Source organism: Panthera pardus, unplaced genomic scaffold (genome assembly GCF_024362965.1).
Source record: "Panthera pardus isolate Hobbes unplaced genomic scaffold, ASM2436296v1 HiC_scaffold_11, whole genome shotgun sequence".
NCBI lineage: Eukaryota > Metazoa > Chordata > Mammalia > Carnivora > Felidae > Panthera > Panthera pardus.
The window spans coordinates 29,606,460-29,750,638 of record NW_026526666.1 but is presented as its reverse complement, the minus strand read 5'-3'; the positions used below and the strand labels follow the sequence as shown (position 1 = coordinate 29,750,638).

The following is a 144,179-nucleotide window of genomic DNA, read 5'->3' as shown; positions in this document are numbered from 1 at the left end:
ATATACTTTTTTAAGAGAGGGAGAGAGAGAGAGAGAGAGAAGGAGAGAAAGAGAGAGAGAGAGAAAATGCACACACGCACACACACATACACACACACGTGAGTGGAGGAGGGGCAGAGGGAGAGAGAATCTTAAGGAGGCTCCATGCTTGTGGAGCCTGATGCAGGGCTCCATTTCACAACTGTGAGATCAAGACGTGAGCTGAAATCAGAAGTTGGACACTCAACTGACTGAGCCACTCAGGGGCCCCACATGACAAAATACTTTAAACAACAAAAGGATAGGGATCCCCCCCCCCCGGGAGAACACACATACATATGTACACAGAGCACACATACACATACACACATACACAGACATAGACAGCACATGCACACACAAAAGCAGAGGCAGATAGATGACTTTCTAAAGTACCTCAAGCTTTGAGTTGTCATCATCATTAAGAAGGAAACATGTCCAGTGTGAGAAAACACACTCAAGCAGTTAATGCACAATGCATAATAGGAGATGTCTTCTTCCCTGACCTTTAAAAAATATGTTCTAAAGAGCCCAGCAGAAGCAGGGTGGGCTGCCTGCTGGTCAGGATGACCAAATTCTGTGCACCTGTGTTGGAAGAAAATGTAAAAACCAAAACTCAGCAATCACTTGCTCTGATCCAAATATGTGGTAGCTGGTAATGAACATATAATGGTGATTAGTTTCATTCTGCCCTGGAATATCTCACAGGAGTACTATTGGCAGAGCTACAAACAGTAACTAAAAAAAACCACATCTTTAAAAAGAATACTTGGCCACAGAAAGGTTTTTTTCCCCTCTCCAAGCTACAGCAACCAGAGAAGAAAAAGAAATAAATGCCATTTAAATTGGTTAGGAACAAGTAAAACAGTCACTCTTTGCAGATGACATGATACAATATAGAGAAAACCCTAAAGATGCCACCAAAAAATTATTAGAATAAGTTAATTCTGAAAAGTTGTAGGACACAAAATGAATATACGGAAATTGGTTGTGCTTTTATACACTAATAACAAACTAGGAGAAAGAGAAATTAAGAAAACAATTCCATTACATGCAATCAATTTGCATTCAACAAAAAGATTTCTAGGAGTAAATTTTTAAAAATATCTTTTATTTTAGAGAGTGAGCGAGCATGTGCAAGTGGGGGAGAGGGGCAGAGAGAGGGAGAGAGAGGTACAGAGAGAGAGGGAAAGGGAGAGAATCTTAAGTCAGCTCCACACTCAGCACAGAGCCCGATGCGGGGCTTGATCCCACGACCCTGGAATCATGACCTGAGCCGAAATCAAGAATTGGACACTCAACTGACTAAGCCACCCAGGTGCCCCTCTAGGAATAAATTTAACCAAGGAAGTTAAATCTTGTACTCTGAAAATTCTGAGACTGATGAAAGAAACTGAAGATGACACAAATAAATGCAAAGATATATTATGCTCATTAACCAGAAGAGTTAATATTGTTAAAATGTTCATATCATCCAAAGCAATCTACAGACTCAATGCAGTCCCTATCAAAATACCAATAGCATCTTCACAGAATTAGGATAAATAATCCTAAAGTTTGTATGGGACCACAAAAGACCCTCAAAAGCCAAAGAAATCTTGAAAAAGAACAAAGTTGGAGGCATCACACTCCCTGATTTCAAGTTATATTACAAAGCTGTAGTAATCAAAATAGTATGGTACTGGCACAAAAATAGACACTAACATCAATAGAATGGAATAGAGAGCCCAGAAATAAACCCATATTTATATGGTCAATTAATCTACAACAAAGGAGGCAAGAATATACAATAGGGAAAAGACAGTTTCTTCAATAAATGGTACTGGGAAAACTGGACAACTACATGTAAAAGGTTTAAACTAGACCCAGTTTCTTGCACCATACACAAAAGTAAACTCAAAATGGATCAAATATTAGATATTTGATATTCAGATATTAGACCTGAAACCATAAAACCCCTTAAAAAACACAAATAAACAAAAAAAATGTAGTCTCTTTGATGTCAGTCTCAGCAATGTTTTTTTTGATCTGTGTCCTCAGGCAAATGCAACAAAAGCAAAAATAAACTATTGGGATTGTTTCAAACTACAAAGCTTTTGCACAGTGAAGGAAATCATCAGCAGACAAAAACACAACTTACTTAATGGAGGAAGATGTTTGCAAATAATATATCCAATAATGGGTTAATATGTATACATATGTGTGTGTGTGTGTGTGTGTGTGTGTATATCATACAGCTCAACACCAAAAAAAAAAAAAACCCAAAGAATGTGATTTTAAAATGGGCAGAGGACCTGAATAAGACATTTTTTCCAAAGAAGCATTCAGATGGCCCACAGACATGTGCAAAGATGCTCAACATCATTAACCATCAGGGAAATGCAAATCAAAACCACAGTGTCACCTCACACCTGTCAGAATGGCTAGAATAAAAAAGATAAGAAGTAACAAATGTTGGTGAGAATGTGGAGAAAAAGAAACCCTCATGCACTGTAGGTAGGAATGTAAATTGGTGCAGTCACTTTGGAAAACAGTATGGAGTTTCCTCAAAAAATTAAAAATACAAATACCATATGATCTAGTAATTCTACTACTAGGTATATTTACTCAAAGGAAAAAGTGTGAATCTGAAAAGATATCTGCACCCCTATGCCAACTGTGGTATCATTTACAATAACCAAGATACAGAAGTAGCCCAAGTGTCCATTGATAGAGAAATGGATAAAGAAGATATGGTACACACACACACACACACACACGAATACTACTCAGCCATAAAACAGAATGAAATCTTGCCATCTGCAACAATATGGATGGACCTAGAGGGTATTACGCTACATGAAAGAAGTCAGACTCAGACAGACAAATGCCATATGATTTCACTAATATGTGGAATCTAAAAAAAAAAAATGAAAAAACAAAACAGAAACAGACTCATAAACACAGAGAATAAACTAGTGGTTGCCAGAGGGCAGGTGGGTAAGGGGATGAAGAAGTACAAATATCCAGTTATAAGACAAATAAGTCATGGGGATGAAAAGCACAGCATAGAGAATACAGTCAGTAATATTTTCACAATGTGTTTGGTGACAGCAGTCACCACTACACTTACCACGGCCAGCATTTCCTAATGTATATAAATGTTGAATCACTGTGTTGTACACCTAGAACTAATATAATATTGCATATCAACCACACTCCAATTAAAAATTCATACATTCATACAGAAGTTTCTTCTCTGTGTCCTAATTGCTCTTGTATTTTTGATCTGACAGTGCCCCGTGTAATGAGCCTTTTCCGTTTGTGCTCGTTCTTGTGTATGTAGTAAATCGAATGTTATCTTCCTGTTCCTCTCTTCTGCCTGGTGACTTCTCTGCATTGATATTGCTCAGTGATGGAGGGGGTCCTGCAGAGCCAGTGCTGAGTCAGCTCAAGAAGAGGAGCCCAGATAGTGTGGACAAGTGGGTAGAAACCCTGGCCTGGAGACTGGCTGTGAGCAGACCACCGTCCCCAGAGAGGAGAGAGTCCCCAGAAAAATTCTGTTAGAAAATAAATGCTTCCCAGGGCTGTAAGAGGACAAGGGAATCCTTTTATCACAGAAGGCCACCCATCTTAATAGATGAAAAAGGAATTTTTCTTAAAAAGCCCCAACGCAGGACAGAGGCCTGGGAAGACCACAGTCAACTGGCCCACCAGACCTTTGGAAAGAGGTGTATCAGGTTCTTCAGGCCCTCTCTTTTTCTCATATCTCATAATCAGTAAATAAACTCTGTTGCCTTAACCTTAAAATGTATCCTGGATTTGACCACTTCCCACCATCGCCACCATCACATGCTGGTCCAGGCCCTCACTGTGTCTCACCTGGATTCTGCAATAGCCACCTACTTCTCCCTTGCTCTCCTATTAGGCCATTCCCCACACAGCTGCCAGGGTGACCTTGCTAAAACTACAACCTGCCACGTCACCCCTCGCCTCAGAACCCTCCAGTGACTTCCTCTGCATGCAGAACAAAACCAAGTCTTTACAAAAGCCCACCAGACCTGCCTGATCTGCTTTCCAGCCTGCCCCACTAGACCTCTTCTCCTGCTTCCTGTCCAGAGCTCCCCCCAGCCCCGCCAGGATCTTCCTCTGGGTGCCTGGGGTGGTGAGCTGCTACCTCCCGTTTGTACTTTGCCTTTCCTTCCTGTGTTCAGATCTTGTCAAAGGGGCCGCCCTGGCTGGCCCATCTCAGCCCCATGCCAGACTCCTACTCTTCTTCCCTGTGTTATCTTTTTCTCTCACTGCCTAACATACCGATCTTTTATATATTGCATCTCTGTTTTATTTTATCCTGTTTATTGTCTGTCTCCTCCTACTTCTATTCACTCCTGAGTCACCATTGCCCCAAAACTGTGCCTGGTGCATAGGTGTTTCATAAGTAAGTGAATACCACAGGCTCTGCGGGTGGCTCCTTGGGGGAGCACAGAAGGGCAAGGTGGAAGTGGCATGCAGATGTCATGGAACCTGGCTTTGGAGGAAGACGTGGGAGAATAGCCGGTAAAACAAGCTGTTTGAAGCCGGCGTGATGGCCTCAGCATCTGGCACGCAGCCAGGCCCCCTGCAGCCACTTGGAAATATTACTGAACTAATAATGGACACCTTTTCTTCAGACTGGAGAAATCTGAAAAAGGATCGAGCCAAAACCAATCAGAGTTGTTGATTTCAGAATCCTATGATGCCAGGTTACCCAGAGCCTTTCACCTGGATGTCCTCTTGCTAGGGCACCTTTCCTTTACTAATTAAATGCAAACACCTCAAGTTTTATGGGCCAAATGCTATGGGAAGCCTAGTAACTTCCCCAAGGGTCACAGTAAATCCCTGTGGCCCACATACTCTGAGTCACCTCTCTCACAGACCTCCTGGGCCTGCCAACCTGTGTCTGACATGTGTCAGGATCCGACTTGGGCTGTACTCCTCCCTCATCCTGTGGAGTCCACAACCCTATAAACCCCGATAATACAGAGTAGTGTATACAGCAGGCTCATCCTCAGATTAGGCATCAATATAACACATCAAACAATTAATTTGAAAATTAGTTATCCTTCTTCCTAAAACCTAAAAGTTCTTCGGCTCCCTCCATCCCACGATTTCTCACTGCCCCGCTTTTCTCCTCAGGCCACACAGACGCAGGCGGGGTGAACCTGGCCCATAGCTATACCTTTCCTCATTGGGTCTGGCACAGAGTTCCCTGGAACACCTATCATCTGCAATGTCAGGGACATTGAGACTAGGTCTTAGGAAGCCGTTTTCCATTTCAGTTAAGTACGTGTGATTTGAATTTTAGGAACATGGTTTGGAGTTATCTCAATTAAATGTTTTATGAACACGATTTCCAGCTTGCAAGTAGTTAGAAAACTGCTTCTTTCTCACCCCTGTGTGTGGTGGGAAATTAAGAACAATTTAAACAGGTCCCACCTTCCCCAAGAACTAATAATTCAGACCACAAGCCCCACTCACACCCCTTGTCAATCAGCCACTGTGGATTTAGGGGAGGAAATAAGAGAAAGACAGGCACCACAGGAGGTGCTCTGGCTCTGTGCATTTTGTAGGTAATGGGGTGTGGGAAGGAATTAAGGCTACAAGAAAATCTGCCTTACACCTCACTTCCATCATACTCTTTAGGAATCAAGTTGCAAATCACCACTTACCCCTGAGAGCAGGCTTTATTTCAGCAGAATGCGAGCCCTCAGCCGGCCTCTGGAGGATCATGAGCACAGGAGTGCCGAGTGCTCCTGGCTGATTGCAAATCAACAACACCTATTTTACCTTGGATTCTCAGAGTGTGGTCCCCAGACAAGCAACATCAGCATCAGCTTTTCCTGGGAACCCATCAGATGTAAATTCTCTAGTCCCACCCCAGACCCACTGAATCAGAAACTCTGGTGTGGGGCTCAGGAATGTGTTTTAACAGGACCTTCATGCGGTACTGATAGACGCTCAAGTCTGAGAACCTCTGACCTGAGGACCCCTGCCCCCAGGTCTTCTTGAAGTTAATGTTGGGCATTCTGTGTAGCTTATATGCAAAGTCAGGCCTCCAAATCTGGTGAGATCTGCTCAAGCATTTCCATGTAATGGGAAAACAGTAAAAAGCAACTTAATTTTATTTATACAGATAGATGAACAAAAAAGGCCCAGAGAGGAGGCTGGATGGTGCCACTTAAAATTTTTTTAAATGTTTTATTTATTTTTGAGAGAGAGAGAGAGACAGAGCATGAGTGGGGGAGGGGCAGAGAGAGGGGGAGACAGAATTTGAAGCAGGCTCTAGGCTCTGCACTGTCAGCACAGAGCCTGATGTTGGGCTTGAACCCATGAACCATGAGATCATGATCTGAGCTGAAGTCAGACGCTTAACCTACTGAGCCTGGATGGTGCCACTTTAAGTCACGAGGCACAACAATGGTGTGGCTATCCATGTCTTCAGGGGTGAGATGCTGGCAAGATCAGCCCTCCAGTAGCCAGGAGCCGACATACAAGGGAGAAAAGAAGGCCCCTGAAGTCCACTGAGCTGTTGCAAAGCCCTCAGGTCCTCTTGGTACTGACTTACTTTCCCATGTACCCGATGGAAGCCTGACAACTGTGCCTCAGCTCCCAGAAGTCTGTGCTGGATTCTGTACTAAGCGCCCTTCATGTTACAACAACCCTACAGTGGGTATTTCTTTTCCATTTTATAAACAAGGAAACAGAGGAAATTAATTGTTCAAGTTCACACAGGTAGTAAGTAGTGAAGCTGGAATTTACTCCAGAATGTTGGACTCTAAAACACCTGGCTTCACCTGCAAAACTCTGCCTTCTCTACTCAGAAGTGATGAATGGGATTTATAGGTAAGCTTATGGGAGAAGGAAATGCTAAGGCCAGGGAGAAGCCTGAAAGCCACAGCCGAACAGCCATGTGCAGCTCAGCAGCCCAGGCAGCCACTGGGAGGTACCTAGTGGCAAGAATTCGTTTACACAAAGAAAAGGTTGGTATATATGCTAACCCAAATCCAAAAGCTAGGGAGGCAAACAGTTACATTAGACAGTTTGAAATGCAGGGCACCTGGGTGGCTCAGTGGGTTAAACGTCCGATTTTGGCTCGGGTCATGATCTCACAGTGTGTGAATTCGAGCACCATGTTGGACTCTGTGCTGACAGCTCAGAGCCTGGAACCTGCTTCGGATTCTGTGTCTCCCTCTGTCTCTGCCCCTCCCCCACTCACGTTCTGTCTCTCTCTCTCTCTCTCTCTCTCTCTCTCTCAAAAATAAATAAGCTTAAAAAAAATAAAATTTGAAATGCAATGTGGTTACACTGAGTGGATTACAATAAAAATATCATTTAGTTATTTTGGAAGATTTTTACCCTCCCAGAAAACAACCCATTTTACTGATGGTTCCAGCTAGATAAATGATTACTGCAATATACTTTTGTTCAAATGCATGATGGGTTTTTTGAAGGATGGATTTAGTTCTGAATTCTAGACAGGTGAAGAGCGTAGCCATTCCTGGTGTCTCAACTGATGAGCCCCAGCAACAATGCAGGCAGCCAAAGCACTTCTCCTGTGGTTTGGGTAGGCAGCAACCTCCTGGGAATGCACCTGAACCTTGAAAGTGTAACCATAGCCAAGCAGGTGTAAGCACTTTGTTATTACCATGATTGTTTTAATAAGCATCTTCGGCAAACTTACCAATCTTCTTGAAAAAAAGAATGTAATTCTTTTTCCCTGGTAACAGGGGAATAACTTATGAAAATAATGCCTTACCATACATAGACAACACTCAAACAGGCGATTAATTAGTACTTGGGCCTCCTGCCTGTTCCTCACATGCATACGGGCTCTGCCCTTGCAAGAAGGGGTAGAGGTATTCATGTGAAACACTAGAGAAGCTAAAGCATTCCTATTCTGAGGATGGAAGAAAGATTAATTATTCCTTTGAATCCTATTGGGTGAAGTGGGTTTTTTTCCTTTCCTTCCCATAACACAACAGGAGAATTATTTCCTAATAAAACTTCCACTAGGCCAGACAGTGTTGATGGAACATAATTTTTAATATGCAGTGGCCTGGAATCTGACAGATATTGGCAGAGTGGGTGCCCCTGTTTTAAAAAGCTGAATGTGGCTGACAGTAATATCACTGCTTCCTTATGTCTATTATAGTCAGTGCAAGGTTAGACAAATACATTCCCACCAGCACAAAATAGCAACCTTCCAAAATGTATGTCAGTGGTGTATTTACAGCCAAATCCAGAAGGAGCTTGTACTTCTTATGCTGTTCCCATTAATGAGACAAATGTCAGCATCCATAAGCTATTTTTTTGTTCCTGCTTATCAAATCTTTCAAAAAATTGATAACTAGTCTTTATAGATTGTGAAAGTCAGATATAACTCTGAATGTATTACTTTACTGGACCCCTTGGGGTAAACTTATCACCTGGAAACCATTTTACATGGACGATTTGACTTTCATGTGGCGTGTCATAATGCACCCTAGATGGAAATCTAAAATAAAATATCTGGACTACAACCTTCCTCTTGGTGGAATTTATGATTCCCTCAGTACAATAATTTTGAAAATTGTATCCCTTAAGCTACAAGACTTGATATATTATTAACTGCTTGAATTGAAGAAGCTTTCCAATAGGCTTACATGCTATCTAGAGGCATGGATTAATTTCTATGGAACCACAAGCTTATCTCAAACTGTTTTTCAGCAATCTAAACTGCCAGCTTCATCTTCTTCCTAGGATGGAACAGAGTGTCCATTTCATCCAGGATGCGCTGCTTTTAGCAAAGCTCTTCCAGAAGATGCGGACCATGGATCCACTAGAGAATTGGTTGTGTTCAGTCAATCACACCCCAGGGAGACTGACGTCCACTTGGGGCTCTTATCTTTCTATTTCTTGTGACATTTCTTGTGGTTTTAAGTCTAGTCTGGCCAAACTGAACTGGTGAACAAAGAATGTTGATAGGAGGGAGTTTGGAGGGCAGTGTTTTCATGAATTTGGAAAACAACTTTTTTCTTTCCCTCGAAGGGGCTTGTACTGCTGAGAGAAACTGTTCAACTGTCTTCTGCTTGCTTTCTCTGTTCCTCCTCTCTCACCACAGACTCTGGGCAATGAAAATCAGCAATGACCAGGTACATAGGAATCATGAGACTCTCCAAGGGCAGAGGGGGCCAGGAATCTTTCAGCAGGGCTCATTCTAATAAGATTCGTTTTCCGTGCCAAAGTTGAGTTGGGAATTCATTTAATTATATATGTTACAGTCAATTCCATATATTGTAAAGATATTACCAATTGTCCTGATATAAGGACAGCTTCCATAAATACTATTTCTAGGGACACCAAAGGGCTTGAGAGCACATCACCATGGAAACCAGTGTGGCCTATGGCTGTAGGTACTCTGAAAACATGGAAGTGTTTAGGATCAGTCATTCCACAAGGAGACTTGAAATTCCCTGGAATTTTACAGCTCATGTGTGAAAGAAATAGAAGTTTTCCCCAATTTGACAACAATCCTAAAACCTTACAAGACATTTCCTGTAGCAAGTTGCAGAAATGATATAAACTTTAAAAAACTAGCATTAATAAAAAACCCTTTTTTAATCAGTCATATTAGAGGTAGTCAATTGTAGGGAAAAGTGTTGAGGTGTGTAGCCAGCTAATCGATCACGGCAGGTTAGTTTTGTGGCTTTTGTGAGGTTTGTAAATTGTTGTGATTTTAGTTTGTAGTTTTGTTGTGATTTTTTTTCTCAACCTAATTAATATTCATATTTACCCAATTTTGTATCAGTAATTTTGTATTCTTTTAAAGAGAGCCCTCCAAATTGTATAAGCTTCAGGCCCCACAATTACTGGCTCCACCCCTGGGTGGTTTAATCACCCTTCTCTGTTAATCAGATGCCTAACTTTAGATAATATAATCACCTTCTATGTGTGTAATTTGATCAATGACCAGAACTAAACTTTTAAAAATTTTGAGTTTTAAAATCTTCCTTAAAGCTAAAGCATCATATGTATCTCCACAAATTATTTTAAGAGAACATATTGAATACATCAGCAAATTGACATTGGGATTGTTTTTCAAGTTAGCATAATCGAGTTCTATAAAGTCTCTAAGGTTCTCTATGAAAAACATGCATTTATGGTGAGTTTCTAAATTTCCCTTGTTCCTTGATAGCTATTTCATTATTTATTAGTCATCTTTAATCATCTCTTTTAGAAAGTGTGTATAGACCAAGGACTTTATTCATCTAGTAAATGTTCACATGTAGGGCTTAAAAATATGTTGAGAATTAGCTACCTGATTTATTTAATAAGTAATTCAGTGATCAAATACTGAGTCAATAGGAATCAAGTCTGTTACTTAAAGTTACTATTTTTTATGAGCAAATCTAAAGTTAACACTTAAGTGATCATCATTTAGAGGAAAATGTTCTCCCTGAGGGAGCCGTGGGCTGGATTACAAGGTGAAGGTAGTATTGTGTATTCCTATGGCCTTCTCAGCAGCCAAGGTACCACAAGCAGTTTCTAAACAAATTTGTTTTGCAGATGGGAAAGGAGTCAACAAGCAGTCTGACTGGTGCAGTGCCAAAATTTGGGGCATATTTGAGAGAAACCCATCTACTTCCTCCAGGCAGCCTGGAGGATGCTTGCCTGGGAGCAGTGCGGATGATTCCAGGATGTGTCTCTTGCTAGCTGTGAACTCCAAGCCACAGGTCATGGGGCAACGAAACAACAGTGGGCACTTGGCAAATTTGTGGTCATTTCTGGGCTACAGTAATTTCCCCACTCATCTTATAGTCAGGCTGTTCGAAAACTTCTTAGAATATAAAAACTGGAGCCTCCTTTAGCCCTTCAAAAAACAGGCTGTCCCTGCAGCGCACAGACTAAAATTAGAGAAAGCACCACACAGTCTCTTCCATGGGAGACTCCTGGGTACACATGCTTCTTTGTTAGCTGTACAGAAAACCCAAGTTTGCAGTTGGTAACTTTGGCTGTCACGGAGTCTTTGCATTTGTAGAGCATTTAGCTTATTGACCTAAATGTTCTCATGTTTAGGAAAAAAAAAAGTAGTTTAATTAATTCACAATAAAAATCCTCCATTTCATAGAAGATAAAACTCATATAACCCAAACAGAATTGAATGTGTTATATGATGCAGTCACCAGCATGCAGCAGCCTTAAAAATTACAATATCTGACCTTAATATGTGTGAATCTATCAGGATTCCATTGTCGACATGTATATTTTTCAATATTCTTCTCTGAGCTGAAATCATGTCATTTATATGCAAATGACCACATCTTCAGCAGCTGCTGCTTCTCCGTTGAAGCCGAGGGACTTATTTGCACTTAATAAAGCCTCATAAATAGGTTTTGCCTCTAAAAGGGTGGGGGAGCAGGAAACCCATCGTAGCCTTTTACAGTTACCAGCTTCTTTTTGTTTTGAAAGCTAGCGGCCACCCCTAAAAAGGATGGTTCTCAGTTGCCAAAGAAACACGATCTTCACCCAGCCAGTTCTCCTCCTTCCCTCAGAATACAAATCTCTTGTCCTTCCTGGGGCCTTCTGCCATTGAAGCTGTAGACAACGTCCAATCTCCAGCAGGGACTGTGATTTAATCCAGACTTCAGTGCAAGAAGGGTGGCCCTGTCAGCAGAGCCTCTTGCCAGGCGGTCAGAGCAGGTGTCCAGCTGGGGAAGACCCTCTCAGGCTCCCTCGGGCTGTCCTGTCTGAGGGGAGGTGGTGGTGGAGAACTTCCGGGCCAGCAGAGAGGAATTTTTCCTTTTTGGAGTTATGAGTTTCCCTTTGAAAACACTCTACATAGAGAAGGGGCAACATTTGGGGACTGTGTGTACACTCTGCTGGCCCAAACAGTGTTAAGACCACATTAAAAATGCCTTCATTCATGTGATAAGCACACAGTAGCTCTCTTTTCTCCTCTCACTACCATCTTCCTAGCTGGCCATTCTTGTTCAACAGAACTGGATGAAAAAGGAGGATTGTATGCATTTGGAATGAATTCCACCCATTTTTTTATTAATGCTCCTATAAAACCATGCAGGTTTCTACTTTAGGGTCAACAGAAACATTTAATTTACCACTTAAAACCATTTAAGACAGGCTGAAGACGAAGACGAAGATGAAGAAGAAGAAGAAGAAGACGACGACGACGACGAAGACGACGATGAAGAAGAAGAAGAAGAAGAAGAAGAAGAAGAAGAAGAAGAAGAAGAAGAAGAAGATGATGATTATGGGATAATTGTCTCCTGCTGTTAGATGCTAAGACAAATCTGAGGCACTTATGAAAAATAAATAATGATGGGAAGCAGGGTCATTTATTTTAAAGCACTGTATTGCTGATTTGGTAATAATGACCTATTATCCTTGTCAGAGTAATAGACTGTTACTGGAGCTTCATTTCTGGTGTGTGAGCAACTGGTGTAGTAGAGATGATTATACGGTCTGATAAATGTGTATAACCATCAAAGACACTGGTTGACAATACTATCATTAAATTGTCACCAGCTTGGCAAAGAGACAAACATCGCTACCACATCGGCCTAGCAGAGAGGTTTATAACTGCAACAACATCCTAGCATGATATTAATGCAGATAACTGAAATCATATACACACCCTCAAAATCCTGCCAATAGGAGCGACATGTAGCAGGGGAGGAGTCAGAAGGGGGAGATAGCTTGCTCTTGATACATTTAAGATTTTACGTTGGTATACTTTTGAAAAATGTGATAAAATACATTTAACATAAAACTTACCATCTTAACCATTTTTAAGAGCACTCTTCATTGTTAGGTATATTTATATTGCTGTGCAACTATCACAACATCCATTTCCAGAACTCTTAATCTTGCAAGTCTGAAACTTTGCACTGATTAGATAATAACTGCTCATTCCCCTCTACCCCTCCAGACTCTGGAAATAATCATCCTACTTTTTGTATCTATGAATTTGACTACTCTAGATGCCTCAGGTGAGGAGTCACACAAGTGCTTGTCCTTTTGTGACTGATGTAATGTCCTCAAGGTTCATCCTTGTTGTAACATGTGTCAGAATTTCCTTCCTTTTTCAGGCTGAATAATATTCCATTGTATGTATATATCACACTTTTAATCCATCCATCCAGTGATAGATACCTGGGTTGCTTTTATTTCTTGGCTATTGTGAGTAATACTGCTGTGACATGAAAAAACAAATAGCTCTTTGAAATTCTGCTTTAAATTCTTTTGATTGTATACCAAGAAGTAGAATTGCTGGATCATATGGTAATTTTATTTATTTTTTGAGGTATCTTCATACTGTTTTCCATAGTAGCTACACCATTTAACATTCCTACCAACAGTATGAAGGATTCTAATTTCTCCACATTCTCATCACCACTTATTTTGTTTTTTTTTTCTATAGTAATCATCCTCATAGGGGTAGGGTGGCACACATTGATTTACTTTTTAATACAATGATGTACAAGAATAATTGTTTATGACATCATCATGAAATTTTTCACATTTTGAATGACTTATTTAACGAGAGATTAAATACTAATTTGCCAAGTATATTTACAACTACAATAGAGAGTGATTTAGGAGCTTCTCTGACACCTGTATTATGTATTTTTAATAGAAATTTGTCCCCTCCCAAATTATTTGTATGCTTAATTACATAACTCATACACATATAGTGATACCTAAGAAGCTATATATATATATATATATATATATATATATATATATATATATATATATCTATATATCGCATCCAAACCTATCCCATCAAATTTAGTGGAATCCCTTCAATAAAGTTCTGTCAAGTAGTTGTCTTCTCTGTGTTTCAACATTACCAGGGATGGAAACAAAACATTATGGTTGTCTTATACTCAGCTTGTTTTTGAATAAAAGCTTCATTTCTTTAAAGATTTTATTTTTAATTAATCTCTACACCAAATGCAGGGTTTGAACACACAACCCCAAAATCAAAACACACTCTACCAACTGAGCCAGCCAAGTTCCCCTCAAATAAAACTTTGGAAAAAATAATACAAGTTGCTTAGACATGTACCCCATACTCTACTTATAGGGTTTGGTGTTACACTAAAGTCAAAGACTAGAATTTCGTGGGCAAATTCCATGTTGTTATATTTAGTCTGTTGTTTTGGCCATATGAGAATCTTTTGAATCCTAATTTTACAATTTAGCATTCTTTCACTAATCAGCAAGCTGTAAATGCTAACATAAAAGTCATTAGTGAAAACGTCAAACAATTTAGGACTGAGGGGCCAATCTCTAAGTTATTCCTCCCAGAAATCTTCCAGTGGAGTTATATTTCTTAAGTAGCAATGTTAGGATTATTCAACAAGTTAAACGTTTTCCTACCTGTAACAACCAGTGCAGTTCTTTCATAAGGGTATCACAAGATTCTTGGTCAGGCTGTAATACCAATAATCTTGGTCTATAAAAATTCCTCTGGTTTCCAGTATATATCCCTTTAGAGAAAGGAAAATGCATTTAGGTTGGCATGACCTTACTGAACCTACACTATTCCTGGAGATCACTGTTTACCTTGGAAACAGGTGAAACTATCTTTAATATAATTAGTTCTAGGTTTATTAACTATTCATTCACAATATTTATTCTTCACAATTAAAGATTTCTGATGTCATGTAAACTATTTAGTCTATAAAAATAATAATGATACAATGAGTAGCCACTGTGCATCAAGTATTTATTATGTGACAGGTGCTGGCTAAAGTGCTCTATGCTGCATTGTTTCCCTCCCCTATGAGGCAACCTATTATCCCAATTTTACAGGGGAAAAAACTGAAATTTGGAACTGCTGAGTAACTTGCCAGGAGAATAAAGTAGATGCTAGGTGTATCAGACCCCAAAGCCTATTTTCCCAATCTATTATATTACCTTCCCTTGGGATGCAATGGTTCAGATGTGGATTCTTGGACAAGTTGGGGTGCCACTTCCTTTTGCTAACACTTGTCCACACTTTCCAGTCAATCTTCCAATCTTCTTATCAAGAAAAAAAAAAAAGATGGTAAAATAGGAGTGGAGAAGTTCTTTTCCTCATTGTTATTATATACTAACTTAGTGTCATTATTTTGAAGCTGGGGCTTTTCCCTTCCCAGAATTCCTCCTGCTCTAAATTTTTTATTTTCTTTAGCATTTTTACCTGTTTCTGACCATTAACCTTCTTCTAAGACTTGAGTTATTCCAGGACCTTGGGTATGTGTCATCCTGTTCACTTTCACCCATGTTCATCAGAAAGCTTGCTATCCAACCTAAATGGTCTCACTGGATTCCTCCAGCTTTTCTTCCTCATTGGATCCATTGCAATGGTCAGAATCAAACTGTGCACTTATTCATTTTCATTGTTTGTCTTTCTTCTAATGGAGTCATGATCATGCCATCAGTTAACAGGCCTTTCCATCAGGCCCATAAGAACTAGTGTGCCTCAGAGAAAGCCAAGCTTGCACTGCACAACCTACCCATTCTTTGACTGCATTTGACAAGAGGACTTTGCTTGGTGTTGTAGTGATATATACATTTCCTCTTGCAAACTCTGCCTGCGTTCTCAAGAATTTGCTGGGGTGGCACACTCAGAACATCAAGAAAACAACAAATCTGCCATGATTCTGTCTATAGAACACTTTCCAAGAGTTCCAAGAATTTTCCAGGGAAGTTCTGATGTGGAGAGGGGACATGGAGTAGTGGTTAACAGCCCAGCCCTGGAGTAAGCCTGCTATAGGTGACAGTGGGCACGGTGCCATTTCTTCAGCTTTACTTTCCTCAGTTGAAAGTAGGGATAATAAGCATGGGATAATAGGATAGTGCACATGTTACTTAATGGATGTAAGTGCTCCTTAGCACAGTGGCTGTATATATTATCATTTTTTAAAAGTAGGCTCCACACCCAGAGTGGAGCCCAACATGGGGCTTGAACCTCACAACCCTGAGATCAAGACCTGAGCTAATTCGAGATGGACATTTAACCGACTGAGCCACCCATGTGCCCCATTTATCTTTTAAAACTCCTTGACCCCATGTAAGATTTTGATCAGCTGCCCAAAACTCCTACCCTTTCTACCTTATTAGCTCAAGGCCATGTCCAGGGCCAGTGACTCCCAGGGAAGATGCTTAACCACTTTCTAAAGGTTTTGGCCAGGGCAGAGGCCAGGTTGATTACAAGACATTGTTTATAGTTGAAAATCATTTTAGAAAATGTCTTTGGAGTTTAAAACCTGAGGAAAGGGGAATTAACTCATAAGAGGACTGATTTCTTCCCACACTTAGGAACCTTCACTAATACTCCATTTCTCTAAAAGGCCTCAGAATAAATGGGAACAAAGTGAGCTTGTGATGAATAAAAGGCCAAGCAAGAGCTTCTGCTGTGTGCTTCCCTGGTTTGCCCTAGCTTTGTCTTGGATTATAGGTCCAGTTTGGGAAAGTCATTTCAATCCAACTAAAATGACACTAGTGTAGCTCTATGCCATGAGCCCCAAAAGTGGCACATAGTTTCTCTTGCTGCTATAACAAATTACCACCAACTCTGTGGCTTAAAACAATACAAATTTATTACTCACAATTCTAGAGGTCAGAAGTCCAAAAATTAATGTCACTGGGCTAAAATCAAGGTTGCTTGATTTTAAAGTCCAGGGCTTCATTTCTTCTGGAGGCTCTAGGGGAGAATCCATTCCCTTGACTTTTCCAGAAGCTGCCTGCCTTCCCTGACTTACAGCCTTTTTCTCCATCACCAAAGCTAGAGGCACAGCATCTTCAAACCTATCTCCCTTTCTCCTTCTCTCTCTCTTTCTCTCTGGCCTTTGCTTCCATCCTTATATCTCTTTCTCTGACTCTCCAGCTTCCTTCTTTCCATTATAGGAACTCTTGTGAGTACATTGGACCCACCTGGATGATTCAGGATATTCTCTCCATCTCAAGATCCCTAACTTCACATGTGCAAAGTCCCTTTTGCCATGTAATGTGACATAGTTACAAATTTGGGGGATTAAAACGTGAACATGTTGGGAGGCTTTATTTTGCCTACCACAGGCGTGTGTTACACATGCTTTCCTCAATCATAGGGCTCAGATATTATCAGTCCCAGTTTATATTTGGCAGCCAGTACTTCAAATGGAACAAGCTGACATTCAAAGGAGCTGTAAGTTAATCAAATAAAAAGCAGGTATCAGCATGCACTTTATCACATCACCAAGAGAATCAAAACAGTATGATAGTAAATTTGACTTCTTGTCATGTTGAATTCTTCTTTCAGTGCTACCTTATCAGAAAGAGGCAGTATTGGTATAATGTAATTTATATAGTGCCTTCCCCTGAGTGACAAACAGAATATTCCTCAGGATCCTCAGAGAATTAGTCATCTCTTTTTATCCCAGCTCAGCCACTCCAGCAATATAATATGTAGCAATATAATATCTGTGTGCAAGGAATAAATCAGGCTCACTAAATTTAAGGATGTTCACTTAAAGAAATCCCTTTTGGAGTTGCTTTTTTCCCCCTTTTCATTTGAAAATGTTCTTTGGGTAGTATAGAGCCATTGACCCACATTAGATTAATTAGGTCAATTAGCCTTTATATAGTAATTGCACTCAGATGGCTTTGAATGATTCCCCGTTAATAAAGATGTGCCTTGAAAAGAGATTATAACTTTAAATTCCTGCCACATAGCGGCATTAAGAAAACATGCATTTAGCAGTTCTTCCTGCAATATGGCTTTAGGTATAGCAATGATACCGGGTAGAAAAAGCTTAAAGACTTTACCTTGATGAGTTGATTATTCACATTCACACCTGGTTAAAAGCCACGTAGATATTTTCCATTTTGACGGGCTGTTGGTAACCCTGAATGCTGAGCCTAATTCAGAGCAACTCCTTTTCTTCTTCCAAGCTGTCAATATTAATTTCCACATTTCCAAACTCACAGTGGTCCTAGAACCTGATCTTGGGTTCTCACCAGCAATCCAGACTATCTGAAATTCTTTGCTTTCAGCTTCTCTCCTTCAACAATATCCCTTTACTTTATCTTAATATGACAATAGCTACCACTTAGTATTTTCTAGATTCCAGACGTTTCACATTCATTATTGCTAATTGTTACCTTGAATGAACGAACAAATATTTGTTGATATATTTGTTCTAGATACTGGAGATACAACCCAATGGAGGTTCTTACCTCTGTGTAATACCATGAGGAAATAGACAAGTTTAGTAACTAGCCTAAGGTCCTGCGGCCACATGACTTTGCACACAGCCCAGGGTCAGCCTAGCTCTACAGCCCAGCTCTGTCCACCCCACCAGGCTGGAATTGTTGTCTGATTGGGAGGCTATGTTTGAAAATGAATTTGACTGTTGCCAATGAGGTCAGAACCTTCAAAACAAAATAAAAGCCACTTTAGGAATGAAGTTGAAAAACAGACAACTCACAACTACTTAGAATATAGATCCCACTATTAGTAATTAAAGACTTTAATTTTTTTGACATTCAAGATTCCGATGCATGTACAAGTGCAAAAAAGTTGATGTGCTACTTAAGTGAATCTGCATCCTTTCTGCTTTTCTCTGGTAGTTCACTCAGTCCCTGATGTATAGGTCAGACCAAGGCAGTGCTAAATAGTCAGCTGTGTAATGACATTAACATGGTTTGTAGTCTTTGACCTCCCACTGAACAGAAGGTACTAAGTGAGCAAATTAAGTCTATTGAGGAGATCTGGACATTTGGATGGCCTGGAATATGGAGATAATTTTGTTGCTGTTTGTTTTACAAGTGTTTTAAGCTTTAACACCTTGTGAGAATCAGAAAGTTTCATATTATGAATGTGAAAATGGTATTTCTGGAAGGCAGTTTGACAACTTGTTTCAATAATTAAAATTTTTCTTAATGTTTATTTTTGAAAGAGAGACAGAGGATGAGAGGGAGAGGAACAGAGAGAGAGGGAGACGCAGAATCTGAAGCAGGTTCCAGGTTTCGAGCCGTCAGCACAGAGCCCGATGTGGGGCTTGAACTCATGAACTGCAAGATCATGACCTGAGCTAAGTCGGACGACTAGCCGACTGAGCCACTCAGGTGCCCCTGTTTCAATAATTTAAACGGGCATTTCTAGTGAAAGGCAAGTAGATAAAGATATATGTATAAGAATGTTAATTGTAACATTAGTCATTAAAAAGAACTGGAAAAAACCTAAATATACATCCATGGGGTAGTCATTGAATAGGTTATACAGATCCATGCACGTACTACATTAAAAATGATTTATAACAACAGATTTATATTATACTGTTTAATGAAAATAAGATTAAAAACAGATTATAATCCCACTTTAAAATGTGTGTGTGCATGCATGTGTATGTGTATGCATGTGTATGTGTGTGTTATCTGGATGGCTATATTCCAAACTATGTGCTGTGATATTATCAAGGAGTGGAATTAAGGGTGATTTTAAATTCCTCGTACTTTTAAATTATCTGAAATTTCTTCTTTTACTATCTTTGAACCCCATTTCCTACTTAGATCACCCAAACCACCCCCACTAACAACTATCCTAATGCATTTAATATAAATCTTTTATTTTGTTTGTATAGTCCTAAAAAATTTTTTTTTGTACAGATATTTTAAATTTACTTAGATGGTTTCTCATCCTGTTTCTTACATTTTCCACCTAGTACTATGTGTTTCAGATCTATGTTGCTAGGTGTACAAGTCTACTGCATGTAACTGCTGAATTATTTTTATAGTATAGTTATTGTAAATAAGCATGTGCTTTCATAATCAGAAAAAATCTAATAAAGCTCTTTTTATTGTGAAGAAAGAAAACAATCTTTCTTATAAGAGCATGAAGCTATAAATTGCTTTACATAATTCTGCCAATAGAAATATCCCAATGGAGAAATATTTATTACACTGGAGATTCTATGTTACTAAACACCTCTACTTTATAAAAGTGCTTAGACACATGGAATTCTTTTAAAGAGAAAAGAGAATGTTTCTTTCTATGAAGTCTCTGAAATGCTTGACTTAATTTAGGAGGCAGAAATTTCAAAAGACAAAGTTATTTTGAAACTGAAAAGTAGTGAAATGAACTTATTACAGTGTGTTCTCACTATATATTAAAAATGAAATTAAAGTCATTTAAAATAAAAGAAATACGACATTGTAATGCAAACAGAAATTGAGGAAAATCCCAAAAGGATAGGAAACAGTTGGTTGATGGACAGCACATGAAAATGAAAAGACAATCAGAAGAAGTAATAAAGCCTATTGGGAAAAACCTGAAATTTATATATTGAAAGTTCATAATTTTTAACATAAAAATCTAATAATAACTGCTAATCCCTTTCCTTTCTTTAAACTTTAATTTAAGGATAAAAATAGAACTTCAGGTGTAACTTTATTCAGTCATATTTTTATAAGATAGATAATCAAATACTCTCAGTAAAGGTTTGTGTTTAACTTTCAAACTTTTCTTCAAAACAATATATTCCTAAATGAGAGGTGTGAAAAAAATCACATGTAACTATATATTATGGAGAAAAATAACCAGATGGCAATTATATTCCAAGCAGATATGACTGAAGTACTATAATCCCAGAAGAGGTCACAAAAAGCTGTGTCTCCTCTCTTATTTAGGCTAGTTTTCATGGATTAGCAGCAGGGAAGCTTTATAACACAGCACTGGCAAAACAAAACAAAACAAAACAAAACACCACACACAAAAACACACACAAAAAACCCAAGTTTCCCTTTTTAAGAGTGTTTTGTTAAAAACAGGGCCTCCTTTTTTCCCCTCTCTTTTCAAAATACTGGGTTTCGGAATGAAGTCATCGATCTAGGGAAGATAAATAGCCTTGGGAGAGGCAGGTCAGAGAAACAAACTAAAATACAGTAGCTTAAGTGTAAAAACTAAAAATCAAAATAGAGACCTGAAGTTTCAGAGCCAAATGGGAAGAAAAGATGTCTACTCGTGTCGATAGGTGACGTGTAAAGGGGAAGGCTTGGTTCAACGATCGGTACATCTATGGAGAAGGTCATGGTCATCTTGCTTCTCTGGAAACCAGAGACAGAGACTGTAGAATGTGTCTTGACTAAGAGTCTCCTTGAATTTGCCTTAAATTCTCCAACAGGAAAACTCTGAAGATTAGAAAAACATGGATTTTGATGATTGGATGTAACTTTAAAGATGTAGTATTTCAGTACTTCATTCTAGACAGAACAGCAAAATGATTATGCAAAGGGTTCTCAAATCACATAAAGTTCAAGATTTGCAACATTTGGCAATACATTTAGCTTTTGCATGCATAAAATACATGCATAATGGGTGTATTTACCTCATAGGACTATTGAAAGGATTAAATATGCCATCCATAGGGCTTAGGACAAAGTACAGGACATATACTTAGTAATGTTAGCTAGTACTGTTTTGTTCTATTTTGCTTTTTTTAAAAAGAGAAGATATGTTTAGCACCTGAGCAAAATCTCTACCTGATGACTGAGATTCAGATCTGAGTTTCTACACCAGTTGACATTAGTATGTCATAATGCTTTTGGTAGATCATATTGAATCTGAAGATGTTACTTGTTACTAATGATATTACAAAATGAGACTTCTTTCACAAACCTATCACTGTTAATAATATAGTGGGTCCAAGTTTAAGATCATAAACTCAAGTATGCAAGAAATGCCAACTTTTAGTCTCTGTTGCAAACCCCCATTCCACTAGATGTTGGAAATCAATCTCCATCAATGCGGTCTCCCCTCACCTTATGCTGGGATTGTGTTTATGATCCAGGGGACCATCTCCTGTTGTTAGTTGTCATCCTCTCTGTGCTACTATCTGATGAGGCACACATCCTGGTCCTGATTGGCAGTCCACAAAGTTTACAGCTGTGTACTCCTTGTGTTGGACACTAGTTTCTGTGACTTCTGGGAGAGTGAGAAAAGGAATGTGGCACCAACAGGCCCTATCTCATCCCTATAGTAGCCTTTGGCTCATGGGAAATGCTTCTGCTGCTCTACATGCCCACAGGGACTCTACAAGGCTACCTCAGTCTCCCCTTTAACATTAACCTACCACACCACCATCTCTACCCTATTGCTCTGTGCCATCGGCATGCGGGAGTGAGGGAGAACTCTGGGGTCTTGCCACCTTCTCAAAGTACACAGGAATAGTGACATTCCTTCTGCTCTTAAATTTCTAAAATTGAGCAGAGAGGAGTATTCTATTTTTCCCCCAATCTTACCACACGTGACTTTAGAATAAATCCAAGAGAAAGCTGAGCCCGGGTCTTCTTTCAGGTACCCAGCATCTGAGCTCTTTTCTTTTCCACTGACTTCTCTCCTTTTCTCCAAGTCTAGAGAATCTTCAGTCTTGGGGGGCAGGAAAAATAGGTTTTGGCCCATCAGGTATTTTTCAAATTATTTTATCTCAAGTCTGGATCTTAGATTTGAAATTTTAAAATTCAAGGATTTGATAACCCTTCCTTGAGGAACATCTAGTTTATAGTTTAGCTGCCTCAATGAAGGAGACAACAGGAAAAAAAAAAAAAACAAAATAACAACAACGTTGGTTAATATCTCAAAAATACATTAAAGTAGGGAAGGATATATGTTTTATCATTCCCATCTAAAACTATTTTAAATTTTAAATACTTTAACTTCCCATAATGAATAAGTCTTCCAACTAAAATATTTTTCTTTCATTAGAAACATGGGTTACTTTATACACTGATAAGTTCTCGACTGTAATTTCCTTTCACCCAAATTGTACATTTTAATTACATACCATATATGCATGTAAATGATCCTGACTCCAACCTGTCAGATGCCCATGACTCATTTCTTCAATCCCTTTATTCCCTTCTCCTTCCAGAATCTGTCAATCTGTACTGTGATCTCTTGCTCCTTTCCAAAGTCACTCCATTCTCTAACTTTTTATAATCCACTATCTAAAAGAATGTGTAGCCTTCCTTTTCAAAGATTTGACTATGTCTGCATGTTACCTCCATAAGAAGTCCAGACACTATAAATCTTTTGTAGAGTCTAGAAAAAAACATGTTGGTAATGTAATTTGATGGTGATGATATTAATTTTTTAAAAACATTGATAACTTTAGCAGTACCTGGGTGGCTCACTTGGTTAAACGTCTGACTTTTGATCTTAAGTCATGATCTCGCAGTTCATAGGATCGAGCCCCGTGTCGGGCGTCTGCAGTGACAGTGTGGAGCCTGCTTGGGATTCTCCCTCTCTCTCTATCACTGCTCCTCCCCTGCTCTTTTTCAAAATAAACAAACATTAAAAAAAAAAAAACACCTTGATAACTTTAAAAGGCCTATGTTTTTGTTGCATTTTGATCATTGTTACCTGGATCATCTATGGGTCCCTTGAAACATGACCTGCTCATATTAATCTTTCTAATATAGGTAGTATAAAGCAGCTCTTCAATCACTATGTTCAATGAAAGAACCATAAGATATTTGGTCATTTTCAAACAGTGATGCATAGCAAGACCATTCTAATCTACAATACATATACTAAAATTTATACGTGTGCAATATTTCAAAACTATAAGTATAGCAATAACTGTACTTCTATCTAAATTGTATTTAGAATTTAACTATTTTGCCTCATAGCTAGAAAAGAATTCCTTAATACATTTAAGGAAGAATAGAGTGAAGTACATTTTACATTTATGATAAAAGATAAAAAGTTTACAAAAGTAAGTATGAGGTATAACCTCATTGCTTAAGAATAGGAATTAAAGTAGGAAAAGTATAATACCAACCTGGGTTCAATTCTGGTTCTGCCAAGGGCAAGTAATTCTACTATGGGTAAGTAATTTAGTATTTTAGTGGGCTGTTTTCTAGTGCTATAAGTTGAAATTCTGAATTAGAATCTAAGGTTTGTTTTATTGTACCATTCAATTATTTCCCTATTTAAAAATGTATCAGATAACAACGGAAAGAAAAAATTAAAGTAATTTTAAAAGTAAAATAAAACTTTTGTAGTGAATTAATCAGTAAAGGTGATTGTAGTAGTGGACTTTAGTGCCTTTTCTGGGCAGTGTAGTTCTGAAGTACATCAGTGCAGTTCTGAAGGACAGGATCCCAGGGAGAGGAGAGTGTTACCAGTACAGGAGCAAAAGGATTGGATCAGTTGTCCTTGATTGAATCAGTCTGTTCCTGATTTTTCTCTATTTAAAGATTTAAGTATTGGAGCCATTGGAACAATGATTCAGCATCCTCAATGTTTTACGAGTTTTTTTTTTTTTTTTTTTTTGACATTGCCATTAATAATCAACCTGCTGGAAGAGTTGTCTTTGAATTTTTTTCTGATGTGTTCCCCCAAACATGGGATGAATTTCATTGTTTTTTTACAAGTGAAAAGGGGTCAGGGATATTCACTCAGGGGCCATTATAAGAGTTTTCTTTTTCACAGCATTGTCAAAGATATTATGGTTGTGACTTCATAGGTGAAGTCAGGTGGTGACTTCAGTGAAGAAAATGGAGGATATTTTGAAGACGAGAATTTCATTGTTAAACACAAGAGAGAATCTCTCTTATCAGTGAAAGAAGGAAGGATACAAACGGTTCACAGTTCTTCCTAACAAAAACAGCTCCTCATTTAGATGGGTATCATGTTGTTTTGGGGGCAAATGACTTCTCTGCAAGAAGTCGTGCAAGAGAGAAAACCAGAAAACAGATGCAGTGAGCAAACCATTTGCTGAGGTAGACACTCAGTTGTGGAGGGCTAATTCCCAAACTAAAGAAAGAAAAAAATGCATAAATCCTCCTCCTCCTCCCTCCCCATCCAGTGACTCATATAGCTCAAGAGATTCTCAGTCCTATTCTCACTCTAAAAGTGCTTCTGAAAAGAAATTTTAAAATTTCTCTTAAATTTTCTTTAAAAAAAAAAAGAAAAGAAACGTAGGAAAAAAGGGATACAGGAGTACTGATGCATAGGGGCACCTGTACCCCAATGTTTATAGCGGCACTCTCAACAATAGCCAAATTATGGAAAGAGCCTAAATGTCCATCAACTGATGAATGGATAAAGAAATTGTGGTTTATATACACAATGGAATACTACGTGGCAATGAGAAAAAATGAAATATGGCCTTTTGTAGCAACATGGATGGAACTGGAGAGTGTGATGCTAAGTGAAATAAGCCATACAGAGAAAGACAGATACCATATGGTTTCACTCTTATGTGGATCCTGAGAAACATAACAGAAACCCATGGGGGAGGGGAAGGAAAAAAAAAAAAAAAGAGGTTAGAGTGGGAGAGAGCCAAAGCATTAGAGACTGTTAAAAACTGAGAACAAACTGAGGGTTGATGGGGGGTGGGAGGGAGGGCAGGGTGGGAGGGAGGGTAGGGTGGGTGATGGGTATTGAGGAGGGCACCTTTTGGGATGAGCACTGGGTGTTGTATGGAAACCAATTTGACAGTAAATTTCATATATTAAAAAATAAAAAAAATAAATAAATAAATAAAAAGAAAAAAAGTAAACAGAAAAAAAAAAAAAAAAGAAACGTAGGAAAAATGCCCCCCCCACACACAATAGAAAGAAAAGAAAATCACATCTAGTGAAAGTGAGGCTGAAAATCTTAAAGCATAACACAAGTGTATTGTTTATCCAGAAGAGTTCCCTCCTATGCCTGAAAATTGATTCTTAATTAGAAAAAGTGCTCCCAGAGCTGATGGCAAAGAAAGCAGAGAGGGGAGAGAGAGAGAGAGAGAGAGAGAGAGAGAGAGAGAGAGAGATTGATCTACCTAACTTCCAGCCTACTTCACAGCAGAGGAGACTTTCAGTTACTAGGTCTGGCAATAAAATTAAAGAAATAGAACAACAACATTATCAAACTCCTTCCAGATCCAGTTCAAGGGATCGTTTCAGATGTAGTGAGACTACTTCACAGTGGAGGCACGAGATTCAGAAAGCTCAAAGAATGAGGGTATCCAATGGTGAAAGATCAATCAAAGGAGCTTAAGAATGAGTTAGCTAAAACTGAAACAAAAGAAAATCAAAGAAGCCCAGTTGGAGTAAAAGAGAAAAATATAACTGACCATAGGCATGCCAAGAGTCCAAACAAAAAGTAAAGAGGAAAAGAAAGTTTAAGACCATAAATCTAACAGCAACGAGAGAGACATCAGAAGACATTCAGAAAAAAAGATAATATAATAAAAACAAGGTGAAAAAGGGGCCAAATCTAAAAGAGGCAATAAGAGCAAACAGAAATCAGAGTTAAGAAAAGCATAATACAAAAAAAGAAAAAAAACGATAATACAAAGTATAATGGACATGAAGAAAAGAATATGGGGTCAAGGAGTAAAGGAAGGGATCATGAGACTGTTAAAGAAAAGTCAAAGTCTAAAGGAAAAGATCAGGAAAGGGGTAAAATTAAAGAGAAGTTTAAATAGAAATCAAAGAGCAAGTGAGCATGATCATAATAAAAGTGAGACAAATAACAGATGCACATAGTCTAGAAGGGAACGTGATACAACCAAAGGCAAACAGTTACATGGTCATCACTCATCAACAGTTACTCCTCTGTCCTCACTCCTCCTGGGGCCTCAGCCCTCCTCCTAGTACCTCACTCTCATCAGGAAGGAATTGGGCTCCAACAAACACATAGGAGACAGGGTGCGAGCAGGATTCTAAAAAAGAAAAGAAAGAGCTTTTCTTCTTTTTCCATAGTTGAGGTGAGGCTGAAATACAATAAAATGGTCCCATTTTTTCAACAAAAATTAATTCTACCAGCTACAAGAAGACTGTAAACCAGATGCCACTTCTTAATAGTTTAAGAAACATGTGACCTGGAGAATCAACTCAATTTTGTCACCCACAAGGTGAGGTTCTTTTATCTGACCCCAGTATCAAAGGGATATTATGAGAAACATTTATATGGTATCTTTAAAGTGCTTGTGGTTGTCAGAGAAGAAAGTGGTGTACAGGGTAAAACTACAAAATAAAGCATCCCCAAAGGAAAACCAGTTACAATGGTAGAATGAGAGAAAGAAGCAGTAGGGCTGGAGTGGAAGGGTGCAATCTAGAAGCCCTGATAGAACTAGCAGCAGAAGCAAGGAGTCCCACAGATACAGAGAACAGGGTACAAGAGGGGAAGGTCATAAAGCAGAGAAAAGTAACATCAAGAAAAAAAGAAGGAGGAGAGATTTATGGAGCTCAGAGAGAGAAGAAAATCAAAGCAGAAACAACAAAAAATACAGAAACCAAGAAAGTTCACACTGGAAAGAAAATGCTGAAGGTCAGAAAAGAATGTATCTTTTTTTTTTTTTAATATTTATTTATTTTTGAGAGAGAGGGAAAGTGAGAGAGCGAGAATCCAAAGCAAGCTTCAGGCTCCTAGCTGTCAGCACAGAGCCCAACACAGGGCTCAGACCCACAAACAGAGCCATGAGATCATGGCCTGAGCCGAAGTCTCACTCTCAACCTACTGAGCCACCCAGGTGCCCTGAAAAGAATCTACTCTTAAAAACATCCTAACAGCCCAAATAATAACAGGGGGGAAAGGCTGATAGAGATCAAAGTCATTCTTAAAATGAGAACAAAGTAGGACAAAGAATTAAAGTTCTTCACATTGAAAAATAAGGAGCATGCAAAGTCCATATCCTCAGTGGAAAAGGAAAACCAAAAATCAAAGGGTTAACAAAATGACCACATACATGATAAAAATTAAAACTTTGACCATAAAAAAGTTGACTATGAGTCCAGCTCTAGAACACTTGAAGACAATAGTGGATGAGTGAGTTGTGGAAAGTTCGTTTCCATTTTGTCTCAAATTTTAAGTTGTAGAGTCTTGCTGATAAATCTTTTTGTTGTCTTCCTCTTTTCATTGTTTTTGGTTTATGTTTGTCCTTTTTTTTTTTTTAATGTGGACTTCATCTGAGTTGATCTTTTGATAAACTGCAACCTGAATAATTTGTACTGCTAATATTTTAATAAACTTGAAATGAGAAAAAATATTGTAGTAAAATTCATTTAAATTTCAAATTTTTTAAAAATTTCTAAATGGTAAAAGGTTTACATTTCCAAACTGATCAATACAGAAACAAACCCCAGAATAATGACTTTATTGTGTGTGTACTTTCTAAAGGATTGAAGCCACCTACTGTCATAAGGATGTGCTTCAATGGGCAAAATGCTAATATCAGCTGAATTTTCATTCCTTTTTTGATAAAAAAAAATTATAGTTACAACATATATGAGTGCAGGTTTATGCACATTTTTCTAAATCTTTCAGAATAGTATGGGGTTTGGGTTTTTTTTGTTTGTTTGTTTCATTCTGTTTTGCTAAAATATGTAAGAAGTTTTAAGGCATATGTTAGTTTAGGGAAAGGTTTCTGAACTGAAATGTGAAAATAAGCAAGACAAAGATTGCTCTTTTGAATTATCGGCTTTTATTATGTTAATTAAAACAAAACTCTATAGAGCATCTAAGTGCCTCTCAAGCTACATAAAAAAAAAAATACCCAGTTGATGCATGGGAATTATAAAGATAATTTACACAGTTGGTGAAGAAAACAACCTATACTGAAAGGCAATTAAACAAGAGTGATATCACCATATTACATTTAAAATAGGAAATATATGTGCAGAAAACCAACTAATCATCATTACTCTTCTAGTTGTCTTCTGGAATGGATTCTCTTAAAATTCTGATATTGCCTCCTTTCCTTTCCTTTCCACCTTAAATAAGTGCTTCTCACAATGCAACGTGCATGTAACCAACCCAGGATCTTGTTAAAATGCAGATTCTGGTTCAGTAGTTCTGGAGTGAGGCCTGAGAACTTCTAACTCCAGCTCCAAGGAGTTTCTCCTATTACTGGTCTTTGGATCAGACATCGAGTGGCAAGGCCTTTAACTACTGGCAGCCAGGAAGTGACAAGCTAAAGGATAAGAAGTGCCAGCATTTTCCGTTCTTTTTGTTTTGTTTGTTCCACTAACCAAAACCCACGTTGAAATTCTTAGACTATTTACATAATAAACTTAGTAAACTTAGTTTAGTTTACTTCTCTTTGCCCTAACTTTCTCCTCACTGGTATCTTCTCTAGTCCCACAAAAGTAGAAGTTCTTAAATTAAAAAAAATTTTTTTTAATGTTTATTTTTCAGAGAGAGAGAGAGAGAGAGAGGCAGAGTGTGAGCAGGGGAGATACAGACAGAGACAGAGACACAGCATCTGAAGCAGGCTCCGGGCTCTGAGCCGTTAGCACAGAGCCCCACGCGGGGCTCGAACTCACATTGAGCCAAAGTCAGACACTCAACCGACTGAGCCACCCAGGCACCCCAAGAGGTTCTTTATATCGACACCTGTTCTGATGTAAGATGCCACAGGTGTTATCCATATAACCCCTAGGCTACAGGTCCTCAAGGAGTAGCTCCCTAACTATCCTTGATGAGGGTGTTTTCTAGAAATGGGGTCAAAGTAAAGAGACACTTTGTGTGACCCTACTAAGGAGTAAACTGTGAATAATTTAGCAATCATTTCTATCTGGTTTTGGAATGCATTATAATAGAATTTGAAGATTTATTTTTTAATGTGTATTTATTTAGAGAGAATTGCACGTGTGCACATGATCTGGGGGGACCAGAGAGAGAGGAGAGCAAGAATTCCAAGCAGGTTCCATGCTGTCAGTATGGAACATGATGTGGGACTCGATCTCACAAATCATGAGATCATGACCTGAACCGAAATCAGACGCTTGACCAACTGAGTCACCCAGGTGCCCCAGAAGATTTATTTTCTAATTACATTTTACTTAAGGTAATACTAAAATAGATATATATGCTCTGACCATAAAACTAAGAATGCTGGTGAGGAGGGGACAGAGATAGAGCAATCTACCTGAAAGCATGAGGAAGTGTACATAGGAGGGAGGTCCAAGAGAAAATTTCTATGGATGATTCATCTATGGAAAGTCAAAGAGTTCATTTGTCAAGTCCTATGCAACTTACTGCAATTCAAATATGACAAATGAATGCAGATTTTCCTTGACTTACACTTACGATAAGGTTATATCCTGATGAACCCATTATAAGTAGAAAACACCATTAAGTCAAAAATGCATTTGGGGTGCCTGGGTGGCTCAGTCAGTTAAGTGTTGACTCTGATTTTGGCTCAGGTCATGATCTCACGGTTCATGGGTTCGAGCCCTGCACTGGAGCTCCACTGATAGTGTGGAGCCTGCTTGCGATTCTGTCTCTCCCTCTCTCTCTGTCCCTCCCCCGCTCATGCTCTGTCTCTCTCTTTCTCTATCTCTCAAAAAAATAAATGAAACATTTTTATTTTATTTTTTTTTGAGAGAGAGCGCGCGCGCGCGCAGCGCGCGCGCGCATGAGTGGGGGAGGGGCAAAAAGAGAGGGAGACACAGAATCTGAAGCAGGCTCCAGGCTCTGAGCTGTCAGTACAGCTGTCAGTGGGGCTCGAACTCATGAACCATGAAATCCTGACCTGAGCTGAAGTTGGATGCTTAACTGACCGAGGCACCCAGGCGCCCCAATAAAACATCTTTTAAAAAACATTTAATACACCAAACATACTGAGCATCATTGCTTAGCCTAGCCTGTCTTAAACATGCTCAGAACAATTATATTAGCCTACAGTTGCACAAAATCATCTCACACAAAGCCTATCTCATAACAGAGTGTTGAATATTTCACGTACTTTATTGAATACTGTACTGAAAGTAAAACAGTTTGGTTGCATGGGTACAAAATGGTTTGTCAGTGTATGGTTGTCTATCCTCATGGTCCTGTGGCTGACTGGGAGCTGCGGCTCCTTGCTCCTGCCCAACCTTGCCACAGAGTATCCTATGCATATCACCAGCCTGGGAAAAGATCAAAATTCACAGACCAAGTATGGTTTCTATTGAATGCATATCATTTTCACACCATCATAAAGTTAAAAAACTATGAGTCCAGACAGAAGTTGGGGACAGTCTGTTTGTATTATTTCACCCCTTCCCCATGGGCTATTTAAAGTACTGCTCAGTAGGGGCGCCTGGGTGGCTCAGTCAGTTAAGTGTCCGACTTTGGCTCAGGTCATGGTCTCACGGCTTGTGGGCTGCTTCAGGCTCTGTGCTGACAGCTCAGAGCCTGGAGCCTGCTTTGGATTCTGTGTCTCCCTCTCTTTCTGCCCTTGGCCCACTTGCACTCTTTCTCCTTCAAAAATAAATAAACTTTGAAAAATAATAATAATAAAATAAAGTACTGCTAAGGATATTTTTTAAGTATGAACAACTACCACTTACTAAGAACATATTATGCATCAGTCCCTAAACTAAGAGCGTCCTACGCAGTGGCTTATTAAATTCTTGTTTCATACCTATGAGGTAGGAGCCATTATGCCAACACTGTGAGAAAAATACAGCCTGTTAAGGACTTTTTTAACTGAAAAAAAAAAGATGAAAAAATTGAATCCAACAAAGATTTTTGTGTAAAGCTCTGTTGTGTGGTTCATCGAAATATATTTAAACCTTATGCTACAAAATGGAAACCGTAGGGTTATTCACTCATGGAAAGAATACCCAGTGACTAGACTCTTTTAAGAGATCAGTCTACTTCTTAAGAACTACTACATTTAACTTTCCAGGTAAACACTTGAACAAAATAAGGCATGTCTATGATAAAGCTGTTAATTTGCTATTTGTTTTACTTATGAAGTGAACCTACCCATGTGTTTCCAAAATTGGCTTGATAATAAAGAACAACCTGAAGTCTTGTTAAAACTATAGAATTCCCAGTCCCTTTCACCTGGCGATTCTGAAACAGGTAAGGTCTAGGAATTTTTATATTTAATATATTATCCATATGTTTCTTATGATCAGGCAAGTTTGGGAAACATTTGTCTGCTGAATAAAGCTCAGGTTTCTTAGCATTTAAAGTCTTCCACAGTCTGGCCTTAAGATACATTTCAAACACCTCCTACAACACTAACCTATGTTTAATATTATCTATTCATTATTCCCCAAATAGATATTTTCCTCCCTAGGAGCTTTGCTCAAGCTGTTTCCTCTGCCAGAATGTTCTTCTCTCATGTGTTTGTTCATCAAGATCATTTTCATCTTTTAAAGCTCAGCTCAAATTTTAACTCCTGTATAGGGGCGCCTGAGTGGCTCAGTTGGTTGAGCTTCCGACTTCGGCTCAGGTTATGATCTCACGGTCTGTGAGTTCGAGCCCCGTGTCAGGCTCTGTGCTGACAGCTCAGAGCCTGGAGCCTGCTTCGGATTCTGTGTCTCCCTCTCTCTCTGCCCCTCCCCCGCTCATGCTCTGTCTCTCTCTCTGTCAAAAATAAAAAAACATTAAAAAAAATTAAAAAAAAATTTAACTCCTGTATAAAGGCTTCCCCGACTCTATGGTCAGGATTATGTTCTCTCTCCTATGAACTCCCAGAGCTCTTTAAACCTCTATTGCAGTGTTTCTCAAGGTGCAATCCTTGGACCAGCAACATCAGCATTTATTTGGGCATTTGTTAGAAATGCACATTCTCAGGTCCCAGCCCAGACTTACTGAGTCAGAAACTCTGCGTATGGTTCCCTGCATTCTGTTTCCAAACAAGCCCTCTAGATGACTGCAATGTACCCTGAAGCTTGAGAACCACTGCTCTAATGTATTCTGTATTTTATTATTGCATTACTATATGTCTTAGTTTCTCTCCCAGAATGTAAAGTAGGCTCCACGAGAGCAAAAACAGTATTTTCATCATTTGCTTCCTTTGCAGTATCAAGCAGAGTGCTTTTGCTTAGCAGATCATAATAAGTCTCGAATTAAATTGCTATTTCTTTAGTGTCATAGTCTATGTATGCAAGATGAGCAGATTGCAGTGCACCAATTTTTCATTTTAATGGTGTTTAATAACCTTTAAAGGTTGTAGCATGATTGATTCAGATGCAGAAACATGCCAATTGTAAAGATGACTAAAATAAAGGAACTGGTTGCTCTTATTTTTCAACATGGTAATAAAGCTTCTTAGTTTTGTTTTAAGCTTTTTCTCTATGCTTAATATATGATGCTTCATAAATGTTTACCAATGATAATAACAACAATCTCATCTGGAAGTTTCTCTTCTCTACTTTTCTCATCTCTAAGGCTTTTATGCTTAAAGAAAAATTCCTAAAATTTCTTTTATTTATTTATTTATTTATTTATTTATCTATTTATTTATTTATTTATTTATTTTGAGAGAGAGTGAGAGTGAGCGAGCTTGAGAGGGGGAGGGGCAGAGAGAGAGAGAGAGAGAGAGAGAGAGAGAGGGAAACCTAAGCAGGTTCTGTGCTGTCAGTGCAGAGCACAATGTAGAGCTTGAACTCATTAACTGTGAGGTCATGATTTGAGCTGAAATCAAGAGTCAGACACTTAACCAACTAAACCACTCAGATGCCCCTAAATTCCTAAAATTTCTTAAGTGGACTTCAACTTCACCTGTATCTATAAATAAATAGAATAAAAAACACTTCTTAGACTGCCTATACACTACTTATCAATAAATATCAATAAATTTGAGAGAAAATTCATGGGAAAATAACATGAAATAGAGTTTGCTAAAGGTCAACGTAACAAAGTTTTAGGATTCACCATACTGGAAAACAAGCTAAAGGAAAACAATCTATGTTGATTAATGTTTCATTTATTATTATTTGAAATTATATAACAACAGGTTCAGACAGCCACAGATTCTTAAAAATATTTAGTAAAACAAAACAGTATTGGTGAATAACCCATACAATAAACAGATTCAGTAACCTAGCATCATTTCTTTTCATAGACTACCTTTCTTCTTGTTGAGAAAATTAAGAATAATTTTTTTTTGTTTTTTGTTTTTGAAGAACAATTTTTTAATTAGTTCCTGTCAAAATCCAGTCAAGATGTATTTAATAACCAAATAATTGCTAAGAGCAACTTAATTTTCAGCTTACTGAAACAAACCCACTGTGAGAGTGCTTTTCATGAAGTTACAATAGGAAAATGAATCTGTCCAAATATTTTGTTGCAAATCAGTCAACAGAACTGATCAAATCCAAGAGAAAAAAAAAATTGAACAATTATGAACTACCTTTAAAAAATAAAATGCTTGCTTTATAACTGGATGTCTTTATACTTTGTCTTATTAATATAAGATAAAATTTTTTGGTTTGTTTTAGAAAATACCATCAAATATTCCCAGAAAAGACTTTATTTCCTCAGCTTCATCATCAGGATGATACCTACTGGGGGGAAAAGCAAATATAGAAATATATATAGATCGCTGAGAGGTAATATATCAAATGAACTTCAATATGCATAACCTTAAGAAGTCTGTTGGGGGGAAATCAGATTTCATAAACTGTGAGAAGTAGGGATCAAACATCTTAGGTATTTCTTTAAGCATTTAAAAAAGTAATATTTAATCAATATGTGAACAAGTCTGTAAACCTTGACTATTAAAGAGAGATAGAGAAATTGCTATAGTTAGCCATAGAAGTGACCAGTCATGGGGGCACTAATTTGACTTAATATGACTTTTCATCGAACCTGTACAATTGTGAAAAAGCTCCATGGCTAAAATACAACTTGAACTTTTGAAAAACTAGCAAATCTCATTTGGATTTTAGTAATTTTACACTTTACATTATCAACATGTTGTGTTCAAATCCTTAAAAAAAAGTTTAGCAACAAAATATATTTTAATTAATAAAGTATCAAACATATATTCTCAAAAACTGACATACTTAAAATTATTAATTGTCTTAAGGGTTTAGGTCACCAGGGGTATAACTTTTCAATGTCTTTAAGTAAATAAAATGTTTAGGTTATCTTTAAAATAAATCAAGGAAAAAGGAATGCTGAATTTCTTCACAGAAAGTTTTTATTGGTATAGTCTTGAAAGACTTTAAAGAATTCTTACCTGAAATCAATTTCCTTTTTACATTCATTGTTGCTAATAAAGAAATCCACTTTCTCAATAAAATGTGAAGAATTTGGTATTTTTTTAGAGTGAGTAAAGCACAGCTTTTCAATCTCTGGTGACAGACTCTGCTGTTTTCTTTCTTGTAAACAGACCTATATTTTGAGGAAAACAGAAAAAAAGGCAATCACTGAAAGTTTAACTCTTCAGGCAGAATTTAAAAGAAAAACAATGAAGTGCTTCTTACAATATCTGCATTTCCAGCTTGTGGAGGCAATTTTGTCATGGAGGATGCATCAAACTTGAACACAGGAGAATCTGATAAATAAATATCTGGCTTCTCATGTGATGAAACAACACTAAAAATCAAAATTAATTATTTGTAAAATATGGGAATAAGAGAAACAAACCATCTTAATTAGATCAATAGTGATTCTTTGGGGAAGATGATTATAGTCTTTCATATTTATTACAAAAAAAAAAGATGCTGTTTCTTAGACTCATGGAAAATCTGGTGTTATCTCCTTTCCTTTAGACAAAATAACACTTTATACATATTTTTTTAATTTTTTTTTTGTTTTTTTTTTTTTTTGAGAAAGAGGAAGAGTGTGAGCACAAGCAGGGGAGGGGCAGAGGGAGAGGGAGAGAGAGAATCTTAGGCAGGTTCCATGCTCAGGGCAGGGCTGGACAGAAGGCTTGATCTCACGACTATGAAATCATGACCTGAGCAGAAATCAAGAGTTGGACGCTTAACTGACTGAGCCATCTAGGTGTCCCCCAATCTATATATATTTCAAATTAGATAAAAATACTATTTTTAAAAGGCTACAGAAGTAATCATTCAGTAATTTTCCTTAAAATTGGGTCTCATGCTTAATTTTCTATTACCTAGCAGTCTGTAAATCTTTTCTAAATCTCACCTGGCTCAACTTTTAATCTCCTTTCCCTGCTCTGGTCTCACTGTAGATAGACACCTTTATTTATCTTCCAATCTAAAACTACACTAGGATTCACGTTCAATCTTCTGTATTAAATTTATTCATTAAAAAACATTTATTATTCACTACCATATGCTAGATATTGTACTAGGAGCTAGGTATGAAGAGGTAAACAAATCCTGAGGGAGTTATCATCTAGTAGAGGAGCAGACAATGAGTAAACAATAAATACACATAATTATGGATCCTGAAGTTATATGAAGGAAATTAACTGAGTAATATTACAAGAAAAAGTGTGAAGACATAAACCCACTTTAAAAAGGTAGTCATGAATGCATGTCTGAGGAGGTGACAATTTAAGATGACACTCAAAGGCTAAAATATGATAGTCATGTAAAGAGTAATAAAGACCAATTTGCATTCCCACCAAAAAAAAAAAAAAAAAAAAAAAAAAAAGAGAGAGAGAGGGAGGGAGCCAAAACATAAGAGACTCTTAAAAACTGAGAACAAACTGAGGGTTGATGGGGGATGGGAGGGAGGGGAGGGTGGGGGAGGGGTACTGAGGAGGGCACCTGTTGGGATGAGCACCAGGTGTTGTATGGAAACCAATTTGACAATAAATTTCATATAAAGAAAAAAAAAGAGTAATAAGCAGTGGATACAGGTAGTAGAGAAGTACATGTATTGATAGGATTGAATCTTTTTGTTTTTGATCAAAAGCAAGGAATTAAAATAGTCAAAAAGGGTACAAAAGGAAAAGCATGATTCCTTCCCACCCCAAATCCTCAGGTCCCACAGGCCTTCTTTCTAGTTCCAGCTTATGGCACAATTTTTTCTTTAGAGGCTACTTGATAAGGATTCCCTTTTAAATCCACTTATTTTCTGTTCATCACTTTTAAACTCTCCCCAAATTATTTATAGCTTCTAAAAGTATGGCTCACTAAACTGTCTACGTGCTTTGTTATCTTCCTACTTTCTACCTATTTTTTCTTCTCTACACCCACAGCTTTGTTCTACTTTGATGCTTCTAATCCATTTATTTTGTATGACTCAGAGTTAGAACCAATGAATGGAAATAGTAAGAAGACAAATTTTAGACAAATATTCTTAAAAGCTATTGAATGGTCTGAGAGATCCAAACACGGATCAGGCATGTTGAAGTGAATGAGCTCCTGGTCACTAGAGCTGTTTTAGTAGAGATGTCATGAATACCTATGGCAATGGCGTTGGATGGTGATTCAAGTATCTTGCAGTGGAGAAACTAAATGATGCTTAAATTAAGCACACTTCAGCTCTGGAATTCTCTGAAATCTATGATTCTATGATGTTGATAAGTAAAATGACTAAATAAGAGAAAAATACCAAGAGACACCACAAATTTCGTATTTTTTTAAACTAGGAGAAATAAATAATCCTTAAGTAAATTAGACCCTGAATAAAAAGTTGTCAGTATTTCTTTTGGGGAAAGTTTTGGTTGTGGCTATAATTACTCTCCATGACTTCTCGCCAAGTCCACTATCCAGATGCACTTCGCATTTCTGCAAAAATACTTCAAGTTGTTTTAAAGTAGGCTCCACACCCAATGTGGGACTTGAACTCACAACTCTAAGATCACAAGTCTCATGCTCTACTGACTGACTGAGTCAGTCAGGTTCCCCAAAATTGAACATTTTTAAAATTACTATTTACTTTTACAAATGTCTGTGTGCCTTATATTCTCAGATTAACATCTTTGTGTACTCACTTGCCATGTATTTTTTCCCTCTTCCTCAACTACTGTAGTATGTGCTATCTATGAAATGTTTCAAAAATCTAACTACCTCTCAGTTCCCATCACCTCTGCTCTAGTTTAGGCCTTACCATAACCTGTCTTTTGTGCTGGCCACCATGCTTCTCATGGTCCCACCTTCTACAATTCAATCTATCTATCTATCTATCTATCTATCTATCTATCTATCTATCTATATTATATCATATACCTATATCTCATCTACAAATAATTTTGTCTCATCAAATTGTTTATCCTGTGCGTAAGTATCTTGGAAGGCTTCCTACTGCTTACTATGGAGACTAAAAACTAGACTATACCTGGAGTGGGGGTTGCTATAGATTATATCACATTTTTAAAAATTAGTTTTCAAAATTTAAGTCAGGAGATGTCACACCGAATTTTAGACACCTAGCTTTTTTTGAAAATCAGAATATTTGACAACACTAGATACTTACTTCTTGCACAGCAACAACTGGCTGGACCTGAGTAGTGGTTGCTCCTTTTATTTATTTTACTTTTTATTATTGAAATATAATTGACATATAATGTTATATTAAATTCAGGCATATAACTTACTGATTCATCAATTTTATACATTACTCAGTGCTCGCCACAGTAAGTGTATTACCATCTGTCACCATACAATGTCATTAGAATATTATTGACTATATTCCCCGTGCTGTACTTTTCATCTCTGTGACTTATTTATTTTACCAGTGGAAATCTTGTACATCTTAATCCCCTTTATCTATTTTGTCATTCACCGCCACACAACCATCAGTTTGTTCTCTGTATTTAAGAGTCTTGTTTTTGTGTTTGTTTGTTCATTTGCTTTGTTTTTGTAGATTTCACATCTAAGTGAAATCACATGATCTGACTTATTTCATTTAGCATAACACCCTCTCGGTCCATCTATGTTGTTGTAAATGGAAAGATCTCATTCTTCTTTATGGACGAGTAATATTATATAGATACAAATATATAAATATCTCATATCTTCTTTAGCCATTCATCGATACCCACAACTTGGGCTGCTTCCATATGTTGGCTATTGTAAATGCTGCTGCAATAAACACAGGGGTGCATTTTCTTTTTGAATTAGTGTTTTTTTTCTCTGGGTAAATACCCAGCAGTGGTATTACCATAGTTGTATTTCTAATTTTTGAGGAACCTCCATACTGTTTTCCACAGTAGTTGCACCAATTTATATTCCCACCAACAGTGCACAAGTGTTCCCTTTTCTCTACCTCCTCACTTATTATTTCTTGTCTTTTTGATATCACCCATTCTAACTGGTGTGAAGTAATATCACATGGTTTTGATTTGCATTTTCCTGATAATTAGTGATGTTGAGCATCTTTCCATGCGTCTGTCAGCCATCTGTACGTCTTCTTTGGAAAAATGTCTATTCAGGCCCTCTGCCCGTTTTTTAAATCAAATTGGTTTTTTGGTGTGAGTTGTAAAAGTGTTTATATATTTTGGATATTAGCCCCTTATTGGATATATTATTTGCAAATATCTTCTCCCATTTAGTAGGCTGCCTTTTTGTTTTGCTCATGGTTTCCTTTGCTGTGCAAAAGCTTTTTATTTTGGCCTAGTCCCAATAGTTTATTTTTGTTTTTGTTTCCCTTGCCTGAGGAAATATACCCATAAATATATTGCTAAAATTGATGTCAAAGAGATTATTGCCTGTGTATTTTTTTAGGAGTTTATGGTTTCAAGTCTTATACTTAGGGCTTTAATCCATTTTGAGTTTATTTTGTATATGGTATAAAAAAGTGGTTGTGTCTATTTTTTTGCCAGTACCATACCATTTTGATTAATATTTTTTGTAGTGTATCTTTTTTTAAGATTTTATTATTAAAAAAATTTTTTTAATGTTTATTTATTTTTGAGAGACAGAGAGAGAGAGAGAGAGAGAGGGAGAGAGAAACACAGAACATGAAGCAGGCTCCAGGCTCTGAGCTGTCAGCACAGAGCCCAACGCAGGGCTCGAACTCACAGAGTGTGAGATCATGACCCAAGCCAAATTCGGGCGCTTAACCAACTGAGCCACCCAGGTGCCTCATTTAAGATTTTAGTTTTAAGTAATCTCTACACCCAATGTGGGGCTCAAACTTATAAACCCAAGATCAAGAGTTGTATGCTCTACAGACTGAGCCAGCCAGGTGCCCCAGCTTTGTAGTATACCTTGAAATCTGTAATTGTGATATCTCTACAGTTGTGCCTTTTAGATGGGACACTCTGTGGTTGGCCTTGGCCCACTACATCTTGAAGGTGGTTTCAGTTTGTGAGCCCTGACCTACTGGATATGGTAAAGTTATATAAATATGGCATTTGAGGCTCTTTACAATCAGACCTCAGCACTCTCAGCCTCAATGCTGTGACCATACAGACAACACTTTATTGACCCTTGAGCATGAGATGCCTTTTCAAGCCGTATCCCTTCACACATGCTTCTTCTATCTGGAATGCCTTATCTTCCTCTTTTCTACCTGTCAAATTCCTACTATTTACTTTTCAAGTCTTTTGAGAAGTGAAAATTCCTGTGCACCAGCCCTAGAGATCATGATATAGTAAGTCTAGTGTGGGACCCAGGAATGTGTTTTGTTTTTTTTTGTTTTGTTTTGTTTTTTTTAGGAATGTGCACTTTTAATATATTTCAATACTTTTGAAGTAGTTGGTCTGTCAATAGATCTTTGAGAAACACAGCTCTAAGAGTAAGAAGGTTCAGGTTAGCTAATACCTTATAGCTTCTCTGACATCTAATGATTTGATCCCCATTCTCCAATTATATGTCAGGAGGATATACACTTGTAAAGTATTTCAAACCAAAATTCCAAAACTTGCCTTTTTGACATTTCTCCTTGGAATTTGCTCTTTGACTCTTGAAGGGATAGCTTACTTCCCTGGATACTTGAACTCAAAGTGTTTCTAAATCCTATGTAAAGAGATAACATTTTGAAGTAAACTGTCAGGAAACAGAAGAATGGATCTTTTCAGAAGTTCTACAAGGGCTGTCTCCAACAGATATGATCTGATTAAAGAAGGAATGAATACTTCTCACTAATCACATTTAATTTGCATAGAGAAATAAGGGAGCAAAGCTAAGTGAGTAAAACTATAAACACACGGGTTAGCTTATTAGTCACTATACTAAAAGGTCCCAAACCACTTTTACTTACTTACTTAACTCATGTAAATGATCAGTTTGAATTTCATTCAATATTTTCAATGGTCTGCATGTAGCTAAGTTCATTTAAAGTGCTATATACATGACATTTATTGAGACTGATTTTTCCAGTGTCAAAGCTATGCCCTCACAGGATTAAGCTACCTCAAAGAATCAGTACAAATTGCCTCTTAAATTGCAATACACATGACTATTAATTTTGAGGTAGGGACTAGTAGTTGTACAGCGATACAGGAAATTGTGCCTACTAACTCCACATCATATATTCTCCGGACCTATTTTGTGAACGTGGTCAAATCCTATTCCTTCTGGAAGGAATAATAGCTCTTTAGGCAATTCTTAGAGCCCTAAAACAATAATATTTTGATTTCTAATTGCTTCCCTTAAGAAGATTTTTTTTTTTAAAGAGCACTGGGGTGGGATACATTAAGAGGCAACTATAGTTCTGAAGGACTGATTTCCTTCTGTCATCCATCAGTATCTCCATTTTGCTGTCTTCTCATATACTTACCAAGATTTTCATTTTCTGTTTTAGTGAGATAGAGTGAATCTGCCAGTAATTTAGAAAATTCAGTACCATTATTTTGGGGTTGTATACGATTTAAATACAATATCCAATACAGAAGAAATTAATTTTTTCCTAATTTTGTTTACTTATACCTGAAAAAAAATCAGTTATGTCTGCTAGAAATAAAAGGTGTCTTTCATTTTCCTGGCTAACAGATGAATACTTTTAAAAATGGAGTATTTTTTGTCCTTCACAAACATTAGCAGATTATGTGTGATCACAGAATTGAGAGCTGGATAGTGTGTTTTATAAGGGAAAATTCAATAAATAATCTGAATTTGAATAGCGTTTTTAACAATATAGGGGAGCAATAGAATAGAAAAAGCTCATGTGCTGCACCATTATCATGGAAAACCTTGACCTCTGTCCTTAGAGGAGGAAATGCAATTTATGGAAGGGTTACTTTTTCAGTTTCGCTAAAAATCATAATCTTAACAAACCAAAGCTAGTTAAGCAAGCGCATAAACAAGACAAAGAAAATGAGTCCCAGAAACTGAACTGAAAAATACTCAAAGAATTTCTCATGAAATTATTTCATGCTAAGATACAATTTTACCTGATGTATTTGTCTTCTCAGTACCGGCTGAAAAATCAGTAACTTCTATTAAGTTCTCATCATCAAAATCATCCCAAACTTCATCTCCCAATTCAAAGTTCACATTCGGAACTTCTGAGAATGGAGAATTACTTTTATCCGCATCTGTCAAATTCTGGTTTCCAGATGCATTAAGATGTCTGTTGAACAGTACTGTTTGAGGGGCTTTCTCATTTGAAGTTGTAGAAGAGTTCCATCTAGAAAAATCTGTCATGTGCATGTATAAAAGAGTATAGGTACTTTTTAAACCATTAACATCGTTTTCTATTGATATATCAAACACATCTTTCAACTACTAAACTGAGGTTTGAACAGTAGTTTTCAAAAGTATTGGGTCAAGCATTATTGTTGAATATTGTTTTCAACCAATTCTATTTACTGTAGTACATATATTGATAGTTGCACTAAATTGAATTTTCAATAGATTCTTTCAGACAGAATTAATTTTCCCTATTAATTTCTAGATGAGAATACCCATACTCTAAAAATGAATAATTTCTAAAATGGTATTCCTCCCCCCAGCTCTTTTCCCTACAGGTGAATTTTGAATATTGTTATGAAATATATTTATCCAAAATAGATCTTAATTTTCTCCTGCTAAAAAATCCTCAGTGTTATCTATTATTTATAGCCTGGGCTTAGAACCAGACTACCTGGGTGAAAAATTCCACTTCTCTCATTGTATAATCTTAAACAACTAATTTAAAGTCTCTGAGCTTCATTTCTCCTCTGCAAAATGGGAATTATAAAAGTACCTTTTTCATAAGATTGTTGTAGGGAATAAATGCCTTTAACTCTTGCAGTTTTCCAAAGTAATTGTGCTAATAAATGTTTAATAAATTGCTTCTCAAAACATGTATGCATTTATATACATACATGTGTTTATTATATGTATTTATTATAGGTAAAAGATATGTAGCACATGATTTACAAATAATAATAAAATATATAACATGCATAATTATAAATTCCATATATCTGATTTTCACTGAATGTTTTCATTGAGTTTTGCCAAACTCTTACATCTATAGCCAACCTATCATTACAATTAACAAATGAATACAGTTCTCACATAAATGCTATTTAACATTCTTGTTGACTTTAGCAACTAAGATGAAAGTAAAATAACAAAGACAGAGGTTGGGACTTTACTCATTCATTCACTGACTTAGGCAACTTCTTCGCTAAATTAGACAATGGTTTTCAAATACTACAATATTCCTTCAATTTTTCATGGTATTCTCAATGTAATAGCTATGTACACAACATACTATTAAATTTAATCTGCATAATTTTTTTTAATGTTTATTTATTTTTGAGAGAACATGAGTGGAAAAGGGGTGGGGGAGGGGGGCGGGGGACAGAGGATCCAAAGCGGGCTCTGCGCTGACAGCAATGAGCCCAATGTGGAGCTCACACTCACGTACCATGAGATCAGGAGCTGAGCCAAAGGTGGACACTCAACCAACTGAGCCACCTAGGTGCCTCTAATCTGCACTATTAACATTTTATCCATCACTCATAAATCTAAACAAAACAATAAATCAAGTCCTAATTTGTAGTGTTTGCTGATTTCTATGGTATAAATACTCCCATTATGATTAATTTCAAGTGTCCAATGTAATATCTCTAAAAGTAAAGTTGAAAAGAAATGCATAGTAGCACCCCATAATATAGTATTTCCACCATACAGATACAAATATAGAGGTAAATAATCTCAAGAACACAGAAAACAGTAATATATGGTAGAATATTAGTTCTGAATACAGTCTTTGTTTTTAGTATAACTTATTTAATTGAAATTTTATATAATTAAACTTTTAATAATGGCTGAACGGTTCCCAAGAATAATCATCTCTCACAAGCCAGCACAAGTTTGCTCCAGCGCACTGAGTTTCCTTCACTTTTAAATATCCTCTACACTTTTCTTCACCTAGCCAAATCTTACATTATCTCTCAACTGTTCTACAACTCCAGTTCACATTTTTCTACTTCTGTTCATTGATATACATACACAATATAATACATACTAAAAACAGAAGTAGGCACAAAGTGCAATGAGAATGCAAAGGAAACAGGACTTAAACCTATAACGAAGTCAGAGGGGACACCGCTAAGAGGGTAAAATGCTTAGAAGTTAATGTTGGAATTTGAGCTTGATAGAGTGGTGCCTGGAAAAATGGGCAAGAGGGGAAGGCAAGATACTCTGTGAGGGGAGAGCAACATGTGAAAGACACAGCAGTATGGGAGACCAGAGAATGTTTGGTAAACTACGTTTTCAGGATTTCTAGAGCACAAAGTAGAAGAAAAGGGCTCATTGAGACCGCACAAGCATTTAAGTGCCAAATTATGTTGATGCTTAACTTCAATGTTAAGGAATTCATTTTTTTTTTCCATATAGGCAATGGATAACTACTGAAGATATTTTAGCAAGAGGTTTACGTGATGGGAGATGCCTGTTAGATCATTCGGAATAGGTACAGATGGAATGATAATGAGACTGAAAGCAAAGAGAAAAGTAAGACATATTATAATGGATAAGACATTGAATGTCTAAGCTAGAGTATCAGCAGAAGGGAGAGAGAAGAAGAACAGATATGAGAGATGTTTAGGAGACAAAATAAATAGGACATGGCGATTACTTGCATGTAAGGTAAGATACTTAGGATAACTCTTTTTCTGCCTTTAGCAGCTTAGAAAAGAAGAGAATTCATTCACCAACCTAAGGAGAAAAGAAAAGGAGCAGTGTGAGGTACAGAGAAGACAGAAAGAGTTCAGAGGCTGATATGTTAACTTTTAGGTGGATATGTCCAGGAAGGTGATTGTATAGATGGGTCAGGGGCTAGACAGAAAGATACAGATGCAGATGTAGAAATCATCTAAATATAGTTAGTAATTGTAGACATGGACTTGAATGGCAGTGAATAAGAAAAGTTTACAAAGCAAGAAGAATAAAGAAGCAAGAAAGAATCTTTTCTAATATCAAAAGGAAGAAAAGCCCAAGCAATTCAAGAAGTAGTAGGAAAAGCAGAATGGCTTAATTAAAACCAAAGAAGAGATTTCCAAAAGGAAGGAAAGACCAAATGTGTCAAATACAAAGGTCAAAGAAAATAAAAATTGAAAAGAGTTCACTGAATTCAGAACTTAGAAGATCACTAAATGGTCTAAATGAAACCAGTTTCAAAGGAGTGATGGAGGATCCAAATTTTGGTGAATGAAAAGTGACTAGGAGGTAAGGAAATGAGCACAGTGAGTATAAATTGCCTTTTGAAGAATTTTTGTTTTGATGTGGAAAGCAAGACATTAAAGTATATAAAGACTCTGGTGATTCTGTTTTTTTGTCTGCCTGACATGCTTTCCCTTAAAAAAAATTTTTTTTAAGTTTATTTATTTTGAGAGAGATGCAAGAAGGGGCAGAGAGAGAGAGGGAAAGAGAGAATCCCAAGCAGGCTCCGTGTAGGCTGTAAGCATAGAGCCTGACATGGGGCTCAAACTCACAAGCTGTGAGATCATGACCTGAGCCAAAGTCAAGAGTTGGATGCTTAACCAACTGAGCCATCCACATGCCCCTTTTCACTTCTTTTAATAGGAGTATCTTTTTCATCCTTTGGGGAAACTGCCTCCACCCATTCCATGTGATCCTGGTGAGGATGTCTTTCACGGTACCCTGGTCCCTAGGGCTACAGCGGGGGAACATATGACCCAATCCCCAGGCTGTAGGAATTGATCAAGAGAGAAATACAAGACTCAGCTGAGGCCAGTTAGAATGAACTCTGGTTTACCAAAGCTAAAAGAGGAAGACTGTTTTTCTACCAAGTCTGTTAAACTGGGAAGATGTGAGTTAGGGGTGACCTGTCATGTGAGAAAGACTATTGAAAAAAATAAAGCCAAGTAGTAACAGGCATATCTAAAAGATTGAGAGAAAACTAGAAGCATGACTAAAATCATAGTGCCTGGATCTAGCAAGATTAAAGCCAGATGCATGTCTGGATTTACAAGTTTACATGAGTGGTCTTCTTTTTTTGTGATTAAGTCACTTTGAGTAGCATTTCCGCCACTTACCACCAAAACGGTCAGGAGTAGCTAGATGAGAACAGGGAGCTGAAGAAGGAAGAGACATGAGCATATTTATATGTTGAAGAGAAAGAAATAAGGAAGAGAGATGGACAATATGGGAAAGAGGAAATGGATACTGGTCTCCTAAGGCCCTCCCTAAGGGGAGGCAGGATTGGAAAGATTAAAACTACAGCTGGAGAGATAAGCCTTGAATAGAATAAAAGATAATTCTTCTTTTAAGACAGAGTTAAGGGTGGATGCAGAAATAGAGAATATATAGTTGTACAGTGGAAAGTTGAAAGAGTTCATATAGATTCAATTTTCAATTCTCCACTGACAACTAAAAGTCAATTTCATTTTATAGAAATGGCATTGGACTGGGAATCAAGAGATATAGAATCTATTTCTGGTCCTGCCATTAATTAGATATGTGATTTTAGGCAAGTAATTTAATCTCTCAGAGTCTTGGTTTCTTTCACTATAAAATGAAAAATTACACAAAGGTCCCTTACAATTTAAATTTTATGATTCAACATGCTTTCTCATATAGTTTCTGACATTTTTCTTTTTCCTTTCTTGAAAATGGAATTAGGATGACAAAAATTGGCATGTTTTTCTTAAAACATTCTCAAGAGCAATATTTGAATACATATGAAGTATGTTTTGCCATGCAAAACTAATATGTGAAAGGAATAATGAATATACTCAATTGCTATTAATAACAGTACCAGATACTATGCTAAGAGCTTTGTGTACATTATCTCATTTAATTGTAAAATCCCTAAAACATAAGCAGATGAGGGAATTGAGATAAAGTGGTTAGATTTATTATGAAATGTGACACAACTAATAAATGGCAGACCTAGAATTTGAACCTAGACAGATTATTCTAAGCATTTATTTTTTAGTAATTTCTAAGCCCAATGTGGGTCTCGAACTCAAAACCCTGAGATCAAGACTCGCATACTCTACCAACTGATTCAGTTAGGCACCACTAGACAGATTATTATAGATCCTGTGAATTTAAGTACTATACTACACAGCTTCTTCTATTAAAAAAAAAAAAAGTGGCCCATTCAGTAAAACAGGGATACAATTATCAATGATATCTAATGAGACTTTAATATCATAATATAAACTGGATTTGGAATGGGGGTGGGAAAGAAATCAAAGTAGGGAAACTATGTAAAGACAGCATGAAAGTAAACAGAGGGATATGTAAGTAAAGAGGGATAATTAAAGTAAGCAGAAGTGCAGGGAACAGAGCAGCAGAACAAGGAGTAAGTTAGAGGGCTATAGGTTGAAGGGACATAAAAATAAGAGTTGACAATCTCATACCTTCTCTCCCTGTTGTAATGATATTCAGGCTTTGAGGAAGTTGGATAAATGCTCTGATACTCTAAGTGAGATTAGGGGACTTTTCTTGTTCTTATTTGGGCCTAATGACTGCCATGTCATAAGAGGTGATTGGTATGCCAGCCCTTGCCTACTTAAGATCTTAAATTATGGCCAGAGGAAGCATTAAGTGACAGCATGAAAGAAAGAGTGTCAACAGATGCTAAGGTCACACACATGAAATTATTTGTGGGAAACCCCAAGTTTACCATTTCTATATACAGCAACTCAAACAAACAACTCTATAGCCAGGATTATTTCTCACACATTCTAACAGACTGGCTATTAGTGGCATGACCCAGACAAAGGATGCTATTAATATCAGGATCCAGAGTATTGATAAACCAATCTCAATGTTGAAAAAGAATTTAATGACTGACACAGATGAAAAGCAAATCTAGACTACATACAAGCTATATTCCACAAACTAGGTTATATTCTCTTATTATCATGGAAGTTGTAAGAATCATAGGTTTAGAAACTGGAGAGATATTAAAGGACACCTAATTTAATCCCCTAATTTAAAAGATAAGACTAAGACCTAAAGGGGTTAAATAATTTTCCTAAGGTCACACAGATATTTTGTAAAACTGGACTAATTTTATAAACATAAAATTATTTTAAATAATTCTAAAGACATATAAAAGTAATAGTTCAGCATTTTAACACTTTGTGTATCTTGAGATCCCTTATTTTCTCAGCTTTTCCTCATATTATCTTTAAATAAAAATAGTCAATGCTATGTAGGGCAGAGATTTTTTAAGAATCTGTGACAAATATAGCAAGACCATCTGAAATAACAGACCTAAGAATTTGAAACTGGTTCAATAACCCAAGAGAAAAATGTTGCCAAGTTAATCATAGTAATTTCAGATGCTGGTTTTTCAATAACATTGTCATTCTGAAGTAATAATAAATAATTTTCTCTTTCAAGGTAGTATCAATGGTAATTTACCTTTGTCTTGATATTCAGATGGTTCTTGTTGAACTTTGGCACAGATTTCATGCTGATCCCTCTGCTCCATTATAGACAATTCAGGTGTATTTAAACACTCTGACCTTTATAAAGATAAAGCCATAAAAATATTAAATATTAAAATTAAATCAACACTTAAATCAAAATTAGATCAACAATTAAAATTAAAATCAACACTTTTATGATAGACTGCATTAGCCTGAGTAGTAAAGGGTAAAAAAATAGGTGTTTAATGGAAGCAAGACACTTAGTCATCTTTACATGTCCCAAATATGTAGATATCTGCTATCTGTGTATAGCCTTAAAAATCTATTGCTAATGCTACTTTCAATTAGATAACAAAAGCTAGGATATCTTGAAGTAGTGTTGGCATCTGTTCTGATTGGTCAGTGGCTGTTCTGTACTGTTTGTTAAGTATATTAAATGTCATCCCTGAATATAGAATACACTTATCTGGAAGGGAAATGACATATATGATTGCCTTCTAGGCATCATGATATAGGAAAAGAATGCTGAGTTATCATCTAGGGTCTTCTTAAAACCAGGAATATGAGTTTCGATTATTTTATCTATGAGATGGGATAGAAATACCTCATTTTATGAGCTAGGTTGTTGTTAAGGTCAAAAGAGATAATGCACAATGTGCAATTTTTAAATTGTAAATTATTTTATAAATCTGAAGTGTTATTAATATAGAGTGGGCCCCTAAATGGAAAAGATTAGACTTTGTACAGCAACCTGATTTCTCTAAAATATACTTTTGTCTCCTGTTTAGAAGGCAGAAAAAGCCTGAGGGCATGACATATAGGATGGGTAGTTTCCTGCGAAAGAGATGATTCAATGAATGTTAAAATATTCTATAACTACAGAGTTCTAAATAAATTTAGATAACCAAACTCTTATGATGCCATTACTTCATTACGGAACTACATGATCACTGTGATTTGAATGTAGCCAGTGTTCACCTTTCTCTGAACACATGATTATTTGGAGAAGCAAAGAATTTATAAGGACTATTCTACCTTGGATATTAACATTATATTTATACCTTGATATGCTGGAAAGAGAAGGTTTTGGAGTAAAACCAAATTCTTTAAGATCCACACTTTGAGATTTATTCATTTGCATCTATTAATGAAAAAAAAATCAACTATCAATTTCATAGCAACACTTTTTAACAAGCCAAACAGCAAAATTCCTGCCAGTACATAAAGTCCCAAAATCAATGAATTATAAGAAATTCAGGCTAGTTTTCAAATCAAATCTCCTTCTCAGGCACTTCTTAAACGTAGGTATTTCTTCATGGTTCTTTACTAGGCCTTCTCTTCTCCCTCTACACATTTTCAAACACCTCACTTACTTCCCTGGCTTCAATTATCATCTACATGTGAATGACTTTCAAATATGTATTTCTACTCAGCTCCTTCTCCTGGTTTTCTGTTATATTCAACTGTCTGTGGAACATCTTTACCTAGACATCTTGCAGGTTTCTAAATTCAGTATTTACCAGATTGAAATTAATGTATATCTACTTCTCTAAACTTGTTTTTCCTTTGGAATTCCTACCCTAATGAAGCCTCACTTTGTTCCTAGCTGCTCAACCCAGAAAGCTGGTCATCATCTTGATCCTTCTACGTCACCCCTCATAAGCAATTAAGTACCAGGGTAGTTGATTCTATCTCTGAGAAATATTTTAAACCTAGCCACTACTCTCCACTGCTACTGCCATTACATTAGAGTAGGCCAATCTTGCCTAGATTACTGCAAAACCTATCTAATGAGTCTTTATGTTCCTTTTCTATCATCCTCTAATCCATTCTCTACATTGCATCCGGAGTGAATTTATAAAACGCAATTCTGGTAATGTCACTGCTTTAAGCCCTTTAGTGGTTTCCCAATACTTTCAGGATAAAGTCCAAATCCTTAAAATAGCAAAAAGGCCTTCATTATCCAGCTCTTACTTACCTCTTCAGCCTTTTCACCCTCATCTCTCCACTCCCCAACGTGTAACTGAACTCCAGACGTACTGTATAACTTCAGTGTTTTAAAAGATCTCCTCTGGCTCTTTCTTAGCTCTGGACCACTGCACATTTTCCGTCTGGAATACTTTTTTATCCCTCTCCACCACCACTATAGTGCCTCCCTCTCCATACTTGGCTTCAAGTCTCAGTCATGTTTGTTTGGAATACTTTCCTGGCCTATCAAATGTGGAATGAGTACACTTTCTATCCAAATTCAAGTTATCTTAAATTTCTATCATAGAATCATCCATCACACTACATTGAAAAAGCCTATTTAGCTATCTATATCCTTTACTCAGCTATAAGCTCTATGAGGATTGGGACTAAAGCTGTCTTTTTCACAGCAGTATGTTAGCATCTATAACAGTCCTTGGCATATTCTTGGTGCTCAATGAATATGGAAGGGGGGCACTTGGCTGGCTTAGTTGGAAGAGTGTGAGACCCTTGATCTCAGGGTTGTGAGTTTGAGCCCCATGCTAGATGTACATATTACTAAAAACAATAAATCAACTTAAAAAAATGAATATGGAAAGAAAGAAGGAATAATATGGAATGGAGAAGGAAAGAGGAAGGAAAGATGGAAGAAAGGGAGGGAGGAAGGGAGGGAGGAAAAGCTTGGGCTACTAAAAAATTATAATCTCAGAGAAGGTGGTAGCTGTTTCAAACTGCATGTCACTCCCTGTTTCCCAGTATTCCCCTTGTTTAAGCCTCATGACTTAAAATCTTCATTCTTGTTAAAGAGAAGAGAAACAGAAGAAACAGACATTCTGCTATTTTCTTGCCTCTCTTCTGGGGCTGATCAATTATTTTGCCCTGGATATGATGATGCAGGCTTAGAATAAGTCTGCTACTGACTAGCCTATCAATTGTATAAGCTACCATTCTTTCATGACTTGGAAAGCAGGCTCTTGCTCAGTACTCATCCAAGTACATGAATCAAAATCAACTTCAGACTTTCCACACCAGTTTCAACACAAAGAGAACACAGGAAAGGGTAAGTGTCTCTAGTTTCAATTGCTGGTTAACAACAACAAAAACACTAATAAGGGACTATGTAGAACTGTGTTCCAAAAGTAGATTTACAGATTAATTATTAAGAACTATATTTTCCTTCAGAAGAAGTATTTTGAAAATACAGCCCCGAAGTAACTAAAGTACACTGCTGATACCTACCTAATTGATATACAGAATATAAAGGAATATTCATATGTATTAAATTACAGAGCAAGGGATAAATGTTATTAAAACTAACCTTGAGACGTTTAACTGGAGGAAGTGATGAAACAGCATTCCTGTTTCTTAAATCAGATAAATATGAAGAGATTGTTGACTCTTTCATTACTGACTTTTGTGCAACTCCAGTTTTACCTATGAGAAGAAATTCTAGATCCTTTAGGTTAAACTTTAGGTAGTGTTCATGTAAAGCCAAATTTCTTTATAATTTCTAATCTAATTTTTTTCATGAAAGAAAATCATTTGAATTATAAACTGCATAATATAAATATCATACATAGATAATTAGGCTGTTATTACTATTCAAAGACCTTTCAATTTTTAAAACCTGAAATAAACATCTTTTATGGAACTCACAGCAGTCATGTCCACATGTATGTTTATTTTTACAGTGATGATTACATTCTCGGTTCCCAGGTTTTTTGCAAGCAGTCATTCCTAAATTTATATAAGAAAAAAACCTGTTTTTTACTAGAATTTATTTCCTTTCAGACAGTACAAAAAGATTATGATTTTACACTTCCTCAAGTGTTAACCCATTTAATATTTTAAAATGGTATTTCTGATAACACCTAGTCCCTGTTGGGCTATTTGCCCAATCCCAGCTTTTTGCAAGGAGCATCGACCCACCTATAAGCTTCTCTTAACCTCCCTGACATAAATAGAGCCAAATACCACAGAATATCAGTAACTCTTATCTTGAATGAGGTAAGAATGAGGGTGGAGTTTTTAAACTTCTCTGCTGCTTTATACTTACACTTAAGAAGAACCTGGAAAGAAGCAAACGTCGTTTCATTTTAATGGCATCAGTGATAGTTTCTAGTAGGGAGGACACCATACGTATTTAATAAACATTGAAATAAGTGTTTTAGGGGTATAAGAAATTTGCTATATGAATTCATAAAGAAAAGAGATTGCTGCCTGCTTGACCCACTGAGCTAGTATATCCAAATACATAATTTATTCTTCATAATATTTTAAGTAGGTTTTTTCTTGATCTTAGTAACATGGGGGAAGGGACAGACATCTGAATTGATAGACAGGATCTGGACATGAGAAGGGGACCAGGGGAACATGTTCACATAGAGGGCATAATACCCAAAGAGGGCAAACCACATACTGTAGAAATAGAAATAAGTTTATTTTTGCTGGAGCACAGATTTTAACTAGAAATGTTGAAGATAGTGAAGAATTTTGAAAACCTTTACAATCATTTTTTGGTCCTTTACTCTTAATTTTCAACGCTGTTGCTCATTTTCAAGACATGGCATATCTGGATAACGATAACATCTGTATAGCATTCTGGACTACATGGATAAGTCTACTCACCACAAGAGGGAACTGGTTAGATGCCTTAAGGGCCAGCAGATCAATGTATTGGGTAGTGATAAAGTAATGAAACTGCAAGCTGACAGCTGGGCCATAGTGCTCCCAACTGAATACAATCAACTTTGGCAGAATATAAACAATACTCAGATAAGACCATTCTGTGACTGTGGTAAAGACAGAGATAAAAACTACTGTGTAATTATTTCTGAAACTAGAGGCAAGGACACTCACGAACCACAAAAATAACTAAACATCCCCCTCTTCTGGCTAACACAAATGACTACTATTTCCTTAATCCTCCCATCTCTAAGATAAGATACCAAAATATCCAACTCCACTTTTTGAAAATATCCAATGTACAATTGACCTCTGCTCTCCCTAAACTCTCCCAAGAATCACCAGCACAAGCTGAAATCCTATAAATAAGCTCCTCTCAACTCCCTGAGATAACCCACAGCTCTGCCACAGCTGTGCTCTTTTGCTATAGCAAGTTTAAAAATACTTAATCAACTTTCCTCAAATATACGTGTATTCCCAGTGGTCTTTGGTTGGAGGTTTCAATATTATATTCTGCAAGATATGCCATGGCTTACTGGTTAGAAGTTTTGCCCCCCCTCCCCCCTTCATAATTTCATCTCTCAGTCACCTGGTCTCCTTGTCTAGTCCTACCAAGCTACAATTTATTCTCCACGCTGTTGTTTAATTAGTCCTCCTAAAGTTCAACTCTGATCAGATCATTTGCCCACTTAGAAATGTTAGTTACTTCCTGCTGCCAACAAAATTAATTCCATATTTAAAGTCTTCCACAATGTAATTCTAGCCTCCCTTTCTGGCACCCATATTAACCCTAATTCATCAGAACACATTCACTTGCCATTATTCAAACAGTCTCAAGACTTTCTATGATTGTACCTTTGATATTACCTCGTCTTAGAAGCCCCTCACTTCTTCATCCATCAGAGGTTTATCAACTTTCAAGGCCAACTTAAATGGCACTTTTATCATGATCTATCCTTATCACTCCATCTGAAGTGATTTCTCCCTCCTTTTGAGCCCCTCCAGCATTTTCTTTGTCCCTCTGGCTCACAGCATGCTGCCTTACATGAAATGTATTTACACAAAAAACACAGTGGTGAAGTACAGGGTACCCTAAACTAAAGTAAGAAAACATGAGTTTGGGGGGTGTGTGACAAGTTCAGTCAATAGAGCATGCAACTTACAATCTCAGGGTCATTAGTTCAAGCCTCATGTTGGGTGTGGCCTACTTTTAAATAAATAAATATACAAATAAATAAATAAATAAATACATAAATAAATAGAAAACATGAGTCTTAATATAGGCTCTTATCTGTAAAAAACAGATTAAAAATAATACCTGTTTTGTTCATCTCAGAGATAAAAAGATAAAATGAAATTAAGTATATGAAAGCATTTTAAGTTTTTAAACGTTTATTCATTAAAAAATTTTTTTTAATGTTTGTTTATTTTTGATAGAGAGAGAGAGAGAGAGAGACACACACACACAGCATGAGTGGGGGAGGGGCAGAGAGAGAGGAAGCAGGCTCCAGGCTCTGAGCTGTCAGCACAGAGCCCGACGCAGGGCTTGAACTCACAAACTGTGAGTTCATGACCTGAGCCAAAGTCAGACCCTCAACCGACCGAGCCACCCAGGCGCCCCTTAAACGTTTATTCATTTTTTTGAGAGAGAGCGCAAGCGCGAGTTGGGAAGAAGCAGAGAGAGACAAACACAATCAGAAGCAGACTCCAAGCTCTGGGCTGTCAGCATAGAGCCCAATGTGGGGCTCAAACTCATGAACCATGAGATAATGACCTGAGCTGAAGTCAGCCACTTAACTGACTGAGCCACCCAGGCGCCTCTGAAAGCATTTTTAAATTAAGTGATAAACTAATGTATTAGAGTATGTACTATCTTTACTATCATTACTTAAAGATTATACAAGTAACTATAAAATTAAAATTGTTCAGAGTGCTATGAAGGAGAGGGACACAATGCTATATGACGACAGGAGGCACTGTTCTGGTTAGGGGATGTCTTGGAAGGCTTTCCTAAGAAGCAACAACTGCGTTGAGGATTAAAAAAAAGAATGGGAGTTAAGAAGGCAGAGGTAGGAGAAAGAGTACTTCAGGCAGAGAGGATGGCATATGCAAAAGCCCTATGACAAGGGAAAGCATGGCATATCATAGAAATTGAAAGGTCAGTGTGGCTGATGCTTAGCATCTAAGAGAGAGTACACAAAATGAGATTAGTGGAGAAAGGTCAGGCTATATTTGTAGGAGAATGGTTCTACCATGGTACCCTGGCAATTCCAGGTCTCCACATAGGCCACATAGGTAAGACTCAATCATTTTCAGAATGCCTTCTGATCCTCTTTGGGATATTTCTAGATAGGCAGTCTTGTAAGGAGGTGTTAAAAACCATTTCTCATCTGTCTCCTTAGCTTGCAAGAGGCTCCATATCTTCATGAGACTGCCATGAAGCAGTTTCCCATCCACCTCTGGTTCCACTAAGGCACTGGACTTTCAACCTTGCGTCTTGCAAGGTACAGGTGCAGCCTATGGTTGATGTCTCAAAAATAAAGCAAACCACCATTTCTGTCATCTGGTCCTTCCAGTTCAGTGTTATCCTGTGGGGTTAGGAATGTAAGCACTTGAGAACATTATGATCTTGTTTTGATGTCTATGTAAATAATACACTACCTAGATCCATTTAGGTTTCTTATGTCCTTACCAGGCAATTCTATGGAGGTGGGGTGAGATTACCTAGCGGCTGCCACCCTACTGCTGCTTAGGAACTGACCGAACACGTCCCAGTATGGAACCTTGTAGGGATGTTAATGATTTGGATCTTTTATTCTAAGACCTATGGGGAGTTACTACAAAGCTTCAACCTAGGAAGGGACACAATTGAATCTGCATTTTGAAAAAAGGCTACCATAGGAGTCTAGGCAAAAGGAAAAAAAAATGATGGTAACTCAATCTAGAGTGGTGGTAGTAGTAGAGTCAGAATGGACTGATTTAAGAGCTATACAGAAAGTAAAAATATTTTTAATACAGAACCAAGTGAAATGCTTTTCTTTCTTAAGCAGCACATTGTTTTCTCTCAAGTTTTACTGCCTTTTAGTCTAGCAATAGCTAAAGTTTTTTTTTTTTAAGTGTATTTGATATTTTAAAGACAAAGACAAATACATGGAAACACCAGCCATTTATTCTCCCCCTCATAGATACCTCCTTCCTTGAGCCTTAAATCTTCCTCCTAATGCAATCTAGGCCTGTCCTATAGTTGTCATCCAGGAACTTCCTTTCATTTAGCTTCTTGACTGAATCCAATATTCTTGGACTCTTTAACTTTTTTTTAAGTTTATTTTGAGAGAGAGAGAGAGAGAGAGAGAGAGCAAAAGCAGGTGAGGGGCAGAGAGGAGAGAGAGAATCTCAAGCAAGGTCCATGCCATCAGGGCAGAGCCCGATGCAGGGCTCGAACCCACAAGACATGAGATCATGACCTGAGCCGAGATCAAGAGTTGGACGCCTAACTGACTGAGCTACCCAGGCACCCCTCTTTGACTTTTTCTTTCTTGGTTAACTGCTTGGTTAACTGCTTGTGCTCATCGTCAAGCAACTGCTTTGGAAAAGATGTTTATGAGTTAAACATTCCAAATCCTTGAATGTATTAAGGATTCACACTTACTAGTTTGGCTGGGTATAGAACACAGGGTTGAAAATCATTTCCCCCTGGATTTTTAAGTCTATTAAATTTTCTACCATCCAGTGCTGCTGATAAAGATTAATAAAATTTCAATTTTTGTTCCCTGGAAGTATTTATGATTTATCCATGATGTTCTAAAATGTTGCAATTATTCCCCCTTCGTAGATATTCTTTCATTTATCCTAACTAGCACTGAGTAAGCCTTTTTGATCTGCAGATTTATATCTCCAAGTGTAGGAAATTTTCATAAATTATTTCTGATTTGTTCGTTCTTTCTGGAACAGTTATTAGTCAGCTATCAGACTCTTATATTTCCCTTTATCTCCTACACTTTCTGTCTCATCTTTTTGCTTTCATTTAGATCATACTGACTTTATCTTCTGGTTTACTTCCCTGTGTTCACTGTTATTTTCTAATTGTTCTCCCTCCCTCCCCATGGCATCCTATTCTGTTTCATGTTTGCAATTAAATCTTTAATTTCTCTGATGTTACTAATTTGTTCATATGATGTTTTATTACATTCCTGAATTATCCTGTTCTTTTATCCATTTTTGGTTTACTTATTTTGGGCTTTCTTTCATTTACTCCAGATTTTCCTCAAATGTCTCATCTTTAGTTATCTGCCTATAAGGCAGTCCTATTATATCTCCATTTCACAGATGAGAAAAGTAGTTCATACATAGATTAAGTAATATGTTCAAGACTACCCAGATAATAAATATCAAATCTGAGATTCTAACTAAGGTAGTTTAATTCCAGAGCCTTATCTCTCAACCAATCTGCCTCCCTAGTTATACTAGCTACCTTAGTTCTTCCCCAAATAATGCATTTAATTTATTTAGTAAAGAAACAGAAGGGGCACCTGGGTGGCTCAGTCAGTTGAGCGTCCGACTTCAGCTCAGGTCATGATCTCATAGTTCATGAGTTCAAGCCCCACATCAGGGCTCTGTGCTGACAGCTCAGAGCCTGGAGCCTGCTTCTGATTGTGTCTCCCTCTCTCTGCCCCTCCCTTGCTCACGCTCTGTCTCTCTCAAAGATGAATAAATGTTAACAAAAATTTTTTTTTAGGAATAGAAGGAGCTGGAGATGGGAAAAGTAAGAGGAAGTGCCTTATAGCTTGTTGTTTTGCAATAAGGGATAAGGAACTGCTTTCGTCTCTTAATCCAAGGACTCCTAATAGATGTATTTCTAAATGTCACCACAAGATGGTGCAAAATGACTACACATATTTACTCCCAGTGGTTAAAAACCACCATTTGGGAGCTGAATTTTAGAGATTCTGGAGAATCCCAAAAAATTCAAGGCAGAGTTGGCAAATCTTGTCAGGAATAAGGACTGTATACAAATTTCTTTATAGAATATTAGCACATGGATGTTAATTATCTAAGGGAGAAAAACTTTATTTCTGTTAGAAATGGTACTTAGAAACTGTAAGTGCTCCCCCATCCCCACCCCACCTCCCATATCCTGAGAATTGTCTGAATTTGTCTTGTTAGCAAATATAAACTTAAGCTTACAGAGATTGATAATTGGAAAAATTAATTAGGTTCTCAAAGAAAACTGACCTATGCTGTACTCAGATATAATTTAAAGAGACCCATAACTCCATCACTATAATAATCTGAAATACATACATTTTCACAGATTTGTCACATATGAATTTACATGTTTTTAAACCTCTAATTCTAAGTATTTAAAGTAAAATAAATTTATTTAAAACATAAATTTATTAATGTCAACTAGAACAGTATTTAAGGAAAATATTTAAAATGACTTTAAGACAGGGCGCCTGGGTGGCTGTCGGTTAAGCATCCAACTTCGGCTCAGGTCATGATCTCACAGTTCATGGGTTTGAGCCCTGCGTTGGGCTCTGTGCTGATAGTTCAGAGCCTGGAGCCTGCTTCCGACTCTGTGTCTCCCTCTCTCTCTGCCCCTTCCATGCTCATGCTCTGTCTCTGTCTCTGAATAATAAATAAAAGTTTTTAAAAAAGTTAAAAAATAAAATAAAATGACTTTAAGAGATCAATAAGGGTTGGTGGGGCAAGGGTTAGTTGCTTGAAAAAAAAATCTTAAGGAAAACTGATAATAGTAGGCACATAATCCCTGATGCACTTAGCTTCACATCCTAATTATAAATTTAATAAGTGGTCTGTGCCTAAGCTACTGAAGTTAGTATTTCTAAAAGAATATTACTTTGACTTTTGCAGTTTCTGATTTATGCTAAGCAGATTTATGTACTTTATGACTTCACTTTTTAAATGAGAACATCTCCTCTTAATTTTTTGTCAAATCTTATACTATCATCTTGTTATTTATCAGGAAAAGGTTAACACTATGAATTGGAGTCCTTGGTTTTGCAATTTAATGTATTTATACACCAAAAGGTATAAAGAACAACTAAATGCATTTTGACTAGCATTTAAATCTGCATACTTTCAGTGCTCAGGCATTTGTTTTATCCTTGCATTTTTCAAATATATTAAATTTTCAACTCAGAATGGCATAGTAAATGCAAATGAATTTATTAGTGTCAAATCAATTTTCTTCAAATTAAACAAAGTCCATACTTCTTATTATGAATCTATTTAAAGAAGAAGAAGTTTAAATGCTTAAACCTCGTATATTAAGAATTGACCTGGGGCGCCTAGGTGGCTTAGTCGCTTAAGCATCCAACTGTGGATTGTGATCAGGTCAAGATCTCCTGGTTGTGAGATTGAGCCCTGAGTCGGGTTCTGCTCTGCAATGGGTCTGGAGCCTGCTTGGGGTTCTCTCTCTCTCCCTCTCCCATTACCCCTCTCCCACTCCCACACAAGTGCATGCTTGCATGCACACTCTCTAAATAAGCATTTAAAAAAAAGAATTGACCTGAAAATATTTAAAACTTTTTAAAACCAAAAAGTGTATTTTTCACATTGCTATATCTTAAAAATAGCAAAATTATTTTTCCTTTAACAAAAGAGTTATCTATTGGACTGTAACTATATATGAGAAACTACTGCTAAAAGAATGCTTTTGGGTTTTTGCTAAATTGGGTTGGGTGGCGCTTGGCTACTTCAGTGGTGATGCCACTTCATCCTGTCTTTCCTGATACTCTCATATCTGGAGATCTTCAGATTTCTTTAAGTTCTTCCATCTAGATACATAAGCCTGTATCTCCCTCTTTTTTTTCTTCTCTACCCTCAGCTCAGCAATATGAGCATGGATCCAGTTCAGCCCCAATGCCTGCCTTGCCCCGAAGCCCCCAATTCTAGGGAGTCTTCTCCAATGCCTGAGATTTATGGGCCTGAAGAAAATTATGCCTGAGATTTATGGGCCTGAAGAAAATTATGCATCCTTGCAAATGTCATCTGCTGAGACCCTCCCTCCCCCCCTCCCCCGGAGACTGTCTCCCTTCTTCCTTCCTCCATGGATCTGCTTATTCAGGACAACCCAGGTTCTTCCACCAGTCCCAGAGTAAAAGTGCTACCCACTTTTGCAGAGATCACGGTGAAGAAGGAAGATCCAGGTCAGGGCAAGAAACAGAAGATAAGAACCATCTTCTCTCAGACCCAGCTATATGTACTCAATGATAGATTTCAGAGACAGAAATATCTCAATCTCCAGCAGATGCAAGAACTTTCCAACATTGTGAACCTTAGCTATAAGCAGGTTAAGATCTGGTTCTAGAACCAGAGAATGAAATGTAAGAGGTGGCAGAAAAACAACTGTCCAGATAATAATAACAGTGTGATTCAGAACAGCTCTGCAACTCCAGAATACCCAGGCTTCTATTCCTATCACCAGGGATACCTGATGAACACTTCTGGAAACCTTCCAATATGGAGCAACCAGACCTGGAACGGCCAGTCGTGGAGCAACCATTCCTGAAACAGTCAGACATGGTGCCCCCAAGCCTGGAATGACCAGGCCTGGAACAACCAGCTGCATGACTGTGGAGAGGAATCCTTGCAGCCCCAGATCCAGTTCTAGCAAAATTCTGTCAGCAATTTGTAGTCCATCTTAGAAACTGCTCAGGAAAGCCATAGTGTAATACAGCAAACCACTAAGTATTTTAATGTTCAGCAAATAATAGATTTATTCCCAAATACCTCTGAACCTACAGCCTGAAGATGCGAGAGGATGAGTATATTAGCCAATCTCCATTTGGGTGGTGGCTATATTACTTCTCCTAGGATTTGTCTTTTAGGGTCCAGTATCTCTGCCTTGATATTGTTTTTCGTTATGCTTATTCTGTCAATCAAGGGAGTACGGTTGGAGTCTAATCAAAGAGGATTCCATAGCTTTGGCTGCTATGGACAACATGCTAAAAGATGTTTCTGGCTATAGATAACTAGATATAATACTAATTTGGATATCTTTAGGCTCCAGAATTTAACCTCAAGAATAGAAAGTAAAAATACAGAGACATGTGATGAAGGATTATTTGTATTTTCTGAGATTGTGAGGCTTGTTAACAACCTCAGTTGTTAATGGTGGAGGGTTAAGTTATAATGTGTGTCACTGATTTTCTCTGCCCCAACTCCTAACCTGTTCATTACAACCAGTATTTGTAGAAAGCTGTTTTATATTTTAATGTATCATGATAATAGGGCCAGTCTGGCTGGTGGTTTATAGGTTTAAGTAAAAATAAATACCCACTTTATCTTAAAAAAAAAAAAAGAAAAGAATGCTTTCAAAGACTTACAGGAAGCAGGAAAATAATTTTTAACTATATTATGTAAATTAAGGTGCATACTTCTATTTTTATATGCAGAACCTTTGACTGTAACTTGTTCTGCGAGTGTTCCACAAGACAAGCAAAGATTTCTAATAAATTTTAACTTGATAAATGAGCAATGTCTTGCAATATGAGTAGTACGTGACACTGAATGTCGCATGATCACAACTGAGCCAATGGTTCTCTCTTTCTCTCTCTGCGGGATTGTGGGTGATCATCTCCCATGCTCAGATGCTCAGTCTCAGGTGCACTGTTTGGCAGGAATCAGTGATTTGTTAATACTGTACTGTAGTCAACATCTGTGTGAGCGTATACAATGGCCCCCATGCAGATAAAGGTTGAAAAGAAAGGCAGTGAGAAGGAGATGATTACAGTTGTAGGAAATCATCGAGAAGTACAAATGAGGTATGCAAGTGGCCGAAATTCCAAGATTTTATAAGAGGGTCTACATGTGCATCTCATCTGCAAAGAGGGAGGAGAAAAGGCAGAGAATCCCTCACTTAAAATGAGACTAGAGAGATGTGTAAAATGTGGTAAGCAGTACAAAATTTTACAGAAAAGCACCCCCTAAGGTTGTATCAGTGCGAGCAATGAATCTGTTTAACGACAACACAATGTCACATTTCCTCCTCAGAAGGAGGCAAAAGTAAGTGTCATTGGATAGGTTCCTTGTTAAAATTGCAGGAAAAGAAAAAGATTCCATTGAGCCAACAGACAGCAATGATTTCATTAGTGACAGTGAAAGTCATCCTACACAAAAACCTTCCTCTCTCTCCTCCCTCACACCAGCCATGAAGGTTTTCAGAGGTTAAGTGCAGGTTGTTTATTTTTCTTTATATTTTGTATTTTCTTTATTATTTTGTATTATATTATAGCATTGTAATCATTTTTATATGACTATTTTTGGGTGGTGGGATGAATCATCTGAGTTTCCATTATTTCTTATGGGGAAATTTGCTTTGATATACAAGTACTTGGGATTACAAGCATGTTTCCAGAAAGAATTATGTGCACAAATCAAGGGTTTACTATAATTGGAATGTTCATAAGATTTGGGATGGTTATGTGTATGTGTATGTGAAGGGTGCATGTGTAAGTGAGTGTGTGTAATAAAACATTATTTGTATGATAGGAAGCATCTTTTATCTGTTTTCCACAGGATTGTTCTAAATATGTGGGGAACTTTTGCCCTCATAAAAGGCTCATGCTTGGGGCACCTGGGTGGCTCAGTCGGTTAAGCATCCGACTTCAGGTCAGGTCATGATCTCACAGTTTGTGAGTCTGAGCCCCGAGTTGGGCTCTATGTTGACAGTTCAGAGCCTGGAGCCTGCTTTGGATTCTGTGTCTCCTTCTCTCTCTGCTCCTCCCCCGCTCATGACCTGTCTCTCTCTCTCTCTCAAAAATAAATAAAAAAATTTTTTTAAAAAGGCTCAAGCTAGCAGGAAGTATAGTAAACATTCCAACTTCTCACTACATTGTAAGTAACAAACAATTCAAGCTATTTTAAATAAAAACAGCTGGTGAGTGGGGGAAATGTGTTACATGAACATAGATACGTCACAGAATCCAAAGCAGCAATTCAGCTAGGCATCAGAAGGGACTGAAACCAAGAAACTGAAAGTCATCAGAAACCCAGCTCTGGCATTTTTACCTTTGCATCTCTCTGTATCTCTACTTTAGTCTTCTCTTCCATAGTCCAGCTGTCTGTGATCCTGCATGTGGTAAAGGATGGCCAACTGACAGCTCTGAGTTTATACTATCTTTGTGCAGCTCTAATTCTAAATTGTCTTTCTTAAACTGATTTCTGATGCTATAAATGGTATTTTTAAAATTATGATTTCTATCTCTTTTTTGTTTGCTGGTATATGGTAATAATTTTTCAAATTTTTTAGTTGAAATATAATTCATACTATAAATCCACCCTTTTAAGGTGTACAATCCAGTAGGTTTTTAGTATATTCCCAAGGTTGTATACCATTATCAGTATCTAAGTTCAGAACATTATCACTTTAAAAAAAATCACATACCTATTAGTAGTTACTCCTTATTTCTTCCTACCCCACCCTCTGCAACTAATCTGCTTCCTATCTTTATAGATTTATTTATTCTAGACTTTTCATATAAATGGAATCTAACACTATCTGATATTTTTTGAATGGCTTCTCTCATTGGCATAGTGTTTTAGCATTCATCCTTGCATCAGTTTATTCTTTTTTATGGCTGAATATCCCCTTATATAGTTCTAATACAGTTTACTTATCCATTCATCAGTTGATGAACATTCAGTTGTTTCTACTTTTTGGCTATTATGAATAATGTTGCTATAACATTCATGTACTAGTTTTTCTATGTTCTCAATTCTTTCGGAATTATAAACCCAGAAAAGGAATTGCTGGGTCACATGGTAATTCTATGTTTAACTTCTGGAGGAACTGGCAAACTGTCTTCCAAAGCAGCTGCACAAGTTTACATTCCCACTCACAGTGTTATGAGGGTTTCAATATCTCCACATCCTCATCAACACTTATTTTTGTCTGCCTTTTTTTTTTTAATTGTCCACCTTTTTGACTAAAGTAGGTGGGAAGTAGTATCACACTGTGGTTGTGATTTGCATTTCCATATTGACTAATGATGTTGAGCAATTTTTCATGTGTGTGTTAGCCATTTGTAGCTCTTCCTTGCACAAATACCTATTCACATATTTTGACCTGTTTGAATTTGGCTATTTGCTTTTTTATTGTTGAGTTATAAGACTTCTGTATATATAGTAGATACTAGTCTATACATAATTTGCAATCAGATATAATTTGCAAATATTTTTCTCCCATTCTTTAGATTGACTTTCCACTTTTTTGATAGTATTATTTGAAGCAAAAATGTTTTTAATCTTGATAAAGTCCAATTCATCTTTTTAGTGGCTTGAGCTTCATGTATCATATCTAAGAAACCACTGCCTAATCCAAGGTCATGAAGATACAAACCTATGTTTTCTTCTATGAGTTTCACAATTTTAACTCTTACTTTCAGGTTTTTCACCCATTTTGAGTTAATTTTTATATATGGTATGAAGTATTTATGGTATGAAGTAATACTGTAAATGATATAAAGTAATTACGATATAATTAATGCAATTGAATATCAAGTTGCCTAGCCCTATTTGTTGAAAGCCTATTCTTTCCCCCTTGAATGGTTTGACATCTTTGTCCAAAATCAGTTGACCACTGATGTATGGGTTTATTTCTGTACTCTTAATTATATTTCATTAATCTGTGTCCATTATTATGCCAGTCCCACATTGTCTTGATTACCATAGCTTTGTAATAAGTTTTGAAATCAGGAATTATGTGGGCTCTGTGCTGACAGTGTGGAGCCTGCTTGCGATTCTCTCTCTTCCTCTTTCTCTGCCCTTCTGCTGCTTTTGCTCCCTCGCTTTCTCTCTCAAAATAAACAAACTTTAAAAAACAAAGAATGTGTGTGGGTGGCTTAGTCTGTTAAGCATCTGACTCTCAATTTCAGCTCATTATGATCTCATGGTTCATGGGTTCAAGCCCATGTTGGGCTCTGTCCCGACAGTGTGGAGCCTGGTTGGGATTCTCTCTCTCCCTCTCTCTCTGCCCATTCTGTGGTTGTGCTCTCTTGCTTTCTCTCTCAAAACACATAAATAAACTTTGAAACCAGGAATTATGAGTTCTCTTTTTTTTTTTCAAGACTGATTGGCTAATTTGGACCCTTACATTCCCATATGAATTTTAAAACCAGCTTATGAATTTCTTCCAAAAGCACAGCTGGGATTTTGACAGAGATGGCACTGAATCTGTGAATTTGGAAAATGTTGCCATCTTAACAATATTAAGACTTCCAATCCATGAACATGGGATATCTTTCCATATATTTAGGTCTTTTTTAACTTCTCTCAATGGTGTTTTGTAGTTTCTGTTCATATCTTAATTTTATTAAATGTATTCTTAAATAATTTATTCTTTTTAATGCTATTGCACAGGTTTTTTAAATATTGACTCTGTATCCAGTGTATTTCTAAACTTCCATGTTAATTCTAACAGTGTGTCTCTAGTCTTTTGGATTTTCTAGATACATAATCATGTTGCTTTCAAGTAATGACAGCTTATTTATTTCTTCCCAATCCTTGCCATTTTTATTTTTTTATTATATAACTGTACTGAGCAGAACTTCTAGCACAATGTTAAATGGAAATTGTAATAGAGAACACTCTTGTATCATTCTCCATCTAAATAGGAAACATTTTAAACTATTTCACTACTGTGTATGACATTTGTTGCATGTATATATTTTTTAATAAAAATGAGCACTGAATTTTTGTCAAACTTTTCTGATCTCTGTCAAGACCACATGGTTGGTTGGGGGTTTTTTGTTTTGTTCTGTTTTGTTTTTTGCCAGTTAATGTAGTGAAATACACTGATCCATCTTTGAATGCTAAGATACTCTTGCATACATGGAATAAGCCATACTTAATAGTGCTATATTATGCTTTTAAAATATATGGTTGGATTCAACTTGCTAATATTTTGTTAAGAACTTTTGGATGTACATCCATGAGAAAGATTGGTGAATAATTTCCCCCTTTTTTTTAATGTCCTTGCCAGGTTTTGAAATAAAGACCATGTTGGACTTGCTTTAAAAAATTAAAACATTAGAAAATATTCTTTCTTTTCTATTCTCTGAATAAGTTTGGGTAAGTTTGATATTTTTTCCTAAATGTTTGCAGAAATTTACCAGTGAAATCATCTGACCCTTAGGATTTCTTTGTTGAAAGATTTTCAATTGCTTAAATTTCATTACAAGTATCAGACTACTCAAATTTTCTATTTTTAGTGAGGGGTAAGTTTTGCTTCACAAGGATTTATTCATTTTTACCCAAATTATGTCAGACTTATTGGTATAAATTTATTCATAATATCTTTAACTTTTTGATGCCTGTAATGGTATCCCCCTTTTCATTCCTAATATTGTTAATTCATATTTATTTCTTTATCAGTCTTGATAAGGGCTTCTTAAATTTATTCTTTTCAAAGAACCAAATCTTAGCTTTGTTGATTTTTCTGCTGCACATTTGCATTCTATATTTCATTCACTTCTGCTTTTTTTTTAAATAATTTTTTTAACATTTATTCAGTTTTGAGAGACAGAGAGAGACAGAGTGTGAGCAGCAGAAGAGCAGAGACAGAGGGAGACACAGAATCTGAAGCAGGCTCCAGGCTCTGAGCTGTCAGCACAGAGCCCAGTGTGTGGGGCTGGAACCCATGAACTGTGAGATCATGACCGGAGCCAAAGTCAGAAACCTAACCGACTAAACCACCCAGGTGCCCCTCTCTGCAGTTACTATTTATCATAACTACCAATACTATTCAGAAAGCATAGTTGTTTAGGTTACTTTGGTAGGAGCCATTGCTCTCACATTCCCAGTACCTATTAATTGCTCCCCTTACTGTGCCAAAGCAGTGAACTGGATGCCTCCAGTTAACAACATTCAGTTTTTGCTTTATAGATTTAACTATAGAACCATGTAAATGCTTTACATTACTATAAAAGAAAATTCCTAACAGTTATTCTAAAAACATAAAATATAAAATAAAACAAGGGCACCTCAGTGACTTCAGTTGGTTAAGCATCCAACTTCGGCTCAGGTCATGATCTCACAGTTCCCGGGTTCAAGCCCCACATCAGGCTCACTGCCATCAGCACAGAGCCTGCTTTGGATCCTGTGTCCCCCTCTCTCTGCCCCTAACCTGCTTGAGCACACTTTCTCCCTCTCTCAAAAAAATTAACATTAAAAAAATTTTTTTAATAAATAAAATCAAAACAAAATGTATCCAGTTAGTGGCACAGCCACATACAGATCTATTCCAAGTAACTTAAAACACAGTAATTTGATTATACATGCCTAGTGAGTTATATTCTAAGAACAAAAATATCTCCACAAAAATTTTAAGCTATTTTTAACAATTATATTAAGAATGGTAGTTTGGTTTGTTATTCTGAGACTATTTGTTGTGTGTATAATGTGGAATAAAGAAAATGAGTGACATTCCATCATTTCTGGAGTCACTGAGAAGCAAATTTCTCAGCATGGCAAGAAGGATATGCTAATAATTGCATTTAAGGATAAACCCTATAGCCCTGAATTTGACTTAGACATTTAAGCATGGGTTACTTATGTATTTTATCTCTAAACACAAACAAAAATCACATATTTCCTAATTCTGTGCATGAAAAAAAAAAGCCAAGAGATAAAGATCACATAATAGCAATGAGCTCCTCTAGCCCACAGACTGTGATCTTGGAAACATATTTATCACTAAAAGAAACCAAGGATCCTTGGAGAAAAGGCTTATTACAGATTTGGGGCTAGAAATATACATGATAAGCCTGGAATATCATAGCATCCCACACATTAAGGAAGCTCTCAAAAGTACTAGGGACAGACCAAAAGGATTCAGGAGCCAATCTGGTATATCTAGATAGTATTAAGATGATGAAGCTGCACTTATGAGATAATTGTTCTTAAATCCTTACCATTTACAAATATATACTAAGACATTTACAGAGGATATGATAAGATACCTGATTTTCTTCAAACTATAGAAGGGGAAAACTAAAGAGAGGTATAGACAATATAAGCCATGAGTTGATCATTGTTTAAGGTGGGTGATGAGCATATAAAGGTTCATTATACGTGTCTGTTTACTTTTGTGCATAGTTGAAATGTCCCATAATAAAAATTTTTAAGTTTACTGTCATCTGGTTTACCTCATCAAATCTACAGTTTTGTAAATCACTTGCTCTCCCCCAACAATGGCTATAACAATATAGTGGGTATAAAAAAGAGGCACTGTATATCAAAAAACTAGCCAAATAATTTGTGCTACAAATATCACTCCAATATGACAAATATTAATTATAAGAAAGAATTCCTGCTATATATTATTAACTCAATTATTATGAAGCTTAAACATCTAATTCCAGAGTATCCACATCTGAATGGAACAGAACTGTAACACTGATACTCCTCCCTAGCCATAACTTTGCTTTAAGGCAAAACAAGAATAAATATAGCTATTTACCTTTATTGGATCCTGTTATAGTAGATCTATTTGAATGTTTAGAATGGGAAATCTCTGTTTCTGATTTTTTTTGCATAATTATTTGATTTCCAAACCTCTTAGGTCCTAAGTAAAAGACTGTAAATTTCTGCTGTATATCAAGTCCAACTGGAAAAAGGAAAAAAGTATACAAGTACTAATTTAAGTTGTATAAATCTAGCCATGAGAGCATCTATTTGTTGTTATTTGTTGGTGAGTTGGTTTCAAGTTTGTATTTAAATTCTAGTTAGGTAACATACAGTGTAATATTAGTTTCAGGTGTAGAATTTACACACTTACATATGACCCATAGTGCTCATCAGAACAAGTGCCCTCCTTAATACTCATCACCCATTTCTATACCTTTTGAAATGAAAGAGCCAACAAGTCCAGGAAGTAAAAATGTTTAAAAAAAGGCATTAAAAATATAATGAAATTTATACATCTATCATCATAAAAATAAAAATCAAAGTTCCTACAAGTTCAAAATTTATCTTGGAAATTAAAATACCTATAAATGAACAAATAAAATTTTAATTTTGTTATCTTAGTCCACGCTACCTTTTATATCTCTAAATACATGCAACTTCCCTTAAAATTATTCATAGTATTTAAATGAATTATTTTTACACAATATCATTTAAATTGTTTTTCTGTTTCAGCATGAAAGAAATAATTTTTAAATGCTATCACATGCTTTACATTCATGTGTTCATTACTTCGATGAACTTACCATATTCAGAACTAATTAGATTTATGCTAAGATCTTCAGATTTAAAAGCTCTCCTCACATCAATCTTTTTAGTCCAATTTCCAGCTTTTAGCAAAACAGAATCCCTGAAAAAGAGTAATTTATCATTTAAATAGTGATCCAAATACTAAATGAAATAATATTATTGACCCTTAGATAAGTCCTATCTCATAGTAAACTAAAGTCAATACTGAAAATCACTTGCTGCAAATTCTGAGGGGAGAAATGGGGTGTCAATGGAGATGCCACAACCATTGACCAAACAGCTGATTCCAAACTGCATTGCCTCATTTCAGGCCCACCTGAACACATAGTTGCTGTCAACCACACAAGAGCTTGCCCCTAAATCACTACCACTTTTAAATGGCTATACACAGGTTACATAAATTTGTGAGAACTTTAGTATCTTTAAAATTAATATAAAATAGCTCATATCCAGTAACATCACAAACCAGCAACCAATATTGTGACTGAACTTATTTTAGCCTTAAATAGTCAAGACTATAATCAGATTTAATTTTCACAGAGAACAAAGATTTGTATAATGACATATTCTCTACAAATGTGCCATGGCTAGTTGCAGGAGAGTAGTTAACAGTGAAAGGGATATCCTATCAGACACTGTAATTCCTATAGGAATCTTGCATAGAACATTTCAGGATGGTATCCTCCAGTACTCTGGCAACAATGAGGAGTTTCCCATTTCAGAGTCAATGCCATTCCTGAACTTATAAGTAAATCAATATAATTAGGAACACAGCCTCTGGACTCAGAATGCTTAGGCTCAAATCTAGACTTTGCTATAAACTATCTATATGCCCTTGGACAAATTAATTAAACTCTCTTAGTCTCAATTTCCTTCTCTATTAAATGTAGATAATGATAGCACCTATCTATATAAAGATTAAATAATTCAATACCTGAACCTACTAAGTGCTCAAAACTATTAGCTATAGCTATAACTGATATCCTTAGAGTTTGCTTATGACATCCTGGGAGAAAATAACAGTATTAGAAAAAAGGCTGATGTAAGAATTACAGAATGGCATGCTAGACAACTAGCATGAAGGTACCTCCTTTACATATTTGATCCGGTTGCCTGGATCCTACAGTGGAGCTACAGTAGGTTGTTACATTTTAATTTGGAAATAGAAGATGTATCTTAAAGGAGTAGGAGAAAGATAATCAGAGTAGTAAAGTCATGAATGGAGAAAAGCAACAAAGTAAGAAAGTTCAGCAACAATGGACTACAGCCACCCCTAATGGTCATTTATTCACTTGTTTCAAACCATGGTGATAGGTTTCACACTTTATTCATTTGAGTACTAACAACGAACCCAGAGTTAATAACTTCTTTAAAGGACAAGTGGAGAAACAACCCTACTACAGTGTAAGGAAAATGTAATTTAATTGATCCGCCAGTGATTTTATTACTTTCTCAGAATTTTTATTTTAATAGTATACACTTAAAAATAAAATCAAATAGAAATTATACACTTACATAATTTTGTGCTTGAAAACCAGTTGATTATCTGCATCACCTATGATTAAGGTAACATAGTGAGAATCTGGCGCTGTTCTTTTAGTTTGTAGCTGTTTAAAGTTTCTTAATATAATGGTCACTAATATTTCTGCCATGGTATCATTATATCTTGCAATCTTAAAAAAAAAAAAAAGATAGGAATAAAAAGTGTTAAAAATAACCTTACTGCTCATATTCAGTTCCAAGTCAGCTAGAGGTAGATTTATTCCTGAAAAGACAATGAAAATACCTAAAAAACAACAAAAACAAACAAACAAAACCAAAATATTTACCTGTTCCACTTCAAGTTCATATTTTGGTAGATACATCACTGTTTCTTTTATTTGCGTTCCAAAAGGAGGGTGTCTATTTAAAATCTAAAAACATTTATATCATTATATTCTCACCACAACACCAGAAGTTCTTTTAGTAAAATATAGTCAATAGTTTTAATAATGCTTATTATCCAAAACTTTAAATAACTTATGACCACAAGAAAGAAAGTATTTTTTAGAAGAAATAAAGATAAAAAAGATTAGAAGAAATAAAGATATAAAAGGTAGGCTTTATGGGAATGAAAGCTGGTACAGCCACTCTGGAAAACAGTATGCAGTTTCCTCAAAAAACTAAAAATAGAACTACCCTACGACCCAGTAACTGCACTACTAGATATTTATCCAAGGAATACAGGTGTGCTGTTTCAAAGGGACACATGCACCCCAATGTTTACAGCAGCACTATCAACAATAGCCAAAGTATGGAAAGAGCCCAAATGTCCATCGATGGATGAATGGATAAAGATGTAGTATATATATACAATGGAGTATTACTTGGCAATCAAAAAGAATGAAATCTTGCCATTTGCAACTAGGTGGATGGAACTGGAGGGTATTATGCTAAGTGAAATTAGTCAGTCAGAGAAAGACAAATATCATATGACTTCACTCATATGAGGACTTCAAGAGACAAAACAGATGAACATAAGAGAAGGGAAACAAAAATAATATAAAACAGGGAGGGGGACAAAACATAAGAGACTCATAAATATGGAGAACAAACAGAGAGTTACTGGAGGGGGTGTGGGGGGGAATGGGCTAATGGGTAAGAGGCACTAAGGAATCTACTCCTGAAATCATTGTTGCACTATATGCTAACTAATTTGGATGTAAATTTAAAAAAATAATATAACATAAAAATAAATAAAAGGTAGGCTTTAAAATTCAGATAAAATTCACGTAACATTAGTAATAAGTGAATATTAAATACCAGTTCAAGCTCCCTTGCATCTGTTTCTTCTATTTTTTTAAAGGAGGTCAAACCCGCATTTACCATTGCATTTGACAATGTTATACCTGTGGAAAATTAGTCAAATAGCAGTTTTTAAACAATCCATTTTAAACTAAATCTATACTTAAGTTTTCAACAATAGTAAAAAAAAAATATTTTAAAAGATCTAGAATAAGAACTAATTTTTAAAGTTTTTTTTTTTAAGTTTTCAGTTAGATTAACTGGGCTGTGACATTTACTCAATTGTACGTATTTATTTTTTCAAACTAAAATAAAACATGTATTCATTTTATAGAAAAGGAACTCTAGTCCACATGATGACTCAACCCTTATTTTTATCATATGTCATCCACAGACCAAGTACCAAGAGATTCCTATTGTTATACTCATGTTTGAAAAAAACATGATTCATGGATGGGAATATTGCTTCATAAAGCTATCGTTCTCTGAGCATTTTTTTAATGTTTATTTTTGAGAGAGAGAGAGAGAGAGGGAAGGAGAGAGGGAGAGAGAGAATGAGGAAGGAGCAGAGGGAGACAGAGGATCCAAAGTGGGCTCTATGCTGACAGCAGAGTCCGATGTGGGGTTCTAACTCACCAACTGTGAGATCATGACCTGAGCCGAAGTTGGGATGCTTAACCGACTGAGCCACCCAGCTGCCCCATCTGAACATTTGTATCTTAGAAAGAGTTCTCTGTTTCTGTACTGAAATCAGATAACTTTATTCTTCTGTCTAAAATTTCATTACATTTAGAATAAAGTGAAAATTTCCTACCATGGCCAAAATCCCTTACCTATCTGACTTGACCACAGTCTACCTATCCCTCTAATTAATTTCCTACCATTCTCTTGCTGACTAACTCTCTAGTCACATTGGTTTTAATTTTGTTCTTCAAGTACATCAAGTTCATTTCCATATTTGTATCTTCCCTGTTTCTTTATGCTTTAAGAAACTGGAATTTAAAATTCTTACACTCATAAATGAACTTAACCAAACCCCCAAATAGGAGATACTGTCAGAAGTACAAAGTTCCAAAATATTACCATGTTGTCTAAGGCACATACATTACTGGTGGGAATATTACACTATTCTTTTTCCAGATCCTTAACTATCCTTGGGAATTTCTCTTATTCATTCGTAAGATACAACTCCTAGTATTAATAATTCCTTCATGTTCATTTTCCTTTAAAACTTTTCCTGAATTTTAATTTTTTATAAACATTGTTGAAAATCAATATGCATTCATTTTTTCCCCGATACTCAATAAGAACTTAGATTTGCTTTTTTGTTTGGATTCCCTCACTTTTCTATTATATGAGTTTTGCTGGGTGATTTTTGCTTCCTTCTCTTCAGCTGTACTAAGTATGAAAAATACATTAGTGTTTGATAATTTGGAAGGGAAAGAATGCAAATGATCCCTGATTGACAATATTCTAAAAAGTCAGACAGGCTGGCTTTTTCATTAGTAATTTTATTAGTAATCATTTAATCTAATTTCAAAATTTTCTATAAATTGCCATTTCCTAATGTTGTATGGAACCTCCTTCTCAATTTAGAACTCATCTTTGTGAGATGAGTGCAGCATTTGGTTTGCCAGGACCTCCACAAAAAGGTGAACCTTAATGTCAGGAACGTTTCCTCTAATTTGACCTTACTTTCACCAGCCAATCCCTATTTCCCCCCAGTTTCTATTTCCCCCCCCAGAGGACTAATTAGTCCTCTGCCATCCCACTAATTTCAAACCTCAAGGAAATAAAAAAGGACTTCCTCACAAAATAGCTGGAGAACTTTGTTCTAAGGAATAATGAGACAAGCCCTAATAACCCATTATATAATTTTTTAATGTCCCCAAGATGCACGTAAAATTATAAAGCTAACAAAGCTGTCAGTCATGGAATATAACAACTCTCTTCTTCTTAGAGTTCTAGGTATCTAGGAAAGAGTAAGGGTCACAAAGTCAAAGGCACCAAGCTGGAAAACTCTAGAGGACTTTAGTTATACCCTAATCTTTGTAACTGACATACTCCATAGTTTTTCAGTTCATACCCAAGTTAGATCTCAATAGATAGGAAATAATTAGGCACAATCTTTTGTCTGCAGAGTCTCTATGAAGATAAGTACAAATATTGTGCTGTTACTGAAAAAAAAGAGGAAAAGTTAAGATATAATTAGATGGCGTAATTTTCTGTAATGTATTAGGAATAGCCAGGATTGCTAGCTCTGTAACTTATCATTGAGATCAAACCAAAATAATCATAAAAGTGGAAGAGAGAGCAACACAGAGTTACCCAATCACTAAAACAAAATTTCACTCTTGGTTTGAGAACAAATTTAAAAATAAGAGCATTCACTTTTATTGGGTTTCCCAATTGATTTCAAATAGAATCCTTCAAGGAGGAAACAAAAATCAGATTTTCAAGAGAAGTACAGTACTTATTTAGGCCTACAAACACATTTTTTCTCAAAGTCTATAAACACCACAGAATAATTTTCCTAACAATAAAAAATAAAATAAACTGCAGACATTGACAAATTGCCTGCCTGTATTTGGTACCTACCAATTTTTTCCAGCTGTTTTGATACATGCAGAGAGTTTTCCCAAAGTTTACATCTAAAACATTTAGCTAAAATCAAACTGTTCAACAGTACAGCAAACTTCTTTTCTTGAACAGCCACAAAATCTGACAACCCTAAAAAAAATTTTCTGATGTTAAATCTAGTATACTAGTTTACTGGAAAAAATACTGAAAAATCCATTAATCCTGTAACATACATCTTGTAATTCGTGAGCCATTTCTGAAAATCTTCGAGGTATCTTGGGTCAAAGCAAAGTCTTGTATGGGAATGCATCCTAGTTGAGCCTGAATAAGGCTGAGGGAAAGAAATTTCATGATTTCCTTTTACAAACTATTATCTCATAGTTTTTGATATCATTTATTGAAGTTATCTCTTCTTAAATACCTCTCTGCCTTAATCTCTGTGACACTAGATGATTCTATACCTCATATCATTATTGTCACAAGTCATTGCTGACTTTCTCTTTCCAATGTCTAAAAGTCCCCTTCTTTGTCTCTCCCAGAATGCCACTAACATTCAATACACATTTATTACTTGTGTTTCTATACTGTTATCTTTATATATATGAATCTCATTCCAGCCAACCTGAAAGCTCCTGATGATGAAAAACTTAGCTTCTTTTCTGTCATTTACCTTGCTTCAGCAGAACACACTCTCAAAAAAACGTTTGTTGATTTAAAAAAAGAATCACAAATTATCTATTTTAACTGAAGTCTAAGAGATTTTGGACATTAATTTCACATCTATATTCTGATATGTATTCTTGTTTTATGTAAATATGTTCTTTTTGTATTAAAGAAAACAAATTTAAAGGCTTAAAACTAAAAAAAAAAACTTTCAGAAATATGAATCACAAACAGTAGTCAGTATTTTAAGACATGTAACAATCATCTTTACCAATTTACTTTCATTTCTCTTGTTTTAATTCTTCCTTCCATTGGAAATCTGTAAATAAAAACACAAGGCAAAACTTTTATTACTACTTATTTTAACTAAATAAAACCTTTTAAAAGTTATTTAAAACATATTTCCATACCTGATAGTTACCCGATGTGGATCTTTGTTCAATGTATTCAATGTTTTCTTTTCATTTATCCTTAACTGCACATCTACAAATTCCTTGCAGCTGGCTATCATTGTGACCTATAAAATTTCACATTTGCTCATTCATTTATGTCCATTCTTTACTTCTTTCCTTTCATACTCTATGTATTTACTTCTTTTTCTTTTTTTTAATTTTTTAAATGTTTATTTATTTATTTTGAGAGAGAGCAAGCAGGGCCACAGAGAGAGAGGGAGAGAGAGAGAATTCCAAGCTGACTCCACACTGTCAGCACAGAGCCTGACGTAGGGCTCAATGTCATGACTGTGAGATTTATGAACTAAGCCGAAATCAAGAGTCAGACACTTAGCCAACTGAGCTACCCAGGCACCCCAGTATTTACTTATTTTTCATGCTGCCTTGGGACATCACAGCTTTGTCATTTAGCACAACAGAATTAAAGATTTACTTTATATATTTTGCTTTTTAAAGGATTCATTCACTCATTCATTCATTAACAAGTGTTTACAAACACTTGTTATATGCTAGACATTATGTTACACACTGGGACTATGCCAATAAAATTGTAAAGATTAACAAAATAAAATTTAAAATATTCAGTCCCATGCCTACCACATAGTAAGCACTCAATAAATGTAGCTTTCATTTCTACTACTATTATATTATTATTCACCCTTCTGTAGTTTGCAAAATATTATCCTGATTGAGACTAATTTTGTAATGAAAAGAGTACTTTAGATATTAAAAAATTTGTGTTATAGAGCCTAGTTCTGTCAGATGACTGAGCAAAGCACTCTTTGTACTTTGGTTTCTCATATCTGTAACATGAAACTCACATCCCTTCTAATTCTCTTACACACTTACTGAACTCAAATTAAGATGAGTTAAGTTAATATTAGTTTAATATTAAATATTAAGTGAATTTAATATTATTCTTGATTTCTTCTTAGTTAAGAATAATATTTACATAAAATACAAGCATTCTATTTTTCATCAATTTTGTGCATTTTTTCATATAATAATCTTATCTCAGTAATCAACGTAGATATTTTAAATAAAAATTAATGGTTGGGGCATCTGGGTGGCTCAGTCGGTTAAGCAGCCCGACTCTTGATTTTGGCTCAGGTTGTGATCTCACGGTTTTTGAGTTCGATCCCTGTATCTGGCTCTGTGCTGATGGTACAGAGCTTGCTTGGGATTTTTCTCTCTCCCTCTCTGCCCCTTCCCTGCTTGTGCACTCTCTCTCTCTCTAAATAAATAAATAAACTTAAAAAAATAATGGTTAAATTTGAGAATAAAAATAAATATCTTATTGCATATTCATGTCCCCTGTAAAGAGAGAAAGGACCAATACAGTTGTCGGGTATCAACAACATGATTATGGTACTATTTACTGCTATAGCTGCAAAGTTGTCCCCCCTGTTGATATCTCAGTATAACCTTGTTTTCACTCCCATTTTCTCCACAATCACTGCTTTTCTCTGGTCTATCATCAATACTATTCTATTTCTACTATTATTGTTATTCTTATGCAAAAGATTTAGGGAAGAATTACAAGTATATAGCACACTTGCCCCTCACTATCCGTCATTCACAGCAGACTGGCCTAATATATCATGCCATATCATCCTGGATCCTTCTCAACAAAGTATACTTGGTAGCCACTACCAAGGTAATTGGCATTATCACATAAATTGAAAGGCAGTTTCCATCCATACTTCGGCTATGTATATAAATTTTCTTAGCCCTGATACAGAAATACAATTGAAAATACATTATAAAGAGTAATATTCCATATCTAATGATCAAAGGTATATAAGGTTGGAAGACATAAGCACTATTAGAAATGCTTTCTTGGGCGCCTGGTGGCTCAGTTGGTTAAGCATCCAACTTCGGCTCAGGTCATGATCTCACACTTCGCCAAGTTCAAGCCCCGCAACCAGCTCTGTGCTGACAGCTCAGAACCTGGAGCCTGCTTTGGATTCTGTGTCTCCTCTTTCTCTGCCTTTCCCCCATTCAGGCTCTGTCTGTCTGTCTCTCCTCTCTCTCTCTCTCTCTCTCTCTCTCAAAAATAAATAAACATTAAAAAATTAAAAAAAAAAAGAAATGCTTTCTTATCTGCTCAATCTTAAGCTGCAAGAGATAATGCAAATTAGTTGTTTCCCCAATATTATTTTATACTATGTCATTACATATTTATTTTCTAGTGACAACTAATTTACCAGATCTAATAAAGTCTCTTTTCCACTGATGGTACAAAATTTCTTCACTGTCTCAAATGTAATATAATACCAAGCCATCAATCTTCCTGCCTCTGTGGAAAAAGATGAAAAAAGGAACATTGACTCCATCAGTTGAAGCAACCTGCTTTTTCATCAGTTTAACAAAGATTCCTTAACATGTATTCTGTACCTATAACAGCATCAGGTAAAAAGACACACCAAAAAATCTCGAAGACACAGTGTCTGGAATTTATAGGTTGACTAGGGAGATGGCTACATGCAAAATAGCTAGACTAGAGGACAAAATCCAGTTAATGATAATGTTTATATATACAACCTTAAGTTCAGAGGAAATTAAAACCTAAGAGAATGGTCAGTGTGGGACGGCTTGGTAGAGAAAATGGGGCTTGAGCAGGATTTTAAAATAATATGCCTTGGCAGAAAGAAAATAAAGCTGTCATGACCTCAGTAAAAATCAAGACTTGTTTATCAAAGGAGTAAAGTTAAAAAGACTATCTTTAGAAAAATAAAAAAGACTATCTTTAGAACACTGTAATAAGAGATATGGCTTAACAGTGACTGTGCGTTCAGGTCAAACTGACCTGCTTCAAATCACTGCTCCACCACTTGCTAAGTAGGTGATCATGGATCATGTGCAGGTTATTTTACCAGTTTCTTAATGTAATGTGGGGATAACAGAAGTACGTATGTCATAGATTTTTTGTGAAGATTAAATGCAGTAATACATATATAGTACTTAGCAGAGTGCCTAACATTAAATAAATACTGCCTACTTTTATTGCCAAACCATGATGAATAATAAACTATGAAGGCCTGAAGAGCCTGGAAATACTAGTAAAGGAGTTTAGATTTTGGATTTGATTTGTAAAATAACAGAGGACCACTTAAAATTATAAAGCAAATTGTAATTAAACTGAAGTTTGAAAATAAATTGTTTTGAAATAGAACTTTGAGTTGGTTGGGGGTAGCAAGATGGGTAGAGTGGGGGTGAGTAAATGATGAAATGAAATTCATTTAAAAAGCTACTGGTTTCAATTACAGGTTGTTAAAAGCATTACAAAGAATTTCAGCCTTGTGAACACACACAAAGAAAACAGCTGGGAAGAGAAAAACGGCATACTGCTTCTCAAGGAAAGGGCTAACATTTATGTATGTGCTACAGGTTTTGCTGAAGAAGGGAAGAATTTGACATCCCATCAGACATATAGGCATCAAGGACATGGTAGAGTAGAAAGAACTAAGAATCAAGAATAGAGAAGTAACCAGGGCAGCTTAGAAGTCACTTTATCAATTAGGATCCTGATGGATTTGTTCAGCCAAAATGTAGGTGATGCAGTGGTTCATAAAAGGGAGCATCTGGGAGCAGTGTGTGAGATATAGAGACTATGGTTACCATGGGAACTAGTACATTAACCCGTAGGATACATTTAAAGATGCTCCTCTTATCCTAGATGTTTATAAATTAATAAAAGGTTTCTCCCTGCCAGAGAAAATGAAATGTTTGAGAAAAGACTTGATACTTGCTGGCTTATTAGAAAGGATGAAAGTTTCCTAGGTAAGGGATAAAATTAACTTAGAAAGGAAGCCATGAAGCAAATGAGTCAAAGAACTGGCAAAAGAGCATCTACAAGTTATAAGAGATTTGAAATGACCCTAAGATTTGAGTATTTCAACTCAAGTTACCAGAATCAGTGAAGACAAAGTCTGTGCCTGCCAAAAAGAAGCTCTATTAATTTTATAAACAGGACTCATACAGTATAAATAGATCATGCTAACAATAATGATACCCTGTTATCATCAAGATATTTAATGAGATATTTAACTGAGATCACAATTTAATTTTAGCATCATCTAAATTTTAGTAGAACATATTTTAAAATTTAGTTTTAAGCAAGTGTTAAATTTACTAACTGATGGAAAAATTACCAGTTGGTTTGAAATTAACATCTTCATCCATCCTAATCAAGTCCAGAGATGATAAATCATTCAGATTCTTCAAACACAATTCTGTTCAGTAATAAGAAACATATTTTTCTATTTTAGTAAGATAAGGGAGTAGCACAAAATAGAATTGATAATCAAATATGCTAAAGTTGTGTTTCTGTATATTTGCTGTGGGAAAAACTATAGTCTCTACTTAAGTGGTAAGAAAAAACTCATTAAACAAAAGAGCCAGCTAATAGGCTAAAAAGTATTGTTTCTAACAGTAACAATAATACAAATAATCAAAATAACATTCATTAAGTGATAAAATAACATTTACAACTTGGAACTTTTCATTTTAATAAGGAAATTTGTATTTCCTCATTTAATCAAAATAACACAATGAGGTTAAGTATTAATATTATTTGATATACAAGCTAGGAAACAAAGAAAAGGGCTAGGTTACTTGCTCAAGGTCTTTGCAACCACCTTCTATCTGACTTCCAATATGGCATGGTTTTCTTTTTTTTTTCCTTTTTTTTTTTAAACTTTTATCAAACATGTATACACATGAAGTATAGAGTCAAACAGATCTATAAAGATTGTTCAAAAAAACACCAGTCTTTTCCCTCCTCTGAGTTTGCCACTTTTTTGAGTTTGCCACTTTTCTGAGTTCGCCACTTAAGAACATATCAGCTGATGCTTTTAGTACTTACTTCAGCATCTCTAAAATGCTACTATTGCTACCTGGAAGGAACTTTTGAACAGGAAGTTCACTCTCATTGACTGATGAAGATCAGAGCAATTATAGTAGCCTGCTGCTTACAGTGCTCTCATTGTTCCATGCTATAAAGCTCAGAAGACTGGAGGTTGTTCAGAGCAGGGAGTGAAAACACCACAACCTGCTCAATCTTAAAGAGAGTAGCCACTCACAAAAACACAGCTCTTGGAAGGCAAAATTCTTTGAGAAACACTTCAGTTTAAGCAACATTGCTTAGGCAGCTTGATAGTTTTAAGTATTTGTTTAAGTAAGGCTTTGAGGTCTTTGCTAATTTTCTTAATTTTTTACTAATAACTTTCAGTAAGTTAATCAGTCAAAGGAATGCTTATTACATTACATTCTGAGAGCACTATTCTAAGCTTTAGGTTTAAAGCAGTGAACAAGACAAGGTTCCTTCTCAAAAGAACTTACATTTTACTGAAGGAAACAATCAGTACACAGTTTAACAATAAGATTTCAGGTATTGGTGTGTTTAAGGAACAACAAGAGATCCAATTTAGAGACAGAATGAAGGAGGGGGAAAGTGACAAGAGATGAAATCAGAGAAACAGGCAGTGAGATATCAAGAAGGATTTGTGGGCTCTGGTGGAAAGTCTGCATTTTATTCTAAGAGTGATGAGGGAGCTATTGGAGCATACTAAGCAAATATAACAATATTTAGCAATATTTAACAATATAACAATACTGGGGCATACTGAGTAAAACATAACAAACTTAGGAAAACAAAGGATCCTTTCTAAGATTTAATGCAGATCTCCAAGGATACCAAAACATTATATTCAGTTATATAATAAACTTGGCTATTCTTTATAAGCAAACTTAGCTACCCTATAATGACCAAAGATAAGGCAAATATAAACTGTGGTTCTACTAATTTAACGAAGTTAAATTAAGGCTTAATTAAACTAAATTAAACTTAATTAAATTATAGTTGTCAAAATATAGCAAGACATTTTTTGGACTATCTCTGATTTCTTGTGTTCCTTATGATCAAAATATGTGTTAAAAAACTCCATTCAAAATTGGCCAGTAAAGGACAATACAACTATTTTATAGATCTGTTTCTCAACAGCAGCATTATGAATATATGTTATTACTTATCACCTTGTTTCAACAATATATTTATTCTTTAATTTTTTAATGTTTTGTTTTGTTTTGTTTTTGAGAAAGAGAAAGACAGAGGGCAAATGAGGGAGGGGCAGAAAGAGGGAAACACAGAATCTGAAGCAGGCTCCAGGCTCTGAGCTATCAGCACAGAGCCCGATGCGGGGCTCGAACTCATGAACTCTGAGATCATGACCTGAGCCGAAGTTGGACACTTAACTGACTCAGCCACCCAGGCGCCTCAATAATATATTTATTCTTTAATCAATACAGTTTTACTGCTTCATCCTTATCTCTGCATTTTAATATGCATATGTGTATATCCAAGTAAAGAATAAATAAAAGTTGGCTAAATATTTTTAGATCTACACCAGGTGAAGGCCCAGACTAGTATTGTTGCTCTGTAGATGAATATCTATTCCTTGATCCTTTTTTTTTTTTCTTAAAGTAGTCTTTGTACCCAGCATGAAGCTCTGGGGCTTGAACTCACAACTCTAAGATCAGGAGATGTATGCTCTACTGACTGAGCCAGTGAGGTACCCCAAAAATGGCTAAATATTTTTAGTGAATCTAACATTTTTTCTTCTACTGAGAGTCTCAATACAATGAAAAGGTAACAATTTCTAATCTTAATAAATGCTCAACTATCTTTTGACATCTTAAAAGAGAGATCATGAAGTATTGAGTGATTAATTAGAATGAAGCTAGGGTTTGATGGGAATATACCATTAGCACAAATTAGGATAAGAAGCCCATAATCAAGGTAGGCTTATATTTTCAATTAAAATTAAACTAGAAAAGAAAAAATGAAGAGTTGTGTATCTACAGCCAATATTTTCAAAGTCAAGGATCATTGTAAAAATAAAAACAAACCAAGTTAACATATTTTACAAAGGAAGATATTTTGATAGAATTAATTAACTAATTCAGAAAAAAAGTACATGTTATAAACTTTATTTGCATGTGAAAAAGAAATAGTTCATTTTTTTTTTCTGGAAGAAACAAGTTTACTTTTTAAAAATAATTTTAAATTAAATTTTAAATTAAAAATACTTTTAAAAAATAATTTACCAAAAAGTATTCTTACTTTCACTCTAACCTTTTTCATTAAACTTTGTAAAATATAATTTTTTATAAGGAAATACATCTAACCTTGTAATTTTGCTTCAATTCCATCTTTGTTCAATCCAGATGCAAAACCTATATAAGTTATGAAAATTCATAAAAAATAAAATAGAGAGGATTTAACTCACTTTATAGGCTCAGTTTACACCTGGTTAACTAGAAAAGAACAATCTAAATCTTAAATTGGGAAAAAAATAGCTTACTGAGTTAAAGCAAGGCTTAACTATCTACAGAAGATAACCACTGTTGTGAAATCCTTTCAATATCAATTGACTATCTTTTGCATATTTTATAACCATGACCAGGCATTCTGTACTTTTTTCCCTTGGAGATCTTAAAGTTTTTTGTATTGTTTTGTTTTGTTTTGTTTTGTTTTGTTTTGTTTTTGGGGTTTTTTTTACTCAGGAATACATTTAATTAAAGATCTCTACTCTGAAAACCACAACATGTTGAGGAAAGAAATTACAGAAGATACAAATAAATGGAAAGGTAGGAGATCTTAAAGTTTCAAACGTGTGTGCATTAGAATAGTACTGCAGCAAGTCAGGTTTTAATTTGATATTCAGCAATTGTAAGTATTTTTACTTTATAATCTGTACCACATGAAGAACCCTCTAGAAGCAATATAACCACATGTATATTAGCTTTAGAAGCAGGATTCAAATTCCAGCAGCAAGAGCAGTACTACATACTTTGATGGGAACATAAGTTCAGACAAAATTCAGGAATTTTTTATTTTAACTTTTAAAAATAATTTTAGGCATATATTAAATTTTTATTCGAGTTAATTTTTTTTTCTAAAAGATCTATTTTTAATGGTGCTGATTTCTAACCTTATTAAAAGACCAGAAGCATAAAAGATAAAGATTTCTCACATTTGTCTACTCTTGCCTCTAAATGTATTTCTGAATGTTATTACTTTTTGCTTTTGTTACCTACTAGTGTCTTTAATCTATTCTGTGACCTAATACTATGCCTAATAGTATAAATATAGAACCATCTGGCTTGAAAAATTTACTACTTTTTCAAATCAAAGTAACAAACCATAATGAGATGGATTTTTCAAGGCTCTGATATAAAGCAAAGTTGATCGTATCCATTCCAAAGCAATATTCACATCTGTGATGGTATGCAGCACTATCTCTGCATTTAAATGTTCAATAAGATGTCTGTGTAAACTAACAGAAAAAAAAACAAAAAAACTTTGCCTTAGTAACATGTATTTCAATGCCATAACCCTTACTTTTTTAAAACTTCAATATTTTGAATAATTCAATAATATAATTGAATAATATACTCATTGCTATATAAAAATTCATGAAAGATAACTTAATTTTCAAAATATAAGAGAAAACTTTAACAAGCGAGTTAAACTGTTAAAAATTTATAGATTTTTCTCTACTACATGCCTCTAGAAGACATTATTACTTAAAAAAGAGTGGGGAGTGAATTTTCTCCCAGAGTATTAAAATTATATACTTTACTAAAAGGTCCCAGATTGCCTATCTATTATTAAACAAATTTTAAAGATGTAAAAAGATGTGAAAATTATAGTCTTCTCTTATTACTAATTTGGCCTTTTATAACAAGGATACATGCTACCACATGCTAAGAAACTACTGGATGAAAATATTATGTTGTCTTTTTTTTTTTTTTACTACTAAGTTTCTTAAAAGGATACAAACTTTCCACTTAGATTATTGAAAAATTTCAAGAAAATAGCCTTAGAAAATCTCCTAATCAAATTTCCTTTTATATGTGAAAAGTAAAAATATAGGCTATATTAACATCTTTTTAGAATATTTTCTGTATTACCTGCTTTCTACAGTGTCACTACAAGCTAACATCTGAATATACTTCTCTTTTGTACTTAACCGAGTCATAATAACTGCAGTAGCTGTAGTGTCAAACTGGAAAAAAGCACACACACACACACAGACACAGAGAAATGTAGTAAAAAAGAGTACATGTTGGTACCAGTCCTCTTCAATAACTCATGAATTTCATTTTATATTAAACAGTCTCTGTCTTAAACAATAGGTCAAAAGGGCATTAAAAATGCTTCTGAATTTGAATGTTCACTGAAAATGTAATTTAAAACCTTCCAAGAGTATAGATGCAAAACTATCACTTGGTTTCAATGTAATATAATTTTGGCAATGGTAAAATCAAAACAAACTTAGGCAACTGGATAAAAGTTATAAGATTTGGTGTACTTTACATATAATCTAATTGATCCTATAAAAATCATGGATTTGGATAACATAGTATTTTGACATTCTTTGAAAAATTATTTTTCCTACATGTTCCCTTACTACCCATACGAATGACTTCTATAAGTATTTGTTAGAGTAGGACATGTTTTGTAATATATATGGGCCAATTTTTAATTGTCACAATACCTGGGGACCACTATTGGCATTTTGTGCTAAGACTCAGGGATACTACACATTTTGCAAGTTATGACAGTCCTACACAATGAAACACTGTCCCATCTAAAATGCAAATAGCATCCCCATTCAACAAAAAATAAAACAAAAACCCTCAAAACCAAAAAAAGCATTAACAGCATACACACATTCATAAATCCAACTATCAGCCAATGGAAACTCAGAGGGAGTAGAGCAGTATGTGTCCTTTGGTAAGACTTGTTTTACTTCTATTAAAGTAGATTTTCCATTACATTTATTTTTAAACTTAATCTAAATAGGAAATGTTAATCTCCTGTTTAACAAAAAGTACACAAAAAGAGTTTTTGTTTTTTACCTCGTTTTAAAACAAGTTACCAAAATAAACATTGTCACTTACTTGAGGTCGACCCGCTCTACCAATCATCTGTAGAATATCTGTTTCACTGTATTCTTCAAACATTCCTCCAGCATAATGCATTGTAGATTTTATAACTACTAGGTGAGCAGGCAAATTTACTCCCATAGCTAAAGTACTGGTAGTAACTGCATCGGATTAAGAAATAGTATTTTCAAGCTTTATAACTTTATTGCTTCAGGTAGATATCTTCTTATAAAATATATATTCTTATAAATGTAATAAAAACTCATACATAGGGAATTTATGAAGAACAAAGAGGAAAAGAACACTACAATGCAAAATAATGACACATTTAAAAACGATTAAATTCTTATTTTTGAAGTAGCACTGTGTTCAGTAACATGATAACTAAAACTGCCAAAAAGTTTACTGTAGCATGTGTATGCACGGGTAGTCACATAATTTTAGAATCTTGGAAGAAAAGCAGAAATAAGTCAGAATGATTAGGCTTTTTCTTTTTTTTTTTCTCTTAATAAATAGTTTTCCAAAATATCTTATAATAGCCACAAGAATTTGTTTTACTTACAAAGAACTGGTAGATCTCCAACAGTGAAAGCTCCTTCAACTACTTTTCTATCTGACGGCTCCATACCAGCATGATGATAAGCAACACCATAGATTAAGATATCTTTAACAGAAATATATAATCTGTTATACACTGTTAATATTGCATCAATAATTGATTCCTTTTATCTATAGCTGAAAATGCAGTTCAAAAATAATCTCTAAACCTACCTCTCAGTTTTGAATCTCTTAAGGAATATGCACATTTCTGTAACCTATTTTAAAAAATCATAAAATTATTAAGTTATTCACTAATATAAAAACTCTTAGTTTATTAATTATTGTGAAAGTACAGATATCAAAACAGTTTCACAATATCATTGTTTGAAATCATCTTTAAGAAGTAGAGAATATCTAAATGTTTGTTTGTTTGTTTGTTTATTTATGAAAGGGGGGTAAGGGCAGACAGAGAGGGAGACAGAGAATCCCAAGCAGGCTCTGCACTGTCAGTGAAGAGCCCAACAGAGGGCTCAATCCTACAAACTGCGAGATCATGATCTGAGCCCAAATCAAGAGTCAGATGCTTAACCAACTAAGCCACCCGGGGGCTCCAAGAAGTAAAGAATATCTAACTTTGATACTCAGACATCCCTAAATTCACAACTCAGCAAAACAAAACAAAAATCAAAAAACAATTTAAAAATGAGCAAAGGACCTAAAAGGACATTTTTCCAGAAAAGACACAAATGGCCAACAATACATGAAAAGGTGCTGAACATTATTAAACATCAGGGATAAATACAAATCAAAACTATAATGAGATGTCACCTGTTAGAATGGCTAGTATCAAAATGACAGGAGACAACAAATGTAGAGGATCTAGAGAAAAGAGAGCCCTTTCACACTGTTGGTGAGAATAGTAAACTAGTATGGCCACTATGGAAAATAGTATGAAGATTCCTCAAAAAAAAATAAAAATAGAACTACTAAATCATCCAGAAATTCTATATCTGAATTATATCCAAAGGAAACATCAGTATCTCAAAGAGATATCTGTATTCCTATGTTCACTGCAACATTATTCACAATAACCAAGGCAGCCAAACAAGAGTCTCAGACAAATGAATGGACAGAGAACATTTGACATACACACACACACACACACACACACACACACACACACACACACACACACAGGAATATTATTCAGCCTTAAAAAAGAAGGAAATTCTGCCTTTTTTGACAACATGGATGAAACTAGAGGGTATAGTCCTAAGTGAAATTAGCCCAAAAAAAGAAAGACAAGTACTGCATAGTGTCACTTCCATGTGAAATCTTAAAAGAAAGAAAGGAAGGAAGGAAGGAAGGAAGGAAGGAAGGAAGGAAGAAAAGAAAGAAAGAAAGACAGAAAGAAAGAAAGAAAGAAAGAAAGAAAGAAAGAGAAAGAAAGAAACTCAGAAACAGAGTAGAAAAGTGGTTGCCAGAGGTTGAAGCTGGGGGAAACAGGAAGAGGTTGCCAAAAGGGTACAAATTACACGCGCGTGCGCACACACACACACAAAGAAGTCCCTATTTTATCAGCTGTAACACTGAAGCTCATTTTAAAACAGGAATTTGGAAACCTCACTTTCCACCAGAAAAAAACATAAATGGTGATTATTACATTCATGGGTCAGAATATAAGTCTATTCCCATAATTTGCCTGAAAAATATTCACAGGAAGTAACAATTTTTAAATCTCTACTATATTACTAGTAAGCCAAAAAAGATAAAAATAAGAAATAGTTGTTTATAGTCTTCTGAGATATGAAAGAAAGAAAACTAGGTTAAATCAACAGAAGAGGAAGTTAAGAGAGTTTCTTGACAATCTGAAAAGGAATTCTGGGTACTTTAGAAGATTTTGGAGGTTGGTGGGCTTGGTTCTTATTTATGTCTAAGAACCACCAAATTTGTGTTTTTCCATTTCACTGTTGCAGATGACACTAGCACACATTATTTCTAATATAACATTCACAATTTTTTTAAGGATTCATAATGTAATGAAGAGAAGGTAAGAGGAAAAGACATGTTGGTATTAAGCACAAACTCTGTGCTATACACTGTTAAGTGTCTTAGAAATGTTGCTTTATTTAATTCTCACAATAACATAGTGATACAGATAGTCGATTCCCATATTAAGAAATTGAAACTGATTAAGAAATTGAAATGGAGAGGTGTGCCCAATGATACACTGCCAGTAAAGTGGCAACACTGCAATCCAAATCATGGTCACTAAGTTCATGCTGTTTCTAACACTACCATTTCATTCCTGAAAAAAACAGGAATAAAAAAGGGGGCTAAAGAAAAAAAAAAAGGAGAGACAAAGAGTGAAGACAGCAGGGAATTAAAAGAGCAATTTTTCTTGAGTTACTTGGTAAGAGTGGGAAATGAGAAAAGGAGAAGTATGATACATGCTTCTGTTTAAGAAAATGATTATCTGAAACAAAATTAGCTACTTTGTGTGCAGCAGACAACAGAGGAAAAGGGAGAGGATGGAATGGAAATTAGTTTTAAGGATGTTTAAAGGTTAACTATTTTAGTTCCTTACTCCTATAAATAGGCTCAGGTCCAAAATGCTAATTATTAAGTATTCATTTTGGGAGGCTATATAGTCATTCCGTATTAATGATGCCACCACTACACAAAAAATTCTGTAAGTTTTTAAAAATTTCCTTCAGAGTTAGTTTTAGATCAAGAAAATAAGCTTCACTGCTTGACAGCCACATGTGTTTCTCACTAAAAGTCACATGACCCAACTTGATCAACTAGTTTATTCACCCAAGTAGTTTTCAAATTAGTCATTGATGGGGCGCCTGGGTGGCTCAGTCAGTTGGGCAGCCAAGTTCGGTTCAGGTCATGATCTCGAGGTCCATGAGTTCGAGCCCCGCGTCGGGCTCTGTGCTGACAGCTCAGAGCCTGGAGCCTGTTTCAGATTCTGTGTCTCCCTCCCTCTGACCCTCCCCCGTTCACGCTCTGTCTCTCTTTGTCTCAAAAATAAATAAACGTTAAAAAAAAAAAATTAGTCATTGCTACTTAGAGTCTTTTTATACCTACTTTTTTTTTTTTTAAACCCAGTTTACATTTATTCTATTACTAGTTTTATAATGACCTGGTCAATCAGTTTTTGAAACACCATCTTTGCTGAAAACATTTAGAAAATTAATAATCAAGAATGTTATAAAGCCAAGTGCTGCTGGTTTGAAAACTATCAATTGTGATTCGATCATAGAAAAGGTTTGTGCTAGCAAAATGACCTGATGGATGCATACAGTCTCCCAATATGCTTGATCATGGCACATAAATAGCCAAGGAGTTTTCTTGATTAGAACCAAAGGCTCAGACTAGTTGATTAAAATAAAAACTTAAAAAAAAAAAAAAAAAAAAGCTCAGGAAACATTCTCATTATGAAAATACTACCAATTAACTTCCTGAAGTTAATTAAGAAATTTCAAAATACAGAAATATTTTGTTATTTGGATGTATGCTACAACAGAAAAAGTATTTGGGGTGCCTGGGTGGCTCAGTTGGTTAAGCATCCAACTCTTGATTTTGGCTGAGGTCATGATTTCACAGTTCGTGAGTTCGAACCCCATTTTGGGCTCTGTGCTGACAGTGCAGAACCTGCTTAAGATTCTCTTTCCCTTTCTCTCTGCTCCCCCAATGTTCTCGTTCTCTCGTTCTCTCTCTCTCTCTCTCTCTCTCTGTCTCTCAAAAGTAAATAAGTAAACAGGGGCACAAGGGTGGCTCAGTGGGTTAAGCATCTTACTTTGGCTCAGGTCATGATCTCACGGTCTGTGAGCTCGGGCCCCACATCAGGCTCTGTGCTGACAGCTCAGAGCCTGGAGGCTGCTTTGGATTCTGTATCTCCCTCTTTCTCTGCCCCTCCCGCACTCACACTCTGCCTCTGTTTCTCTCTCAAAATAAATAAACATTTAAAAAAATTTTTAAATAAATATGTAAAAACAGAAGCAAAAGTAATAAAAAGCTAAAGAAAACACAGTACAAAATAGGTCATAGCTGGGGATGTTAGACAGACTTAGAAACCTTAGTAACAGAATCTGGGGATTGATGGACAAAAAGAAGTCTTGTATAAGTTGTTAGAATGTGAGCGGTTAAAGGCAAATTGAGGTAAGCATCAGTCTCTTTCCCTGGTCTACACCAACTCAAAATGGCATTCCATTCCTTTTCATTCAATGTATCTAAAATAATTCTATTTTATGATTCTTTCTCTCAAACCAACTCCTCCTCCAGTGTTTCCCAGCTGAATTATATAGCACTCCCTGGTTGCTCATTGCAGAAACCTAACACTAACACCTCCCTCACCTTCCTCCACATAGGTTATCGATTACCAAGTCCTGTTGATTTTTACTTCTAAATATATGTTAAATATATAATTTTACCTCCATCAACACTGCCACCTCCTTAGTTCAAATCACTATTAGTTTCTAATAGTTTGAGATGCCCATAGATATGTAATTGGAGATGTCAGTTAGGCATGGAGTATAGACCTGGAACTCAGAATGGAGATCTGGGTTGGAGCTATAAATTCACAGACATATATAAATATGAGCGTATGTATATTCTTTGAACCCATGTGATGGATACAAATACTCAGAAGTATGGAATTTGAAAGAATGAACCTTGGACAGAACCTCTAGAATGTCAACATTTAAGAGCTGAATAGAAGAGGTGAAAAGAGGGCTGAGAATGAGCAGCCGGCAAAATAGGAAGAAATCTGATAGAGGATGATCTTGAAAGCACAGAGTCCAGAGTTTTTAAATACAGTGGGAGGGACCAAATGTTTTAGAGGCTCCTGAGAGATCAACAGCAAAATTAGCTTTAGTGAAAGATTACAACAGATGCTGAATTGAAAATGGGCAAAAAAAAAAAAAAAAAAAAAAAAATGAGGACAGCAATATGAATAATTTTTCAAGAAACTTGGCTATGAAATAAAGAAGACAAGATCATAGTGTCACTAAGATTCAGTCTCTCAATCTTCCAAATTACTATTATCCTTGTTTTATAGACAAGGAAACTGATGCTTAGAGAGGTTGAGTAACTTCAAAAGGTTAAGGAATGAACCCAGATTTCTCATCTCATCAAGGTAATCCCTAAAAGTCTTTCTACCTCCAATAAAGAAAAGAAAAAAAATACCTCTGCTTCTGTTCCACAGCCATAATAAACTTAGCATCTTTCACAAGAACCAAAGCAGCCTGTTGCACACCTTTCCTTGTTGCACAAAACTGAAAATAAATGCATAATTCTTGGATTAATCATATTAAAAACTGAATACTACACTCAAAAATATGCAACTAACAATCCATACCACAAGTGTGGGTTTCTGATCAGAGTATGTTTGTATAACATTGGCAATTTTGTAGTTGAGGGTTAAATCAAACTTAAATTCAGTTTGGTTACTACTGCAGGGAAATCCAAGGACCACTTTCCGAAGTTTCACCGGCCGATGTTTCTCATCCACTTTCAGACATACAGCAGGTCTTTCACCATTTGAAAGCCATTCTGCAATCTTTAAATAACAGAAATATACATTAAAAGTTTTGTCTAGTGAAGTTTTATGGCTAAAAATAACCAAATAACAGAACACCTTAAAGTCAAGGTATAAAAATATGTAATCAAGTAGTCTTTTTCAGTATTACATATTCCATTGACACTGCTCTATTGATATATTGGTAAATATTATCAGTAGCAGTATTTTAAGATTATACCCCATTTTCACTATGATAAATTCCCAATTAATTATAATTATTTTGTTTTATTTTCCTTCCTACAAAATTGATTTCAGCAGAGAAACTGAATTTCTCACTATCATTATAACCTTCCTATTTTTCAGAACTATGCCTAGATATGGGTGACACATCTTTTGAGTTGTGCTAAGTAACAGCCAAAGAGTACCAAAGTAATGGTTGGCCTAGATTGGCAAGAGCTGACAATTTTTAAACAAAGAGTAAATAAATACTTGAGAAATGGCAATGCCAAAAGCACATTACAGGCTCAATGCTGAAGTCACTAATTTCTGGAACTATTGTGACCAGAACTCATTGTCACATAACCCGGTTAGTAATCAGACTTCATGCCCTGCTCTGAAACTGACCATTGCTTTTACAGGAAGATGGATTAATGAAATTGTAGTTGCACAGGAAGGAAATATAAAAACATTTTCAAGATTATCATGGGTGTAAATAAGATCACACAAGAATTTAATTTGAAAGGAGCAGAAGGCCAAGAGTAAAGACACTAATTTAGGAGAAAACTGAGGAAGAGGATTTGTACAAAGAGATAGAAAAGTAGCATTCACAGATGTAGCAATTATCACAAAGGGGGAAAGAATTTCAAGAATTACAGAGTACTAATATTTAATGACTGTTTACAAATCAAAAGAAAAGTTTATTATCCCAATGTGGAAAAAGGGTAAAGAACATGACCTGGCAAGTTGCAAAAAAGAACTTAAAGTAATTCATTTTTTAAAAATATTTACTTCAGTAAAAATCAAAGCAGTATAAAATTTTAAAGTAATGTACGTTTAAACAAGAAGTGTGACAACCATTTAAATGTAATAATAACAATAATAACATTATAATATCCAGTGCTAGAATAGAGAAATGGCTAATAGTGGAAGTACAAATGCCTGTACCATTTATTGAAAGCACTACGTCCTTAGAGTTTTATATATCCTTTCACTCAGTTATCCTACACTAGAAGTTCATCCTAGAAAAATCATGTTTTCAAAGATATATTAATTTTAGCACCATTTACAATAGCAAGAATGGAAATAATCTTCCATCATTAAAGCTAGACAAATAAATTACAATAAAACCACAAAAATTGTATTAAAAAAGAATATTTAGGGATGCCTGTATGGCTCAGTCGGTTAAGCATCCAACTTTGGCTCAGGTCATGATCATGAGGTTTGTGAGTCTGAGCCCTGTATCGGGCTCTGTGCTAACAGCTCAGAGCCTGGAGCCTGCTTCAGATTGTGTCTCCCTCTCTCTCTGCTCCTCCCCTGCTCATACTCTGTCTGTTTCTCTATCTCTCTCAAAAATAAACATTAAAATTTTTTTAAAAAAGAATACTTAATAACATGGAAAAGACTGTAGGTGACTTACAAGTCACAAAAGAGCATGTACATTTTGATCCCACCTATACATCTAGAATGACAAACACTGGGTTTCTGTTGATTACATATACTTAAAATTTTTCTTTATTATTCTTGAGCATGAACAAAACAAGTTGTCAATTTAAGAACAAAAAAATGTTTAATGGTGCCAAATTAAAGATAAAGATAAAATTTTCCATTGTATTAGACAATATGGGAACAATTTGTGAAATTTCTAAGTAGTGGGAGAAAAAAGCCATACTATAGTAAGCTGAGAAGTAAATAAGAGGGAGAAATAATAATTATTTTTCAAGAAGTTTCCCTAAATATTGAGGAAAAAAATTAGGATATATATTCATTACAGCAAGTATAATATGGCATACAATTATTTCTTTACCTGTCTGTGTACCCCATTAACCATGAGATCCTCAAGTTCAGGGTCTATATGTTTTCACTTTTTTATCTATTGCTAGTGCTTACCATAATACCATTCACATAGAATGTGGAAAGGTGGGTAGTAATCACTTAAGCAATTATTTTATTCTCTATTGTACTTTGCTATTCAACCAGAGTCAGCTGATTAGAACAACCATAACAAGTTATTAGTCAAGTTATTATGAGGCATCTGAAACTCATAAAAACTAAGACTCTTAGATATTAGTAAACAATAGACTTATCCCAAAAATGTTTTATTAAACAAATCAACCAAATATTGATACTGCCGTATCTATGAGATACAGCCATAACTTTCTACAACATACTTTCCTACTAAACTGGTTCTGAAATTTTCAGGAAAAAAACCTTTATTTTCCTCTAAGATTAAAATGACAAAATGTTCCACCAGCACCAGTGATTAAAAAAAAATCTGACAGACTAAAATTCTAACTTACATCCTCAGCATTTGGAATTGTTGCAGATACAGCTACAAATCTCATTGGAATAATTGTGCTGCTATTTTCTGAAGCAGGAGATAAAGACTGTACAGTTTTCATTCTGCTGACTACAACTTCAAGAGTTGGTCCACGATTTTCATCTTTTACAACATGTACCTAAGAAAGAAATCAAGAAAAAATGATTGGCTATAAAATTAAAAAAATCCTTAATCAATTAAAATCCTTAATATTATCACTCTTCCTTAAGAAAATAAACTTTTCCACTTAAAGGGATAAAACATATAGTTCAGTTGAAAATGTCTTGTTTCTTTCTATCCATTCTAATCATTTTACCTTTATCTCTAAAAGTGAAAATGTGTTCACTACCTCATCAATGAGAAACAGTCTAACCAGCTGGACCAAAGAGTTGTCTCTCCATTTTCTAGTCATGCTATCCCATTTTTCCTAGAGAAAAAATGCAAGTGGCTTAACATGATAAAGAGTTATAATAAATACTATTAAGATATCAATAAAAAATTTTAACATGATACAAATCATGGGCAATATTTTAGTTCAAACTTTTAGTTCTTAAAAGTATCCTGAAAAAAATGTAAAGATTAAAAACACTTTAAAGGATTTTGATAGTCTTACAAGTGCTTAAAAAACTAAACCCCCATTTATTTTTAAGTTTAACCAAAAATATTCAAAATTCTAGTCTAATTGCCTTTTTAAGCCCTCCCAAGTTCTTCCCTCTGCAATACATAATATTTGGATAAAAGAAAGCAAGCAAAAAGTATCATTACAAATTATCCTAAATAACAAATTGTTTATTCATATCTTTTTCTTATTTTTCCCATTTGGTAATTTGTCCTTTACTGCTGATTAGTAAGTATTCTTTATATAACCTGAACACTAGTACTTTTTATGTTTGTTTGTTTTACATTGCAAATATATTCTTCTACTTTGTATTTTCTTTTAACTTTTATTCTTGGTGAAGAGAAACATATTTTCTAATAAACCAAAAAAATAAGAGTATAAATAACACCTACTGGAGTTGTCATTATAATATGGGCATGCTGAATCTCAAATAGGTCATCCATTACTGTATCTCCAGTGAGTTCTTTACAATTCAATCCTATTGATCCAAATTTTTCTTTCCAATCATCAAAACGCTGACTACACAGGGCTTTTATTGGTGCCACTACAACAATATGAGATATTTACTTTGAATGTCAGTACAGTTTTAAATTTACTTTCACAAACATTGGTTAATAAAATTAGGATAAAACTATACATCCAGGTGCTGTGTAATATTTATTAATTGAGAGTTAATAATATAAACATATTATTTAGAGATATGTAATAACCAAACTGAACTAAAAATAGAAAAAGAAGTAAGTGTTCAGGGAACTGTAACTAAGAATGAAGAGAGGTAAGGCAGGAGATTACTGGTCTTCATTACAAGCCTTTTTGTGATAATTGATTTTTTTAACCATGTACATAAATTACTTTGATGAAAAATTTTAAATACATATATACCTAAGAAAGGAGAGTAGAGGTTCCTATGGAAATTTTTAGAATTACAAAATGTTTCAATTTATTGTTCATTTTGTTGTCCTTTTAAAAATAAACTTGTAAAGGTCAAATACTCAATTCAAATATTACTTTTTATTTACAACTCTGGGAAAATGTGTGTTGAATTTAATATAACAGACAAGAGCAAATGTGATGTGTCTTCATTAAAAATGTATGGAGAACCAAATATTAATTCCTATGGCTTGAACTTGAATTTATTTCTTACTTTTGCCTTAGTGGTTTTTCATTATTATAATTAATCACTCTTACAATATATAAATACTTACTATAAACAATTTTAATGTTTGACCATGGCAATGGTACTTCCATTAACAATCTTGTTATAGCTAGTTCAAACATTACAGTTTTCCCAGAACCAGTTGGAGCACAAACCACAAAATTTCTATCTGTGTAAAGAAGCTAAAAAAAAAAAATTAATCAATCATGATATATATAGAATTTTTCATTCACACTCTCAATTTGTTAGAAAATATGTAAGAAAGACTCTCTGGAATAATAATTCAAATTATTTCTACCTCTAAGCTTATTAAAATTCTAACCTTGTTCTAGACCTACAACTCTCAAAAAAACCTATTAATAATGTATCATTTTATTTTATATGTGAAAGTAATATGTCAGACCTAGAAGAAAATAATTTCTTTTGTTTCCAGAGAAATTTTTAGAAATATAATAAATGTAAACAAACCCACCTATGAAAATCACATGCATTCATTTGGCAAACAGTTTTTGAGTTCCTGTAATGTACCAGTCACTGAGCATAGCACTAGAAACATAAAGATGAATGTTATCTAGTCCTTGCCCTTAAAGAACACACTATCTAGTAAGAAGAGGCAGATAAGTAAAAATCAGAATAAAATACTTACATCATCAAAGGCTTTGGACTGTATATAGTTAAAATATGGGAATTCTTTGAAAATACTTCTAAATTTTGACGCTTAGAATAGCATTAAGGAGTCAAATATTTCAGAATTTTAAGAATTGGTTACTTTTAATTTTAAAATTCAGTTAATTAACTGACAGTATTTAATAATGAAGCTTTAATACTTGCTATTTTAACATCATAAGAAAGGAATTAATAGGTATAGAGGGAAGGACCAACAGAGCAAGTGGCTCTTTATTTTTTTTTTTTTTCAACGTTTTTTATTTATTTTTGGGACAGAGAGAGACAGAGCATGAACGGGGGAGGGGCAGAGAGAGAGAGGGAGACACAGAATCGGAAACAGGCTCCAGGCTCCGAGCCATCAGCCCAGAGCCTGACGCGGGGCTCGAACTCACAGACCGCGAGATCGTGACCTGGCTGAAGTCGGACGCTTAACCGACTGCGCCACCCAGGCGCCCCCGCAAGTGGCTCTTTAACTTCCTCTCCTGTCACAGATGCACCAAATACAGAGCTACACATGGAGCAATTTTGAAAAAAATTCAAAAATTATTTAAGTGACTTCTACACATTGGGTAAATGAAAATACCTATGATGAAGGTAGGAAAGGCTGAGACAACTCTTACCCTAAATCCCATCCTTGGCACAGCACCATACAATTGGGAAGGAACTCTCAAGTCCCAGCTTCTCTCTCAGGAGCAAAGATTTCAGACCACACAGCTATAGCTCCAACCTTTAAGGCTCCCACCCAAGGGATAAAATCCCCAAACACCTAACTCTATAAACCAAAAGGGCTTGCATTCATGAGTCCCATAGGACTATAGCAAACAAATAATTCTTTTTTTTTTTTTAATTGAGAGAGAGAGAGAGAGAGAGAGAGAGAGAGAGAGAGAGAGAGAGAATGAGAGGGCATGAGCAGGGGAGAGGGGCAGAGGGAGAGGGAGAGAAAAAATTTCAATCAGGCTCCACACCCAGCGCAGAGCCTGACATGGGGCTCGATCTCACAAACCATGAAACCATGACCTGAACTGAAATCAAGAGTCAGATGCTTAACTGACTAAGCCACCCTGGCACCCCCACAAATAATCAATTCTTAAATGGACACAGGAACAACTTCCATTCCTCTACAGGTACACATCTAGGCTTGGTGCAGAGAAAGCAGCAAAAATGTTCATCTCTAGTTTCCACCTAGAAAGGATTTCCACTGCAGACTTTTTCAGCTGCTGCCTCAGGTCCTGGCTTCTAATTAGTTTGCACCTAGACGCCAATTACAACCCTCCCCTTTGGGACACTGATAAATTTTGGCACACCCTCAATTTCTAGAAGCCACTAAGAACAAAGACAGTAAGTTGGGCAATCAAAAAGGTCTGAAAGGCAGCTAGAAGCTTGGGTTAGGTTAATTGATGAGGCTCAGCCTGTCAAGACTGAGAGAGGCAGATATTTTATGGAGTGTGTAGAAACCAGCAGCACAGAGAGTTAAGTGAAGAAATGGGAATATGTTCCAAACAAAAGAACAAGATAAATCTCCAGAAACCAAACTCAATGAAATAGAGATAAGTGATTTACTCAATATTTTTAAAAAATGCATAAAGATGCTCACCAAGGTTAGGAGAGCAATGCATAAACAAAGTGAGAATATCAACAAAGTCATAGAAGATACAAAAAAGTATCAAACAGAAATCATAAAGCTAATGAGTACAATAAGGGAACTGAAAAACTCGATAGAGGGGTTCAAATGCAGACAGATCGAACAGAAGAAAGAATCAATGAACTCAAAGATGGGGCAATGACATTAATCCAGTCAAAGGAGCAAAATGAGAAAAGAATGAAAAAAAAAATTAAGATAGTTTAAGGGACTTATTTTACATGGATACCAAAGCCAGGATACTACAAAAAAAGAAAATTACACGCCAATATCCCTAATGAACATAGAGGCAGAAATCTTGTATAAAATATTAGCAAACTAAATTCAACAGCACATTAAAAGAATCATACATCATGAACAAATGGAATTTATTTATGGGATACAAAGATGGTGCAACATCCACAAATCAATCAGCAAGATACTCCCACATTAAAAAGTTAAAGATAGGGGTGCCTGACTGCCTCAATTGGTAGAGCATGTGATTTCTGATCTCAGGGTCATGAGTTCAAGCCCCACATTGGGCATAGAGCTTAATTAAAAAAAAAAAACAACTTAAAGATAAAAATCATATGATCATATCAATAGATGCAGAAAAAGCATTTGACAAATGCAGTATTTTTTTCATGATAAAAAACTCTCTAGAAACTAGGTAAAGAATGTACCTCAATATAATAAAGGCCATATATGACAAGCCCACAGCTAACATATTCAATGGGTAAAAAGCTGAAAGCTTTTCGTCTAAGATTAGAAACAAGACAAGGATGCCCTGTTTCACCACTTTTATTCAACATAGTAATGGCAATCCTAACCAAAGCATTTAGGCAAGAAAGATAAATGAAAGTTATCCAAATTGAAAAGGAAGAAGTAAAACAGTCTCTATTTGCAGACAACCTGATATAATATAGAGAAAACCCTAAAGACTCCATCAAAATATTATTGGAACTAATAAATTCAGTGAAGTTGCAGGATACAAAATAAATACACAAAAATCAGGTGCATTTCCTTACACTAATAACAAAATATCAGAAAGAGAAATGAAGAAAACAATCCCATTTATAATAGCATCAAAAACCAAAATACTAAGGAATAAATTTAACCAAGGGGACAAAAGATCTGTACATTGAAAACTAGAAGATGCTGATGAAAGAAAGTGAAGACACAAATTAATGGTAAGATATCTCTTCAAGGATTCAAGAATATTGCTAAATTGTAAATTGCCAAAGCAATCTATAGATTCAATGCAATTCTTATCAAAATTCCAATTGTATTTTTCAGAGAAATATAAAAAGCAATCACACAAGGAGCTACAAAAGACGCCGAACAGCCAAAGCACCCTTGAGAAAGAACAAAGCCAGAGGCATTACACTTCTTGATTTCAAACTGTATTACAGAGCTACAGTAATCAAAAACAGGATGGTATTGGCATAAAAACCAGACACCTAGATCAATGAAACAGAAGAGATAGCCTAGAAATAAATCTGTGCGTATATGGTCAATAAATTTTCAAAAAAGGAGCCAAGAACTGGGAAAAGATGATCTCTTCAATAAAGGATACTGGAAAAACTGAATATCCACATGCAAAATAATGAAACTGGACCCCTATATACAAAAATCAACTCAAAGTGGATTAACCACTTGAATGTAAGATGTGAAATTATAAAATTCCTAGAAGAAAACACAGGGAGTAAATTCCCCTACATTGGTCTTAGCAATTATTTTTCTAGATTTAAAACCACAGGCAAGGGGCACCGGGGTGGCTCAGTTGGTTTAATGTCCCACTCTTGACTTCAGGTCATGATCCCAGGGTCTTGGGATTGAGCCCTGTGTCGGGCTCCACACTGAGCATGGAGCCTGCTTACGATTATCTCTCTCTCTCCTTCTGTCCCTCTCCCCTGCTTGCGTGCTCTCTCTCTCTCTCTCAAACTAAAGAAAAAAGGCAAGGGCAAAAATGCAAAATAAACAAGTGTACTACTTCAAACTAAAAAGCTTCTGTAGAGCAATTTAAAAATGAGCAAAGGACCTGAATAGATATTTTTCCAAAGAAGACACAAATGGCCAACAATACATGAAAAAGATTTCAACATCACTAATCATCAAGGAAATGCAAATTAAAACAACAATGAGATATCCAAAGCAAGCTCCAGGCTCTGAGCTGTCAGCACAGAGCCCAACATGGGGCTCAAACTCACGAACTATGAGACCATGACCTGAGCCAAAGTTGGACGCTTAACCGACTGGGCCACCCAGGTGTCCCCCAAATTTCACTTTTTAATGTTGACTGTGTTTCATTACCTGATGTGGGTTTCTGGTCACCTAACCCCGAATCCCTTTGTTATCAACAATTTGGTTGTACTAAGTGGTGGATTTAAATGCAATTAATCAGCATACTGGCTGAATAAGAACTTACACTGTACTTCCCCTGTAAGAAAGCTCAAAAATATTAGTAGATATGGAGAATAGACTGTCCCCTCTCCAAGGTGAGCCTGTTGTCAGTTTGGAAGATACTTGTATTTACATGGTATTCTTCCCAATCTGAGTCACATCTATCAACTACATCTATTAAACACTATATGCAAAATACATTACTAGATTTAGAAAGCTGGGGGAAGCTATAAAGAAGAAAGTGAGTTCCTACAATGGAGGCTGTTATAATCTATTAAGAGACATAAAATAGATAATATATCTAAAAATACAAATACATTATTATTTAAGCAATTATATTTTTATGAAGATCTATAAAAATTGATGGATTGTAGTAAGTGATCTTGTTGAAAAGTTAAATCAGAACGTATTACTTCTCAGCTCAAATTCCCTGCTTTCTCTTAAAGCATATGGCTACAAGGCCCTACATGATCTTGCCTCTCCTCTCCATCTTTGTGATTCTGACCTCATATCCTACTACTCTTGCATCTGACTAATCTCCTCTAGCTATATTGGACTCTTTTTTGTTCTTCAAAAACAACAGAACTTTAGCTGTGCTAATATAGCATGAAAGTCTTTAAAACTCTTCAAAAGTGTCATATCATGGCAAATTCTAGGGATAAGAAGACTTTCCTATCATACAGCTAATGAAACTAACTTTAACTATTTAAAGCTAACCTATTTCCTATGTTCCAACCATATTTAGATCACCAGGGAGAAGAAAGTATAGCAGGATTGAGACATCATGCTGAACAGAAGCACTAAAGGCTAGCTATATCTGAAGTTATGATATCATCATGTATACCCTTTATTGTTCCTTCCCCTCATTCTAACTTAGTTCAGTTATCTGCATTGGAGGCAAAATTTCATGATGAGTCAGGAAAATATTTTCTAACTATACTTCAGAATTGTCTCAGTCCCCTGAGTACCCAGGATTAGAATCACTCTCCTCTAGATTCCTCCAACTTAACTGCCCAATATCTGGATTTCACTTTCTGTTTTGCCACCTAGACAACAACTTTTGTGGAGTCTAGAGCCTTCCCCAGATTTGAGTCATTAATTATATATTCCTAAAGCATGATTTTGATGACGTAACTTGACCTGCTCAAAAATACTGCATGGTTGGGGTGCCTGGGTGGCTCAGTTAAGCGGCTGACTTCGGCTCAGGTCATGATCTCGCGGTCCGTGAGTTCGAGCCCCGCGTCAGGCTCTGTGCTGACAGCTCAGAGCCTGGAGCCTGTTTCAGATTCTGTGTCTCCCTCTCTCTGACCCTCCCCTGTTCATGCTCTGTCTCTCCCTGCCTCAAAAATAAAAAAAAAATTTAAAAAAAAATTTAAAAAAAAAATACTGCATGGTTTCTCCTAAGCGCTTAATTAAAAAACAAAAACAAAACAAAAAACAAAACAAAACAAAAAAAAACCTCTTCACCTTGGTATCCATGACACTAAATAACCTGATCCTGGATACATATCAATCATTATTTCTGACTAGTCCTGGAATCATAGCTTTCATTTCAGCCAAACTGGAATGCTTGGCCTTTCTAACATATTCCACATTATTCTACCCTCATCCTCACACATGGCTACTTTTTTGCCAGAACAACTTCCTTACTTTACCTGCTTTTCAACGTATTTGGCGATAGTAAGATAAATAAGGGATGGCCCTTGCCTTCAAGGAGTTCATAGGTCATAGGGAAACACAATAGTCACAGCTGATGAATTATAATTAAAAAAAACAGTAAGTACACTGTGTTACAGACATACACAGGGTATCAAAAAAGCAAAGAGGATGTTACCTCCAGAACACACATATGTACTCAAAATATTTATATTGGAAATTCCCAGACATGTAAATCAGATTATAGGTAGAAACTACAAATTTCTTTAAAAAAAAATACTAGATTTGTAAAAATGTTCCCAATCCACAGAATGTCCCACTCTCATTTATTTCCCCTACCCATGTTTATCCCAATATGCTCTCCTTACCCAAAGTATAAGAAATTATGTGTATCTATTTGTAAGTAAATATGCTAAGAGTTTAGCCGATAACACAAAACTTGTTTTTGTACTTATCTTGTCACAAAGATAACTTGTCACTGGTAACAAGCAGTTCACAAATTGGCACAGTCTGCAGACCACACTCTGAGTAGCAATGACTATCACACGCATTGGGTCTCTTACATGACCCCAAAAATTTACTTTTCCTTCTTTTTCTTTGTCAACCAAAATAAACATAGACACAATGAAACAGCATGTTTACGAATTATGATTTCAAATATAAAGCTGTTGTAGTAAAATAACTTAAAGGATACGGATTTCTGTGACAGCCTTCAAGGAATCTAAATCATTTTCTGTTACTCCTAAAAAAAAAAAATTACACATATTTATATAGGTATTTTTTAACCTCTTCCATACAAACTGCTTCAATAAAATTAGCGTAACTTTTTACTGAGAGCACAGTTAAAAAATATTAAGTTGTAGTTTTATTTTTTAAGTAGGCTCCATGCCCAACATGGGGCTTGAACTCATGACCCTGATATCAAGAGTCACATGCTCTACTGACTGAGCCAGCCAGGTGTCCCTATATCATAGTTAAAAAAATACAGTATGATAAAGAAATGCAAAAACTACACATAGATAATCTACTCAAATTTACTATTTTTTAACTTTTCCTTATGCTGAGAAACATAGACTTGTTTGTACTGTTTGTACTTGTTTAATACTGTTTATACTAAAAAAAACAAGGAATTACCTTGAACTTCATGAGGCTGGGATGTAACTGAAAAAGTTGGTGCTTTGAATATGTCTTCTCTGATTTCAGAATGAGAAAAAACGTCACTTGCTGTAAACATGTTAATGTCTGAATATTGATGTCTCTGCTTATTATTGCTACATTTCCATGATTCCCCTTTGTTCATTTCTGTTGGGACAATTTTCACTGAAGCAACAGGAAAGTCCAGGTTTGTACTGTCATTAGAATAAACATACTCATGTATGTTGTCAGATATTTTAAATAATCTGCAAAAAAAAAAAAAAAAAACCAAAAAAACCACATTTGCACTTGTAACAGCTGCTTAGAATGGAAAAAAACATAAAATTGGTCCCTTAAAAATATCCATAGACTGTGGTTTATTCAAACATAAAATTCAATCACTGCCCTAAAATATGACTTGCTAAATTTACCACTGAATTATATCTTTTCACTTTTCTAAAACCCAAATAAATCCATTTGTAGTAGCCAACCTTCAAGACAGCCCTAATGATCCCTGTCTCCTGCTATGCACACCCTTTTCAAGCTAGGACTTCAAGTCAGGACTGACTCATCAGACTAGAAGAATATGATGGAAGTACAAGTGTGTGACTTCCAAGGCTAGGTCATAAACAATACTGTCACTTCTGCATGGTCTCTTGGATCATTCAGTCTCAGAGGAGCTAGCCACTACATCATGAGAATACGCAGGCAACTTTATGGAGAGGCCCACAGAGACAGGTATTGCAGCCTCTTGTCAGTAACTGCATCAACGTCCCAAATATCCAATAATCATTTTAGTGTAAGAAATACTAAAGAAGCATAGAAGTCAAGAATACTTTGCAAAGAAACATTTTTTTTTTTGCAAAGTTCTAGAAAACACAGGCCATCTTTAGGATTGTAATTTATTATATTCAACTGATCAAAAGACAACCCACCAACTAATTTGTTCACCAGGGCCCTAAGGGACGAAGTGACCATTAATTTCTTAATATAACATTTACAAAGTAAATAATAGGGATGACAGCAGGTATCAGAATTCTGTAAGAAATGACACCCAAACAAGTATTGTGCAAATACAGGACACTTTCTAAATTATTTTTACCATCAGTTAAAAAAAATTGTTATTATTATTTATTTTTGAGAGAGAGAGCACAAGCAGGGGACCGGCAGAGAGAGAGGCAGACAAAACTTGTCATCATGGAGCCTGATATGGGGCTTGAACTCAGAAACCACAAGACCATGACCTGAGCCAAAGTTGGACACTCAACCAACTGAGCCACTAAGGTGCCCCTACTATTAGTTTTAATGACATGTTTCCATATAAGAATGAGTCTTTAAAAACACTATAGATGGAGAAATACATTTGAGAGAAAACTGTAGGTACGCATCCTCCAACACTAGCAGCTCTCTTTCTTTTAATGTTTATTTATTTATTTTTTAGTATATGAAATTTATTGTCAAATTGGTTTCTATACAACACCCAGTGCTCATCCCAAAAGATGTCCTTTTCAATACCCATCGCCTCCCCTCCCCTCCCTCCCACCCCCCATCAACCCTCAGTTAGCAGCTCTCTTTGAAGATAGAAAATTCAAAAGCAAATGGTTAGCCTTGGATAATATAATAGAATCTGATTATGAAATAGTATCGAGGACAAGAAAAACAACTTAAACAACTTATGCCACAGGATAACTCCTTGCTGTATGCTGTCATTATCAGTTAAAAGCATAGACTTTGGAGTCAGAAAAACCTGGGTTTATTTTTATTTTTTGATGTTTATTTATTTTTGACAGAGAGACACAGCATGAGCAAGGAAGGGGCAGAGAGAGAGGGAGACACAGAATCCAAAGCAGGCTCCAGGCTCTGAGCTGTCAGCACAGAGCCCGATGTGGAGCACGAACTCACGAGCCACAAGATCACGACCTGAGCTGAAGTCTTACACTCAACCGACTGAGCCACCCCAGCGCCTCAGAAAAACCTGGGTTTAAATCTAAAGCTCTCGGGGCGCCTGGGTGGTTCAGTCGGTTAAGCAGCCGACTTCGGCTCAGGTTGTGATCTCGCGATCCGTGAGTTCGAGCCCCGCGTCAGGCTCTGTGCTGACAGCCTGGAGCCTGGAGCCTGCTTCTGTTTCTGTGTCTCCCTCTCTCTCTGCCCCTCCCCCGTCCACGCTCTGTCTCTCTCTGCCTTTCAAAAATGAATAAAATGTTAAAAAAATTTTTTTTAATAAATAAATAAATAAATCTAAAGCTCTCTACTTTCTAGTTGTGTGACTTTAAAGTTAAAAATAAGTTTTTCAAACAGTAAAATATTATCCATGTGCTAGTTACCTAAATTCTCTAGACCTCAGATTCTTCCTAGTTCCTCTAGAACTGCCAACCCATATACTCCTCCATGTTCTCAGCTTCTTCACTGATTGTTACAGTTACTTCCTGATCTTAACAAAAATATTGCATTACCCTAAAAAACTCTTGCTTCTTCAAATCTTAAGGAGAAACTTAAATCTTCCACATCCAATGTACTTGAGAGTTGAGAGTCTGTGCCTCCTCCACCCTAAATCTGCATCATTATTCTTCCATTGTCTTACAAAAGTATCTATGCTATCTAGTTACACCACCTTGCAACCCTCCTCATGGCATTTATCATATATTAACCTCGGGTCACTTTAGAATCTTTTCCTCTCAATCTCAAATTCTGCCACTATCTGCGTTACTTCAACATTCACGTAGATGAGCCATTCAAAATCCCCTCCCCTCCATTTCTTAGGCATTCATCTCCAGTGGCTTTCTTCTTCAAACAATCGCATCCACCTATTCTATCATCTTAAACACTGTCATTATCCAGAACTGCTCCTCCTCTCAAATCAATCATTCTGATATATCATTCTCTGACCACAACCTCTTATCCTTTTAGCTTGTTTGCACAAGGTACCAATGAGGTAAAACAAAAACAAAAACAAATTTACTTTAATGAACCTCTTTATTTTCTCCCAAACTATCTTCCCTTCTCTTTTCTCATATATCTTTAATGAACTTAGATTCCATGGCCTATCTTTTTGACCACTCTTTTTTACCAATATTCTAAACTCCAATTCTCCTTTATCCTTTTAACATACTTATCTTGCAAAACCTCAATCCTGGATGAATCCATGTACTTTTTAAAATAATTGCAGGTTGGGGCACATAGGTGGCTCAGTCAGTTAAGGGTCCGACTTCAGCTCAGGTCATGATCTCACTGTTTGTGAGTTCAGGCCCCGCATACGGCTCTGTGCTGACAGCTCGGAGCCTGGAACCTGCTTCAGATTCTGTGTCTCCCTCTCTCTGCCCCTCCCCTGCTTGCACTCTGCCTCTCTCTCTCTCTCCAAAACAAATAAACATTTTTTAAAAAATAAAATAAAATAATTGCAGATGGAGGGGCGTCTGGGTGGCTCAGTTGGTTAAGCATACAACTGCGGCTCAGGTCATGATCTCACAGTTCGTGGGTTCGAGCCCCGCGTCAGGCTCTGCACTGACATCTCAGAGCCTGGAGCCTGCTTCGGATTCTGTGTCTCCTTCTTTCTGCCCTTCCCCTGCTCACTCTCTCTCTCTCTCTCTCTTAAAAATAAATAAACATTAAAAAAAATTTTAAATAATTGCAGCTAGGCAGGGGAACACTCCTGGAAAAAGCAGTTAGGTGGATGATATAATACTTGAACATTAAAATTCAGTGTCACAAAAAAAAAGGGAGGAGGTGCTTGGGCAGCTCAGTCAGTTAAGTGCCTGACTCTTGATTTCGGCCCAAGTCATGATCTCGCAGTTCGTAAGAACGAATCCTATGTTGGGCTCTGTGCTGACAGTGTGGAGCCTGCTTGGGATTCTCTCTCCCCATCTCTCTGTGCCTCTCTCCGGCTCACGTGCCACCCACTCTCTCTCTCTCTCGCTCGCTCTCTCTAAGAAACATTTAAAAAAAAAAAAATCAGAGTCATCATCACCAAGATTGCAGATACAAAAATCAATATATACCAAAATCAATTGCTGATGTCTATACACTTGCGATGTACAATCTGAAAAAAAAATTTTATTTTATTTTAAAAAATATCGAAAAGAATAAAATACTTAGGAATACATTTAACAAAATAAGTATGACCTGTCTACTGAAAACCTCACAACATCATTGAAAGAAACTAAATAAAAACTAAATAAATGGAAAGATATCCCATATTCACATAATGGAAGGCTTAATGTTACTAAGATGCCAATATTCTTCAAGTTGATCTACAGATTTGACACAATCCCTATCAAAATTCCAGCTGGCTTCTTTGCAGAAATTGACCAGTTTATCATAACATTCATATGAAAATGCAAAGAACCCAGAGGAGCCAAAAAAAATTCTTGAAAAAAGGAACAAAATTGGAGGATTCACACATCTCAATCTGAAACTTTACAACAAAGCTACAGCAATCAAGACAGTGTGGGATATGCCCTTATGCAAGTCATAAGGACAGACATGTTGGTTAATGGAATAGAATTCAGAGTCCAGAAATAAACCTTTATTTAGTATACAGTTAACTATTTAGTATAGTAGGACATTTCCTATTTAGCATAATAGGAAATATGTATTCACTTTGTCCTCAGTTCCTGGCACAGAGCTCCCAAAACCCTTAGAATTTTCTGTGTAATAGGAGTAAGAGAAGCATCATTTGTTATTCATGACAACCCTTTTCAATCCCACCTGAGTTTATGCTAATGAGGTGAATCTTGTAGGACCCCCACATAGTTTCAGGATTGGGGTTAACTGCCAGAAAAAATAAACTTTGATTAGAGGATTGAATTTTCAGCCTCACCTGTGGCATCCAAGGAAGGGAGAGTGATGGAGAGGCAGTTCAATCACCAATGGCCAATGATTTTATCAATCATGCCTATCTAATGAAACTACCATAAAGGAAAAACCCCTAAATGACAGGGGGTTCAGAGAACTTCCAAGGTGGTGAACAAACCAATGTGCTCAGAGGGTAATGTACCTGGAGAGGCATGGAAGCTCTACACACCCTCCTTCTGAATATCTTGCTCTATGCATCTCTTCCATTTGACTGTTTCTGAATATTATCCTTTATAATGAGGCGGTAGACATAAGTATAGTGTTTTCCTGAGTTCTATAAGTCATTCTAACAAGTTATTAAACCTAATGTGGGGATTATGGGAACCCCAAATTTGTAGTCTGCAGGGCAGAAATGTGGGTAGCCTGGCACCTTATTTGTGGATGGCATCTGAAATGGGGCAGTCTTATGGAACTGAGTCCTTAACATATAGGGTGTAATGCTAACTCTAGGAGTTAGTGTGAATATAGAATTGAATTGTTGGACACCCATTGGTACCAGAGATTCAGAGAACTTGCTGGGTTCAGAAAACCCCCCGGACTTTACATTTATGGTCAACTGATTTTCAATGAAAGTGCTATGACATTCAATGGGGAAAGAATAGTTTTTTCAACAAATGGTGTAGAACAACTGGATATCTACATACAAAAAAAAAATGAAGTTGGACTTCTACCTTGCATTATATAAGTTAACTCAAAATAGATCACAGACCTAAATGTAAGAGCTAAAACTATAAAAATCTTAGAAGAAAATGTAGTAGTTAATCTTTACAACCTTGGTTAGGGAATGGTTTCTCGGATATGACACCAAAAGTCAAAGGAACAAAAGAAAAATCAGATAAACTGGACCTCATCAAAATTAAAAACTTTTATGCTGATAAAGAGTGAAAAATAGGGGTCCTGGGTGGCTCAGTCGGTTAAGTGTCCAACTTCAGCTCAGGTCATGATCTCATGGTTCATGAGTTGAAGCCCCATGTCAGGCTCTGTGCTGACAGCTCAGAGCCTGGAGCCTGCTTCGGATTCTGTCTCCTTCTCTCTCTGCTCTGCCCCTCCCCTGCTCATGCTCTGTCTCTGGTTCTGTCTGTCTGTCTCTCTCTCTCTCTCTCAAAAATAAATAAACATTAAAAAATTGCTTTAAAAAGTGAAAAAAAACACAAAGAATGGGAGAAAATATTTGAAATCATATAGCTGATGAGAGACTTTTATAAAGAATATATAAAGAATGCTTATAATTCAACAATAAAAAAAAAACAGGCAAAGGATTTGAATAGACATCACTCCTAAGATGATATAAAAGTAGCCAATAATCACATGAAAAGATGCCCAATATCATTAATCATTAGGAAAATGCTAATCAATGAGAGGCACTCACACCTACTAGACTGGCTATAATAAAAAAGACAACTGCTAAGAAGGACGTGGAGAAACTGGAACCATCACGTAATATTTGTGGGATTGTAAAGTGGTACAGTTAATTTGGAAAACACTTTGGCAGTTCCTCAAAAAAGTTAAGTATAGAGTTACTATATGACCCAGAAATTCCAATTCTAGGTATAAATCCAAAAGAATTTCAAAATATTTTTAAAAATGGGGCACTTGGGTGGCTCAGTCAGTCGAGCACCTGACTCCTGATTTCAGCTCAGGTCATGATCTCACAGTCGTGGGATCGAGCTCCACAGGGGCTCCTCCGTGGGAGTCTCCAAGAGGAGATTCTTAGCCCCCACTCCCCCCGCCCCTCCCCCTTCTCAAAAAAATAAAAATAAATAAAAATTAAAAATATGTTCACAGAAAAACGTGTATATGAATGTTCACAGCAACATTACTAGTAATAGCCAAAAAGTGGAAACAATTCAAATGTGCAACAATTGATGGGTAAAGAAAATATGGTATTGTCCACACAATGGAATATTATTTGGCCATAAAAAGAATGAAGTACTGATATATGACATAGTACAGATAAACCTTGAAAACATTATGCTAAGTGAAACAAGCCAGACACAAAAGACCAGACACTGTATGACTCCACTACATGAAATGTCTAGAATAGGTAAATCCATAGAAACAGAAAGATTAATGGTTGCCAGGGTCTGGGGAGAGGGGAGGATGATGAGTTGGAAAGGAGAGTGATCAATAATGAATGCAGAGTTTCTTTTGAGGATAGTAGTGATGACTGCACAACTCTTGTGACTATTCTAAAAACCAATGAACTGTACACAGAGTGAATTTATATGTAATTATATGCTAATAGAGCTATTATACAAAATGCATAGACATAAACCTCAATCAGGCCCTTTAGAGTACCCAACAATCCTGTTATTCTAAGTGAATTGCTTTCCCATTTTCCATAATCTCTTCTACCCTTCTCATACTTGCTTAATACCTTTTCCCCTCAAACTCCATAAATAACTTCATCTCTTATGTCACAGAGAACACAAAAACTATCAACTAGATCTCTTCTGAATCTTAAACCCATACATCCAATTCTCTATTTAGACAATTTATAGGTACTTAATATCAACATATCAAAAAAAAACCCCCAAAAACCAACATGTCCGAATCTGTACTCATCGCCTTCTTCTAAACCTGTTCTTCCTTTAGTTTTCTAGATCACGAAAGGGCACTACCCTCCTACATCATTCGGGCTTAAGACAGAAAACTAGGAGTCCAGGTGTCATACCTAATAATCCTTTGGGTCCTATGGGATACGATCTCATAAATCACTCTGAACTCTCATTCTTGCTACCAGTCTACATCAGGCTCCCACTCTCTCTCACCTGGACTAATAAAACAACCTTCTAAGTAACTTTTCACAGTGCATCCTAGATCCCTTCTAATTTATCATATTGATGCCAAGATGGACTTTAAATTTTTTTAAAAAATCTAATTTTACTCCTTTGCTTAAAATGCAGGACCTCGGCACACTAGTTCTCAAACTTTAGTGTGCACAACAATCATCTAAAAAAATTATTAAAAATGGTCTGGGTTCCATCCTTACCTTTATCTAGACTGTGATTCAATAGGTCAATGGTAGGATCCAAGAATCCAACTTTCCTTCTAGTAAGCACTCCAAGTGATTCTGATACAGTGGGTCCACAGGCCACAGTTTAACAAACAGTGCCTTTAAAAGGGGCACCTGGGTGGCTTAGTCAGTTAAGCGTCAGATTTCGACTCAGGTCATGATCTTACGGTTCGTGGGTTCGAGCCCTGCATCGGGCTCTGTGCTGACAGCTCGCAGCCTAGAGGCTGCTTCAGATTCTGTCTTCCTTTCTCTCTGCCCCTCCCCCACTCACAACCTGTCTCTCTTTCTCTCAAAAATAATAAACATTAAAAAAATTTAAAAAAAGAAAAAAGAAACAGTGCTTTAAGAAAAAGCACAAAGTTTATCATGCCTACCTGACTCTGAATGACCTGGGCTTTCCAAACCTTACCCCTCAGCATTCCCTCTGATTCTAAACAAAAGGAATTTTTCTAAGAATAGGCCAAGCTCTGTGCTACCTTAGGTCTTTTCTGCACATAGTATTCCTTCTGCCTGCAATACTCTCCTTCTTTATTTGTCCTTAGTTTAATTCTATATCTTCTTAAGGTTAAATTTATTTACATATTTTGAGAGACAGAGAGAGAGTGAGAGCATGCTGGTGTGAAGGGGAGGGGCAGAGAGAGAGATAAAGAGAGAATCCTAAGCAGGCTCCACACTAACAACACAGATCCCGAGTGGGGCTCAAACTCATGAACCATGAGATCAAGGATGGTGGAGACTCTTTCAGAGAGTTCATAAGGTCAAAACAATTTTCATAATATTACTAACATGTTTGCCTTTAAAATTTTTCAGTTTTAATGTCTAATATGGTTAAATATTGATAGATATAAATCACATACACAAAAACTGTTGGGAATTCCCAATAATTTTTAAATGTAAAAGGGTCCTGACAACAAAAAGTTTGAGAACCTTTGTTTTAACCATATATTTCATCAAAATAATTGTCATACTACAAAGCATTTAATCAATTATTTTTAGTTATTTACTGTCTTTCTCCCATTAAGTTGTACCACTCTGAAGGCAAGAACCTATGACTACAATCCCAGGGTTAACAGGGCATCTGGTATATAGACTCTATTTGTTGTTGATGTTTTTCCCATTTAGATTCTATCATACTTCATACTTCTGGAAAGACACATAAACATTTAACTTTATCACTGAATAGTGTGTATTTCATTTAATTAATTACCTTTTTCGGAAGGCTGATGTGCTCTCTCCTTTATCTTCTGCAAAATTAACTAATTTTGTATCATCTGGAACATTTTTCTCAGGTGCTATCTCAGTGCCAATGTGATTTTTGTATTTCTGAGAAGAACCATACGTCAGCTTGCCAGGAACATGTGATAAGTCATCATTACCTGCCCCTCCTAAATTCAGATAATCTTCTTCATATTTTTTTGAGGAAAAGGCAAACTGGAATTTTTGTGTTGGTGAAATATAATTTGTGTCTTCATTAGTTATCTTTAAATTTGATGGTAACATTTTTGGCTTCTTTTCCTGACCTACAAAAATGGAATATATTGATTAATACATGTTCTTCATGAAAACAAATTTTCAAAATGACCATGAAAAATTGTAATAAAATTTTTCAAAAGTTTGAAATACAGGTAATTGTAACTATTAACGTATATTATATCACCGAAGGGCATTCAGAAATTAATCAGGAATTACTGAAATTTGAAATTTATATAAAAACTATATTATAGGACAGGTTTAATTCCTGACTCACAGAAATAGCCATAATTATAATATTTAAGTATTTTATCTACTAGAAATGATATAATTATACAATTATGAAGATTTGAAAATTTATATAACTAATTTACACACAGAAATACAATGAGCAATCATAAAATGTTACTGAATTTGATTCAGTATTAAAATACATGATACAATCCTTTTAACTTTGTAATATTGCTTCTAAAATCAAAATAAAGGAATGCTTTCATCAAGGTGACAAAATGTTAAAGGTTTCTTTACAGAGACTTTACAAGCATCTTTGAGAAGTCAGGAGTCTATAGGCCTTGTTAGGGCATAAATTTGCTTTACCATCTTTATATATACTTTATACATACTATATATGTAGTATATATAGCCTATATATTCTATATATTATTTGGTACATACAAGAATATAAATAATGTACATTTTCATATACAAAATATATACAAATTACAAAGCTTAAGAAAATATACATATACAAATTATCCCCTAATTTAAAAATAAAAGTTTATCAACAATATCACATTAGATCACATATATTGAGTATGCTTATTTTTAGCTTTATAAAAATGGTACCAAACTATATATAATATTCTGCATATTGTTTTTTGGAAACTGTTTTGGTAAAGGTTTCCTTTATCTTTAGTAAAGGGGAAGAAACAAACTAAATGACAATGACAGTTTTAAGGGTAAGAGGAAACAAATTCATACAATAGAACATGTATACGTGCGACAGTATATTGTAAACATATAATATGCATATGTATGTATATGTATGTAATGAGATGAAAAATGTTTTAGATTTTAAGATTTGGTGAGCACTATTTTGAATAAAAGAAGTCTCCTTTATTTTATTCCATTAAAATAAAGGAATTAACACTTTAGTGTGTTACTAGATTTTTTACACTGACATAAGCTGCATGGGTTTATGTGATAGTTTACCTAACAGTTTATGACTTTCATAACAAGTATGTGATAGTTTACCTAACAGTTTATGACTTTCTATTTCCTCCTCTAATGCCTGAGTATCTGGAATTTCCGATATCAATGGCGCAGGTGGGAGAAACCAATCCAATGATTTTTCAATGTCTGGAAAGCTGTATAAAATATAAAAGTGTGAATATATATGTTAATAAAGTTACATCAGAAACTATCTATTAATTAAACATTACTCAATTACAGACTCTTAGATAAATATCCTATAAATTAACTTTCTGTGATGACTTTGATGTATCCCTATACACAGCAGTGTGCTCAATCTTTTTTTTCTTGTGTGTCATAGGGTTAATGGCACTGCTATGTGAGATATGCTACCTAAATAATGGCTATAACTCCGTCTCTTTTTGTCTAATTCAAACGCTTGTGACAAGAACCTTAAATCTTCTCCAATATAAAAAATAGTAAATCATTCTGAAACATTAGCATCTTAATTATCACAAATAATAAATTACTTATGACACACCTTACAACTAATCATGGGTCATCAGTGTGTAAATGACACCACTGCTGGTACTCTAGAACATTCCTAAAACATTATTACAAATTAATGTACTAATCCAAATATTCTTGATCCAGAACCATCTACAAACCCCAGAAAATCCAAGAAACCAGTTGAAACTGACAATCCCTTTGTAAACCTACAGTAATTGTTGAGATTTTTGCCACTCTGTGACTCTGTTGTCACTGTGAACTACTTCTCCTTATCTTTCACCCATGATCCTATACATATAATGCTTTAATATTTACTTTCCAATCAAAGTTGATTTGTCCTTCATTGGAAAAAAAGATAAGTATTAAGCGACAGGAAATAAAGTTGAGAAAAGCATCACATATACTGCCTACACCAAGTTAAAAGGATCTTATGATTTGCTTTTTACTCTCTTCATTTAGAATTTTAAGCCCTCAAAAGTGAGAGACCCAGCCTTTTACTTTTCTGCCTTTCACAGCATATAACACATAGCTACTACAACTATGTTTTCCAAATCAAAAACCTACAACACGTTATCTAACAATGTGTGACAGACTGATGATAGGCCAAAACATCTGAAATTTAGTATTATGTCAGAGGGTCCCCAAGATCACCCCAGAGCCAATGATGCAGTGGGCTGATTCACAGGACTCATCATTCAGTCCTACTCGTGACTATGGGGCAAAGTTCAGGGGAAATCAGGCACAAGTTTCCAAAGATCCTTTCCCAGTACAGTAACACAGGACACCTTTAATTCCCACAGCAACAATCTGTGACAACATGTGTGAAGTGTTGACAATGAGAGAAGCTCATTAGAGATTCAATGCCAAGGGTTTTTACTGGGGACTAATCATGTGGGCATCCCCTGTCTGGTACATACCTAAATTCTAGATTCTCAGAAGAAAAGCAGATGTTCAGCATAAACCATATTATCTAAACCATATTTAGGCACTGAGCCACTCTTATCAGTAAATGGTGGGAACTTTCCTAAAGTTCTGACTCCAGCCAAAGGCCATTCTTGCAAGCAGGACTTTTTCAAGGACAGCAGTTTAGGCCTGATGTATTAACTCTTTTCTAGACAGAGACTATTTCAGAAAATCTAAGAAAGATGTTAACAAGATACAAAAAGCACACATCTAGCTCTACTATTCAGCCCCCACCCATAAAATCAAATCTTCTTTATGATTTGCCTATTTTTTCTCTCAGCCATCCAGAATCCAAATCACAGTAAAATCTTTTACCACTATAACCACACATATACGTCTCACTTCATCTTCTTATAATGCTTCTTGAATTCATCATTTCCTTGTTTTTCCACTGTCACCATTCTAACCAAGGCTCTAATCAACTTATGTCTGCTTAAAAACAAAAGGGTTTTCACTGGCCTCACTGTCTCCAGCTGTCTCTAATATATTTTACACACTCCTGTCACATTAATTTAGAATTGTTTTCATCATATTTATTCCATTCAAAATACTTTAGTGGCTTCCAAATAATGCCAAACTTCAAGTGGCCTTAGGCTACCTTACAATTTTAATTTTCCCACACTACTTACCATAAGTCAAGACCAAAGTGAACTATTTGTATGCCAAACAGATGCTACATTCTGTCCCTCATCTTTGTTCAAAAATACTTCCTTTACACTGCTTACCACTGTACATGACCCTTTGCCCTATCTACCCATAGAAGTTCAACTGTTTCATTCCTTCATTAACCTATTCAATATTTATTCACTGAGTATTGTGTTCTAAGTACTAGAGCTTATGTTCATTCGAAATCCAGCTCAAGTCCTATCCTCATGAAATCCTCCTAGGTTGTCTCCCTTCTCTCTCTGTAACTACTATGTGAAGCTATAATATTTATCACAGTCCTACTGCATTGTGTGTGTCTGTGTGTAGGTCTATATAGAGGTAATAAAAACACTGATGATGGACAGATAGATCAGTCTGATACCACCCCCAGATCATAAACACACAAGGGTTTTGATTTACCTCCATTCACATCAATAATAGCACAGTCCTTTAGATAAATAGGCATATTAGTGAATAAATGTTTGTTGATTCAGTTCTGTGGCTTTCAACACATACAGTCATGTCCAAGATCCTTATTCTGACATTTATCTCCCACCACAATCTATCCTCAGTTTACTTTTCTAACTTTATGTCCCACAGTCTCTCCTTTATGAATCCTCTATTCCAGGAAATTTTTTACACACTATCTCCTAAAAGTACTGCAAATTGCCCCACCTCCATTCTCTTTTCTTGCTGTTAAACTCTGCCTTCAAGTGGTCTTTTCCCCTTTGCTTCTCAGAATTATCAAATCCTTCAAAGTCTCCTGACGTCTCTCCCCACTACCATAAAGCCTAACCTGATCAGTCTGTACCAGGTCTCCCTTGAAATCTGAAATTTCATTGCATGAAAATATGCTTATCATTTGCTTTGCACCCTTTCCTGACATTGTATTGTTAGAAAGGCAACCATATGGTTGCCAGTCCTGGCAACCATATGATTGCGCAGGCCAGTCCTGATTAACACGTGTTGTGCAAATGGATGCATTCTTTCACTCTCAAAGTGTCCTACTCTAGATAATGAATTACATGGTCGCATTATTTATTAATGGCCTTTCCATATGTGTGCTTAATCTCCTCAGTTTTATGTTCTGTTTAAGTAAAAGTCTGTTTCATCCTTCTTATACCCCTTTCAGCATTCAATCAATATTTGAATATTTGAATGAATGAAAAAAATAAAGCAATAAATACTTTACACAATGCTTCCTTTTTTAAAAAAAGGATAATACAGGGACACCTGGCTGGCTCAGTCAGTGGAGCATGCAACTCTTGATCTCAGGGTTGTGAGTTTGAGCCCCATATTAGGTGTAGAGGTTAGTTAAAAATAAAATCTTTTTGAAGGCACCTGGTGGCTCAGTCGGTTGAATGTTCAACTTTGGCTCACGGTTCGTGAGTTCGAGCCCCACATCAGGCTTGCTGATGTCAGCACAAAACTCACTTTGGATCCTCTGTCCCCCTCTCTCCGCCCCTTCCCTGTTCACACAAACTCTCTCTCTCAAAAATAAACACCAAAAAAAATTTTTTTAATAAATAAATAAAATAAAATCTTTTTTTTACAAAAAGATAACACAAGAGAATACACAGAAAACTTAGAATTGAGAACAATTCACATGTGAAAATCCATAAAAGCCTGTATTTAACATACTATCTATTCTCCATTCTTATTTCCTTTAGTGCCACATCTTTATTTCCACCCCTACTTCCTGCCTGCCCTGAATCTGGCCAACACACTTGGCCCTTGGCACACTGCCCATTCCGTTGCCAAAAGGTGCCATCACTCCTTGTCCAGGGCTACTGTTTGACCGTTACTTCAAGTATTTACCTTGGCCAAAAATAATCTGAAAAAAACCCAGAAATGCAAATACATGAAAGCCAAACAGGCCAGAATCTACTCTGTTTTTTAAGTTATAACATTTAAGATGTTAAACTTCAGTTACTCCCTTTATCTGACTTCCATGTTTACCTGAAACATCATTCTGTTGATCCCTCATTTTTAATTTGTATATTCCAGAGAAAAAATTAAAACCCCTTAAAAATAAAAAATGTCTAAAACAGTATACTATGTTATCATTCTTTAAGGCAGACTTACTTTTCAGCTTCATCTGGTCTTTCAAAAGACAAAGTATCCAAAGCAAACAAGGAGTCATTTGATTTCAGCATTGTTAAAAATTGGACTGTGTCATAAACCTACCAAAATACAGAAAAAGTAGTTTATATTTTATTTATAAAGCTATAAAAAATATTTCTATACACATTAACTATAATCATTAATTTCCCAGAATAACCACAGACCATCTTTCTGCTGTATCTTCTGCAGCTTCCTCCAAAGTGCCTCAATATTCAAATACATTATTCCCTGTTCTCCACTCATTCATGCATATTCACATTTGTACCCCTCTCTTCACACTGCATCAATGCTTACAATGTGTTTTCTTCCATTCTCTACTTGGCAAATCCCTACCCATCCTTCATGTATAAGTCAAATGTCATTCCTTCTTCAAAGGCTTCTCTGAGTTTGTCCTGTTCTCTGAGGCAGAATTAATTGCTTCTTTGGGGCTCTTACAATATTTTGTTCATATCATTATTTTTTATTTAGGATAATGTACTTTACCATGAATGTGTGTGTCTCTAACAATATACCAGGTAATTATGCAAGGTTTGCTTCAAAATAAATGGGGAGATGTAGAGGGACACTGATGAAACCAGACTGACAATGAGTTGATATTGGTTAAGCTATATAATAGGTACATGGAGTTTAGTATAATGTTCTGCCAATTTTGTATATATGTTTGAACTTTTCCAAAATAAAAAAAATTGCAAGTTTAACATCTATATGTATACTTACATTCACACTACATAAAACATATAGAAAGACAATTTTTACATTCATAGATGGTATCTAAATGTAAAGGATAAAAATAATCAGCATTGGCCACCTGGGAATATAATAAAATTCTAGGGCTGAACAAAGCCTCAAATTTGACAGGAGACTATAAAGAACCATGTCTACAGACACATACATTGCTCCATTCACATTGCCATTCTTTCTCCTGCACATCAACACTGCATCCCAGTTTTTTTTCTGAATTCTGAAACATGATAGAAAATTCTAGATGACAAAACATGAAATAGATGCACAAATCACAAAGCACAAATCAGATTTCTATTTATTCTGTGATAGTTAATACATTACAAATCTTTCCTTAGGATAGAACCTAAAATCGAGGAAACTATATGAGTGCCATCTTGTGGGCAAATCCATATAACCAAGTCAGATAATGCCCCTTCAATTTTGAGTCTTCCATGATGTGGGGATAAGATACACATAGGAGTATGTGGAGGAGGGAGGAATGTTGCCACACGCACCCGTTGATAAAATTCTACTGGTAAGAGAAAACATTCCCTTTCTCATCTTAGGAGAACTATATAATTTTAAGCAACAAAAAAAGTTTTGAAAATTAAAACTCACCAGGCCACTTTTATATGGCTTTGCTACCTCAGAATTTAAGTAGAAAATCCCAAGGCTTACATGTATGTGTTTCGATTCTTTATTCTAAAGGAAACTGCAAACAAAGCAAACCTATAAATTAAAAATATTTGTTTTGGAAAGACAATTATTTCCTAAACTAACCAATAAACCTCCCATACAAACAGCAAATATATTCAAAAGAACTTTTGATTGTTTCTAGTTCTGGCATAAAAGAGAATATAACTTTTTTGGTTCAGAATAGAAACATGTATGCATTTTTGTTCTGATGTGCCTCTATGAAAGAAACCACTTATCTAAAAGTCTCCATCCTTACCGTGCATTATTTTTCTTCATAACACTAACTGATAACTGGCATTACATTATAGCTTATTTACCTTTCTCCCTCTTGAGTGAGCAGGAACTTTTTGTTTACTAACATATTCTAATAACCCAGAACAGTGCCTGGCACATAGTAAATAATCCATAAAAATTCATTGTGGGATATACGCATTAGCAATGACCAGCTTATAAAAATAATTTTAAATAAAAATATTTTTCCATCAGCTCTGAAACTTAGAATTTCACCCCACGCTTTTAATATTCAATTTAGAAAATGTGATTTTTTTCCAGTTCAAGATTCATGCAATGAATTCTTTAAGGTTCTAAAAGGTTATTAATTTCACACTTTAATTACATAAAAAAATATTTTAATTTTTTTTTGTTTACATTTATTTATTTTTGAGAGACAGAGTGAGACAAAGTGAGAGTGGGGAAAGGCAGAGAGAGAGGGAGACACAGCATCGGAAGAAGCTCCAGGCTGTGCCAGGCAGGGCTGGAACCCACACACGGAGAGATCATGACCTGAGCCACCCAGGCACCACCATAAACAAATATTTTAAAACACAGGCCCTAAAAGGAACTTTGCTACATTTTAATATGAGTTTGTGATTGTAGAAGATGCTAGCCTTTGAATTAATTAAAGTTTCAGGTCTAGAGTCAGATTTTCTGAGTAAGTTTCCATGTTAGATCATTTTTCACTAAGTTTTAGGTTCAGCATGTGGTATAAAATTATTTTTTTAGATGTTTGCTTCTGCTCTAACCACTCTTAAAATACTTAAACTGGGGCGCCTGGGTGGCTCCGTGGGTTAAGCGTCCGACTTCGGCTCAGGTCATGATTTCGCGGTCCGTGAGTTCGAGCCCCAGTCCGTGAGTTCGAGCCCCGCGTCGGGCTCTGTGCTGACAGCTCAGAGCCTGGAGCCTGTTTCAGATTCTGTGTGTCTCTCTCTCTGACCCTCCCCCGTTCATGCTCTGTCTCTCTCTGTCTCAAAAATAAATAAACGTTAAAAAAAATTAAAAAAAAAATACTTAAACTGTGTGTGTGACTACATAATTCGTTGCCTGTTGAGATGACCCGCATTTTATATAACTTAGTGACAATTTAGCTTTTTCTTCTCTTCTATAATGCTTATTATATAAGCGTTTCTGATCTATTAGTCATTCCTTACGATTTGTACTCTCAGAAATAAACTCCTTGGGGCGCCTGGGTGGCTCAGTCGGTTGAGCGTCCCACTATGGCTCAGGTCATGATGTAGCGGTCCATGAGTTCCAGACCCACCCCCCCCCCCACCCCCCCGTCGGTCTCTGTGCTGACAGCTCAGAGCCTGGAACCTGTTTCCGATTCTGTGTCTCCCTCTCTCTCTGACCCTCCCCCATTCATGCTCTGTCTCTCTCTGTCTCAAATATAAATAAACGTTAAAAAAGAATTTAAAAACAAAAAAACTCCTTGTTTCAAAAGTTCAGAAACTCAGATATAAAGTATTAACTGGCCAGAAATAGGTAGTCCATAAAGAAGCTGAAATCAGCATTCACTGAAAAAACTATCACAGGGACCAAGGGAATGTGACAAGGTAAGAGTATAAACAAGCCAACAAATTAGTCGAAGTCTCTCAGCCTGGGCCAGGGAGGGGTCCCTACCAGTCCGTGCCCCTGACCCGCATCACTTCCCCTGGGGTTCCCACGGGGCAAGCCCGGAGGCAAATCAGGACTCGATGCAAAAATGCCCTTCCGGGAATACCCGAATTCCAAGCAGACCCCACCCCACACTCCTGAAGGAAGAAGCCTTCAGGACCCGCGCGTGGCCCAAGACCCCAGCGCCGGGGCCGATCGCTCCTCCCCTGAAGGTTCCCTCCGCTAGAAAGAGAGCAAGGTGGCCACAGTGACACACGCAGCCCCCACCTGCAATCGCTCAGGGGGGACAGACACACCTAGAAATGAACACAGCGGGTCCTGGAACCGCCACCACAAAACCTGAGTCAGCCAGCTCCGTCCGCTCAGCGGCTCGGCCGTCCTCCCGACAGCCCCGCCCCCGCGAGGGGTCGCCCCGCACGGGGCGCCTCAGGCCTCGCGCGGCTTCTGACAGGAACGCGGTGAGAGAGCGCCCGCGCGGGCGCCGGCCGGGGGCGCTGTCCTCAACTCACCAAGCCCGTCCGCCGCCCGCCCGCAACTCGGAGTCGCCGAGGGTCGACCGCTTCCCCCGGCGGCCGGCCGTCCCCACCTCCCCGTGGGATCCCGGATCTCCGGTTCCAACTGCCTCCCGGAGACGTCCGACCAGACCCCACTCCTCACCCGGCGTGCGGACGCCTAGTTCTCAGAGCGGAGCGCCTATTCACCGGCCCCTCGGAGGACCCCCAGCCTGGCTAAGCGAGCTCCAAGCAATGGATCGCGGGGGTCTCCGACCTCTCCCTTCCCGCCTCTTACTTTTTAGCTCCAAAAGTTACTATTAGCTTTGACTGCGTTGCTCTCTCCGTGTTCTGTGCCCTATTCTCATTAAATAAAGCTCTAAATCCTTCCCCCAGCGCCTCATAACCTCTATGCTACTTCTCCTCTCTATGAATTTGCCTATTCTAGGTAACTTATGTAAGTGGAAATACGCGGTATTTGTCCTGTGTCTGGCTTATTTCATCTGGCGTAATGTCTTCAAAGCTCACCATTTGTAGCATATATCTGAATTTCATTCTTTTTATTCTTTTATAAGGTTGAGTATTCCATTGCGTATCTATCACATTTTGTTTATCCATTCATCTGTGGATAGACATTTGTGTTGTTTCCACCTTTTCGCTATTGTTATAAACATTCGTGTACAAATATCTGTGTGAGTCCCCGCTTTCGCTTCTTCAGATATTTACCTAGGGGTGCAGTTACTGAGTCATATGGTAACTCTAAGTTAAACCTTTTGAAAAACCACTAAACAGGTTTTCACAACTGCTCTATCACTTTGCACTCTCACTAATAATGCAAGAGGGCCCAATTTCTCTACATCCTTGCCCGCAGGTATTTTCCATTTTAAAAAAGGTCTAGTTGGGGCGCCTGGGTGGCTCAGTCGGTTAAGCGTCCGACTTCAGCTCAGGTCACGATCTCACGGTCTGTGAGTCTGTGAGTCCGTGAGTTCAAGCCCCGCGTCCGGCTCTGGGCTGATGGCTCAGAGCCTGGAGCCTGCTTCCGATTTGTGTCTCCCTCTCTCTCTGCCCCTCCCCCATTCATGCTCTGTCTCTCTCTGTCTCAAAAATAAATAAACGTTAAAAAAAAAATTAAAAAAAAAAAAAAGGTCTAGCCATCCTATTAGATGTGAAGTAGTATCTCATTGTGGTTTTGGTTTTCCTTTCCCTAAAGGCTAATGATGCTGAGCATCTTTTAATGTGCTTCATGGCCATTTTGAGTATCTTCTTTGGAGAAATATGTATTCAACTCCTGCGCCAATTTTTTGCTATTTATCTTTTTATTATTAAATTGTAGGAGTGGTAGGTTTTTTTTTTTAAGTTTGTTTGTTTATTTATTTATTTATTTATTTATTTATTTTGAAAGAGAGAGAGAGAGAGAGAGAATACAAGTAGGGAAGGGGCAGAGAGAGAGGAAGAGAATCCCAAGCGGGCTCCATACTGTCAGTGCAGGGCTCAATCCCAGGACCCATGAGATCATGACCTAAGCCAAAATCAAGAGTCTGACACTCTACTGACTGAGCCACCCAGGGACCCCTGAGTTGTAAGAGTTTTTAAAAATATATATTATGGGTATTAATCCCTTGTAAAACATGATTTGCAAATATTTTCTCCGATCCAGTAGATTGTCTTTTTGTTTTCTTGAAAGTATCCTTTGATGCTCAAAGGTTCTTATCTATTTTTTTCTTGCACTGCCTGTGCTTTTGGTGTTATATCCACGAAGGCATTGCCAAATCCAGTATCATAAAGATTTTCTGAAATGTCTTCTAAGAGTTTTATAGGGTTAACTCTTAAATTTAGGTCTTTGACCTATTTGGGGCCTGTCAATGGACTAGTAAGTTTTATTCATGTAGAGTAAGGTTAGTAGAGGGGCCCATTTCAAACGAAAGGGTTGGGGGGATATAGTTTCCAGAAAGACTGGGAGAGCTTGAAAGGCAAATAATAGGTGTTCATGACACAAGAACAAGATGCATTTCTGATTATACAACTGATACCATAGATCCTGGCTCAAAAATTCAAATCAACATAACCAAAATTTTTTCTACTTTGTAACCCCCACTCTGCTTAAATTCTGTTCAAGAGGAGTTGATATTGAAAAATTAGTGCTCTAGAGCAAGAAATGTTTCAGGACTATTTTCCTCTGGGTGACAGCCAGAACTGTGTTGCACTATTGTCAGACTTGAAAAAGAGAAGGTAAAGAGACCATTTTGGAAGAATCTGAAAATTGTAGAATGAATGTCTGAGAAAAGGAAAGAGAAAGGAAGGGAAGGAGAGGGAGGGGAGGGAAAGAAATGTAGTCTGGTACGATGGGATACTTGGGAGGAAAGAAAACTTTAGGGGGTCATGTACAATTCTGTGTAGGGGAGTCCAATGTTATCTATGCATTTAGTAGGTGTAATACTAGCAACACCATAAATGAGTGAAGACCAAATCAATGGATAATTGTTCTTTAGGCAAAGATTTATTAAGTCTCAGTGGAACCAAGAAAATAGACATAAATTGATTAGAAAGTAATTCCTTGAGTTCCAGCTGCTCAGGAGTATGTTTAATGATGATGTACAAGACCCTAGTACCCATATTTCAGGAGATCTGTTTGTTTTTCAGGAAGAAATGGACTCCTCCAGCTCAAATGAATTTAAAATATCTTTTGTTCTCTAAAGCCAAGAACGTTAATTCTAATGGGACTGCCACGGTGCTCCAATTAGACTGTGAACCAAACCCACAGCCACAGCTAGCCAGAGAGTATTATTACAAAGAATATAAGCCATAGAAGTCAGTTGATAAAGATTCAGTATTCAACAGCTGTTCTTTGTGTAATCACACTGTCGTATCTAAAATGTGGTAACATAACCCCTGAAGTAAGAAGCAAACATCCCAGCACAGAAACTTTGGGGCAACAAGCAGTATTTCACACTGTAATAGAATTATTTCCTAATTAAAAATCAATATCAGTTCTATCAGGAGGAGTAAATGGAAACTGGTTAACTAGCGTATAGTCTCTATGGGCAGTTGTATTTAGATTTGTGCAATAAACTGTACATACTTTTTCTTGTGGTATGTACTTTGTTTAACCATTCTTAGCAAAGTCTTCTGCCATTATGATAAAATCCGTGGGTAAATAAGAATTAACACATTCTGTCACGTGGTTAGTATCTGAAAGTAGACTTTACCTGACTCTTACAATCAAGGTTCTCACATACAGAATCTTATATAATCTTACATGTTATCTTAATGAAACATGGGATGCATTATACCTGCAAAAAGATTTGAAAGAAGTTTTTAAAGCCACTCTAACACTTTTAAAGTTATTTAAATGTCAAGAATCAGAGTATAAAACAAATTTTAAGAACAAGCGTTCTTTGTTTTATTTTTTATCTAAAGAGAAAAAAATAATTGGCCGGATCTTGCAGCAATATGATCAAAGATTAATTAGTATTGTTTATATGTTCTTTAGAAATAAGACAGTTTCTAGAGATGATATAATTTTGTAGTTAACAAAGAGATTTGCAATGATACAAGTAACCAGTTAAGATCCTGGGCAGATTGGGGTGTGGACAAAATTACAGAAATAAGAAACACCATGAAGAAACAGGAATAATTCATCTGCATAGAGTCCTTTCCCAAAAGGGAGTGTGGTAGGGGCATTGGTAAGAGATGCTATTGCAACTGGCAGATAATTATTCATTTGTGATATATGTTGAGTTATGATACATTTAAGCACAGGTTAATCTCATGTTTAAATATGTCAAAGTATTGAGAAAGCACAGTGCAGATAATAGCGTATATTTTAGCCTTTTGAATGATCCCTGGAACAAAGTTGGGAGTGCTATATTCCTGTCTGCCCAGAAACTGAAGCCACCGCAAAGAGAAATAGACACATTAGTTTTCTCACAACAGCTACCACCATTAATAATGGCCAGGGAAGAAAAGAAACTAAATCTAAAGATATTCTCTAGAAATTCTGGCTGTTCATGGCTCCCACCAGTTCAGAGAACACAGGATAGCTTTCTGGAGGAAGAGTGGGCATTTTGAAGTGCAAAAGGAATAAAAGTAGCTCAGTGCCCAGGTTAGGACCCCTCTCAGCCTCAGTGCTAGGCGCTCTATAAGGAAGATTCTTTCCCATTCAGGGAGCAGCCAACTCAGCAGGAAGCAGCAAGAGTAGCCAAGGAAGGGGCACCTGGGTGGCTCGGATGGTTAGGCTTTCCACTCTTGATTTCAGCTCAAGTTCTGACCCCAGGGTTGTAGGACCGAGCCCCTGTCTGGGGCTCTGCTCTGAGCTTGGAGCTGTGCTTGAGACTCTCTCTCTCTCTCTCTCTCTCTCTCTCTCTCTCTCTCTCTGCCCCTCTGCCCTCTCCCGCCCCTCTCTCTCTCTATTAAAAAAAAAAAAAAAAAAAAAAGTAGCCACAGGGACCAGGTTATGGAGGAGAGGCTGCTAAGCTATGCTCACAGGCCACTCCAAGCTTCTAGCCTGCCCCTCCACCCCCAGGCAAGATTCCCTTCCAAAGGGAAAAGTCCTGTCTTGGGAAAGATCTGCTGGCATCAGAACAGCGACCAAAGGCAGTGATATGGGCAGCAGAGCTGTGATAATGGCTACGGTGGCATAGGAGGAACTGTGAAATCAGCCAGGAAAGTGAACCTGGCTAATGAAAAAGTATATGCTGTTTATAAGGGTGTACTAAGACAGACTGCTGAAGCCAGGAGAGTTTACAAAGCCCCTTCCTCCCGTTGTCATCTGGGAAACAGGAGACTGTTGGGCAAGGGTCGTCAGAGAAGCTGGATTCCAACAATGAGGAGGCACAGTTTCAGAGTAATAATGTGTTTTATTATCTTCTGTGGGGAAAGAGTTAACCTACATTGTTACCTAACTTTATATAATTCAGATTAGTGACCTGTGGAAACACCAGTGTCACAACAAAATTCACATAGCATTCTAGAATTTACGAAAATCTATCCATTTAATGGATGGAGGGAAAGGTCTGATAATTCATACAAATTGTGTGTGTGCGGGCCTGGCCCTGAGTGAATGAAGGAGAGAGTAGATTCATGGCATGTGGGTGTTAGGGAAGGGCAGTGGAACCAAGTGGATGGAAAATAAATTACATATTCAAGTGGAAGGAACATTGTCCTTCCACTAGTAAACAGACACATGTGGGTTAAAACAAGTCCAGGTAAAACAGCCCAAAATGTGAAGGCTATGGATTTAAGAAAATACATAGAGGCTGGAAAGGAAATTAAAATCCTCAACCTAGGAAACACCAAGTAAGATTAAGAGAGTGATAAATATGAAAGTGAAATGAGCTAATGTGTACTGTTAGAACTTTTTCAGGTACCTGTGGAATAAAGCAGCTGTCAAATTATAAGACCTTATTGAACACTAGGAACTTTATTCACCTATTTTATGTATCTCTGAATTAACAAAACACTTAAAACATGCTATTCTAGGGGGGAAACAATTATAGAATTAACTCTAAAAAGAAGACCTGCCAAACCCCACAGCCTGTTTTCACAGTTTCTATTCCATCCACATGTGTAAGAATGGGCAAAGAACCAGTAGGAAACTTCTTTTTCCAGCACGATGCTTTGTATCACAAATCATTTGGGGAAGTTTCGACTAAACAAGTTATTTTGTAGGCTATGACCTATAATACTGGAGAATTAGAAATTTTTTTTTTCCTAGATAAAAGTACTGTTCACAGAGTTTAGCTGAAAATTTCCCCAAATCAGGAAATATCCTAGAAATAAGGATTTGATATCTAACATAGTGAAGATATTTTGCCTGAATTTTCCTATACCTGGTCCCAGGCTCTTTCTACAAACCAGACGATTGACTCTGAACAGCAGTTGTTGCTGATTTTTTGCTATGTTATTGTTTTTTAAATATGGTCATTAGAAAATGTATATTTTTTAAATCTCTGGCTTTGAACAAATTCCCATTTTACCTGCAACATCTGCTGTAACCTAGAGCAGACTTAAAGTATAAAGAAGATATATCTTTCCTTAGACTTCCCTCCCAAGTGGCATCTTTCTCAACATATTCATGTATACAAATCACATAAAATGTATGTTTATATCAATGCATCTTCTAAACAGCTCTGCAATTTTTAAATTTTTAATTTCTCCCAACCTAACATCTGAGCTGCCATATTTTTTGAATTTTTCCAACTCACAGAGATTACATAGCAAGTCACAAACCTACATGATCTAAAGCACATGACTGGAAAATCTCTAACATCAGAAGTTTGGGGTCATTGATCCACACGCAAATGGAAAAATGTACAACCCTCCAAAAACAAATCTGATACAAAACTAAACAATTCTTTTCAAGTCACAAAACATTTTTTGTCAGCTTCAGTCATTTGTAAGCAGAATGTCTCAGTTGATTTATATTTCCTAATTGAGAAAGTTTCTCAGAGATTTTCTACCTGTGCTTTTATTCCTGGATGCTAAAAATGAATACAAATTCATAGGCTAAATAAATAATTCCAGCTCCCTCATTATACTGAGAAATCTACAGTGACTGATTTGCTTAAGATCAAAACGCTTGTCATTCACTGGCAGAGCCAGACAACTTATGCTTCCCTACCCCTGGTCCCCTGCTCTTTCTACAAAGCATACTATCTCCCTTGACAAGACAATGGATTGATTACACATAGAGTGTTGCATTCAGTTTTGGATGACTCATTTGATTAGGAAAGTTGACAAGTTGCATACATCTATGAAATCCCCATCTTAATAAAAATACAGAACATTTCCACACCCCCAAGATTCCTCTTTCTCTTTATAGCCAATCTCTTTCTCTGCCCTTGGAACACAGGCAACCACTGATACACTTTTTATTACTCTATAGTAGTTTGCAATTTATATAAATGGAATCATACATCATGTACTCTTTTATGTCTGGTTTCTTTTACTCAGCCTAATGATTTTCAGATTTCCTATTGTTTTGTGTATGAGTAGTTCAGTCTTCTTACGGGCTTAGCAGTATTCCACTGAATGGATACACCCCATTCCATTTACCCTTTCACCAGCTGATGAACATTTTGGGTTGTTTTCAACTTTGAATTATTGTGAATAAAGCTGCAATGAACAGTTATGTAAAAGTAAAAAACTTGTGTGGACATGGTGTTTTCATTTCTCTTGGGTTACACGTAGAAGTAAAATGAATAGACCATACGTTAGAGGTATTTAACTTTTTAAGGAAAATTCCATATTGTGTTCCAAAGTAGCTGTGCCATTTTACATTCCCACCAGCAGTACATGAGAGTTCCAGTTAATCTACATCCTCACCAACACTTGTTACTGTTAGTCTTTTTCATTTTACCCCTTATAACGGGTATAATGGTATTTTACTATGGTTTTAATTTGCATTTCCCTGGTGACAAATAAGGTTGAGTGCCTTTTCATGTACACAAAATAAGATGTCTTTCAAGAGATGTTACTGAGTTGTTCATCTTCTTATCATTGAGCTGAAGAGGTCTTTATCATCTAAATACCAGTCGTTCTTTGTTATGTATTTGATAGAGAATATTTTCTCCCATTCTGTGGCTTGCTTTTTTGTTTTCTTATAGTATCTTTCAAAGAGAAAATATTTCAGGTTGATAAAGTCCAATTTATAAATGGATTCATGTTTTTTTGTGTGTCCTAAGAAATCTTTGCCTACTCTAAGTCAGATAGTTCTATAGTTTTAGCTTTTACCTTTAGATCTCTGATGCATTTGAGTTAATTTGGGGTATTGTGTGAGGTAAGAGTTGATGCTCTTTTTTTTTTTTTTTCCATATGGATATCCAGGTTTTCCAGCAGTGTTTGTTAATTTTCCTTTCCCCATTGAATTGCTTTGGTAACTTTGCTGAAAATTTTTGATCATATATGTGTGTGTGGTTCTCTTTCTGGACCCTCTAATTCCATTAATGCATCCATCTATATTTCTATCTTATCTATATATTATTTTCAGTGCATCTTTATATTTAAAGTGTATCCTTGTAGTTAGCAAATGGTTAGATCTGCATTTTAACTTGTTATGGTCATCTTTGTTTCCTCATTGGAGTGTTTAGCCCATTTACATTTAATGTAATTATTGTTAAAGTTGGATTTAGGTCTATAATTTTATTAATATTCTCTTTGTCATCTCAATTTTTTGTTTCTCTGTGCTTTCTTTCCTGCCTTCTTTTGGATTATCTGGATATTTTTTAGATGTTCATTTTTAACTTGTCTTTTGGCTTTTTAACTCTACCTCTTAATTGTTTTAGTGGTTGCTTTTGGCATTATAATATACCTTAAACTTTTCACAGTCCACTTAGAGTTAATATAATACCCCACAGCTATATAGGTCCTTTTACTCCTATCCCTACCATTCATTATGTTATGGCTGTTCTATGTATTACTTCTGAATCTATTTTAAACCCCTCAAGACAATGTTCTAATTTTTGCTTTTAAAAGTCGTATTTAGTTTAGGGGCGCCTGGGTGGCTCAGTCAATTAAGTGTCTGACTCTTGATTTTGGCTTAGGTCATGATCTCATGGTTCTTGAGTTTGAGCCCTGCATTGGGCTCTGTGCTGACCACAGGGAGCCTGCTTGGGATTCTGTCTCCCTCTCTCTCTGCCCCTCCCCTGCTTGCTCCCTATCTCTCTCTCAAAATAAATGAAAATAAACTTAAAGGCATATATAGTTTAAAGAAATTAACATAAATATAGTTTCAACATTTACTTGTAAAGTGAGCATTTCTTATCCTCCCTATTTCTTCCCAAAGAACCACATTTCCCACTGGTATCATTTTCTTTCAACTTGAATAACCTCCTTTAGCATTTCTTGCACTATGGGTCTGGTGGGGACAATTCTCTTAGGTTTCTTTATCTGAAACTAGCTTTGTTCTACCTTTATTTTTCAAGAATATTTTCAATGAACATAGAATTCTGGGTTGGCAAGTTTTTCTTTCAGCATTTTGAAGATGTTATTGCATTGTAATATGGCCACCATGGTGTCTGATGAGAAATTTGTAATTATTTGAATCATTGTTCTCTTGTATGTAATGTGTCATTTTTCTCTGGCATAAGATTTTTCCCTTATCTTGGGTTTTCTATGTTTTGACCATGATGTGCTTAGACTTAGATTTCTTCAAATTTATCCTGCTTAGGATTCACCAATCTCCTTGAATCTATAAATTCATATCTTTCTTCACATTTGAGCAGTTTTCTGTTATGATTTCTTCAAATAAATTTTTCTGCCCTATTACTTATTTCCTTGACTTGGAGACTCCAGTTAATTGTATAACTGGGGACTCCAATTATCAGAACTTTTTGTTGTTGTTGTTCCACAGGTCCCTGAGATTCTGTTCAGCCTTTTTCAATCTTTTTTCCTCTCTCTCTCTTCTTCAGATTTAATAATTTCTGTGGACTTATCTTCTAGTTCACTAACTCTTCTGTCATCTCCATTCCTATATATCCAGTTGTGGCGGTTAATTTTATGTGTCAATTTGTGTGGGAAATCAAATAGCTATGTCCTGGTTAGGGAGATTATAGGGAACACGTTACACTGCTTTCTGGCCATGCTGAAAACAGCTGACCAGTATCTAGTTAATGCGTGTTTTTAGGGGTTGGGTCTTACCTGTGCTCATGAATTCCTTAGGCCATGTTATCTATGGAATACCTTATCTTGTTTACCCTGCATTAGGCATCTGCTCTTTTGCAGTCTTGGAAACGCCTTGTTGTTTGTTTGTTTGTTTGTTTTTGTTTTTTGCATGCTTTCTATGCTTTCTACGAGTTCTTACTGGCATGTAGCCATGGACATATTGAGCAATGTTTTCCCTATAATGTATGTCTAATAAATACGGGAGCTTGAGAGCTACTCAGGGAGACTTCCTTTAGCTTCCCTCTCACCTCTGCTGACTTATGGAGTCTTGAGTGACCCTTTATGCCATCCTGGGCTTTGCTGGACAAAGCCAAAAGCCCAACCCACAAACTTAACTGAGCTAAGGGATGCTCAGATAACTGGTAAAACTTATTTTAGGTTGTATCTGTGAAAGTGGTTCTAGAATAGATTAGCATTTGATTTAGTAGAATGTGTAAAGAGCCACTTTCACCAATGTGATCAGGCACCATTTCGCCCACTGAAGGCCCAAATAGAATAAAATCCAAATAAAGGCAAACAGCTGAAAAATAGAAATTTTCATCAAAGAAATATAAGATAAAGAAGAAACAAACAGAAATTTTAGAACTGAAAAATATAATAACTGAAATAAAAAAATTCATTGGATTGTCTAACAGCAAAATAAATGGAAAAGAGGAAAGAATCTTGAAGTGGAAGGTAGAACAATGGAAATTAAGCAATCAGGACAACAGAGAAAAAATATACTGAAGAAGAAGGAGGAGGAGAACAAGGGGAGGAGGAGGAGAATTGGAAGAAGAGCCTGAGGAGACTGGGGAACTCTAATAGATCTTGTATTTAGGTCATCAGAGTGGCAGAAAGAGAGTGAAAGCAGGCAGAGCTGGACAAGTAATCAAATAAATAAATACTGGCTGAAGTATTCTCAAATTTAACAAAAGACATAAACCCACATATTCCAGAAGCTAAGGAAATCCCAAATAGGATAAATCCCTCCAAGACACATCATAATCAACTTCTGAAAACTAAAGACAAAGAAAAAAAATCTTAAAAGGAGCCAGAGAGGAACATCATATAATCTATAGATGGAAAACAATTTGAATGACAGCAGATTTCTCATCAAAACCCATGGAGGCCAAAATTAAGTGTTATAACATTTTGCAAGTGCTGAAAGAAAAGAATTAGAAGCTTGTAATTTTGTATCTAATAAGAATCTCCTTAAGTTGGCAGTAGATATGGTAAGGGATGTAAGATATAGCAATTTGTTTGTGAAGTTCATTCTCATGGCTGTGACACCTCCTTTCTCTACTATGGCCCTAGTTGCCCCAGGATCCCTTCCTTGAGTTCTCTAGCCAGAGAGATGGCAGATTTTCTAAGGAAGTTTTAGCCACCTCTATACCACCTGCCTCCACTATGACTGCATTGGCCTTGGAACAAAGCATCAAGACTACAGGGATGTTTATTCCAGTTATAAGATTAACACATTCTGGGATGGTGATTATAGCTAATAATACTATATTGTATACTTGAATGCTGCTTAAAAAGAAGACCTTAGATGTTCCACCACCAAAAAAAAAAAAAAAAAAAAAAGAAATGGGAATCATGTGACAGGATGGAGGTGTTAGCTAATGCTATGGTGGTAATCATTTTGCAATGTATAAATGTATCAAATCAACATGTTATACACATTAAACTTATACAATATTATATATAAATTATATCCCAATAAAGCTAGGAATGAATGAATGAAGAGTTTGTTCTAGTTGCACAGTCCAAATTTTGCCTCCAAAATCTTTCTGCTTTGTTCAGTCTCCAGAATACTCAGGTAGTGATGTTTTTCTATACCCTGTTCAGTTTACACTATTGTTTGTGAAAGGACTGGTTCATTAGATACTCAAATTGTCCATACCAAAAGCAAACAAGGACTTACCATCTTAAATCTTGTATGTTACTAAAATAATGGGCCCAAATATGTGATTTCCTTGCATACACTATGATTTATACAAAACTTTCTTAGGATAGAGCTTGTGACAACCCAAAACCAAAACCAGAAAGTAAGATTATTTTTCTGTAGTTACTCTATGTACTCTAAATCACAACAACCTCCCATTCTGTCCTAACACTCTTACACTTCCATTATGTTAATATGAACTTTCAGAACAAAATCTTCAGTATGATTACATTAGAGAGTTACTCTAAAAAGGAATGTCTACCTTCATTCTTTTAATAACTACACCTCTCCTAACATTCAAAGTATTTGAATATTTGTCATTATTCAATTTATCATTAACAATTTGAATTTGGAAAGAAAGGGACAAAAAATTGTTAAGACATAGATTTAGAAATCTTGGCTATTTACAGATAAGTCAGAAATAGGAATAAAACTGAAATTGTAGTACACGTTAGTACTTCCAAAACAATTATAATTTTCAGGATTTGAGAATATTTTACCACAAATGGTATACGTAGCCCAGATACAAACAAAGCTCATAGGTGTGTTATTTTAATAATATTTATAAAATAATTTTATTGGTTCTGGGGTGCCTGGGTGGCTCAGTCTGTTAAGTTTCTGACTTTAGCTCAGGTCATGATCTCATGGTTGGTGAGTTCAAGCCCCACGTCAGGCTCTGTGCTGACAGCTGACAGCCTGGAGCCTGTTTCAGATTCTGTGTCTCCCTCTCTCTCTGCCCCTCCCCTGCTCTCTCTCTCTCTCTCTCAAAAATAACTAAACATTAAAAATTTTTAAATACTTTTATTGGTTCTATTTTATTCCCTCTATTCTCTTTTGATGGGTACTGCTTCATGTCTACCGAGATCCATTTTTTCTACATTCCATGCAAAGCTACCACTGGAATTATCTAGTTAGGGACAACATTTGTGACTCCCACTTGTAGTTAAGTGTAGCCACTGAGGTCCCACCAAAGAACTGTGATGCAAATGAAGTGTGTCACTTCTAACTCAGATCTAAAGATACGCTCTCTTTCCCATCGGCCAGGACCCACAGTGACCCAGTTTTGACCATGCAGATGGTAACAATGCCCCAGGATGATAGCACAATATGGTGGATGGACCATAGGTCCGTAAATGATCACAACCAGAAAGGTTGTCTGCCAGCCTGGAACACTCACAGCACACTATTATAGGATAGAAGAGTAAATGTTTACCTTCTTTAAGAAACTGTATTAGTGGTAGGTATATTTATTACAATAGGTCAGCCTTTCCCTAACTAATATGCCCTGAGTTTGGTCTCAAATCTTCTAGGTAATAGTACAGGTAGGGAAAATAGTCTAAGCCACAGATTCTACAATTGTTCTGCCCCCCTCCCTTTTACACAAGGCACCAGAAGAAAAAGCACCTGTCATTCCAAGTATGAGACTCCTTCCAGGCAACTGTGTCAGGTGATTAGGCAGTGGAACAATGTAGCCAGAAGTTATTGTCTACAGAAACTTGACCAAGGTCAACATAAGAAATAATAGATATGCCTCATTCCCAGAAGCTCTCTTAAATAAGAGAGTTAAAATTAACCTTCTTAAAATAACTCACATTCTTCCCCTCCTGACCTCATTCTGTGTCTCTGGCACAAACCTGCCCAACTTCTCCCCAGACTTCTCCCAAAGTGAAGCTAAGAGCCTCAGGAGCACCATTTCCATCAATCCCAGAAGCTGCCTTTTACATCAGAGTCTAATTACTGTTTCCAACAAGTGTTTTTCCCTATTATAATGTTATTACCATTAAGTTCAAGTCCCATTGTCTGGGACATTTGGAGATGGCTGTAAGTTTTAGCTTTCCTTGTGAGAATTTAACTCTTCTTTTTTTTAAGTTACTTAGTTATTTGCAGGGAGTGGGGGTGCGGAGGGGAACAGGCACTCAAGCAGGAAAGAGGCAGAGAGAGAGGGACAAAGAGAATCCCAAGCAGGCTCGGCACTATCAGCTCAGAGCCTACCGAGCCCCCAGAGCCCCGTGTGATGCGGGGCTCAATCTCAGGAATCTGAGCTGAAATCCAGAGTCAGATGCTTAACCAACCTGAGCCACCCAGGCACCCTGAGAATTTAACTCTTCTTGCTTAAATTTGTACCATGTTCTTGGCTTACTTTACTCTTGAGAGCAAAAGAATGCAAAATATTCCATAGTCCTGCCTGATTTGTCTCCCTGTGTCATCTGTCTCATCTTAAAGACCCACTGATCTATACAGTATCTAATGAACTGACTAACCTCCCAGAATCTGTTGCAAATACTTATTAACCTTGTTGCACACTTTCTTCCTCCAATGCAATTGTGTCTCCATTTTGAATTTTTGTCTAATGAATACCTCTCTTACAACAACCTCTTTCCCTCAAATCATGAAAGGATATTTCTTTTTCCAATTTCATTTTTATAACTTTGAATGCAACAAGATTGCCGATTAAGATGCCACTTTGTAACTCTTCCTGTTAGAATCCCCATCCCCAGCAGCTCCTTTCTGAGCACTTCTGTAGTGACCTATGGTCTGCCTTGGGCTCCAGGTCTGTCAGAGATGGCTGCAGGATAACTAAAATCATTTTTTATTCCTTACCACAGAGCATCCTACATTTCCCAGCCCCATTGTATTTTAGAGGACCAAGTGACTAATTCTCATTATATAACTAGAAGGAATTTGGGGGCCAAGACAGTTAGAAGAAAGTATGTGTTCTCCACACTCTTTGTTTTTGCTCCTTGGCTGGCCAGATGGAGAGGGTCCAGGAGGAATTCAAGATCTTAAAGGAAAGCAGAGCTAGTAGACAGAAGGTGCCTGGGACCCTAAAACATCACCTGCCAAACATCTGATTAGACTGACGGAGCAAGAAACAAACTTTTGTTTTAAGCCACTGAGATTTGGGCATGTGGGGAGAGGAACATTTTTATTAATGTCATAGCATAGCTTATACACCAAATAATTTTCCCTCAGTTATACCTGAATATCCTCTAATTGAAACTTTAAAATCAAAGTAATTATGTGAAAATAACTAAAGCAGACAACAGATAAATTTAAAGCACTTACAGGGGTGCCTGGGTGGCTCAGTCGGTTAAGCATCCGACTTCAGCTCAGGTTATGATCTCATAGTTCATGAGTTCGGGCCGCACGTCAGGTTCTGTGCTCATAGCTCAGAGCCTGGAGCCTGCTTCTGATTCTGTGTCTCCCTCTCTCTCTGCCCCTCTGCTGCTTGTGCTCTGTCCCTCTCTGTCTCTTAAAAAATAATAATAATAAAACTTCAAAAAAAATTTTTTTAATTTAAAAAAAAAAAGTTCTTTGTCTCTGAAACCGGGATGTAGACTCCATAAGAGCAGAAGCTTTGTCCCCTTTGCTGACTACTGTGTTCCAGAACCTAGAAGAATATGTGGCACACTGTAGGTTCTCAGTGAATGTTTTTTGAAGTAGCTAATTAATGTTCTACTGAGAATACCTTTCTTGTCCTCCTCTCCTCATTTCCTGGTCAGTTCAACTTATCCTTCAGATCTGAAATCATATGCCATTTCGTCAAGGGACCTTCTCTGATCTCTCAGTCTGGGTCAGGTTCCCCTGTTATAAAACCCTGCACTTCTTTTTCAACACTTACCTACCTACTATTATACAGTAATACTAGTTACTATGCAATATTATATATTATTTGACATCAGTCTCCCACTTAGAATATAAGCTGTGAGAGGACAAGAACCAAGCATATCTGAATTTCTTGCTCACTTCTATACCCCCAGTACCTGGCCTGGCAGCCTTGCACAAGGCCAGTGTCAAAAAAAGTATTACATTATTTTCTAAAAGAGGCCTAGTCTCCCTCTTCTGTTTCTTAAAAGTAGAAGTTATTATATTGTCAACACTTTTCTACTCTAACATCAAACATCTCTCCAGATGTTTTCTGCTGTTTTTATCCTCTGGATTGTTCGATGGGCCTTCTCTACCAGAATTCCTGAGGGGGTCCTCCATGGCCCCCATCCCAGACTGGCTGAATCAGAAGACTCCTACATTGGAACTGGGGACTCTGCATTGCTAACAAACTCTGCAAGTAACTGTTGCACTCATGAGTTTGGCCTCCACTCCCTTGGACCACATTCATGACATGGCTGCTTTATCTCTGCACTCCACAATTTTTTTTTAACGCTGCTCTGGGTCCAGTTACTCTTATCATCACTACCCATGTTGTGTTCTGCTTTTGCTCGCAAGGCCACATTTTCTCTTTGGCCATCTGCTCTCCGAGGACCACCAGAAGGCCACCCTGGCTGCCTAATCAAGAACCTCATTAATCTCATCTTTATCTTTCTGGTCATGCTGACCACCCCAGTCACAGGGGCCACACACTGTCTCAGTTCTCTGATCCAACTTCAGAGACAGTTGAAAAGGAAAAAAAGGAAATAGCCCAAGATTTAGGGAATTTTGAACTGGGAACCCAAAATCTGCTGTCTGTGTGACGTTGGAAATATCATTTAACTTCTCACTTCAGGTATAATAATAATACCTGCCCTCCCTACCTCATAAATGTTGTGAGAGTCAAATGACATGATGTATCATTTCAGAATTTTATAAGCAGTCACTATATATATATATATGCATATATATATATGCATCCATATAAATGCATACACAGTCACTATAATAGATAACCTCAATCATGCAACTCTTTTTTTTTTTAAGATTTTCTTTTTGGGGCGCCTGGGTGGTTCAGTCGGTTAAGCATCCGACTTCGGCTCGGGTCATGATCTCACGGTCCGTGAGTTCGAGCCCCACGTCAGGCTCTGTGCTGACAGCTCAGAGCCTAGAGCCTGCTTCAGATTCTGTGTCTCCCTCTCTCTCTGACCCTCTCCCATTCATGCTCTGTCTTTCTCTGTCTCAAAAATAAATAAACATTAAAAAAAAAGATTTTATTTTTAAGTAATCTCTACACCCAATGTTGGGCTTAAAGTCACAACCCCAGATTAAGAATCCCACGCTCCACCAACTGAGCCAACAAGGCACCCCACAATCACCCCACTCTTGGCAAGATGGGAGGGACTATTTACACCCTGCAGTGTTTAATGGGAAAGGACATCCTTCCTGTTGCTGTTTTGTTCCTTCTAAGAAGTAAACCAACCGGCTAACTATTGTCTTCTCTAACTTCAAAACATTGTATACACTGTTCTTCTGCTGCATGGTAAAACCTTTCAACACTTTTGAGCTTTTCTGTATTTATACTCATCTGTCTGGGTTACACAACTTTGCCTTGGTAAAACTAACACTTTTCAAGCAATGAAAGTTGAAAACTATCGAGTTGTTCTTTTGGAAACCTGGAAAGTATTAACTTATAGGGTGAAATAATGATTTCCATCTCTGTAATGAACCTCAACGATCCTTCCCCTGAGGTCTACAACCCAATCCTGTGGATTCTCTTTTAATTTAATTTTTTTAGTTTTTAATTTTTTGAGAGAGAGTGAGAGTGTGCTCACTTATGCACATGCATGCATGCACAAGATGGGGAAGGACAGAGGGAAAGAGTGGGAGAGAACCTCAAGCCACTGCATGCTCAGTGCAGAGCTGGTCTCCAGGCTTGATCCCAGGACCATGAAATCATGACCTGAGCCGAAATCAAGAGTTGGCCACTCAACTGCCTGAGCCACCCAGGTGCCCAATCCTGTTGATACTATTTACTAGCCCTCTATTCCATCCTCTTCCCTCCATCTCTACTGCCTTTGTCTTATTCATTCTTTTTCAACCTTATTGTTAAGCATTATAAATCCCTCCTGACTTGATTAATTACCTTAACTGTTGCCTTCCAATTCTTCCTTCATGCTATCAGGGGTCAGCAAACCAAAACTGTGAACCAAAGCCAGACTCTACAATTTTATTGGAACATAGCCGCACCCATCATTTACATATTTTCTACAACCATTTTGGTGCTACAACTGCATAATTTTTTGTAGTTTTGACAAAGTCTATAGAGCCTGTGCAGTGGGTTGAATGATGGCCCCGTAAAAGATATGCCCACCTCCAAAACCCTGGAACCTGTGAATGTTACCTTTTTTGAGAAAAGTATCTTTGCCGGTATAATTAAATGAGGGATCTTGAGATGAGATCATCCTGGCTTACACAGTTGGGCCCTAAATTCAATGATAAGTGTCTTTTTTTTTTTTCATATAAACAACAGAAATTTACTTCTCACAGTTCCAGAGTCTTGAAATCTGAGATCAGAGTCCCACTATGGTTGGATAAGTGCCCTCTTTTGAATGTAGGTTTCTTGGGCAAAAGGGGCTATGGAACTCTGTGGGATCTTTTTCATAAGAGCACTACTCCCATTAAATGGGGGCTCCACGCTCATGACCCAACCACCTCTCCAAAGCTCCACCTTCTAAAGTCATCATATCAGGCCTTAGGATTACAACTTGTGCGTTTTGAGGGGACACAAACATGCAGACCATAGCAGACCATCATATGGAAAAACATGGCCATCACAAATCTGCAAACTTATTAAAATGTCTGTCAGGTTACTTTTTCTTTCCCTTTCATTCACTATGGATGTTTATATCAGAGCAAATCTTTATTTTCTTTCGCCAAAAATTGAGTGGGTGGACAACTTTCCTTCCCTGTAGATTCACTATTTGGAAAAACAGCTGTGTTTGCACATTAAGATGCAAGTGGTTTTCTCCAGAGGCAGAAGTGTATCACTGGTGTCAAGACAAGAGACATCACCATTGCTATGCCTGTGTGGTGAATGGATAGAGGCCAATATTGACCCTCTGCGAGGACAGCTTGGGACTTCCACCCAGGAGTTCCTTAAAAACTACCTGGACAGCAAGGAGTAGTGCTCTAACATTTGCATTTTCTGTTTCATATTTCTGATGTTCAAAATATACTTTATTTAAATGATATTTCTTAGCAACTGATAAATGTCTTTATTAGAGAAGACACACACAGAGAAGGTGATGTGAGGATAGAGACAGAGATTGGAATGATGTGGCCACTGTTGATCTTCTAGTAAAGATTTTCAGAGCAGGATAATTCACATCTCTAGTGGTAACTGTTAGTATGGGAAGAAGAAGGAGAAAGAGGAGGAAAAAGAGGAGGAGAGGAGGAGAGGGAAATACTTAAAGGAGCCTTGAAAACAATGACCCTTTTAATTAATTTATTTATTTAGGATTTTTTATTTATTTTTGTTTTGTTATTCCACCTCCCCCCTGCCTTTTTTTAATTCTCAAGTTAGTTAACATATAGTGTAGTCTTGGCTTCAAGAGTAGAACCCAGTGATTCATCTCTTACATATGACACCCAGTGCTCATCCTAACAAGTGCCTTCCTTAATGCCAGTCACCCATTTAACGCACTCCCCACTGCTACCCCCCACCCTCGTCAAACCTCAGTTTGTTTTCTGTATATAAGAGTCTCTTATTGCCTCTCTCTGTTTTTATCTTATTTTTCCTTCCCTTCCCCTGTGTTGATCTGTTAAGTTTCTCAAAGTCCACATATGAGTGAAATCATATGATATCTGTCTTTCTCTGACTGACTTATTTCACTTAGCATAATACCCTCCAGTTCCATCCACATTGTTGCAAATGGCAAGATTTCAGTCTTTTTCATTACTGAGAGGTATTCCATTGTGTGTGTGTGTGTGTGTGTGTGTGTGTGTGTGTGTGTATCACATTTTCTTAATGCATTCATCAGTTGATGGACATTTGGGTTCTTTCCATATTTTGGCTATTGTTGCTAGTGCTGCTATAAACATTGGGGTGCATGTGCCCCTTTGATCAGCATTTTTGTATCCTTTGGATAAATTCCTACTAGTGCAATTGTTGGGTTGGAGGCTAGTTCTATTTTTAATTTTTTGAGGAACCTCCACACTGTTTTCCAGAGTGGTTGCACCAGTTTGCATTCCCACCGAAAGTGCAATCGTGTTCCCCTTTCACCACATCCTCGCCAACATCTATTGTTCCCTGAGTTGTTAACTTTAGCCATTCTGACCGGTGTGAGGTGGTATCTCATTGTGGTTTTTGACTTCTATTTCCCTGATGATAAGCAATGTTGAGCATCTTTTCATGTGACAATGACTGTTTTTATTAAAACATTTCCAATCTCATCAGGATTTGAGCAGATGTGAGGGTACGCTCCAACAGCCACTTAAGGTTCCTTAGTGCCACCAACATGCCCAGATTTTGTGCACCTTAGAAACTGGGCTTGGCTGAAACATGAACAACAACAAATCCTTTTGTCTTTTTTCCCTAAACACAACTGAGAGCCCCAAATCTGATTTACATTCACCCTAAACATGAAATTGCTTAGAAATTATCCAGAACAACCTCATCAATAGGAAGAGGAAATATTTTGGTTACCAATTTTTAGAAACATGCAATTAAGGCTGTAGAGGCTTATTATCCAGTATCCATTCTCCCCTTCTTCACTTTGTAATGCAACCTTTGAATTTTAGCTGCTCACAATAAAAGCTACGTTTCCCAGTCGGCCAAGCAGCTAGTATCGTCACGCTACTGACTTCTGGCCCATGGAACTGGAGAAGTAATAAACATACCTCTTGGTCTAGTCTTAAAAGGGAAGGATATGCCCTCCATACCCTTTTGTGCCAACTGGAATACAGAAGTGATACTGAATAATTTGGGGCAGTATGTACATGGGAAGTACCTTGTGGCAACAGGATAGAAGTCTGGATTCCTGGACAACCTCATAGAGCAAAGCTACCCTTCTAGCACTAGAACACCAATAGACTGTTTCATAAGAAGAAATGAAGAAACGAGTGTCTGCCTTGGTTAAGCAATTGTTGATTTGGGTCTCAATCTAGGTGCTGAACCTATCATCTAACACAGACCAGCATGTAAATGGATTAGACAGAATAACCAAAATATCATAAGGCTAGAAAAGTAAAAATAGCGTTCAGAAAAATGCAGTGGAACTCAAGTGTAGTCAAAACGACCACCTCACAAGTGAAATGCTGAAATTTAAATTTAAATATTTTTTACAAGCCTGATGTGTTATTTGAGGATTGATGATGGAATACTGAAATTGGTAAAAGTTTGACAAATAGCAAGGAACATTCAAAAGTTTAGCAAACATGTCAGAAGAAATCAAAAGAATCTTATCACAGATGAAAGGCTACATTTTAGTTTTAAACAAAGAACAATAAGTATTTTGAATTGATAACAGTTTGCAGAAAGATTTCACATCCCTTCTACTCAAGCCAGTGGAAAGGAAATGATGATGTCTGGAAAAGATTATTAATATGAACTATATGTTTAATATCTCTAATAATATTCATACTTTCTTTCACCAATAACATAGTATAAGTATTTGGGAAGGATCAAACAAATTGATTCAACAAACTTAAAATGCTAAAAGGGAAAAGTGACAGGATCAAACACATAATAAATTTTAAGTCTAAGTATTGATTTCTAGAAATAAACCAAGTTAAAAAATCCTGTTTGAAAAATTGGTGAGAGAATCCTATTGGTAAAATAGAAACGTCATTGAAAAAAATTGAAAAGAAATTAGTATATACTGATTTTTAAAATTCTTACTACTGATGTGGGAGTAAGGGCGTGAACATGGGATACAGATATGGATAAGAATAGGGGGCCCTGAAAAAGTGATGTGAATTATAATTTCAACTTCAAATGAACTTTGCCCTTGACTGGGAATGAGGGCAACATTGACCAGATTTCTTACATTTTATTCCTGTTCAGCACATAGGGGAAGGTTTTCTGCACCAATAGTTCCCAAGCTTTTTGTAAGAAAAAAAAAAATGGTACTAATCTGTTTTCAAAGATAATCTTGTGTAAAAGCCCAAAATACTCAGCAAGCAGTAAACAGAGTGGCTCTGCCTAAGGGTACAGCAGAAATAATTGCCAGGGCCCAGGACTCTAGCCACCCAGATTGTTTGGCTTTCCCGTGTCTCTCTTCTCGTGCTCCAGAGAATTATTCAGAGGTAGGGATTCCTTGCAGTCTTAGTCGTTCCATGAAGACTCATTTAAATGCCATATTTATATTCTTCCAGTTTGCTGCTCTGATCGGTGATACCATTCACGTCTATTTGCCTGGATAGCGAATATTTGTTTCCTACTGGAAGGAAGTGGTAATCCCTTTTAACCAATATTTAGTACCCTTCATTTTGTTAAATATCAAGTTAAATTAGGTCCTTTTTTCCCCAAGGTAGGTAAGTTAACCGCTGGACATGGTTTATTACCCTTTCCTGAATGTGGATATAGAATCTCTGCCCACTACTTGAGAAACACTGCTCAATAGTGACAAATATTTGGTCAGGTTCTGAATAAGAAGCTGTTTAAAACTTTTTGGTACTGGTTTTTTTAAGAGAGGACAAAAAATTCTGGGCATCTTCCTAACTTTCAGCACTTTTTACAAAGATGTCTTTTTCT

At 36.4% G+C, this 144,179-nt stretch overlaps 1 protein-coding gene and 3 pseudogenes across 10 annotated transcripts; 3 read left to right on the top strand and 1 right to left on the bottom strand.

The window, feature by feature from the left end:
* The first annotated feature begins 24,307 nt into the window (after positions 1-24,307).
* LOC109246262 (peptidyl-prolyl cis-trans isomerase G-like) lies at positions 24,308-24,945 on the top strand (annotated as a pseudogene).
* A 681-nt stretch (positions 24,946-25,626) lies between these two features.
* Positions 25,627-26,613, top strand: LOC109246263 (peptidyl-prolyl cis-trans isomerase G-like; annotated as a pseudogene).
* On the bottom strand, positions 25,821-122,096 carry HFM1 (helicase for meiosis 1). 10 transcript variants are annotated; one of them, XR_008418672.1, is made up of 40 exons: positions 121,999-122,096; positions 118,355-118,452; positions 114,215-114,327; positions 112,698-113,010; positions 103,624-103,889; positions 103,184-103,231; positions 96,793-96,863; positions 96,196-96,328; positions 95,383-95,534; positions 94,721-94,798; positions 94,352-94,510; positions 91,674-91,874; positions 91,502-91,590; positions 86,540-86,583; positions 86,331-86,432; positions 85,784-85,929; positions 84,791-84,885; positions 84,020-84,153; positions 83,003-83,050; positions 79,954-80,049; positions 78,022-78,113; positions 75,773-75,879; positions 75,634-75,681; positions 74,933-75,030; positions 74,718-74,849; positions 72,138-72,223; positions 71,165-71,248; positions 70,851-71,008; positions 69,332-69,435; positions 68,581-68,727; positions 52,068-52,148; positions 51,730-51,845; positions 49,505-49,584; positions 48,436-48,539; positions 41,991-42,236; positions 40,524-40,614; positions 35,212-35,323; positions 34,965-35,119; positions 34,134-34,287; positions 30,724-30,909 (listed from the first exon to the last, which is right to left on the bottom strand). XR_008418672.1 is itself a non-coding variant. In XM_053892644.1 (39 exons), the coding sequence occupies exons 1-39, from the start codon at positions 118,423-118,425 to the stop codon at positions 26,620-26,622; spliced, it is 4,653 nt and encodes a 1,550-aa protein (XP_053748619.1). In that variant the 5' UTR covers positions 118,426-118,452; the 3' UTR covers positions 25,821-26,619. The 10 variants fall into 10 exon arrangements, 8 of the variants coding, with proteins under 8 accessions (XP_053748619.1, XP_019269687.2, XP_019269688.2 ...); XM_053892644.1 differs by lacking the exons at positions 34,134-34,287; positions 121,999-122,096 and adding an exon at positions 25,821-26,720 and having other exon boundaries at positions 30,743-30,909; positions 79,969-80,049; XM_019414142.2 differs by lacking the exon at positions 34,134-34,287 and having other exon boundaries at positions 30,424-30,909.
* Positions 59,956-60,886, top strand: LOC109246265 (homeobox protein NANOG-like; annotated as a pseudogene).
* Positions 122,097-144,179: the final 22,083 nt, after the last annotated feature.

Coding starts and splice junctions, on each gene's coding strand:
- HFM1 (XM_053892644.1), bottom strand. CDS start 118,425: ATGCTGAAATCAAATGACTCCTTGTTTGCTTTGGATACTTTGTCTTTT. Junction 75,031..75,633: donor AGAGAAATGAAAGTAAATTG/GTAAAGATGATT, acceptor TCTTTCCCTCAG/CCTTATTCAGGCTCAACTAG. Junction 42,237..48,435: donor ATCTGAATATCAAGACAAAG/GTAAATTACCAT, acceptor TGCACATGACAG/ATTTTTCTAGATGGAACTCT.